Genomic DNA, 122,090 nt, shown 5'->3' with positions numbered 1-122,090 from the left:
AGTGGAAAGCCTGGAGCCATGACTATCGATCTATCTAGTGTGTGTTTTTACTGAGGTTTTTTTTAAAAAAAATTCATTGTTAAAGCTCTGGTGCCTTGAGCAAAATGGAAGGCCTGAAGGAAATGTGCATTTTGCCTTTAGGGGGCGCTGTGTCAGGTGTGCTGGAGCAGATGCTTCTGTTCCATATGCACTATAAGCCAGACCTCCTGTCATTGGGGGAACAAGGGTGTGATTGCTGTTGCAAGGCTAAGCCCGTTTGCACTTCCTAGCAAATGTACTTTTGTCTGTAACCTTAGGCTGCAATCCGATGCACACTTCCTAGGGATTTAACACAGTAGGGCTTGCTCTAAGGCACGCTTAGGCAACCCAAAGTCCATGGGCCGGATATGGCCCAATCGCCTTTTCAATCCGGCCCACGGACGGTCCGGGAATCAGCGTGTTTTTACATGAGTAGAATGTGTCCTTTTATTTAAAATGCATCTCTGGGTTATTTGTGGGGCGTAGGAATTTGTTCATTCCCCCCCAAAAAAATTATAGTCCGGCCCACCACATGGTCTGAGGGATGGTGGACCGGCCCACGACTGAAAAAGGTTGCTGACCCCTGTTCTAAAGTAAACATGCACAGGATTGCACTGTTTGTGGGTTAGGAAAAGAACGGTGATTGCTGGGTTCTCTGAGAAGGAAGTGAGAACTAGTGAGCTATGCATTAATTTTGTTCACTCATTAATTCACGATCCGAACAATTATAACGCCCAAAACATTCAATGGCCTTTTCAACGTATTTGTGGGAGCGGGGTGGGGTGGGGTGGGAATCTTATTGGTTTGTTTTCATTTTGTATTTTCTGTTCCTATTATGTACTTCAAAGTTGTGAACTGCCCTGCAATCTTTGGTGGACAAATAAAATAAATAAGTGAAAAGCTCAGAGCCGTTTCCTGAGCACTGGCAGAGGGTGGGAATCAGCAAGGTTTGCTGTTGGATGTGGTCAAGATTAGATAGCCTCTTAAAAAGGATTTGCTGTGGCTGACTTTGAATAGCTCATAATTGCTCTAGTGGTGTGTTCAACACAGGTCAACCCTTCACGCATGCACACGCACACATTTCTTTTAATCCAAAGGATTTGTGCCTTGCTGAGAAGTCATAGCTCCGCTCTGTTCTGTGGTTGTCCACTTCTGGTTTCCGTTTCACATTGATACTGAGAGAGGAGAGCGGCTTGGGTGGCGACAGATATGGAAGCCAGTTCCTATGAGGAATGGCTTCAAGGAGCTGGGTATGTTTAGACTGGAGATTATACATTATAGCCATATTGAAATACACCTGAAGGGCTGTCGTGCAGAAGAAGCAGGCAGGCTGGTGCTCTGCTACTGCAGAAGGCAGAACCAGTTTTGGTGGAAATGGCAGGGAAGCGGGTTTGAGAAACTTCCTAGCAGCTAAGCACTGTTGGGCAGTGGAACAGATTGGCTAGGGAGCTGGTGGTATTTAAGCTGCATGGGGTGTTAGGGGAGGGGTAGTATGATATCTCTGGTGGTTTGTCCACCTCTGGTCCCCACCCTGCACTCAGCTCTCTCACCTGTGGCTCCTCCAAGCTGTCGGCCTGCGACAGTGACCACACCCTGGAAACGGCTTCGACTGGCCGGCTAAACCAGGTGAGGGCAGCCGATGGGTCTCAAGTTAGGGACTTCCCCTGCACTCAAAGACAGGCTCTGGTGGATTAGGCGGACGAGACCGATAGTGGGTCTAACAGTCAAGAAGGCAGTTCTGCATGTGCTGTAGAATAAAGGGCAGATTCAGCTCATCATCCTGGGAAAGTAGCCCATCTAGGAGAAGGAAAACTCTGATCCTACAGCTCTGCTACCTTGCAGGATATCTTTGGGAGAAGAAAGGGCTTTGGAGTAAACTCCACTATACAAATCCGGACTGGAGTCCCTAAGATGGTTGGATGGCTCCTTATGTGCCTCCTCCTGGCGGCTCCTGCAGCCAAACATATTGCTCTGCTTTCCTTTGGACCACATCATTGACTACAACCCCCATGCTTCACGGCTATTGACCATGCTTGCTGGGGTTGATAGTAGTTGTGGTTCAGCCACAATCTGGAGGGCCATAGGTTCCCCACACCTGCTCCGGAGGAAGAATGGCATGTGGTCTGAACCTGAGGGAGATGCTCCTAGGCTCCGGGGTTCGGTGGAGACTTCTGTGCAGTTCTTGGCTGAATTAAATATATGGCATTTGTCTGCTGTTTGCTGCTCAAGGTCTGTTCCTTGTCCCTGATGGTTGAGCTTCTGTTCTAGCTGCATCACATTGTCCTAGCACTCAAGCGACCATGTTTTTGTACCTGGGAAAATGCAACCATATTTTCCCAGCCAGGAAATTTTTATTATTATTATATTTATATACCTCCACCCTTCATCAAAAGACCTCAGAGCAGTTCACAAGATAAAATATCCCTTGAGGTTGCTGGAGTGAGGAGACAGGTGTAGCTGCCCAAGTGTCACGGGCGTCTTTTATTTCCCTCTTCTTCTTTTAAAACATATTTAGTTATGAACAACGGAACTCTTCCCCTTCAGCCTGGCTGATTGTGTGTGTGTGTGTGTGTGTGTGTGTGTGTGTGTGTGTTGTATGCCATTTTGCCCACTTTATTTTTTTCACTCAGGAAAAAAACTATTCCAATTTACTTTTTTCAACCTGCTTACTATTATTATTAATATAAATTATATATTTAATAGGGAAGGGTTTTTTGGGAAGGTGAAAATTTGAAGCTGGGATTGCTGGGTTTATACAGAAGACAATAAAGCTGGCTTGTTTTGAGAGCCAAAGCAGTCAACCTCACAAGCCCTTTAGCCTCAGAGTTCAAATCCTAGTTATGCTGTAAATGTACAGGTGCCCTGAAGCATTCGCTTAATTCTCTCATCATCAGCCTCCAGTCTGGAGCTTGAAACTAGTAATACTGCTCTCCCTCACAGGGCTGCTGTAAGGATCACAGTTCCCCAAGATTTCAGAGAGAGTTTTCTCCCTGCCCCACCTGGAGATGCCAAGGATTGAAGCGGGAACCTTCTGCATGCCAAGCAGGTGCTCTGACAGCCACCGCTAGTCACAGAGCAGAATAGAGAGACAATCCAATAATCTGATTCAGAGCGAGCTAACTTCGTACGTTCATTTGTGATGGTGGGTGATCACTTAGGAAACAGGCTATATAAAGACACTGAGTCTTTCTCTTATTTGTATCTGACAGGGGTTTGTAAGAGAGGCAGGAGGATTCCTGGACCAGGTCCCTGCTGGCCTTGTAGAACAAGTTGGAGGCAGAACTGGGTAGTTGGAAATTTCCCAGAGCGAAGAAGGAGGAGGGAACAGGAGCGACAGGTGAGGACAGGGGAGGGCGTGAATGAGAGGAGGAGGAGCCAGCGGAGTGGAAAACCTCACCTGTCACAACCTCTGGGAGGGTGGAGGCAGGAATCGGGAAATAAACAGCGAAACCCAACCGAGAGTTGAAGGAAGGTAGAGGAGGAGGAGAAGAAGAAGAAGCAGAGAACCCAGGGCAAGCTTGTTGCTTCTTCCCTCCCGAGCTTTCCCTTTGTTGCCTCTTCATACCTGGATACCTGGAGGAAACGACTTACCTGCTTCTCCCCCTCCCCCAGAAGGCATCTTCTCTCATGGGAGAAACTGGGCCCTGGTGCCCTGGTTGCTGACTGCCTTTCTCCCCTTCCTTTTAACCTCCTCAAAGCCACAGCCCTGCCAGCGAAGGTTGGCATCCTGGCTTCCAACTTCTCCCCACTCTAACCCACTGGATCCCCCCCCTTCCCCTCCTATTTCTCCCCAGCCCCACTCCATGGCAACCACCACAGCTCCCTCCATGTACCCTGAGGAGGAAGCTGCGCTTCGGACCCCTTTCCCTCTGACCCCACCTGCCCTGGGGGACGAGTTCTATCCCTTTGGGGGCGAGCGGCAACAGACGTTTGGGGGCGATGTGGCTGCTGGGGACGGGGACCCCGAAGAGGCGGACTTGGGGTTGTTGCTGCAGAGGAAGGAGCAGGACCTGCTGCTGGCAGCTGAGCTGGGGAAGATGCTTCTGGAACGCAATGAGGAGCTGGAAAGGCGCTTTGAGGAACTAGCCAAGGAGCACATGGAGACCAAAGAGGTAAGGGGGCACAGCGGAGTGTGTGATTTGGCGGGGGGGGGGGGGAATGTCAGGCCTGGTCCAGGGATTCCCTTCTCGGTCAGAAACCTTCCTGCGTGGCCTTGGGTCTCTCTCTTTCACTCAACTTAGCCTACCTTGCAGGGTTGTTGTAAGGACAAATTGGGATTGCCGCCATTTATGTCACTGTGAGTTCTCTAGAAGGAAGGTGGGGCAATAGTGGCACCTGAGTTGGCGACACACAGCAGCTGTTGAACTCCAGCAGCTCTCTGCCCCCCAAAGAATTCTGGGTTGTTGTTGTTGTTGTTGTTGTTGTTGTTTTGCTGTGGGTGCCCCATCCTCTTTCCAAAGCGACACTGCTGCTGTTATAACATCCCTCGAAACCCAAACTCGGGGTTTCCTGACTCCTTTGCCTTACACATCACACATGGCTCGACCATGTAGGAAATCTCACATATCTCCTATAGAGCTTGGGGACAATCCTACATGCATGTGGGAACTGCTGTTGTGTGAACCTGCGGCGGCATGCTGTTTATTACATAGAAGCTCTTTCGTAACATGCGAACCACAGGGACAGAGGAAGCGGGATTGTACCAGGTCGGGCCATGGGACCATGTAGCTCAGCATTGCCCACACTGACTGGCAGCAGCTCACCAAAGTTTCAGGCAGGGGGCCTTCCCATTCCTACCTGCCAGGGTCTGAGCCTAAGACCTTCTCTGCCAGAGATTCTTCTGTTCCCTGGATTGCTGAGAAATTCCAGAGTTAAGTTTCATCGCTCTAAACCCGTTTCCCCTCTCAAGTAATCCCCAAGGTCGTGGCCTAGGGTGAAGTTGGCACAGGCAACCTCTGGGCATGATACTTGTGGCAGCTGGTCGAACCAGTCTGGCACAGAGCAGGAGGGCACCGTGGAGGCGAGGTGGAGTCGGTGCTGACAGAGTGGGTATAATTAGCCAGCTAGAGGGAAGGAAGAACAGAGAGTGACCAAGTGTAACTGAGGAGGAGGAGGAGGAATAGAAAGCGCCCAGCATGAATCACCCACAAGGAACCTCACCCACCAGCTGTACCCTCCTGAGGCCCATATATTTCTGTGTTGCTTACAGAAACTGGGTGAGAGGATGCCAGCCACTTGCATATTTTTTTATTTGCCTCAAAGGTGGAGGCCCAGGGTTGAAAGTGGGCAATTGGGCTGGAAAGTGAAGCCAGAAATTGTCCCAAGACCCTGTCATTAATAAGAGTTGCTGGCCAAATCCACAGCAGAATCCAAGGTGTGTCCAAATGGAAAGGAATCCTTTGGAAAGCTCTCCCTTTTTTGGGTGTAGGCATCTGTCCTTGCTGTCGCTGGGGGCACTTTCTCAAGAAACTTTCTCAAGCAGGACTGGCTTGCTCCAAGAGGGGAGTTTATGCACAGGGCTTGTGAATTGTGAACATGTGAATTGCCTTGGCTTTCTGGATCAGACCAGACTGTTCGTTTACAGCAGGGGTAGGCAACCTCAGGCCTGTGGGCTGGATGCGACCCAATCGCCTTCTCAATGTGGCCCATGGACGGTCCGGGAATCAGCATGTTTTCACATGAGTAGAATGTGTCCTTTTATTTAAAATGCACCTCAGGGTTATTTGTGGGGCCTGCCTGGTGTTTTTATATGAGTAGAATATGTGCTTTTATTTAAAATGCATATCTGTGGGGCATAGGTCACATATATATTATCATTATCATTATTAAACTGGAATTTCTAATCCAGATTTATATTTTAGCCATTAGCTACAATACAGCACATAGTTGCTGTTATGTAATTTCAAATATTGTTTGCATGCCACCCCAATCTCCGAGCGGCACTCCAGGGGTTCCATGCACTTATCCAGGGTTCGTGTTTCATTTGGGAATGAGACACAGCAGAGACTGTGGTGTCTTTATGATATATGATTTATTTCCTCATATATACATCCTGACCCTACGATGGAGGGGCCCACAGCATCAACACCCCAAAAGGGTCTTGTTTCTCCCATAGCCATGGCCTTGGATTCAAGCAGAAATCAAACATCATGTTCTCTCTCTGCTTTTTCCAGCCTACAACCTTTTCCCCCTAGGTCACATCACACCCAACCCTAAAAACTCTTGCTTTTGTCCTTCCAACTATTTTAAGAGTTGAAGGAGGGGCCCCACCCTCTCTTTGCTTTCTTAATGGCTCATCGCCTTTCATTTGTTTTCTTAATGGCTCCTCTCCCAGGCGATTACCTGAGAGCGAAAGTAGCCCGGTTCAGCTTTTAACACTTGTTGGGTCCAGGAATTTAGGGGAGTTCTGGACCCACAAACCCATATAGATATTTTAGACTACCTTTAAGGGCCCAAGTCCTCTCAAGGTGGCTTACAAGATAAAAACAGAGTGCAGTATAGCACAACGTATTTTATAAATAAAACCAGCGATATAGTATGAAGCAACAATTGGCCCCAAAATGTTGAACCCAGTAACAAGATATGACTGTCAATCCAACAAGTACACTCTGTGAGAAGGCCAAAGAAAAGAAGGCCAAGATGGATCTTCAGAGCTTTCCAAAAAGTCCTGCAGTGAAGGGGTCTGTGGGACCCCAAAACTACCTCCAGACACCAGTTCAAGAGCTTTCCTGGGATTAGCAGAAGGACAAGTAAAGTAAAGTAGAGCTGATAGTGACTTCAGCCAAAGTACCGGGTAACATTCCTTAGCCTTTTCATGCAAAAAAAAAAAAGCATGTGGGACAAGATAGAACCTTGTGACACTCCAAAGTATTGGCTTTATATTGGCCAATCACCTCCTTAAAAGTGGAACATGCTAAATTTCTATATCACCACTTATATAATGTGATGGCGAGTAAATAAGGCATCAGTTAAATATATTGCTAAAGGCAGGAGAAATGAAACCAAGTTTATGAGTTTCCTCAATGTTACTGCTAGCAATTTAAAATGTTGTAAAGGTAAATCAGTATTTTAGTTCTTCAGTTTGCTTGGGAGAGATTCCCCCCTCTCATTCTATGAAGCGGTGGCATAGCTGCCAAGTATCCCGTTTCCGCTGGGAAAACCCCTTTTTTCCTACCGTTTCCCGGCGGTCTCCCGTTTAGTTTTTAATCCCGATATTCTCCCTTAAATTGGCTTCTGCCGGCGGCCATTTTTCTGGTGCCGCTTTGCCCTTCTATGGGCACCAGAAAATGGCAGCACCGGCGCCGGAAGTCGCTTCCGCGCATGACCGGAAACGCGTAAAAGCGACTTCCGGTGGCGCTTTGCCCTTCTATGGGCATCAGAAAATGGTGGCGCCGGCGCCGGAAGTCGCTTTTACGTGTTTCCGGTCATGCGTGGAAGCGACTTCCGACGCCGGCGCCGCCATTTTCTAGTGCCCATAGAAGGGCAAAGCGCCACCGGAAGTTGCGTTCACACATCTTCCGGTGTCGCGCGCTGCCGATCCCGGATCTTTCCGTCCAGGACTTGGCAGGTATGAGCGGTGGAGCAAAGAAGATTTTCAGTTGATGGCTGCCCTGCAGCAAGAGGTAAAGACTGAGAAAAATCTTTCTTTTCCTCGGGAGCCGGCAGCCCAGACAACCCAGTGAGTTGATCAGGATTTATGAGTCAATTTTTATTCCACTTTGTATTTCTGGACTTTCTGGAATTTCTTTTTTGGTTTAAATGTTTGTGAAATGTGAGTTCGAACTTTATTGTTAATAAGACTTGAAGAATGCAGCCAGCTTGTTAAAATGGAGTCGAGAAAATAAACTGTGATCATATTCCACCCCACGTGACAAGTTTTGACCTTGGCAGGATTGAATTATGTCAACAAAAAAGTGTTCCCCTGAGTTCCAGCGGTCTGTTTTGACCTTAATGTGGGAAACAAGAATAGTGCTATGTCAAGAGGAGACACGACGGCAAGAGTTACAGCAAAAATTTCAGATGGTGATGGCAGAATATGATTTTTTAGGAGATGAAGCTTTTGACACTGAAAAAGATGAATGTGAGAATGACAATGATGATGACTGTGATTTGGAAGGAAAAGATGAAGATGAGGACTGTGATGATTCAACACAAAATGAAGCACACCACGAAAAAAATGATGACTTTACTCTACAAAAAGTTGGATGGAGTGCCCTGCTTTTGAGGGGGGCACGATTGGTATTATTGGAACTCCAGAACGCCCACAGGGAAGAAGGAAAAAATATGCAGAGAAGAGAAGAAATTCAGGGGTCCTGTATGGTGGCCTGGATGGCAAAAGACTGTAAACAGGGGGTGGGGTGAAGGGAAAGTGATGTTGTGATTACATGGATGGATTAACAGGTTTATAACTGGTCTGCTGATTATGGAATTTGCTGGATTGGGGGGGTGGAGCCGGTAATTGGGGATGTAAGATTAAATTGAGAATAAGTGTGCATGCACACGAAAGCTCATACCAAAATAAAAACTTAGTTGGTCTTTAAGGTGCTACTGAAGGAATTTTTTTATGAATGTAAGAAAAATTTTTCTGTTTTGTATTGTTTTTTTCTCTTTTTTTGCCCTTTCTTTTTTTTCTTTTTTCCTATTTCTATTTTTCTCTTTTTTTGGTATGACAATAGATGGTTGGATGGATGGCCTCCTGCGTACTGCCCTGGTTTGCTGGAGCTCCCTGGTGGCAGGGGGGGGCTTTGGGGTCAGGGGAGGGGGAGGACAGAAATCCAAGCATAAAATGGACCATCTCTGACTGTTCACATACATGGGATACTTCTGTGGCAGGGGAGGACCCATGTGGGTGGGTAGGAAGGAGGTGGAAAAGGTGTTTATGTATGTACCGTTTTTTTTTGTTTTTTTGTATTCTGTAAAATTAATAAAAAGTATGTTTAAAAAAAAAAAGAAGATTTTCAGTTGATGGTTACCACAAGAGCAGAAGTGAGGCTTCTCTGGTATCTTGCCAAACTTGGCTTTCTCACCAAAGATAGCATCAGTTGGGATTGAGCCAAGTAGGGTGGAGGAACCTGTCTGTTTCAAGTTCTTTCCATTTCTCACCCTTGCCACGATCTTAAATTCAGTTCTTCCCATCTCTACATTAAAAAAAGTAAGAAATCCAAATGAAAATTCATCTGAATTTTACATGTGACCTGAAGAAGGATTGATGGGGAAACCACTCTGGGAATTGTAGCTCTGTGAGGAGAATAGGGGTTCCCCCCAAAAAACTCTCAGCATCCTTAATAAACTACTGTTCTCAGGATCCTTTGGAGGAAGCCGTGACTATTTAAAGTGGTGTGATACTGCTTTAAATGTACAATTTCGCTGTGGCCACTGTGTTTTTATTGCATATGAATAATTTTATCCCTGCTTTTTGGACGCTGCCCTGGGGCGCTTGCATGAAAGGCATTTTAGAAATGTTTGCACTCAATAATCAGTGTACAGCTCCCTGTTATATTTGGCCCTAACTCTTCTCTCCGGCCTCTCCCAGCGACTGGAGCAAGAGAAGCATGAACTCCGCCTGCACCTTGAATCCGGAAGGGCTGAATTTGAGACTCGCGTGGCGGAGCTGGAGACTGACCTGACTACAGTCCGGGCCCAGCTGGGGCAGAAGCGCATGGAGCAGCAGGACACTAGCCGGGAGAGCTCGCAGGCCGTCCTGGACCTCTCAGAGCAGAACCAGCGCCTGGTAGAGCAGCTTAGTCAGGTAAGGAGAGAGGAGATGCAGCTCACAGAGATTCTTCGTCTGTGAGGGGAAGAGAGGCAAGAGGGATTGGCTGGGAAGTTGGCCGGTACTTCTCCTTTTCCTTACTTAAGGGAAACCTGTGCTTTTTAACATTTGTGCGACGGGCAGGAATTCCTTATGTGGAGCTCTCGTCAACTGCTTCCCCATGCTGGGAAGTGCTGTGTCTGTTGAATTCACATAGCATACCCTCCAACATTTCTCTGATGAAAATAGGGATGTCCTATTTCATCATCATCATCATCATCATCATCATCATTTTATTCTTTAATCCCCGCCCATCTGACCTCCACATGCAGCTGCTGGGTGACCTTGGGCTAGTCACACTTCTCTGAAGTTTCTCAGCCTCACTCACCTCACAGAGTGTTTGTTTTGGGGGAGGAAGGGAAAGGAGAATGTTAGCCGCTTTGAGACTCCTTAGGGTAGTGATAAAGTGGGATATCAAATCCAAACTCCGCCTCTTCTTCTTCTTCTTCTTCTTCTTCTTCTTCTTCTTCTTCTTCTTCTTCTTCTTCTTCTTCTTCTTCTTCTTCTTCTTTCAGGTGTCTTCTAAAGGTTTTCTAGTTACTTATCTCCTTGGCCTGGGGGGTCACATAACTGCATACCCTCCAACATTAATCCAGAGAAAATAGGGACATCCTCCCCGCGATGTGAGCTCCCGTTGCTCGGTCCCTGCTCCTGCCAACCTAGCAGTTCGAAAGCATGCAGTGCAAGTAGATAAATAGGTACCACTCCGGCGGGAAGGTAAACGGCGTTTCCGTGCGCTGCTCTGGTTCGCCAGAAGCGGCTTAGTCATGCTGGCCACATGACCCGGAAGCTATATGCCAGCTCTCTCGGCCAGTAAAGCGAGATGAGCACCACAACCCATAGTCGTCTGCGATTGGACCTAATGGTCAGGGGTCCCTTTACCTTTAAGGAAAAGCAGGACATTCCGGGATCCAATCAGAAACTGGGGTGGCTTCTGTAAATCCAGGGCTGCCCCTGGAAAATAGGGGCTCCTGGAGGGTCTGACATCGCACAGCATACCTTAGCCAACCTGGTGCTTTCTGGATGTTTGGAACAGGACTTCATGGGAGTCATCGTTCAAGACACCTGCAGGGCACTGGGTTAGCAGACGCTGATTTGGCAGTTACGTTGAATGCTTCACCCAACATGCCACTGATAAAGGCTTGGGAACAAGGCCACCAATCCAGATTTATGGGTGCAGTTTGTGTGGGTGTGGTCTTGTATGCAAATCACTAGTGGGGATGTAAGCCAAATATTTGTGGGGGCCTGGAATATGTTTGAGTGTGTGGGGTGGTGGTCCTGTGAAAAGCTGGGGCAGACGGGAGGCTGGATTGCCATCTTGTGTACATTCAGAAAAAAGCATGTGTCACAGCCTTACCGGGAGCTGCACAATCTCAGCATGCATGCAGGCAGGTGTGTGTGTGTGTGTTGTATGGTGCAGATTAGACACTTCTGCAAAATGATGACTCCCTTCCTGCACAGAGCTAGTCTGTGAGGTGGTCTGTCTTAGCATTGTACGCTTCCTGCTATTGCTGATGTTCTATGTGCAGAGAGGGGTTCTTTTGTTATTGTTTCGGAGGAGGTGAGAATACAAGGCAGCTTCCTGCTTCCATGCAAATATTAGCTCACCAGCGCCACAGAAGGAGGGACAGAGGTGCACGCCATGCTTGAAGTCCCAAGATAGAACAAGGAATTCATTGAGTCAAACAAGCCATGTGGGGTGAGATCACACTGCCATAGCAGCATCACCCAGACTGGCAGGTTTCCAGGAATGTAGGAAACTAACCGCGGGGAGGAGCTGCTAATGAGGTCAAATAAATTACAAACACTTACGAAGTGTTCTGTTTGCTGCAAAAGTCGGGTACGTGCATAATAATGAATCCAGATTAGACTTTTTTAAAAGTCACTGGGACAGTCCCCTAAAGGGATGTTCCCTTCTGCCCTTACGGGGCTCTGGAATGGTCACTTTGATGATTCCTGGAACTTGTAGAACCAGTTAGGGCACCAACAGAGAGATGTTTGTGGTGGGGTGCCTGTTCTTCAAGTATGCAGGGCTTTCCCCCCCCCCCCATGGTCCACATGACTTAATTGACATCAGAGCACCACACCTCCAACCCCCAGTTAATTTGAGCCAAGTTTTATAGTTTTATTCATTTACAAAACCCTGAACAACTTGGGCCCAGGGTACCTCAGGGACCAACTGAACTCTTTCACACCAGCCTAATGCCTGATGCAGACAGGACTAATCTGGATGAACCATTGGTCTGACTCTGCGTGAGGCAGTTTCTGGCGTTCTATTTCCTGCTGTGTGAAACAGACAATTAACAGCACAATACTAACTATGTCTGATCAGAGGTTAGTCCAATTGAATGCAACCGAGGCTTATTCCCAGGTGTGTAGGGTTAGGATAGCAGCCTACGTTGTTCTGAAAACTGGCTCCTAGGAAACATCATCACCAACTCTGGTAGCTCTTCTTTGTTTTTAAAGGTATATGCTATGTTTCTCATACCCTCCAACACTTTGAAGCCAACATCCCTGATTCCATCTTCCTGGACACCATCTTCCATTTTTTATCATGACAGCACAGCAGCCATTTTGGTTGCTGTGATCTTGTGTGATTTTGCGCCCCAGTTTCCCCTTTTAAAAAGTGCTTTTGGGGGGCGTGGCACCCAAAACTGTGCATTTTCAGGCACTGCACAATAAAAAAAGAGGGATGCCCCAGTTTTTTCCCGGGACACTTGTGGGGTATGCTTTCTGCCATTGCTGGCATCTCATGCACCTTGCAAAATATCAGAAAACTTCGTTGTAATAAAATACGTTGTTTACAACTTCAAGGATGTGTTTTCCTTTAAACTTCAGGTCTCTCGTCCCCAACATGCTTAGGGGAGCCTGGGCAGGGGAGAATATAGTACACAGATCACAGAGGTGTGGGGGTTTGCTGAAAACTTCATACCAGAGGGAAAAGAGCTCTTAGCCTGAAGGGAAGGCACTCTGCATATGTTTGGTGGCATCCTCTTCTCTAATGTCACTGTATACATACCACTCAGACTGAATATTTGGTGGTGAAGGTGAAGGTGCACCATACATATGCTCAGATGCAGATTGTACTTCATTACAGCCGAGGACTGAGGTCTAGTGCCGAAAAACAGGTTGAAGTGTCATTTTTTTGCCAAAACATAACACCTGTCAACCTTTCCAAAGGTCACACACCTGGAGCAGCGGCTGCAGGAAGAACTGGCCTTGTTGCGTGGGGAGCATCGGACCTTGTCCCTTAGCAGCGCTGAACACGCGGCCAGGACACAAAGCCTGCAGGCTGAGGTAAGACAGGAGATCTTCAAATTGGCAGATGGGGGAAGGAAGGCACTGGGGACAGGGAAATACTACGTTTCCCCCTCTAGCCCTCTTCAAGAAGCTGTCTCCAAAGCTGAGACCAGCGGGTTTACTGTGGAATAAGACAATGGTGGCCAAAATCCCAGTCCTTAGTTTTTGAAGTGATGCTGGGCCTTGTTGTTCACAGAAGCCCTCCTCGATTTCCCACACCTGAGTCCTAGTTGTGCAGGGGGCTAGCTGTGGCTGCTTGTGGCTACTTGGGTCACCTGAGCAAAAGGACGTTCTGCATACACTCACAGAAAGCGGGTGGCATCCAACTAAATTGACCCATTGAAACTAATGGGCAGTTGCCTCCATTTGTTTCAATGGATCTGCTCGGCGTACCATTAATGTTGGAGGCAGCCCCTTGCTGTGGAGTTACATGCTGCCACCCAGCCTCACCCTGTCATTAGGTTAGCAAAATGGCTGCCTTGAGATGTGGGCCATTTTGTGTGCCATTAAAGGGTGGCATTTATAGGATTTGCTGTTATTATTATGTTTTTTTCCTAAGGCTAGGGAGTGGGGTGGATCATAGATAGCTCAGTCAGTAAAGCATGAAGCTCTTAATCCCAGAGTCGTGGGTTCGAGTCCCACGTTGGGTGAAAGATTCCTGCGTTGCAGGGGGCTAGACTAGATGACCCTTGTGTTCCCTTCCAGCTCCACAAATCTTTTATTTTTATATCCCTTCTTTGGCAGGAAAAATACTCTGCTTACCTGGCCCAACAGAATAGGACACAGGAACCCCCTAGGAGGAGGTGCTAGCTCTGAACCACAACCACTTGGTGGATCTGGGAATGAAGATCTCTGACCATTTATTTGCTTTCATGCACATTCCATGTCCTTTCCCCTAGAACCTTATGTTACAAGAGCGGAAGCGAGATCTGGAGAAGCAGACCCATCAGCTGCGGGAGGAGAACGAATCGATCCAGGCGCTGGTAGACACACTGCACAACAACCTCCTCCTCCTCCGTAACGAGAGCCGAGAGAAGGAGCTGCGGGTAACTACTAAGCTGAGGGGCTCATTGAGGCTCAAGGGTGAAAATGGGAGGTGTGGGGCAGGGCTGGCCCCTGGAACTCTTCTCAAGCCACACCCTGACGGTTTCCACCCTATGCTTGCCCTGGTAATGCCTCTTGCTTGTCTGGATGGAGGCTAGAGAGACGTGTGAGTGTGAGCCGAAAAAATCCTAGTGCACAAAGGTTGACGTAGACATTCATTGCCCCGCAATGACTTTTGCTCCGGTCAGGAGATTGCCTAAAAAGGAAACGCAGCTTTCTGGCTGGGGAAATTTCCTCACCCTTGATGCTGGGGGACAGTCAACCAAAAATAAAGACTAGGGACACGTGGCTTGTGTGTAAGAGAATGAGGAAGGCGTTTTCGTGGTTAATGCAGAGAATGAGGAAGGGAAGGACTCATTGGTAGGCTCCCCTCACAGAGGCACGCTGTTTTTGTGCCCCTCCGTACCCACTTCCTGTTTCTCCTCCCAAGATGCAGCAGGTTGAAGTGGAAGCTGAGGAGCTCCGGGCCTCCAACCGTCGCCTCCAGCATCAGGTCAAGGAGATGAAGGAGGAGATCCGCCTGCACGATTTAGACACTTCATTCACCTCCATCCAGTCTGAGATCGAAAGTAGCTTGGAGGATGCTCCTGGCGCACCGGGGAAGGCCCCTAAGGTACGGGAGAAAGGAAGCGGTGGTGGAGGGGCATCTGAGTTCACCTGTTTGTGTCACGGGCAAAGTTTCCAATGCCAAAAGAAGATTGCTGTCCATGTGCCAATTTGGGAAATGTACACTGCTGGACATACTGATCTTCACCAGTCTTTCCCACACAGCGCAAATTCAAAAACATGTCTGTTTGGAAAGGCTGAAGCATACAATCTTTTCTTCTTTCTTTCTTTTACTAAGTTTTTTTTGGGGGGGGGGGGAATAATGCTTGCAATCCAGAACGAAGCTGAGTTGTTGTTGTTTTTTAAGTGGGTGGGAGGAGGAATTCACATTTAAGTGCAAATTATATCCTCCCCCTCCACTCCAAAATGCTTAGTTAAGGATGCTGTTAGATTTATGTGGGGGGGAAGGCTGTGTTTTCGTAGCATGATAATACAGGGTTTATGGGCTCAATGGAACATGCACAGAATTACATTGCACGATATCTTAAAAAACAACAACAACTAGAGTTGTAGCTAATGCTGGTTCTCCTCAAAGTAGACCCATTAAACCGATGACTCTTAAGTTAGCCTTGTTCATTAACTCGTGTTCCAGTAGGACTAGAATTGGATCCAGCCCTATCCCTCTTAATACCAGTTTCTGGAAACTGCAGGAGGGGGGAGAGAGTGCTCTTGTGCGCAAGTCCTGCTTATGGCTACTGTGAACTCCGGATTTTGGACTAAATGAGCCTTTGACCTGATCTAGCGGAGCTGTTCTTGTGATCTTAACAAATCTCCTACTTCACTGCTCCCTTCTAGCCAGTGACCTGTGGCTTAGCTTTATGTCCAACCTGTAGGGGTTGTGGTTTGTTGAGCCAAGAACAAACTTTGGCTTCAGACTGTGGTTTGTTTCAAGCAAAACAAGCCAAGGGACCCCCACCCCCACCCCGCCCTGGTTTGGACATAGAGGTAAGCCAATAATTATGGCTTGCTGCTCCCACTCACTGCTGGAGAGGAGTACATTTATAGTACCCCTTTATGTCTTACCACAAGTAGGGATGTAAGCACTGTTTCTTTTTCACTACAGTTCAACTTCCAACAAAACCCAGGTTATTCATCTTGTTGGCTATGGCAGAATTTTACATAATTGATTACATTATTGTTACGTTATTCCACACCATTCCTTTCAGGGCAAAGGAAATGCAGCGCACGTCGGGGTGGGGGAAGAGTTTTCAATTGTAAATAGTTTGTGGATTGAAAACAACAGCAAATGGTCTTCACTGAAATCATTTCTGTTGCGGACATGGGATGAATGAGCAAACATTGGCAATTTCTGCCAGAATTCTCTGACATTCCTCACTATGACACAAGAATACAACCAATATGTAAAGTTTATCTCATGGCTGGAATTTTTTTAAAAAAACCTTTAAAAAGGAAGGATTTTTTTAAACCCCACGCAAATGTGTAAAAGCTTTGTGTTCATGAACTAGATCACCAAATGAAAGTTCCTTAAAACTGACCAATGCACTTACCCAGCTGCAATCTTTTGCCTACATCCGTGTCACCTTGGACCAGTGATTTAAGGGTACAAACCTATGCACACTTACCTGGGAGTAGGTCCTGTTGAATTCAGTGAGATTGAATTCAATGAATAGACATGTATAGAACTATGTTGTACAATGCATTTCGAAAACATTTCAATCAATCAATATACTTTATTCGACCGATAGTCAGAAACAAAAAACATTTCTCAATACAAAGATAAACATATAAAACTGAAGGCATCAGAGGGATACATAAAAATATAAAACTGAAGGCACCAGAGGGATACATAAATGGGGTATGACCGTGCTACTAAACCTCCTACAGATAACCCACATCAATACATTCTCGATTCTAAATATGTACATGGCTTCTGTTTGCAGTGCTGCAATTAAGCTCAGTTACACTGCAATCCAGTGAACATGGGACTTACTCTCAGGGAAACCTGCATAGATTTGCAACCTTAAGTCACATGTCCAGAGTCACACAGATGGGAGGTTTGTGCTGTATGAAGAATTCCCATGAAAATATGTTCAGGGCATTTGAAGACTTACTGTCCTGTATAAGCAACTGCTGTGACTCACCTTAGAGTCAGCTGCGTCTTAGTGTCATTGAGATCTCTTTGGTTTATGGGAATGTGTTTGGATTTCTTTGTCTGCTTTAGCTGATGGCCAATGGCACCTGCAATGGTTCCTGGCATACCCCCACAGCGGCAAAAAACTCCTCAAAGAGAGTGGAAGAGGAAGGAATTGACTATGCCAAACGGGTGTCAGCCTTGAGTCACCAGGAGCAGGATTTGCTGAGGCAGAAAGAAGCAGAGATCATGAAACTTCAGGATCAGGTAGTGTGTGCTGTGCTTTCCCCACCAGAGGATGCTATATTGTGGAGCGGCATGATTTTCCTTCTAGAAAGTATTTTTAAAATTTCTTTTCCCGTTTTCAGATTACACTACAGTATGTAGAACTCTGCAATTTAAAGACTGAGATCAAGAGCCAGAGGCGACTGTATCAAGAAAGCAACCGGGACGAAGCACTGAAATTAGCCATAGTAGATCGAGATGAGGCCATAATAAAGTAAGTTGATTGCATATTTATTCTCTCTCTCTGTGTGTGTGTATAAAAGTATATATGGACACACATATACATGCCTACTAGGCGCTGTGCCCCTGCTCACTTTGCCCCTCATCCTGCCCCGCTTGCCAATCCCCCCCATCTCTTAAATCTTGCCAAAACCACCTCCTCCGTTTATGCCTGCTTGCTTCTATCTCCCTCCATCATGGGCCCAGCAACTCTCAGAAATCTGTCATCAGATCACAGTGCTACCTGTTGGCAGACACATGAACTGCCACGTGACGACAGCCTTACCTTTTTATTCTATCTAAGATATATACTGTATATTCCTGCGTATAAGACTATTTTTTAACCCAGGAAAATCTTCTCAAAAGTAGGGGGTCGTCTTATATGCCGGGTCGTATTTCTTATACGGCGAGTATATCCCAAACTCTATATTTTAACTGGAAAAGTTGGGGGTCGTCTTATACGCCGGAATATTTATCTCTGCTGCTATTCTGAACCACAGTACCAGCCACAGAACATCTTATTCATAATGGCTTCTTCCTTCATCAGTGATCAAATTATTGGGGTGGTGAAGTGAGGGGAAGGCAGAAAGTACCTGACGCTCTCCAGTTTCTGTCAAATTGCCTCTCCCAAACACTCAGTTCTCTTCTAAAAACCGTTAAAAGGGTGGTCACAAAAAATAAGAAAACCGGACAAGTTACCCTGTAATTCAAAGGAGCGTAGGAAGCTGTTTTCTATTGAGTCAGACCACAGGCTCTTCTAGTTCAGAATCATCTACTTCAGGGTCTCCAGCTGTTTTTGGACTACAACTCCCATCATCCCTAGTTAGCAGGACCAGTGGTCAGGGATTATAGGAATTGTAGACCTAAAACAGCTGGAGACCCAAGTTTGGGAAACCTTGGTCTACTATGACTGTCAGAAGCCCTCTACCTAGAGGAGTTGGAGATTGCCTTCTGCACACAAGGCAGATGCTCAGTCTTTCAAGCACCGCCACCTATTTTTTTGGTCAGTGTAATTCATGGCGCTTCCAGACTGGTGCTATTGATTTGGTGCTCTTGCACAGCAAACCTGCTTCTCTATAAATTTGGATTTTTTTTGTGATAAAGGATGTGATGGGAAATTGCACTGGAAAGTGTAAGATAGTAACACAACATCACGTAACCTCCTTGCAAACAAATCAGAGCGAATGCTCAAAAATCAGCAGCTTTGGTCCCGGAGTAAACCTGCTGCATTCATTAAATATCCTCAAAATACCTACTGTTGTTTGAGAGGCTGCAGTGTTTACTCCCGCAGGTTAATGAGTAACCTTAAAGGCAGGGAATTAACTCAAATGATCTTAATCGGTTCACAGCTGTATGCATTTCCCTTCTGCAGCGTTTTAAAGCAAATGTTCTAGCTCCAGGAAACCCTTTCTGCACTGAGCTGTCTTCAGAGGAAAACCCTGTATGTCTGTTATTGTAACCCCTGTGAGCCAGAGAGGATTCTGGGAACCTCCTAGAGTTGTCCAGTTTAAGGGGTGATCCTAAATGGCGGCAGACATTCAGGAAAGTCCGGTCCGGCAGCCATTGATGAAGGGCTCCATGTATTACCCCCACCCCCACTGCAGGCTGTAGAGAAAGGGGAAAGTTTTTAAACCATAGAAGTGTGACATCTTCAGGCTGAACTGGGAACTGCATGTAAAATTGTTCCTTAATTAGTTACAGGTAGGTAGCCGTGTTGGTCTGATGTAGTTGAAACAAAATTTAAAAAAAATCCTTCCAGCAGCACCTTAGAGACCAACTAAGTTTGTCATTGGTATGAGCTTTCTTCTATCTGAAGAAGTGTGCATGCACACGAAAGCTCATACCAATGACAAACTTGAGTTCGTCTCTAAGGTGCTGCTGGAAGGATTTTTTTAAATTTTTTGTTCCTTAATTACTGAGCCTTCATCCTGATTTGCTTCCACATAGCTTACGCAGAGGTTAGATAATATATCCAGTCCTTATTGAGCATTTATCCTGATTTGTTTGTGGGGTGGTTATTTGACAATGAATGAACGTGCTTTCTGATTTGCTTGTGGGATGTTTACACGTCTTTCTGTTAGTTGATCATTCGTTCGTCCCACACTTCTCAGTGCATTTCTCTGTCACTTTCCAAACAGCAAAAAGATTACTGTAATTCTTATTTTAAACGGGATTGCTTGTGCTGGGGGCGGCGAGGTCCTTTAACCTACTTCAGCTAGGCAAACCTAAATGTATGATATGTAATGTATGGTATGTGCTTGAATCCCTCCCATGGAACAGTGACAACCTGGAGGACCTTGTAATGTACGAGACTTTGATCCTAACCCCACTTACCTGGGAGTAAGGGCATTTCCAGACTGTCACTATTTTGGAGTGGGATTCAATCACTTACTGGGAAATTCCAAGGTGATTGGAAGGGCTTGCACAACAAACTCACTTCCCAGAAATGCCAGGGCTTTTGCAATAGGGTAAGCAAAGGGAAAATGAGCTGGAAATTGTGGGATAACACTTGCTGTGATGCAACATCATCTTACCTCCCCCAAACCAAATCAGAATGAATGATCAGTAAACAAGCCATCTGAAAGCACCCAGTGAATTCACTGAGTAGACGTGGTTAAGCTTCCAGCTTTGTTTATCTTTTTGTGTGTGTCTCTATCCGCTGTCTTATCAGGAAAGGCGAAATGGAGTTGGAACTGGCAAAAGTCTCCCTGGAACGGGATTCCATGAGCCAGCAGCTATTGCGTGTCATTCGCCAGAAGATGGCCCTTTCCCAGGAGCTGGAAGCTTGGCAAGTGAGTAAGAAAAAACACCAGGAATATATATATGTATATATATATATATATATATATATATATATATATATATATATGTGTGTGTGTGTGTGTGTGTGTGTGTGTGTGTGTGTGTATATGAAATTTAACCCAGAACATTTTAAACTGCACCAATTGTCCTTCCAGTTTATATGCTGGAAGCCGAAGGAAGCAGCCAAAAGGGCCCAGGGAACGTCATAGTAGCAGACGCAACATTTTTTAAATCTCAAACTGCAAGTCAGACAGCAGCTTTTTGGCTCCTGCCATGCTTAATAAATTCCAGATCTCACAGTGACACAAATGGGATGAGCGTGAGAATTTCTGATTCTCTCCCTGCATTCACAATTTGTTCCAAGTTTGCTTTATGGATTCATTCCAGTTCTGAACAGGGGCCGAAAAGAAAGGAAGGGAAAGAGACCGTGACAGGGTAAGAAGAGGAGGAGAAGTAGCAGGAGCAGCTGGGAGAGGACAAATAAGAAGAACAGGGTAGCAAACACAAAAATTTATTTTTTTTATTTGTTTATTTGTTTATGGGATCTTTGTCCCATTTTTTCAGACAACGATTGTCTTCCAAAGCAGCTCACATCAATTAAAAGAGGGGAAGAGCCTCTACTGCCACCAGGCTCACAAACTTGGTCGCCTCGCCTCGAAAAGGATATTGTAGAGCCGGAAAAGGGCAACCAAGGGCCTGAAGCCACTGCCCCATGAGGAAAAGTTAGAATGTATGGGGCTCTTTAAGCTTAGAAGAAAGGAGAGGCGTTTTTCTTCCTCTCTCCTAATGTTAGAACTTGAGGCCATCCAATGAGGATGCACAGTAGGAGATTGAGGACAGGAAAAAAGGAAGTATTTCTTCACACAGCGCCTAGCGAAACTGTGGAATGATGTAAGGAAGGCCACCGATTTGGATGGCTTTAAAAGAGGACTAGACAAACTCACAATTTAGGAGAGCTGTTGTGGTTACATCTGCTTTTCTTTCCTGCCACACAGGATGATATTCAGTATATCATTCACCAGCAACTACTGCAGAAGCACCAGGAAGAGACCCACCCCATCACTTCGTCGCCCAGAAGCCCGGCAGAAGGCAAGAACCCTCCTTTCTATCGCCGTGGCACCAGCATCCCCAATGGCACTGGCTTCTTCTCACTCTTCCGGAAAAGCTGAGGAGCTGGACAGGTGGTGGAGGGAATATAAACGCCAGAACTCATTGGTGGCGGAAGTGGCAGCTGTCGATGAGACCAAGACTTGAGGTGGCCAGGGCTGAAATGGCTTCTGGGCCTCTTAGCAGCTTGTCAACTAACTCCAGGCCAAAGGAATTTGTTCTCCGGTTCCATTACGTTGCTCATAATTGATCCCCTGTTCACACTCTATACACACAGAGGATACTCACATGTGTTGTAATAGGAGCAGAGCCACACTGCCGGTCCCAATAGCGGAGAGTTGAGTGCAGAGATCTGTGAGTGTAAAAGAACCAGCATGCAAGACATACTCCTTGCACAGATCTTGTGGGTAGGTGGGGGGCTAGCCCAGAACATGATGTCAGGGCGGGCCCAGGAGTTTTGTTTACAGGCATCCACACTCAATGTGCGGATATCACATGTGTATGGCTAGCCTGGGGCCACGATGTCAGGGGTAGGGTCAGGGGGTCCTTTTGTACTGGAGATGTGCTTTACAGGTGAGAGAAAGGGAGAGAGAAAGACAGGGAGATTGGAATGTCCATTGCAGTAAGGCAGAAAGCCCTATGTATTAGGAAGGAAGGGGAGAGAAAGAGAGAAGTTAATAAGGAATATGGGGTGCTGGCAGTGGAAGGGAGTAAGAAAGTAAGTAAGTTGATAAGAGTAAGTTGATGAGAAAGAAGGGGTGGGTAGGAATAAAAGGTAATTAATAATGACAAGAAGTGTGGGGTTCTGCTACCCCCCCACTTTTGCCCTTTGGGCATGCCCACTTTGACATGTGGCCCCCGGAGTGCTGGCCTTTGGGCAATGCGGCCCTCAGCCAGAAAAAGGCCAGCTGCCCCGTTTTACATTTTACATGTTTATCTATGCTCAGTGCGCAGGCAGGAGGTGCAGGATAGGATGCTGGGAGCTGGCCCAGCAGTGCAACTCTGTTCCTATTGCAACACGTGAGCTGGGCTCCTAAGAACATCGGAAGAGCTTGCTCTGCTGGATCAGTCCAAAGGCCCCTGTCGCCCAGCGTTTTCCCAGCAGCCGGCCAGATGCCTGTAGGAAGCGTGCAAGTACTACTACTCTCCCTACCTGAGGATGTGGTATTTAGAGGCATCCTGTCTCTAGCAATGGAGGGAGCTTTCATGGCATTTCTCCGTCAGCGAGACTGACACGCTGAGCTGTCCATCTGAGTTTTAATGATAGACCAATTCCAGCACTAATGTGACTAATGTGGTGACAAGATATTTCCTTGCATTTTAATAGTCTGCTTGGAACAACTGTGGGTTCCAAGTTACGCCCTCAGATCAGCCGGTCCTGTCAGTCAGGGCCCTAAGTACCTAACAAAACGATTCATCTGAAATCGGGGCACTTGTATCCAACTGGCGATAAGAGTTACCACAGGCCACCACCACCGATTGGATGGCATCAGCAGGCCAAAAAGCTACAGTGGGGCAACTAAAACCAATCACATGATTGGGTGCCGTTTCCAATGCCAGTGGAATTGCTCGCCATATAAATAAACTAGCTTATTTTGCACCTCTCTTCTTCTTCTTTTTTAAAGAAATACCTTTAACTTCCCAATGCCAGCTGGCCTGTCTGTGTTCCAGCAGATGTTCCAAGTTTGCCCAGCGAGAGCCATGATTCAGCTAAGTGGATTTTTCTAGAGGACCTTGCAGATGCAAACCTGCATTGTCGACATCGTCCAAATTTCCTTTTTGTAAATAAAAATAAAAATAAATTCACTAGCCTTTTACTCCCTTTCAGACTTAAAAGCTCTGGGGCTGGCTAGAATAATATTTCCCTCCGTAGTGAGTGGGGGGGAATTAATGCTGACTTCTTAGAAGTCTGGGGATAAACGGCTGACAAACCGTTAGCCACGGGAGATTAGCGGTACTTGATGATCCCTCCGAACGTTCTAACTGTACTAGCACTTTACTTCCCTGCGAAACCCTGGTTTGCTGTTTTTGGGGCAGCTTCCCATGCTTTCTCGTGCACTGACGCCACATCAACCCTATACAGTACGTTTGAAGCACAACAGCATCCCCCAAAGAATCCTGGGATTTCAGTTTGTTAAAGGGGCTGGGAAGTATAGTTCTGCCTGTGGGTGGGCAAACTACAATGCCCAGAATTCTTTGGGAAGATTGCTCAGTGAGTAGAGCATGATACTCTTGGGGTTGTGGGTTCGAGCCCCACATTAGGCAAAAGATTCCTGCACTGCAGAGGGTTGGACTAAATGACCCTTGGGGTGTCTTCTAACTCTACAATTCTCTGTTTCTAGAAATTTAAATGTGCTTTAAATGTATATTCTGAACATGACTGAAAATGAGAGGTTCTGAAGGCGTGCCTTTCTCGGAGATTGGGCTTTCCTAAATGTGGGACACCCTCTGTATTCAGTAGTGGAGCCAGTTACTATGAGGAGGAGGCATAAGGTGGAACCTTGCAAATATCTCTTACAAACTCTGCACACCAGCAGGGGGGCACAATGACGCCCCTTCAGTAGGCGGCAGTATTACCCACGGCACATTAGGGGCCTCGCTTTATCTAGATTTTCCTTGCTGTTCATTTGGGGGGGGGTGATGAATAATCTGTGCCCGGTAGTCGGTGACTTGTGCATACATTTATGCAAATGAACAATTATTACTTTGTCACGTGGGCACCCCCAGCAGAGGGTACTGCCGTACTTTCATCTCCTTCCACCCTTTCCCCTTGCTGTTGCAAAAAAGGGGGGAACCCCCAAACCGATACTATTTTGCCAGTTTCACTTTTCAGCTGCTTAGGACAGGCAACAATTTGCAAAGCAAAGCCGCTGGGAAGAGCCAAGACAAGAGAAAATATTTATCTACGAAGCAGAAGATGTATATTGTTATAGAATATTTTTGGCTGTATATTTTGTTAATACAAATTTAATACTATTCTGTTTATTAAATAAAGAAGTATGGTTCTTAAACCTCACGCCTACCTCGCTGTCTGCTCTTGGGAAGCAGGTTCTTTGGGAGGGAGGTTGCGGCCTACTCACACAGAGCAGGGAATGCTGGGAAGCCTAGAGAAGGTTGGGAACCAATAATTCTAGGAAATTCTAAGGAAACAGTGCTTAAGTTTGCAAAACTTTATCTCAGCCAACTTGTAGTCAGGGCCTTGGATGTCGCCTGGAAGCTGCACATGCTCAAAGTTGTGAGCTGGTGACACGCTGCAACATTTTGTTATTGGGGGGGGGGCTCACTTGTACCTTCTGAAAGCCAACCTGGAGAGATTAACAAAAATGCTGTTTCTGTTTTAATAGGCAGACTGCTTTTTCCATCACCCCTCAACAGTCGGGGTGGGGAATAACTACGGTATATTTCCTGTTACCATCAGATTGAATTTTAAACCAATCTGATCAGAGTATTATTCTTTGGCGGTTACTCATAGCCAAGAAAGATTGTCTTTCATGAACACGGTCTTAACAGTGAGTCCGTAAGCGGATCCACACATCCTTCCACAGTGGGGACATAGGTTTCCGGACGGGAGTTGATCATGGTGAGGGTTTGCCAAACGTGCCTCCCTCTTAGCACGTTTCTCCCTTTCATCCTGAGTTTCATCCTGAGTTTGAGTGTCCAAATACTGTTCTCCAATTGGAGCGCTCGCGGGCCAGTGTTTCCCAGTTGTCTATGTTTAGACTACATTTGCCTTGAGAGAGTCTTTAAACCTCTTTTGTTGACCACCAGCATTACGCTTTCCATTTTAAAGTTTGGAATAGAGTAGTTGCTTTGGAAGACGATCATCAGGCATCCAAACAACATGACTAGTCCAACAAAGTTGATGTTGAAGAATCATTGCTTTGACAATGGTGGTCTATGCTTCTTCCAGTACATTGATATTAATTCACCTAACTTCCCAGTTGATGTGTAACATTTTTCGGAGACACTGTTGGTGGAATGTTTCAAGGAGTTGGAGATGGCGTTTATAAGTGATCCATGTTCCACAAGCATACAGTAAGGTTGGTAGTACAATAGCTTTGTAAACAAGCATTTTGGTTTCCCTGCAAATGTCCCGGTCTTCAAATACTCTGCCCTTCAGTCGGGATAAAACTGCAATCAGAGAGCTCAAACAATGCTGGATTTCCGCATCAATGTCGGCCCTTGTGGAAGGATAACTGCCCAGGTAGGAGAAGTCATCGACACTTTCCAACGTTACAGCATTGAGTTGGTTTTGTGGGACTGCAGAGGGGTTGTTTGGTCAGAGTATACTTTCACTTTTAATAGGACTCCAAGCCTGGGTCATGGACTATTTTAATTTGCATTCACTTAAACTAACATGAGCAAATTTATTTTTTTAATCTGCCAGGGAGAGATGGTGCCCCTTGTTCTAGCAAAAAGGATCCCTTGGCTTTTCCTTTCATGCCCTTCCCCACTGCACACCAGCTGTGCCCATCTGGGTGGCATTTTTCTACCCGCAAGTGGGCCTAACAAGAGAACAATACGAGCATTTCTTGCAGCGCTGAGGGGGCGGCTGCAGTTGGCATCTCAACCCTGCAGAGAGGAATGCAGAACAGACAGATGAGGCAGATGGACAAAGTAAACAGAGGACGCAGCTGCCAATCTTCCAGCCTCCCCCCCCCCCGTCCCCCAGTGGTGGAACAGCAGTTCGCGATGGAGTCCTGGGCCCTCTGAGAGACGGTGTGGTTAACTAGAGGGCAAGAAGAAGTGGCTGGAAGCTTAAGAGTCCTCCGAAGACCATTACTCCAAAAGAGCAGAGCACCTATCTCCCAGTCACTTCTCCCAAGGAAGTAGGGAGAGTTGCATCGCTGTATCACCATGCAAGGAAAAGCTGCACCTGTTGAATTTCTGCCTGCTGTGCAGCTGGGGCCTTGTAAGAAAAAGAGAAACCACAACAAGCAAACAGAAGCACCACCCCAATTCCAATCCTACTTTTCCATTCCCTACCTGAAGCCCCTCCTACTGGACTTCAAACCCTCCACACACACACCCCTTTATCCTCCTCACTGTGCTTTGTTTCTCATCAGCGCCGGCATTATTTTAAGCCATATATTATCTGTATTGGACTGGCTTTGTTTATATGCACAGGGGTGTTGCTGGTGTGAAATTTATTAGACTTGTTCGTTGCCTGTTACACGGAGGTTCTCCGAGCTGCATATTACCAAGTCGTCGTCGTAATTATGAATTTAATCATGAATTGAAATTAATTTAAATCATTGAATTAAATATCATTAATTTAGTAATCGCCTTCCCCCGTCTCCTTTGATCCGTAGTGCTAAATGCAGCAAAGCTCTTGACACTTTTCTGCTCGGAATTTAGCCCCCCTGCCTCGTTAGGTCTACTGTATATTTCCCGGCCGCGGGGGGGGGGGGGGCGGCGTGCGGAGTTGAACGTGCTCATTCCCTGGCAAGCCGATCCTATGCCCGATTGGCGATTGCTCAGAAATAAATATGCATTCCGCGGGATTTGCTTCCCCGAGTGCACCGGGCTGCAGCCTTCACGGACTATTTTCGGGCTGTAATCCTGTTGGGGCACTCGCCTCCGCAGAAACGGGCCCCTAATTAAAGTATGCCCGGCTTACTCCCGAGTAAACCTGCTGAAGGCTCTCGGGCTGCTGCACTGACCCACCCACGAATATTTATATTTTTGCTTTACGTCTATAAATTTCCATAACCCCGAGGACTGAGTTAAATTCTAATATAATAATGATAATGATGATAATAATATAGGTTGCTTAAATTGGCTTCGATGGAGCTCCGATCCCCAGCCCGCCCTGTCGCCCTTAAGCCCCGCCCATTCTTTATTGCCGCCTCTCCCCACTTGGAAGCCCCGCCCGCCAGGCACCGCCCATTATAAGCCGGACCCCGCCCCCGGACCCGCCCCCTCCCGGCTGATTCCAATCGCGCCCTGGCGTTCCATCGGCCCGAGCGGGCGCGAGAGGCGGCGCCTGCTGCGCTTGGGAAGGAGGCGGAGGAAGCGGCGGCAGCAGCAGCAGCAGGAGGGGAGAGGCAGGAAGGAAGCGGCAGCCTGCGAGCTCCGCGGTCATCTGATCCCAGCCCAGCGTCCGGCCGGGAGAGGGACGGAGGGCGGCAGCCGCACAGCAACGAGACCCGTCTGGCCTGGGGGGGCCCCGCGAGAGCCTCCCTCCCCTTGCAGATGCGCCCTGCGCCCCTTCCCCAGCCTGAGCCTCCCCTTCCCCCGATCCTTCATTGATTCCCGAGATCCGGGGTTTCCTCGTGCTTCCAGACCCGGCGCATCTCTCCCTCTCTCTGCTTCCCTGCTTCCCTTTCTTGCCTGTTTTCGTGGCTCTCCTTCTCTCTCTCTCTACCCCGCCCCAGCGAATGTTAGGAAAAGAAAAGGCTGCCAGGTCATTTGGAGAGAAACTTTAAGGTCCTTCCTATTGGCTTCGATCCCTTGGGTGGGGGCGAAACTCCCTGCTTTATTTGACCCTCGTTCTCTCCTCCCCCCTCTTATTTCTCTAATCTCCTCTCTCTTCTTCCCCACCCCAATTGAAAGTGTCTGGTTGTCACCCCTGTGCTTTACCATTTATTCTGGGAAACAGGAAGGCTTTTGGAAGGACCTAAATTCCCCTTCTTTTCTGGTTATATATATTTTTAAATAATTTCTGTGGTCCTTAATCAGTTCATTCCTTTTTTCTTTTTTTGGCAGAACCACAAATTTTGGTCTGAGGATTTGTGTTTTCCCTTCTGGGTTTCCTTTTTTATTATTATTTTAAAAGCCACCTTTTTGAATAAATCTTCTGTCCTGTATTTTTTTTTAAAGCTCTGAATTACTTATTTCCTTTGGAGACCCCAATGTCAAGCTTTTCGTAAACTGCAACACCCTTTGGCACCCCGCTGCTGAATGTGGGAAAAACAGCTCCTTTGGAAAAATATATATATTCTGTCATTTCCTGATGCTTTTTTCACCTTCCTAATCTTTTTGCTCTGCCCCATCCCATCAGAGGAAGCCTGAGGTCTTACTAAACTGTGGGCCTGTGCTACATCTGTGGACTGCCCTCTCTTTTAAAAATCCAAAAAAACGGCGGATACGCTTTCGACACTGCATTCTACAGATTGTTGACATAGGAAGAAACTCTCTTGGCAGGCTCAAGCGGGTTCCTTTTTGTCATTTGACTTTAAGGAAGCAAAGATCTGGAAAGAGAAGCTTGTAACATCTGCGCTCCAAAAAAACAAACCTGGAGGGACTTTTGGCAGAAAGACAGCCTTAAACTTTCCCATTTCCGAGGAAACAACTGCGTTGTCAAATCGACCTGATCTTGCATTTGGAAGTTTTTCAGGATCTTCTGGACACGGGAGGCAGTGGGGGGAAGAGACTGGCATGCTCAACACTGTGTCCTGATTAACTGCAATGGGTCATTGAGGCAGAATAAATTTCCCACTGGAAAGTGTGGGAGTAAGTGGAGAATCCCTGCAGGGAACGTGAAAGACACAGGAGGAGGAGCTGACCCAGCACATGAATGGCTGCCAAGGATTATGACCACTTGTTCAAACTACTCATCATTGGGGACTCTGGTAAGCATTGGCTCTTTTCCCGTTGTTCCCCAGGTCTTCCGTTTTCTCTCTCTCCCCCCAAACCCACTTTTTCCATCTTCTTATATTTGGCTGTTCTGTCCTGCTGTCTTTTTCATTCCTCTTTAACTATGCTCCTCTCTTTAAACTGATCTCATTCTTTTCAGTTTTCATTTTCTTTTAACACGTTTCTCCTTATCTGTTTTTTAACAGTCTTGGTTTCTTGCATCTTTTCCCTCCTTTGGTCAAGGCAGAAGCCTTGTTTCATATACACTGTATTCCAATTGGCTGATATCGGTTCAGCATTCCCTTCCCCCCACTTAAACCCATTCCTTGTCATTCTTCCTCTTTGTATTCTTGGTTTTCGTTGTCATTCCCACAGCCCTTTCCTTGTTTCTCTTTCATACCTGCAAACATTCCCATGCAAAATAAATTTGCACAAGGTAAAAAAAAAAAGGTTACTTTTTAATGAATTTGGAAGTAACTGTGATAGGATTGATAGCGCTCTCTTGCCTTGTAACTTTCCCCCATTAGTATCTGGCTTTATATTGCCTTCTCTCACTGTTTTAGCATCCCATAATCCCGTGGAGACTTATCTTGTGGGAAGCTTACTCACAGTGTACCAAGAGCTTATTCTGGCTGCATGGCAAGCTTGCAGAAGCAGTTTTTTCCACGAGTCTCCGTTGTGCTAATTTATAGGATTCCCAGCATCCTTTGGGGCCTAGTTGTGCCAACCTGTGAGGGTTGCCACCTAGAAACATTCACACATAACTTTTTTCAGGGGAGGGGGAGAAAAACAAGGTGTATGAGTTTGCCTGAGCTACTACTTGGTAGGAGAAAATTATAGTACTTGTACTAAAGCTAACCAAGAATGATGCTTCTCAAAATGGCTTCCCAGAATGCTCCTGGCTAAGTCATTCTGTATACCTGGGTATGTTTCCAATGCTCTTCACATTCATTCAAATCTAGCCTGCTGTGCTTCAGGCCCTGGTCAGCAACTTGCTCTCTTTGCATCTTTCTTAAGACCGTTTCAAACTTCAGCCACATTCATACATTTAAAGCACTATGATACCACTTTAAATAGTTATGGCTTCCCCCAGAGAATTCTGGGAGCAGTAGTATGTTAAGCATGCTGAGAGTTACAAGTCCCAGAGTTCCATGGGAAGAGGCATTAAAACACTTCTGAGAATTATAGTCCTGAGAGGGGAATAGGGGGCTTCCTAACAACTCTCGGCATGCTTAACAGAGACCCTGTATTCCCCGGGGGTACGATTCTCAGGGTGGTTTAACAAGCAATGCCTCTTCCCAAGGAATTCTGGGAATTTTAATTCGGGGGAGAGGAATAAAAAGTCTAACAACTCTCTACAGCCTTAAACTACAGCTCCCAGAATTCTCTGGGGGAAGCCACGGCTGTTTAAAGCAATATCACAGCCTTTAAAATAATAATAATAATAATAATAATAATAATAATAATAATAATAATTTTTATTTATACCCCGCCCTTCCCAGTCAAGACCGGGCTCAGGGCGGCTGACAACAAATAATAACACAAGTGTAAAAGAAACAATTCAGTTAAAACGCAGATTAATACAATGATAGAATCATAGAATTGGAAAGCTGAGGCTCCAATACTTTGGCCACCTCATGAGAAGAGAAGAATCCTTGGAAAAGACCCTGATGTTGGGAAAGATTGAGGGCACTAGGAGAAGGGGACGTCAGAGGACAAGATGGTTGGACAGTGTTCTCGAAGCTACGAACATGAGTTTGACCAAACTGCGGGAGGCAGTGCAAGACAGGAGTGCCTGGCGTGCTCTGGTCCATGGGGTCACGAAGAGTCGGACACGACTAAACGACTAAACAACAACAACAACAAGGGTCATATAGTCCAACCCCCTGCAATGCAGGAATCTTTCACCCAATGTGGGGACTGAACCCACAACCCTGAGTCTCATGCTCTGCCAACTGAGCTATTGCAGCTCAAGTTGGAATATACCCCCATTGAAAGAATGGACCTCAGTCATTTCCATAATAGGTTAGTCCATACTCATTAGTATAAGACTGGATACAACCCTTAGTAGCTTGTGCAGGGAGGGCTCCTAGTTGCTAAGCCACTGTTTAAAATGGGGGTGGGGAGCTTGTGTCCTCCCCAGATATGGTTGGACTTCATCTCCCATAAGCCAGAGCTTTCACGGCCAATGGTTGGGAATGATGGGAGTTGTAGTCGAGCAACATATGAAGGGCCTCAGGTTAGCTAGCCGTGATTTTGAAGCAGTGCCTATTCACTGGGTGCATATACAACATGGTTAAGAAAGGCCTTTTAGACTTCAATTCTACACCTACTTATCTAGGAGTAAGCCCAACGTGATTCATGGGACTGACTTCTGAGAAATGCTACCTTACTTTTTTAATCCCCTCCAAAAATGTGGCAAACCATTCTGTTCAACCAACCCATGTAGGGGCCCGTCTCTCCAGTTGCCCTGCAGTGTTTTTGAGTCCTGATCTCCGGCCATCAGGTCAAAAAAAAAAAAAAAAAATTGGAACCAAAGCTCATAAACTTTGCTATCGAGTCCTGTATGCCTCATATCACATTTTCTGAGGCGGTCTTGTGAATGCTGACTTCTTCCATAGAACTGGAAACTGCTACTAGCAAATTTTTTTTGTGTGTGTATGTGTGTGTTCCCCAAGCGGCTTGCTGTCGCTCAAATTCAACACGCAACGTTGCTTGTGGGTGTTTTGTACACAGATGAAAATGAGAGACAAGCCCTGTCCTGGGGTTACAAGACTTTAGTGAGGGAAGTGAAAGAAAAAACGTGGAAGAGGAAGGGGATTGATTTGACAGTGAGCGAAGAGATGAATTGATCAGGATTTACGATCAGGCTGGGGCCTGGCTGATTTCCCCCCTATTCTTTGCTTGGAAAGGACAGAGTTGTGCAACTGACCCGGCAGTCCTTGTTCCTTGAATGGGGGGAGGTGGAGAGGGTGCTTCCCCCTTTTGCCTCTGCAGTCACAGGTCCACTGATAGCTGGCATCCCCAAACTTTGGCCCTCCAGATGTTTTGGACTACAATTCCCATCATCCCTGACCACTGGTCCTCTTAGCTAGGGATCATGGGAGTTGTAGGCCAAAACATCTGGAGGGCCAAAGTTTGGGGGTGCCTGTTCTAAAGGGTGGGGGAAGAAAAGCCAGCTCCTTGCAGCTGTTCTCTGATGGCTGGAGCCAGGCCGGTCTCCTTGCTGTGGTGGTTTTCCTGCAAAGGGGTGGATGCAGTTCTCTTCTTGCTGGTAGCAAAGCAAGCTTCCCCTTCTGATCTTGCCTCCCCAGCCATCTCTCCTTCAAATTGCACACGAAGAGCTCCGCCAATCATTCCTGTGCAGCTTCTTGGCATTTAAAGTCCTTTATTGCTTCCTGCCGGGAGGCCTTGTCTCGTTTGATATATATATCTTTGTTTCATTTTTCATGCGGTTCCAGACTGGATGTGAATACGCACGTGGGAAGCTGCCTTTCCCTGCCTCTGAGCATTGCTGGCTTTCAATCAGTATTGGCTGCACTGGCTGGCTGCGGCTCTTTGGGGTTCCAGGCAGGGAGCCCTTCCCAGCCCTGCGTGGTTCTTCAGGGTTGAGCCTGGGGCTTCTCGAATTCAAAGCCCATGCTGGGATTTAAAATGCATCATAAGCCCAAAGCGGTTGAAGGAAAGAAGCAAGGAGGTGGTGGCTCTGGAAGGAATCCTGTTGGTGTAGCAGTTTGGTGCAGAGGGGGGGGGGGAAGGAATTGCACGATTCCCTGCCCCAGTCTGCTTACAGTCACATGTGGCAATGAAGCAGGAGGTAGAAGTGACTTGGAATTAAACCAGCACCTCTGTCTACTGGTTCGTTAAGGCAGACATAATTTACTAGCCATAGCATCAGGCTGTACAACTAGCAGGTCTGGTCACTTGGTATATGGGAGGGGGCTCCCCCCCCCAGAACAATTTCGGAGATCAGGTGAAATTCTGGGGCTCAGAAATAGGGTTAAAAGGAGTTAGTATGGTACCAGCATTCCAGAGGCTTTTATGTCTCTTGTGTGCACCTGCTGATGGAATGAAATACCTGAAGGGAGCTAGAGCCCTCCTTAACCTTTCCCAGCTGACTAGGGCTGGCAGGCGGAAGGCCTGATTCGATCAGAAAGGGGGAAAGGGATTCACCAGCCACGGGTGTTCCCATGCATGTGAGGTATCCTGATGGAACCAGAGAACTAAAATTCCAATGAGTGTTCTCTGGAAAGTGTTCTGGATTTTCCCCGGAAGTCCCAAATTGGAATCTGGTTTAGTAAACAAAAGCCATGGGGCTCACCTGCAGAGAGCTAATCACAACACGGAAGCTGCCTTGGACTGGCTTCTATCCCAGGCACCCCCAAACTTTGGCCCTCCAGATGTTTTGGACTACAATTCCCATCATCCCTGACCACTGATCCTCTTAGCTAGGGATCATGGGAGTTGTAGGCCAAAACATCTGGAGGGCCGCAGTTTGGGGATGCCTGTCCTATCCCATTCCTTATGCTCCTACTTTTTTTCTTTTTCAATGAAACAATGATTTTAATTAATGACACTTTTTCGGAGACGGAAATACCTAATAGGTAATTTTCTATCCCACATGGTTATGCCAATATGGATGGACAACCACCGGGGGGGGGGTGGGGGTGGGTCAGGTGGAATATGCAACTTTTTGCCTCTAGCAAGAGCCTGGCTACTCTCATTACATGAATTGCATGAGAAGTAAGCCTGGTTTGGATTGATCACGAGCATCTTCAAGAATCGCTTGGAGACGTGCAGGGAAGGATGAAAGAGCTTCTTTGTTTTCCCCTTTTCTCCTGCTCCAAATCTCTGGGAAAATCCTCCTCTGAAGGTGATGAGAATACAAGTGCATAGATGCCGAGCAGTGGCTCTGATCCCCTCCAGCTCTCTCTGGGGAACCTTTGGAGCCTGCCTTTGGGGACACACAACTGGTAGCTGCTTCTCTCTCCCCCTCCTCCTGCCCCAGTTTCCATTTCCTTCTGCACATAGTCAGTGTGAGCACTGAGCATGCTCTGTCCCTATTGGGTTGCCTTCGTAGGTGTTTTGCCCTGAATGGCTGGTGCTTTAATTTTGGTACTTCTGCAAACTTTTGAATTCTCCTGTACTTGCTGATATACCATTTTTTTAATAGCCTTTCTTTGGCTACAGCCTTGTCGGTACCCACCAGCCAAGTTTGCCACTCAGTGATGCTTCCCAAGTGATCTCCATCACCTACTGATGCTAACCCTGGGTTAACTACACATTCTTCCCTTGCTCACCTCCATCTCCTCCTCCTTTCTCTGTGGCCACTTCTTTGCCGAGTTGCAAATTTTAAGCTTCTCTGGGCAGAGACTTCACGTTTTGTGTTTCTCTGTAGAAAGCTAGGTGCAGGGATGGAAGGATAACAAGCCCACCTTGGAAGCCTTAAATGGCTCCGGGCCGTCTCCTCCCATACAAGCCTGTTTATGGGTTAATATAGAGCAGGCATCCCCAAACTTCGACCCTCCAGATGTTTTGGACTACAATTCCCATCATTTCTGACCACTGGTCCTGTTAGCTAGGGATCATGGGAATTGTAGGCCAAAACATCTGGAGGGCCGCAGTTTGGGGATGCCTGATATCTTCCATATCTTCCATGTTTCATCTTTAGAGGTACATTTGGTGGGACAATACTTTTAAAGCACTCCTATACCACTTTGACAGTCATGGAGGATCATGGGAACTGTAGTTTAAGGGTGCGCTGAATTGTAGGTCTCTGTTATGGTGTCAGAGTTTAAATGAATGGTGTGGATGTGACCTGATATTTCCGTCCTGTGGAGATCTTTTTGTAAAAAAAAGAATTGGGAACCTTGTGGTTTGGAGCATTCCCTAATTGTTGGTGCAGAGTTTAGGGTTCTTGGGCTGTTTCTAGGCAGGATCGGTGCTCCTCATTGCAGCATTCATACATCAGAACGCCAGTCCTTATTTCCCCCCTTTTAATCTGGATTAGAAAGGTTCAGAAAAGGGCAGTCATAATGATCGGTGGGGGACGGGGCGGATAGAACAACAAATAAAGGTTACAGCATTTCGGACATTTTGGTTTAGAGAAACAGTGCATAAGAGTTGACAGAAGTTGATAAAATTATGCATGGCATGAAATAAAAAGGATAGACAAAGTTTTTTCTCAGTCTCTCCACTCTAGAACTTGTGGACATTCAGTGAAGTTAATGTTGGAAGATTCAGGACAGAGAAAAGAAAGCACTGAGTTACTTTGTAAGGCACAATATGTATTTGTACAGGAGAAACAAAGGTAGGGATATATATTTTCTATATAAAAATGTGTAACGTAACCAGGCACAAAATAGTTTAGAAGTTATTTGTATGTAGTAATGGCAGGCCAAAAAAGAAAAGAAAAAAGACAGAACACCAGGTGCTAGAAATAAGATTTACTCCAGGCCTGATGTATTTTGTTAAAAAAAAACAACCAAAATTTTTCCTCAGGAGTGCTGTTAATATTAGTAGCATAACACAGGAAATTGGCTATTGAGTATAATAATGGGTTCCAGCTGATATAAATGGTTTGATATTGGGTTTTTTGGTTACTTTTGAGCCTCACTAATTGGAATTTTGGGTAGTTCTCAAATGAGTTGCCTCATTTGTATGTGTTCTGCTTTCAACAAGGTTTTGTTATACACTTTGTTTACACACCTTCAATTCTTCCATTAACTTTTTCTTTTTACAAGAGCTAGATTGAAAATTTTTGTCTGGCATATATTCAGTATGTGATTGTGTGAATGGAGGTCTCCTCAGGCATTCAGCTGAACGTGTGAATGGCAAACTGTGTAGGGTGTGTGTGTGCATGGCTGGTCTGACTCCGGTTTGGTTGTGTTTGCTTTCCCCTTGCTCAGCCACTGTATTCTGCTTTGTAAGTCGCTTTGAGCTGCTTTTGTGGGGGAAAAGTTAAGCAAATTGAATTGATAATAATGTTTCATGGGGAAACTCTGCATAGGGATTCGATTTGAATTTGCTCAAACGAGAGGAAAACTGTGTGGTCGAGAACTCTGATAATGGCAACTGTACACACATAAGTGTTACGTATTATATTTGGGACTTGCTATCCCATTTATTGGGATGCAGGTGGCGCTGTGGGTTAAACCACAGAGCTTAGGGCTTGCCGATCAGAAGGTTGGTGGTTCGAATCCCCGTGACCGGGTGAGCTCCCGTTGCTCGGTCCCTGCTCCTGCCAACCTAGCACTTCGAAAGCATGCAGTGCAAGTAGATAAATAGGTACCTCTCCGGCGGGAAGGTAAAAGGTGTTTCCGTGGTCTGCTCTGGTTTGCCAGAAGCGGCTTAGTCATGCTGGCCACATGACCCGGAAGCTGTACGCCAGCTCCCTTGGCTGCAACCCCAGAGTCGTCTGCAACTGGACCTAATGGTCAGGGGTCCCTTTACCTTTATCCCATTTCTTATATGTATTGCTTCTATATTTATAGTGCCCTGAGGAAGGATTCCTCTCCCAAAACACTTTGGGCCTGGAATAAATTTCTGGCACTTGGAATTCTTTTCTCTCTTACTGCCTGCTGTTGGCGCCATGCGGTCTTTGCGTGTAGCAAAACGGCAACCACGAGGACATCCTTCCATTTTGGAGGAGTGGTGCAGGGAGGCCTCTTTATCTCTTTGAAGGCGTCACTCTGTATGCGAAGGGGGCATGTCTAATTTGCACCCGCTTTGCAGGGAGGCCAGCGTGCATAAGGAGCTTTAAAATATTGCTGTGACTCCGCTGAAGAAAGGGTGGCGGCAGAAGAGAAAGGGTGGGCTTGCAAAGCTGAGTGGACAAGACACTCTTTCGGGGTCACATCAGCAAGTGACATCATGCATTGTCACTTGGACACCTGTGGAGGTGGCCCTGCCCAGTTATGCCGCATGAGGTAATATTGACACAGCTACAACTGCAGCCTTGAGAGACGCCTCTGCCTCCCTGTCATCCAATTTCCTCCTCGGAGCACTCCCTCCCACTCCATATCCCATTTATGAATGGTGTAGTCTGCTCAGTGACTCCCCAGAAATAAATTCACTTGTATACAGTATATCCCATTTTCTCTCTCTGCCCCACCTCCCCCCAATGCAGATTGTGTTCCCCGAAGTCATGTGAGCTAATCCAGAGTCCTCATGCCTCCCCACCCCCCATAATCCTTTGCTGCTCTCTGCCCTTGAATGGGATACAATAGCTTTGGGTGGGAGTGGCCGTCTTGAGCAAATATGCCGGTCAGGTGTGTTTGCTTTGGGTGGGGAGCTGGCAACCTTTGTTGAGGTGATTATGTTTGCATCAGAGGCTATCGAAAACAAAGCTGGGAGGATGTTAAAGATCCCTCGTATATAAAGTTTGTGCAACCTGTTTCTTCCTTTTTTTCTTTCCCTGTCCAGGGGTGGGGAAAAGTAGTCTTCTACTTCGCTTTGCAGACAACACCTTCTCTGGTAAGTGCTGCCCTCCGTTCTCACTCATTAGCTACCCGGTGTGGGACTCGGACCCGAGAGTGACCAGGGTTCGAATCCCCGCTCAGCTGCGAAACTCACTAGGTCACCGTGGGCCAGTCACAGTCTCAGCCTTGGGTTAATAAAATGGGGAGGAAGCAACCACACAGTGTTCAAAATTTGCCAGGTGCATTTTACACCTGGTTATCGACCACTTGCAACCAAGATGCCCTGGCACCGGGATGGCGCCTGATGTCTCCACCTGGGTGCACACCTGGGGATGCACACCTGGGGAGGTGCACACCTGGGGATGCTTGGATCTTGACTGTTTTCACACACCAGCAGCACATCCTGTAGAATTCTATCTGTTCTGTTTTATCTGCACCATCAGAATGAATTTCAGGAATCAAAAAGTCGTATTGAAAAATATGACTTTTGAACTGTCTGGCCCCCATATGGCAACTAGACATTCCATTTTGGCGACTGTAACCCTGGTTTAAGGAGCCATTTGGCACCTAGCTTGTAGATAGATCTGAGTTTCTAACGGTGGAGCCACATATGTTGCCTTGAGTGCTTTGGAAGAAAATGGGATAAATAAAGAGCCATTCCCATCAGGTAGGAGCCAAGACTGCCAACCTATCAAGCATATTGCAACAGCAGCCATATTCGCTCATTATTTCTACCCCTGCCTCAGGTCTTATGAAAGGGAGAGCAGAGACAAGCCCATTGTCCCCACAGCCCCTTGCACATTCCCATTCACGCAGCCCCCCCCCCTCCATGTGTTGGTGGTTGAATGTCTACAAAAGGGGCTACTGGAAAAGGCTCCCCATGTAATGTAGAACCCAGATCTTCCTGCAGTCTTAAACCACGCAGTGAGTCTGCTTAGGTAGAGCAGAGTCCTCACTGCAGGTATTCAGATGAAGCTGAGACACTTGCCCCAAGCCACCCTGTGAATCCGTGGCTAAAGGTGGGATTACCCCCTAGATCCAACCTGTATCTCATCCCAGTTTTATCCACTGTGATGACTGCAATGTCCTTTGGTGTTTCAGTCACCACAGTGTAAGTGCCCTTTGACTCCAAGAATTATGAGTTGCCTGTTTTACGGTCACCTGTTTCTATCTCTCTGTTCTACACATTTTTATCTTCCTGTTATCTGTAGTTCCCCATATAATTTTTTTTGGGGGGGGGGGGTGATTTCCGACTGGAATTTTTTAAGTTTTGTTAAATCTCCCTGCCAGTATTTTTCTCCTCCTGTCCTCTGACCTCCTGCTCTAACTTTTCCCTTCCACATGTCTCTCCCAGGCAGCTATATCACAACCATTGGGGTAGATTTCAAAATTCGGACGCTTGTGATAAATGGAGAGCGAGTGAAACTGCAGATCTGGGACACTGCTGGACAGGAACGGTTCCGAACCATCACTTCCACGTAAGCAGGGCACAGATGTGGGGTATTCCAGGGGCAGGATGGAGAGTGGAGGTTATTTTGAATTCTTTTTGAGTGATGTGGATTGGCTCCGATGCACGTATGTGGGGAGCAAGCCGCTCTGAAACTTAGTTAACAGGTGGGATATACATCCACAATGAAAAGATGTGGAAGGATTGGGATTTCTGGTTTCAGAGCAAATAACTCTTTTTTCATGTTTCCTGGGAGAGGTGCAGAGGTTTATTCTAGGACAGGGAACACATTTTATGGTCTCTCTTTCTCCTGTGACAGGTATTACCGTAACACGCATGGTGTCATCATCGTCTATGATGTGACGAACGCGGAGTCCTTTGTTAATGTCAAGCGTTGGCTGCATGAGATTGGGCAGAACTGTGACAGCGTCTGCAAGATCTTGGGTGAGTGAATCAGAGCTGAAATCCTAGCTCCCCACATTCAGTCTTCTAGCGTTTATTGCAGGCATCCCCAAACTGCGGCCCTCCAGATGTTTTGGCCTACAACTCCCATGATCCCTAGCTAGCAGGACCAGTGGTCAGGGAAGATGGGAATTGTAGTCCAAAACATCTGGAGGGCCGAAGTTTGGGGATGCCTGGTTTAATGGATATGTGTTCACAGTACACTGAAACCTAGTTATCTAAGCTGAAGGCCAAAAGATTTTCCCAAGGTGCAGTGCCAGGTCAGGTGTATGCATTAATACCCCCAGATAATTATGACCTGCATTTTAACTTTTGGATGTACCAGTGGGTTTGGGGAACAGGAAACCTAAGTACCGTATATACTCGTGTATAAGCTGACTTTTTCAGCACATTTTTTATGCTGAAAAAGCCCTCCTCAGCTTATACTTGAGTGAGGGTCCCACCTGAGCGCATTTCCGACAGCGGCAAATGCAGAGGAGGGGGAACGAGCAGCCTGAAAGCAGCCCTCCTTCCTCCTCCGCGGGTTTGTGGTGTGGTGAACCGGCTTATACTCGAGTCAATAAGTCTTCCCAGTTTTTTGTGATAAAATTAGGTGCCTCGGCTTATATTTGTGTCGGCTTATACTGGAGTATATACGGGTAGGTGTCCTCACATGCCCTGAAGTTTAGGCTAGAATCACAGTCAGAATCTCAGTGCATTTTGGTTAATCTAGGAGCAAATATGCACTTCTGAGCCATCGGTGGGAAGTTCATTCTGGACTGCGGTGGCTTCATTTGTGGATGGGATAGGCTGTGGAGGTGATTGCCCAACATTTTCTAAGCGCTGCGCATATATTAAGAGGCAAGATGCTCCGCCCGCAGGCTCACAAGCAAATAGACATGATACAAAAGAGAAAGGAATGGAGATGAAAGCAAATGCTGGCGCAGCCAAAGGATGGTCTCTCCTCCCCCCCCCAACCTGGTATGATGCTCTTTCTGGGAGGCAGCAGGGGGGGGGTATAGCCTTCAAGCATCCCTAAGTCACCTGGCTGGTGGTACACTGTGTTCTTTCATGCAGGGAGAGGGAAAGCACCGCATCCTATGTGCAGTTGCTTGGAGTGGGGTTCAGACCATGTGCACTTAATGGATAGCAGGGTCTTGGGCAGAGAATTTCCCCCTCATCACCTCCTTCCTGATCCTGAAAAACAAACAAACAACTTAAGGCTTGACCTGGGACTTTCCACGTGGGAAGCATGTGCTGTACAACTGAGCTAAGGTCACAGGCGGTTTTAAAGCTTTTCTAGGGAAAGTTGTTCCTAACAACTTAAATTGGTGCAATAAATGGCTCTCTGATCTAACCTGACAATCTTGTTTCTGTTGAGCGGTTGTACTGCCTCGGCTTGGTAGCTTATGGGGCAATTTTTCTTTGAATACTCTGGTTTGGGAATTAGCCGTGCTCTTTGTGTCTATACCGCTGGTACTACCGGTATTACATTATTTCCTCCGGTAATAATTAAGACTGTTGGATCCTTTTGTTGCGTTTGATTCCGCTTCTGATTCCTCCTCCTTCCTCTTCCCCAAATTGTCATCAGTGGGTAACAAATGCGAGGACCCATCGCGGAAGCAAGTGGAGACAGCCGACGCCCGGCGGTTCAGTGAGCAAATGGGAGTCCGTCTCTTTGAAACCAGCGCCAAGGAAAACCTCAATGTGGAAGAGGTATTGGACCGGGGTGTGTGAGGGTGGAGACGGGAAGAATGGAAACACACAAGAGCAGGGATGGGGGAACCAATTTGGCCCCCCAAACCATGCCCCCTTGCCCATCGGTGAGGTCAACTGATGGGAGGATAGTGTTTAATCCTGCATTGGTTGTGAACAGGACTGTGTAGCCTAGTCAACAGGATTTAATTTTCAGTCCTCAGTGAATTAAATATCGGAACCTTAAATGAGAGGTGGGGTGGGCAGAGATTTGGAAAGGCTTTTGCAAGCCTCTTCCTTTTAAAGTTCCTGATCTTGGGGACTTGAAAGAGAAGAGGGAGGTTTGCAAAAAGTCTTTGCTCCCCTTTCAGCTCCAGAGCTTGTTCCGACCTTAAGCGTGTGGGAGCCCCTGCTGTATGTCAGTCACGAGACACAATAATGTGATTGACAGGTAGGTGCTCTCTCAGCCACCCATCCATTTTATCCTGCGAGGCAGATCCTGACAAGGATTTTGCCTGTGGAGCGAAGAATGTCCCCCACTCCCTATTAGAGAAAGGTCTCTGTGCCCAATTTGGGTTTGTGTGTATGCGTGCACACACGTTCTTGGTAGGAAAAGGCAGTTTCATCACTCTGTATTTTTCCTCTGCTACAGATGTTCAATGCCATCACAGCCATGGTGCTCCGGACTAAACAGGAAAATCTGGCACGGCTCCAACAGCAGAATGAGGTTGTCAAAATCAACAAGCCCAAAAAGAAACCCTCCGTCAAGAAATGCTGCTGAAGGGACAGCACGTGTTCTCCTCTTCCTCTCCGCCCCAAAATCCTGAGAATGACTGACTGGACTGTGGAAGGGCTGGGTGGGTGGGTAAAAATAGCTGCCGTTATGTGCACGTGTGTGGTGGGGGAGAGGGGGGGCTGGAATCCTGGCGGGAGGGCATGGGAGTCTGTATGAACGCCCACAGCACTGGAATGGCACTCCCCTCCCAGCCCTTGGAGAGGTTGAGTTGCTGGAATGGAAAAATCTATATACTGGCACTGAAATCCCTTATTGCATTGGGGATAGAGAGGCAGGGAACATTGAAGAGCATTAAAAACAAATAATGCTGAAACAAATTGCATCAAGGTGATGAATAGGAGGATGAGGGGCATTCTCCCCTTCCAGAAAACAAAAACAACCTCTGCAGTGTTGCCTATAAACTCTCTTCTCATGTGTTTTACTTCTCGTCTTCCTCTGCCCTCCATTCCCACCCTGTGTTGCCATGGCGCAGTGCAGCTCAAGTATCCATTGTTGGGTCACTGTGATACGTGTGTGTGTGTGTGTTGCGGGAGAAAGATGCGTATTTCTTTTTAAGGGGGGGAGGACAATACAGCTGTACCTGTGACTAATGAGGGGGTAGGATGAAATGGGGGGGGGATCCAGTGCCGCAATTCACAATAATTCACCTAGCAATAGGGGGATTACCCCAATTTTCTTCTTGGTTTGCATTTGCTAAGAAATGTGGTCAGAATACTGTCTTGAGGCCTGGGTTAAAAACCAGGCTACAAACCTCTCCCACTTGGGTCTGGAATAGTTCATCTCTTCTTCATAACCCCCCTCCAGTCGCGGAGCAAATTGTCATGTATATTCATATACAAAACAAGGTTAGGGTTGGAAAGATCCCTGCCTTGCATTAGCAATTGGGGTACCATCCTGTCAGCCCAGCCTCCCTCCTGAAACTGAGGAACTAATCAGAAGGTGTGTACATGCCGAACCTGGAATATGAAACACTGTCTGAATCTGGGAGGTGGGTCTCCACCCGCAACTCCAAAATGGTGGGTGCAACAGGGTTGAAATTGTATCTGCCCTCCCACCTCTGTCTTTAAATATGGGGACCTTCTGACTGTGCAATACGTCTGCTTCATGAATTATTTTATATACACAAAAATGAATTATGTACATAATTAAAACATCTTGTGTTAACCCACTGCTAATGGCATTAAACCTGTTAAGGAGACACCACTGTTCAATAAAGAAATTTAGATATGAAACCACCTCTTACTCTTTTATTTCTCCAAACATGGCTACCCATCCTTTGGTGCCAAGAGGGTTTTTTTTTGTCATATTGTCATTTGTTGATACCCTCTGGAATAACATCTTGTTTTCAGCTCTCTGGAAGTAAAAGGTCAAGATGCCTTTCCCACAAGGAAAGAGAAAATGTTAGTTGATCTTCACACAAACACTTTTTGGGGGTGGGTGGGATGGAAGTTAAAATATCAGCTCTCTGATAAAAAGGAGAAGTTCAGAAAGTCCATTTTGAAATTACTTCTAAAAAGCAATATTAACATTTTAAGTCATAGCACCTTGAGACACCACAGTTGTACTTTTTCCTAAGTACTGGCAACTTTCCTATTGGAAAAGAAAACAGCAATATGCACACACACCAGAAACGACCACACACACGCTTTTACATCTAGTAGAGGGGAGAGGATCAGATTATTGCAGTCGGTTGAAAAATGATGGGTGTTCCTATGCTGCTGTAAAAACATTTGCAATCGAATGTGTTGATGCTGGATAATGATGTCATTTGTTGAAAGTCTGACAGGCCAACCGGAAAAAAATGAGTTTTGGCTTTAGACTAAGATGGGTGAAAGCTTATATTTCCATTTCCTCTTGTATTGCCCCTGCTTCTTGCTGAGGCTGTGCAGGAGAGCTGAGGGAAGATGGGATAGCCATCAATGTCCGGATACTGTGAAAGCCTGAGTTACTAGGAGGGCTCCAAAGGACCACTTCTGTACAAGGATTCCTGTAAGAATGAGGGAGGATGCTAGTTACTGATGCAAATGAATATGCTTTCCAGGGTTCCTCTTTTCTTCCCCAGTCTTGTGCTATACTTACAGAGAAAGAAATACCTCTTCAGGCACAAGGCCGACTCCTCCAACAGGCTCTTGTAGGAAGGAAGGATGTGCCAGTATGGGGCAATCTGCCATAATGAATTCCCCATCCACAAGTACACTGTTGTGCTCGTCCTCGTCCGAACTAGCTTCTTCACTTGCTCCATCTTGGGACAGCCTAAGAGAGAGAAAATCTCACACAATGAAGCCTTGCTATTCTGCTTCCCTGACTGCCCCCCCCACAAAGCTGTGGTCCCCAGTACCTCTGCTGAAGTTCTTTCAGGCGTGCATATGCGTCCTGCCACTTGGGATCTTCATCGTAGAGAGGGAAACCATTGGAGCTGTAGACATGGTCATTGTCCAGGCTAAGAGAGTTGAAGCGGGCAGCCATCTTGTCCTCCGAGAGGAAGTGTTTGGAACTGGGTTCCCTGTTGATGCACAGAGAGCAATGGCAAGGAGTCCAGGGTCCAGTGACACCAATCCTGTCCTGTACCAATTCATGCCAAGCTCGCTCTCCCCACTCTGCCCTTCAGCATGGCCCATCATGCACTGCAGCACATTAAGGCAAACAGGAGAGCTTTCAAACTCCATTTGGCATTTTTAGTGTTGGATACAAAAAGCACACGCTTACTTAAATGAAAATTGCATGTTCAATAGTTTATTCATTGTTCTCAGAAAACTACAACGGAATATATTTAATCAGCAAAAAACAAAACAAAAAAACCTCTTAAGAAAACATGATGCAATTGCAACCTGTATATGGAAGAAGAAAGTGGAATATGAAGATGGAAGTTTCTAGCCCTAATTACTTCATGCATCAGCAATAACTCCTCATCTTATGTCACACTTACTGATCTCTATGCTCCAGATGGCGTTTGAAAGCAAAGGATGTTGACCGGCACCTAAAACAAAAAGCTACAGTTGTACTCGAGACCCAAAGATCTCCCAAAAGCTGTCCATGGGTTTGCAGGGCCCCTCCTTCCTTCCCCACAGCACTGAATTATGTTTTTTCTCTTCTCCCCGCCCACACCTACCCAGGGACGTAGCTAGGGGGGTGGTGAGGTGGGGCCCCACCAGGGGCGCAGGCAAGGAGGGGGCGCAAAATTGGCTAAAATATGTACATAAATATGTCTATAAATAAAAATATCGATTATTGCCTTATACTGTAATAAAAGGTTTTAAATAAGAGTGTGAATTGAATTGGGGCAGGGTTGGAGGCGAGGCGGAAAGAAGAGCTAATTTGTCCATGGCTAGGGGGCGCAATCTGGACGGTCCTGCCAGGGGTGCAAGATCACCTAGCTACGGCTCTGCACCCACCCCGTGATCTTTAAAGCTCTTTACAGAACCAGAATGCTTGAAGGGCTGCGTACCTCTATATATACCTTAAGATCTTTAGCCAAGAATCTTCTACAAGTGTACTTGCCATCTGAGACAAGGTATAAGACAGCAGGAGTGAAATACCTCCCCCAGAGAGGCTTGCCTAGTGCCTACGTTGTTATATAGCTGGCAAGTAAATACATTTTAAATGTTTTACATTGCTGAGTTTCACTGTCTTGTTACAGTTATTTTACCTAAATTGTGTGTGAACAGCATTGTAAAGTGCCTTCAGAATATATAAATTCCTGTAATCAATTACAGTAAGTTCCCTGCGAGTTTATGACTGTAGCCCACTGTCTGCCCTTTTGCCTCTTTCCTTCAAAACAAAGCTGCAAAATAAGAAGCCCAACGAAATGGCTGCATGTTCCTTCCCTGGCATGTTTTTAAAAGCTTCCAACAGGTCGGTCACTTTTTTGCCTGTGAATAAATGCCAGAGAGGTGGGCGCTGTCAAAATCCACTTTACTCTCCCTCAACCCATCCTCAAAATGTACCGTATCCTTTCCTCTTCACCCAAACAAAAAGCCTCATTGTGCACATGCTTACCGGGACTGCTGTCTTTTATTCAAGTTCACCAAGCCCTGGCTTTGCCTTATCCATGGCATTCTGCGTGCTGTGTGCCATTGCCTGCCTGAGGGCATGGTGTGGCTCCAACCCCTGCTCCCAGCCAAGAAGGAGCAGCACGTGGACGGGCTGGTTGGAATAATTGTTGGCGATTGCTGGCCAGTTGTCTGATCCATCTGTGAGGTAAAACATGAAGGGTGTTAAACTGAGACTCTCTTCTGTAGCGCTAATCCTGCCCTGAAACACTGCTAGTGCAAGGGAGCTGTTGAATCACACCAACCTGTGAAAAAGCTGTCTATTTTTAAAAGATTTTTCTGGAGCCTTCAGCCCAATGCAAAGTGGAGCTAGTATATTGATGGAAGTGCATTGCTGTGTGTTAGAAAGGATTTGAGAGAGCATCCTAGGGTTTGTACTTGGTTCATGCAGAACACTGACCAGGCCTGAAGAGCCTTCCCATTACCCTGTATATGACTGAGCATAGCCAATGACCCTCTGAAGCTGTGCACTTTAGGGGGCAATTGATATGAGCAAGGAAGCTGGTCTCACATGATCTTTTTATTAAGTGGGTCCTTTGCGTACTTTTAAATCCTATTTGTTCCTATTTTGTCTGTAAGCCACATTGAGTCTCCGCCGGGGAAAATGGGTGGTGAATGAATGAATGAATTCCTTTGAAAAGCCACTGCATTAGACGTTGCACCTGTTGTCTTCAGGTGCTTTTCAAGCTGCTCATTTTGAGATGTAAGGCTGAGTCCCACATACAAAGCTCCTTCCTCTCTTATCACAGGGGTCTCTGCAGATGCTCTTTAGGTTTCCAACACCTTAATCAAGCAAAGCGTTTTCATCAGATAGCGGTCTTTATATTGGATAAATATATAATTTATATTTTTCCCTTGTGCCATTGTTAAATTTGTAGATGTGTAGTTGAAGGGGAGGTCAATTATGGGTGGGTTTCTATGCTTATTTGTATTGTTAAGTGGAACAGTGTGCGTATTTTTACATTGCAATGTAGCCGAAACAAATTCCAAGTATGTTGGAAAATGTACTTGGCCAATAATAAATTATTCTATTCCATTATATAACTCTTGGAAGATGTGCATAAATCTAGAACGCAGTGTGTCTGTTCAAAGTAATACCTGATGTAAGGTTACCAGACGTCCCCGTTTCCCAGGGACAGATTTACAAATCAGTCCCCTGACGAATTCCATCTATTTAGTAGTAAGTTGAAAAGTGTCCCCAGATTCATTGAAAAAAATCTGGTAACCTTAACCTGATGGTTGTGTATGATTCACCTCTACCATCCTTAAAAGTGTTGTGTTTTTGATTTTGAGGTTGCAAATGTGTTTACGATAACTCTGCAACTGCCCCTTTTTGTCCTAAAAGCTCATGATATAAAAAGGACAGCAGGTCGCTCTCCAGTGATCCTTAAGGCCACTTCAGGATAAAGGAAGTTTGCCTTGACCCACCCGACTAGCGCTTAGCTCTCCCTGCCAAGGTTTGGGAATCCCAGCAGCCTTTGCGCTCACAGGCAGCCATTTAAAGGCGCTCCCATGACGCCTTGCTACAGGGCTAACAGAAATACCGGAATCCCAAGATGCTTTGCGCTCGCGGAGCCTTGCCACAACTTGGTGGGCGTGTCCACTCCACAGGAAAGGGCGTGGTTATATTCAAGGTGGGGCTGGGCGCCCCTTGATTCTCTGAGGTACGTGCGGCTGCCGCTGTGCGGTGGAAGGAAGGTGACGCCAATAACGGTCGGTGCAGACAACACGCGGGGCGGGCGGGAGGCGGGTTAAAATCCGGGTCTGGCGATAAGCGTGTGCGCACGCGCCGTTAACATAGCGGCAGGGGATTTTAAAATATATACCTCTTACCGTTCGGAAGTGTGTTCCTCACGCTGGTCTTCACAACGGAGGCGCCTCTACAGCAGCCTGGGGAACCAGCAGAGTGTAAACCAGCGACCAAATTTCGTTTTCACGTGACGAGCGAGGAGGGGGGAACCTTCCGATACTAGCGCGATGTGTGCTGGGAAACGTAGTTCCTTTTTACACTCTCGGTCTATGTTGCTTTGACCGCGGAGCCTCCGAATCCCGTCGTGCCTTGCGGTTTCTCGTCGTTCCGGCTCTTTGTAATCATAGAGACGAGACAAGGTCTCAAGGGTGCGTGCGCGCCCCCCTAGTGTCCGACTTTGGCATTGGCGGCGTTAAGCGAAGGATAAAGGAAAGCGCGTCGCTCCTGCACCGCCGCTGGCTCCCATTGACCGGGGCGGGTTTGGATGAGCAGTTTAACATCGCGGTCGTTTGCGTGCTTACTCAGAAGTAAGTCCCACGGTGTTCAATGGGCTTACTCCCCGGACAGTGTGCATAGAGTGTGCGCTTTGCCTGGACTAACGTTTGCTGCAATGCGGCTCCTCTTTTTGCTCCACTCTCAGCGCTCAGCATTATCAAGTGGTTTAAAATTTTATTTTACAGTAATTTCTGTTAAGTTGGTTTTCTTATAAAATCAAACTCAAGGTAGAGTGATAGAAAAAATATATAAGTACCGCAGCAAAATTAAAACTCAAAACCAAGGCAGCTTACCATCAAAATATAAATCGTGACCATATTAAACAAGCAGTAGCAAAACAAAAGCGTTATGTTGACCCACGGGGCATTTTAAAAACTCACATTAGATCATAGCTGCCAAGTTTTCCCTTTTCTCGCGAGGAAGCCTATTCAGCATAAGGGAAAATCCCTTTAAAAAAAGGGATAACTTGGCAGCTATGCATTAGATGCAGTATTTAAATCTCCGTTTGTGGAGCGAGCCAGATGATTTGCAGCATGTATTGTGCCTTGACTTCTCCTGCTTGTTCCTCTTGCCAGATGGATATTCAGCGATCCCTGGAACTCTTGCACATGACTGTCTACTCCCAGAGCGTCTCGCCATGTGGCAAGTACTTGGCAGCTGGGAACAACTATGGAGAGATTGCCATCTTCAGGTAATCGAGCGCCTTTTAACACAGACTATGCTCTATTGGGGGAGGGAGGAAGGATCTCTGCATTTTCTCACACCTCTGTGTTTCTTCCTCTCCAGCCTTTCTGCAGCACTGAGTTCAGAGGCTAAGGAGGAGAGCAAGAAGCCGGTGGTGTCCTTTGCAGGTAGGTGGGAAACACAGCCTCTACTGGAATTGTTATTAAGATGCGGCTCCTTCGGGAAGGCCAACGGGATATAAGCAAATAACCACAACAACTGCAAGGAGTCCAGGAACTCCCGAGATGCATTGAGCATTCATTCCCATGCCAACCTGCTTGTTTATTATGGTTGGCCATTTGTGGCAATGCCAGGAGTTCCCATAAAGCAGATCCCCAGGCCCAGCATCAGCATGCAGCATTGGCTGGGCTCCAGGAGAGCCTGCTGTGGCTAATGCTGGCATCATTTAATTAATTAATAAATTAAGGCCCTGGCCTTGAGATGAGAAGCACTGGGCTGGGTGGCTCCACCCTCCACCCCAAAAAAGCCCCCAGCCTTTGGGCTCATAGGGCCTCTACATGTATCATATTTATTGTGCATTCATGATTATTCATGATGGTATCAGAATGGTTATTCGCAGTCCTGCTTTCAATAATAATAATAATAATAATAATAATAATAATAATAATAATAAATACCCCACCCATCTGGCTGGGTTTCCCCAGCCACCCTGGGCAGCTTCCAACAGAATATAAAACACAATAAACCATCAAACATTAAAGACTTTCCTAAACAGGGCTGCCTTCAGATGTCTTCTAAAAGTCAGATACAGTAGTTGTTTATTTCCTTGACATCTGATGGGAGGGCGTTCCACAGGGCAGGCACCGCTACCGAGAAGGCTCTCTCCCTGGTTCGCTGTAACCTCACTTCTCACAGGGAGGGAACCGCCAGAAGGCCATTGGTGCTGGACCTCAGTGTCCGGGCTGAACGATGTGGGTGGAGATGCTCCTTCAGGTATGCTGGGCTGAGGCCTTTTATACAGTATCGTTGGGGAGGCATCACAGAAGAACCAATAAAGCAGAATGATGTGTGAATGATCCAGTATAAATCCACCACCAACATACTATTATTGCGCCAATGATGTGTTGCAGCCTGCAGCTGGGGAAAAACCCAACACCTCAGTCTGGAGGGGCCTGTGCATCAGTGCCATTATTCAATGCCACCGCCTGCCCCTGCCATCTCTCTCTAAAGTGCCAGTCTGGTGACCCTCTCCCCACCTTGGCATGGGTGGCTGGGTGCCTGTGTGATGATTTGCCGTGTTGACATACCTAGCATGACTCCTTTAATTTTAAGGGCCCTTCACTGAGTGGAGCAGTGGGCCGAGTGGTCACCGTGGCCTCTCCCTGTCACAGTCCTGCCCCTGCTGATTGGTAAGCTAACCAAGGTAGGGGGCTCTCCCAGGACTGTCCTTACCCCCAAGGCCCCCTTGAATCTGGCCACGGGCTTGCAAGCCCTCTGCAAATGTGATGGGGGAAAAATGTGTTCCTGGCAAAGTTAAACTCCGAAACTTCAGGCTGGCAAGCCGGGGATTACCCAGAATGCACTTCACCACTGCCATGCCCAAATCCATCCATTTCAGGTGCTTCTTCTTCCCACAGCTCACGAAGGTCCTGTCTATGCCCTGGTTTCCACAGACCGGCAGCTGCTCAGTGCTGGCAATGGGGAAGTCAAGGCCTGGAACTGGAGTGAGATTGTGAAGAAGGTACGGGTGGTTGGCTCATCGGTTCCCCACCCACGTTTCTCCTGACTTCCTTTTGACTTTGACTGTGTTTCTCTTAACCTTCTTCTGCCTTCTGCCGCAGGGTTGTAAAGAAGCCTGGAGCAGGAGGCCGCCTTATGGGTATAACTTTGATTTCCCCCTTTTCCCCTTGCCAACTTTTCTTCCTCTCTGTGCATGTACAGATGGCAAAAACTCTCTCTTTGCTTTTCTGCTCAGGAGCAGCTTGGAGGTGCCAGAAATCAACAGCCTTCAGCTGAACCTCAAGGTACAGGCGCAGCGCAATATGGGGAGGGTTCGGCATGGTTCACTCATCTGCCTCGGCCTCATTCTTGCCATTTCTCCCCCTTCCTCCTTCAGGATAATAGTCTTCTAATGGCTGGGGGAGACTGTTCCATTCACATGATGGATCTGGAATCTGGCACCTTTACGGTGAGTCCTGCTTCCAGCATCACGGGGCTGATGAAATGAGGGGAGAGAGGAGGTTTATTTAAGGCAGCTCTTTATCATCTCCTACAGGGGCTTCTCCTCATTAGAGTATCCCCAAATGGTTATTATAAACTGGAAATAAATCCTCTTAATCTGTCAAGTTTTCAATTTCATCAATCAATTTCCAGACTCCCAAGGCTTTTCCCCTTGCCTATGGTTGCTGAAAACTTAATAAAAATAGCTTTTCAGGATTCTGTGTTGTTCTGCAACAGCAATAGAGTGTCATAATATAATTTCTCAGTTATTCTGCAGCATATCTCTGCAACCTCCAGAAAGTGTCCTACCTCCATCCATTGCAAGTCATACTCTGTTTCATCTCTCTCTGTCACAGCAAGAATATCAAGGCCACACTGATTATATCCACTGCCTGGCCCTTCGAGACCAGCTCAGGGAGTGCCTGTCAGGGAGTGAGGACGGCACTGTGCGCCTTTGGGGTGAGGATCCGCAGCCCCCTTGCTGCCTGCTGTTTCCCTTCCTTCTGTACCTCCCTCAGACTCCGGATACCTGTATTTGTTTCTCTGACTGCAGCCCTCCAGATGTTTTGGCCTACAACACCCATGATCCATAGCTAACAGGACCAGTGGTCAGGGATGATGGGAATTGTAGTCCAAAACATCTGGAGGGAATTGTAGTCCAAAGTTTGGGGATGCCTGGTGTTTATGCAACATAGGAAGCTGCCTTATACTGAGGCCTGTGGTCCATCTAGCAACATTTGTCTATAGTTAATGGCAGTGGCTCTCTGGGGTTTCAGGTGGGGTCCCTCCCATCCCTGACTGGAGATGCTGAGGATTGAACCTGGGACTTTCTGAATGCAAACAGATGACCTGCCACTGAGCTACAGTTGACTAGACAAACTATGGACTTTATTTCTCTCTCTCTCTCTTTGCAGATTTACGTACTGGAGGTCAGGTTCAATCAATTGAAGTACATAAATATGAGGTAATGTAATCATCATCATCAACATCTTTATTTTTAATGTAAGAAGGCATCAAACAATAATCATAAAGGAAAAAAAACAATAAAAGATTAGTCAGTTATAATAAAGCAAAATTAAGTATACGACTGGAAATTTTCCTGAGGTTTGTCGTTCCAAAACATCATGATTAAACTCTGTTGTTCCATAGATTTAGGTTGACTGTTGTTATATATGCATTCTCCTATAATATGTCAGTTTAGATAATGGAGCTATTATATTCCATGTTTTATGAAACCACTCAGCTAAATAGTGGTCTAATGGACCACTATACTGATCTTAGCAGCAATGAGAAAGATTAATAGCCCATTTCCAAATCACCATCCAGGATTAAACCCTTTTAGATAACCTTATGAGGTATTGCAGTTTTATCCCATTTCCCTCTGCCCCAGGGAACACAGTGCCTTCCTATCCCTCCCCGTTCTTCCGTTCTCCATCTATCCAGAACAGGCATCCCCAAACTTCGGCCCTCCATGTGTTTTGGACTACAATTCCCATCATCCCTGACCACTGGTCCTGTTAGCTAGGGATCATGGGAGTTGTAGGCCAAAACATCTGGAGGGCCGCAGTTTGGGGTTGCCTGATCCAGAACATATTTTTAAAATTTACAAAGTAGAGAAAAACATGTAAACTCAGCAGCTGTTATTATCAAAGTATTTCCAACTCCTCAAAACAACAATCCCTAATAAAAATAGAAACCTATATTAACAGTAGACAACCTCACACTTGCGACCTCAGTGTTTATCGAAGAGAAACCTTTGAGGAAATGGAGCGCTTACTCATTTCCGATAACCAGCTTCACCACTTAACCATTGCTTCCTTCGACCACCTTCCCCTAATGCTCCCCTCAACTCCCTTAGGAATGCAATAGGCCGCAGAACGGGAAGTGGATCCGTTGCCTGGCAACCGAGTCTGACTGGATGGTGAGTTCATTGACTCTTGGCTGCAGAAAGAGAACAGCTTAAATATCCCAAGATGTATTGAGCTGGGGTGCAGCAGTCTAGGAGGGAGGGAGGGAAGAGGTTGTTCACTGAGCCTTGCAGTTCTCGGATGCCGCATGGGATGTCCAGAGACATTGGCTTCCTCTTTCTTTGGAGCTCCCTGTTCTGCCCATATTTTCTGAAACTGGCATTGGAAGCAAGGGGGGCTGCTGACATTTGCAATGGACAAGTGTTTGGTGCACTGGGTGGGCAAAAGGGCTCTTGCCATAGCTGCCAAGTTTTCCCTTTTCTCACGAGGAAGCCTATTCAGCGTAAGGGAAAATCCCTTTTAAAAAGGGATAACTTGGCAGCTATGGCTCTTGCAGAGAGAGCTTTTGTCACCAGCAGGTTGTGGGTTCCCTAAGGCAGCTGTCTTTCGCTTTTTCAGATCTGGGACCCCCCCCCTTTAACATGAATTTGAGGGACCCATTTCTTAATGTTTCCCTTAGGTTTGCATGGTGGCTGCATCCTGCTGTTGTGACTCACCTTAGACCAGGCCCTGGCCCTAGTATGGAGGGCCCTGACTTGCCGGTTTAAGACCCCTCCCTTCAGGTGTCCAAACCCTTTTCCTGTTTCTCCTTCCACAGGTGTGTGGTGGAGGGCCAGCGCTCACTCTGTGGCACCTGCGGTCCGTCACACCTACCACGATATTCCCCGTGCCCCAGTGTCAGCAACAAGTCATGTTCTACCAGGACTTGGTGAGTCATCCCCCTGGGGGGCTGGGAGACACATAGCCTCCCATCTCGCTGGCTTCCTCATTCCCTCGATTCCTGCATTTCTTCCCCCTGCTCCTTTGTTGTTACTCCTTCATCCAACCTTCCTTTGCTCTTCCCCTTTGCGCTAAATTTTTTGTTCTTCATGAAATTGGTTTCATCGCCACCCGCCCTTTCGCTCAGCACCCCCTTTCCCCACCCTGATGATCTGTCTTCCGCAGATTCTCTCGGCGGGCCACAGCCCCACCATTAACCATTTGCAGATCAGTGGGGAAGTGAAGGCCCAAATCCCTTGCATCCCACACTGCATCCACTCTCTTTCCATCAACGAACACTCGCCAGAGCACAAGGTAAGCTCCTGGAATTCTGCTTGGAAGGGGCAGGGCTTAGCTTTGGCAGGTAGGACTGTGGACGTGGGGGAGGGGGCTGAAATAAGAATGCTTCCAAGGAGCAAGGGGGGCTTGGTGAATGAGAGGCGGGTTGTCACTTGGGGTTGGACCTGCAGAAGTAGTGAATTTGGGCTTCGGTTTGTAGAAACCCAGAGGTCTGGACAGCCAAATGGTGAGTTTGTGGGACCCTCGCCCCCCCCCCCGGCAAATGAAAACAACTATATCCCATCTTTTTGCCCTATAAAGTGGAACTCTCTCAAGGCAGCCAACAAACCAAATTTAAAACACAGCTATGAGTGAACGGCAAATTATCTTAGGGAAAGTATGTAAAAAACAAACTTGAATCGATATCCATGGCACAGAAACCAAAACTGCACTGGAGAACCAGACAATAATAAGGGGGTGGGCCCTAGGCCCATTGAACCTAAGAGGTTGAACGGAGGTGTTGAAATAGCAACAGAAAGGGAGCCATATGTGCTCCATAAGAGAGGGAGTTCTCCAGTCTGGGTGCAACAACCAAGAAGGCCCTGCCCTGCATATCTGCCAGTTTTGCGTTCCTCGGCCTCCATCAGAGATCTGACTGGGGGTAGGCAGAGGCATGTGGGAGAAGATGTTTTTTTACTAGGACTGGGGTGGGGGGTGGGAACCTTTTTCAATCCAGGGGTCCCTTCTAAGCAACATTCAGAGGACCATATGCAGGGGCAGGACTAGAGACAAAAAGTTGGGGTGGGGAGCAAGGAATGTAAATGTTACCTTAGTACCCTAGGCTAGTTCCTACACACACTCACACTCCCCTCCAGGCAAATGAGGCATTGTCAGAGTTCAAGGACGCATCCCAGCCAGGCAATAAAATAAAAATAAATCACTCAAGGAAGGGTGCAAAGCAAGTCCACTGAGGGCCTGGCCTGGGAAGGTGTGTGGCTGGAGAAGGAATGTGGCCTGGGGAGAATCCCAATGATCAGAGACCTGGAGGACTGGATGTGATCCCTTGCACTGGGCTTGAGTACTTGCTGTTTTCTGATGGGCAGAACAATGGTTTTGCTTCCGTGGCTGGTGGTGGTAGAGAGCAAAGCAAGAGAGATGGGGTGGGCAAGGTTAGAAGCAGAGCGGGTGGGGCAGTGGGTGGGCCTTCTGCTGACCCACACCCAATAAACCCCTCCCCTCTCATCTTCCCTTCCTCTTCGCCATCAGGTGCTGACAGCTGCCGGAAGCAGCCACCGCATTGACGTCTTCACCAACTTTGGTTACCGGGCCTTTTCCCTCACCTTCTCTTAAGGCTCGGATGATTCCGTTTCCATAAACTGGTGCTGTTCAAGGAGTGCCTGGGCGGGACAGGCAGCCCCACTCGACAGGCTGCTGCGTTCAGGGATGAGTGAGCCACAGCTGGCTGGGCTGTCAGTTGGGGGAAGGAGGCTCTTCACTAAGGAGAACAAACCCCCTGGACCTGCTAGGGAATGAACTTCATGGGTTTTAAAGTTGTGGTAAAAAATGAAAGGAATTGGGAACTCTCTTTATTGTAACTAGCAATCCCCAATTCCACAGTCAAGATTAACCTTACAGGCAAGAAGCTGTTAAATCTATTTCGAGTTAAGTGCATTAAAACATATTTTTTTAGACTGAAATGTGGATGCCCTCAGAATGTTTGTTATGTCTTTGTCCTATCCTTCCTTCGAGGAAGCAGACAGAGTTCCCTTCTTGTTCTCTCAAAAATATTGTGTAAGGTACGTGAATCCGAGAGGCGATGGCTGACACAATGTTCAGCTTTGTGGCAGAACTTGAACTTGGGTCTCTCCAGTCGAGCCCTCAAACCTGGGGGACAGGGATTCAAGGGCCCTCCAGTCAGGTGGACTACAACTCCCATCTTCCCTGATCATTGGCAGTGCTGGCCTGGAAAGTTTTAGTCCCAGAGCATATGGAGGGCTATAGGTTCCTCATCCTGGCAAGGCATCACTCCGCAGTGACTCCTATGGAGCAGGTGGGCAAGAATGTCAAGGAGCAGTTCAGATGTCCTCACTGTTTGACACCCTTCTGTTATCTTTTGTCTGACTTTGCCCAAATGCTGTTCAGTTTTTTACCTCTGTGGTCATGAGGTCTGGAATCTGGAATTGTGGGAAAGCTATGGCAGAAAGGCCAGTTCCATGCTGCGTGGAACAGCGCTTGTTGGGATTTCTAGTCCTTCACACAGGACTCTGCCTTTACGCTTTGGATATTTCTACCTCCTCATACATATGTTCATCCTGCATCCTCTTCAGCTCCTTCAGATCTTCCTGGTGACTTTCTTTAAACTCCCAGAGAGCCGCCATCTTCTCCTCAAACTCTACACCGGCACAGCGGTCCTGCTGTTCGTGATCCGGCAGAAGGTATCCCACGGGGTCGGCCAGCATCACTTCGACCTCACGGCACAGGACCTCCAAGGCCAAGGGGCCATAGGTGGAGCTGCTGGATTTGTAGTGCCTGCTGAAGAGGTTGACAGGCTGCAGGAAGTAGTGCGGGAGGTTTCTCTTGGCGAGGGTGTGGCGTAGGAGCCTCAGGAGGGCTTCCAGGGAGGACAGTAGAGTCTCCCACTGTTCCTTCTGCGGGTAGATTTCACAGCACCACAGCAAAATGGTCTGCAAGAGGAAGAGAGGAAGGAAATATTAGGTCTTTGTGGCTCTTAGAGGTTCAACAGCATGGGCAGTTCCGGTGTGCTTCAATGTTAAGACAACAGGAGGTTGGGGGAAAGGAATGTGGAGGGCATCATATTGCTAAGTTTTCCTCCATTTTTACTAGAAGCAAATATAAGGGTTCCAAGTGTGTGAAAGAGGCACCTGCGGGAATGGTAAACACTGGCCTGGCGATAGATAGCACTGCTTGCATTTTGGTTATTTTACCTCACCAGTCGGCGCAGCATTTAATTTAGGAGGTTCACCTTGAGATGGTAGGAAGTCAAGATTTTGCCGTACTCTGGCGTCCATTTTGTCACGTTGACAAACTTGAGCAGTCTCAAAGCTGCCCTCCTCTGCCCGCCATCAGCGTCAACATCCTCAAGAATCACAGCCTCGGCATGGCTGAAAGAGAGCCTGGGCCCAGGCCGAGATTGGCTCCGTTAGAACACAGTGTTTATGGAAAAGCAAACAGTTCCTTAGTTGGATGAACTCTTAATAGCCCTTAGTACCTATTGTTACTGCAGGAGGCAGAAATGAGATGGTATTAGAAAGAAAGGTTTGATATTTCAGTGGAAGCTTAACATGTCTTTCCTTAAGATAAAAGGCCTTTTTTTTTGGGGGGAACCCCTTTTATTAAACTTCAGAAATAAAAATTTAGCCAAAAAGTCAACTTTTGACTACTGAAAAAGTTCCCCATTTCTGAATGCATGCCAAACGCTACTTTTCCACCAGAGGGTAACTATTCCTTTGTGCCTTCTCAGCTGCTAAGTTTGTTTACTTTTTTTTACCTCCAAAATCCTCCCTTGGCTATCAGCTCTGGTCCAACTTGCTGAACGATGGCTGCTTTCCGGAGAAAGCTTTTCTTTTCGTTGGCCAGGTCCCCATCCCACCAGTCGGAAAGGTGGGCGAGGTCTTCTCTCAGCCACTGGTTGGAGAGCTTGAAGGCTCCCTGGATGGCAGGGACCAGCTTCACTGGGACAGTCTCAGTCCCTTCATGGAAAACCAACTGGATGGCAGGACTCTCCAAATCCAGGGCCTCCAGTGTGATGTTCTCTGCATAGGGCACAGACAAAGCACGATTGCCCCCAGGAATTAAGGGGAAGGAACAATAAGGTTATTTAATACATTTTTCATTTCTTCAGTGCCTTTCTTGAGGTTTGGGGAGATGCCTACAGCAGTATGCAGCCTACAAATGTTAACAATGCAGGGAATGCCATTGCATTACAACAGTGTAACAGAAACACAGGCAAACAGATAATTGCAGCAAGGCAGTCTGTTACTCTCCCAAGAATCTCAAAGGCTAGGTGATCAGAAATACTTCTACTTAGGTATAAAGTCTGTCCCTTTATACAGAAGGATAGGTGGCAGATCTGCGATCTGGTTACCTGCCTCCACTCCAGATATTCCGTCCACAGAGCTCTTCCAATGCAATTTTAAAATATATTCACATCTGACCAATTAATTATTGAAGGAAGGTGTTGGCAAGGACAGTACTCTGGTGTTTTTACATTTGAGGGAATTGGCAATAAACATACGTCTCAAAAAACAGACTCACGTCTCATGCTGTTGTCTATCTTGGGTATGCGGGAGCGGAAGAGTTTTTGCCAGAAAACAGGATCTAATGGTCAAGGGGAAAATTCAAGGAATGCTGCTAAGTTCAATTATATATTTGAAAATAAGCAACAGTAGGCCAAATCCACCCCCCCACCGCAAGTGGCTTCTCCCAATGTGAAAATAATTTCTACATGCTTTTGGACTTACCATTTTGCCGGGGATGGGTGTACTCTGGGGAGGCAGGAAATAAAAGTTCAAGAAAATGAGTTAATGGAGAATTGCAAATGGTGTGACATTCAGGTTCCCAACCCCCTACTCCATGGTTTCCTAAAAAGGATCATTCTGCTTTTAATTACATGACAAGCGGAAAATCACTTCAAGGGGTGCAGCTTTTCTCAGCGTGGTGATATGATATTAAGCCTGTTGAATTTCCTCCTGTTGCATAAATAATAGGGTACCTGTTCAGAACAAAGGCAGCAACCTGAATTTATTTTGGGTGGCTGCCAGGTCTCCTTAGAGGAAAAGCACCTGTAAGTCCAGGTATCTGAGGAATTGGATTGTGAGGTTTACAGACATGCTATAACGTGTGTGTGTGAACCCTCAGCCCAAAGGAAATGTTAGCACACCACCTGTGCTGACAAGGCTGTACCTGGGTCCAAGGTGATTTCTATATGTCGGTGAAAGTCCTCCAAGATTTGAACCGGGTCCAGGTGGTGGTGGGTGAGGCTCTCCTAGACAAAGAGAAAACAGTGGGTCACTGGATTTTGCATCCTCTTGAGTTGGAGAAAGGAAACCCCAGATCCACCAGGAGGACGAGGTGTAGATCCAGCAGGTCTTAGATGAGCTGGGGGGCTACACCAGTGTAAAACCCACACTCCCTGGCTGTGCTCAAGCCAGCATAAAGCGCAACCTCGGGCTACACCAGCCTAACTTAAGCTGGCATCATTTAAGACAGTGGAAATTTTACCAGCTTCCCATAGCTTGGGTTGTTCTGCCCGTCTCTAGGTGGTTTCACAGTATAAAAGGTACGGTACAAATAAATCAAGTTAAACAATCAAATCAGAAAACTGACTTAAAACGTGTGTTGAACATTCAGATATCAGAAGTTCCACCAAGTTAATGATACCTGCATGATGGTAGTTTTAGTTTATATTGATATTCAGAAGGATTTTACTTGTTTTGTACCACTTCAAAATGCTTTTTAGTTCTCTTTTTTGGAATTTATGTGTGATACTTTTATAATGTCCTAAAGACTGTTTTGAAGTATGAAGTGGTATATAAACTACTACTTCATCATCCTCAAAAATAACAATGGTGACGATGCCACTCTGTCGAAATCTACCTTGCACTCATCTAAGACATCCAGGTCTTCCTCGTCGTCCTCATCCTCCAGGCGCGCCGCTTGCCGGTGGCAGTGGACTTCCACGTACTTCTCCCCGAAAGCCTCCAGGTCCACAAGGACTTTGGTGCCCCAGCGAAACACGGGCACCCCTTGCTCGCGGAAAATGTAGGTTGGCAGCTTCTTTTCATAGCTGCCAGGCTCCTTGGCGATGGCCCCACTTTCGAGCGCCAGCTTGGGGTTATACCTCGCGGGGATGAGGAAGTCGAAATCGTTGGAACTCCCCTCCACTTGAAGGTGCAGCCCTTCCCTGTGGCTGCCGACCGGGATGGGGTCGTTGGGGTAGAGCCCGCTGCTGGATTCGTAGGCCCATTTGACCATCTTCTCCACCATGCTTTTCACCACCAAGAAATTCTTCCCGACCCTCCAGCCTTTATCCCCGGACAGGAAGACCCTGTCGGCATAGAACTGCTGCAAGATCCCCTCTCTCTGGCCGGGAGGAGGATCCCCCTCCCCGCTCATTGCCATGGATCCCTCTGCGATCCTCCTGCTGTTGTTGTACGGCCTGCCTCCCCTCCCCTCTCAGCTTTCACTTTCCCTTCCTGCCGAGGTCTTTTGCTCCTGGCTATGTTAACTATGGGAAGGATGAGAGGCAGAAACCAGCTTTTTTTAACTTTCCTGCAAAGTGAAAGTGAAGCGTTTAAACTCTCCAAACAGAGATCTCCCCTCCTCCTCTTCCCCTGATAAACAATTTACAGTACGTAGATATTATTAGCCAAGCCAAGCCCATAAACTGTGCTGGGCGCTCCCACTCATTTTCCTTCCTGGGAGGGGAAATGACAAGTGGGAAGAGCTAGAAGCCACACCAAAATTTCCTGCCTGGAAGCGATTTTCTAACATAGGAACCAGGCATCATGCCAGTGGAGTTTCTACCCATTTTGCTGCCTGAGGTGGCAATTAGTTGTCTCTTTCCCTCTTCCCTCTCCCTGGCCCATTCCAGACTGGCAATGGGGCAGCAGGCTCAGCTTAGGGGGCAGGGGGCAGGTTGTGTGGCACACAGCAGCTCCATCATCATTCTGCATGGAACACTGCACCCCCTCACAAAATGGGAGGAGAAACCCACCCGTGGCTGCCTGGCAAGTGAGACACTTTTTTTTTTGCCCCTTGCCCTCATCCCACCTGGGCTCTGGTGGTCTCTGTCAATCATGTTCAGTTACCTCCCCCCCCCCCCCTGGACGATGAGCTTGGAGATGCTCCTTTAGGTATAGAGGGCCGAGGCTGTTTAGGGCTTCAAAGGTCAACAGCAACACTTGAGATTGTGCTTGGAAACATACCGGGAGCCAATGTAGATCTTTCAGGACCGGTGTAATACGAAATACGAACCATCCTAGCAAATTCAGACTTTAAGAAAAAACCGTTAAAACAAAGGACAAATTCTATAAGAGTTGGCAATGTTTTATTGTGTACATAGCTGATAAGGAACATGACTGGCAACCGCTATCAATGCATGGACACAATGGGATGAGACAAAAACAGGGACACGATATGCTCCATAATGGATAGGATACTAATGTTGAATAATATAGCCCTGTTATAAGAAGGGAGAAAAACCATATGTAATGTGGTGGCTCTCTTTCCTTCTTCCTTTTTGGTTGATGTGTTCTATGCATTTATATAGATAGATATAGCATGACCCTCCTTGCCACTTCACTTCCAATTCTCTTGACTTCCAGCTTTACCTTCTCCCATAATCCCTCCAAGGAAGGCAAGAGAACTTGGCTGCTTTTTTTGATATCCACGGAGACGTTGAAGGCAGATCGATTAGAGTTAGTCCTTTGAGCTGTTATTCTTGGTGTGGGGCGAGGGTGGATTGATCCCACCCTCCAATTCCTTCTTCTTTGTCCCAGTGGAACCCGACAGCGCTGACCAAAGGCCCAGAGCGGCCACTGATGTAGCGCAGGACGGTGTTTGGGAACAAAGGCTCAGCGTCAAAGGCAACCCCCAAACCAGAGCCATCCCCGTAGTCAAAGACACGGCCGAGGTTGGTGCGGAAGGCAATATACTCCACAAAGCTTCCAAAGCGGCCCAAGACTTGCACGATGCCTTCTCCAGGAAACAGCGGCATCACGGACTTGCTCCCCGAGGGGTTCCCTTCAATCCTGGACCACAGGCTGCCGTAGCGAACCTGAATGCTGCAGGGACAAGGGATGGATTGTGTTTAGTTAAGGCCACCACCTTCTGAGGGACCGTGTTTAACAGATGCATCTCAGATAGGAACCAACGGACAACCACTTTTGATTACCACCCAGGATTCGCCACCATATCAGGCAATTTGTACATCATCAGTTCTCAGGCAGCAGGGAAATCGCACAGGAATTTCTGGGCCCACTAGAATGAGAGCCAGGGGCTTGCATAAGTCTCTGTGCGGCACTTTGCCAATCCTGACAACAAGGTGAATGGGTCACCTGATGCCAGGTGACTGACAGCTCGGTGGCCACCCCGCAAGGAGGTGGGGGAGATAAGTGTCCCAGCCACTGGCCGGATGCAGTACCCCCCAGCGCTTCAGGGAGCTATGAGAATCCTGATAATCAGCTGATCTTCCAGGTGAGTAGAAATAGGTCCCCTGGTATCATTGTGATATCAAGCGATTGACAAGTCTGCAGCTCCCACCTCCCTGGATCAAATTCCCCATTCCTGCTGTTTGGGGCTCTGCCCAACCCAAATCTAGTGGCAGGAACTATTCCTCTTCCCGCAGAGCCTTTGCCCTATCACCACCCAACAACCCAAAGAACTGAGCCTGGGTCAGATATAAATATTTGCCAAAAGCTGCAGTAAATAAATAAATAATATATAAATAATATATTTATACCCTGCCCATCTGGTTGGGTTTCCCCAGCAACTCTGGGCAGCTTCCAACAGAATATTAAAATACAACAATCTATTAAACATTAAAAGCTTCCCTAAACAGGCCTGCCTTCATATGTCTTCTAAAAGTCTGGTAGTTGTTTTTAATCTTTGACATTTGGTGGGAGGGCGTTCCACAGGGTTCACACTTACCCAGCATTTTTCTTCTTCTTCGGTATTTACAGATGAGGCGTTACCTGGGAGGACTGATCCTGCCCTTGCTATTTACTCAGAAACATGTGCCACTGTTTTCAGTGACATTGAGGCTCCCCAGTCACTGAAGACCCCCCTCTGCTACCCTCGCTGAATCTGCCACACACATTTAGCATCCCAAAAGACATACAAACCTCAGTATATACTTGTTGTTTGCCTGGATCCTCAGAGCTGTTATGGGGCCATCCAGCTGGTTGCTGGACTGGTCAAAATGTTCCCCACTGCTGCCACCATATTCTCCGGAGTAAGACGAGGAACTTGCCTGGGCTGGATCAACAAAGGGGGGATGGGCAATAGGTTAACGAATTAAAAGGCGGGCTGATTTAATCTATTATTGACCCTTTTCTCTAAACTCAAAAGTCCCAGAAGCTACAACCTTTCACTTCATCCCCTGGATCATTTCGGTTGCCGTTTTCTGAACCGTTTCCAACCTAGCGGCACAGGCTGTTGCTTCTTTAAAGTCATTCCTTGGAAGCCCATTCTTTCCCTCAAAGAATTCTGGGCCCTGTAGTTTGTTAAGGGTTGCTTGGAATGGCATCACTGTGAGGGATGAACTACAGGGCCCAGAATTCTTTGAGGAAAGAATGGGCTTCAAATGAGATTTAAAGGCATAGACACAGCCTTAGTCCAGCCTTCTGATGCATATCCACCCCTTGCAGCCAACACACACACACACACACACACACACACTCTGCTGCTCCTTGTTGCAAATTATCACAACATTTCTTTTAATTCTCCAGATGCAAGCTAGCCCCTTTTGTGACCTTACCTGGACTACCAGACACAACATCCCAGAGGAGGAGGCTCAGGAGAATGGACACCGACATCTTGGAAGATGAAAAGGGGAAGGTCTGGAGGTTTAAAAGAGACAAGATTACAGCTCACATGGGCTTATCAATTTCTTAACCAGATAGCAAAATGACTCAGCTGTCACCTCTTCTCATGGCAATACCGTAGTAGCCTGTGAGAATCTGTGGCAGGGAATATAAAATTTATGCAAGTCAAATCCATATTTTTTTATTTTAGGGGAGGGGGCGAGGCAGAAGCCATTAAAAGAGGGAATCATTCACTCCAAGAATAGTATTGAAAACAGCAAATACAATCCTCCAAGGTGTTTTTTTTTAATGCTCTCAAGCCACACTATTTTTTAAGAATCAAATTCTCTGCTTTCGGATGACTAAGCTCTGAATACAGCCTTGGGTGTATGTAACTTCTGTTTTAGCTGCAAAAGTCAGAAGAGTTTTCAAAGAAAAAAAATCACCTGAAGCTAAAGAATAAAACACCATGTTAACAGCCATGTTAACAACCGTGTATTAAAGCACACCTTTTTTTAAAAAAGCATCCTAGGTTCTTTAGGCTGCAGTCCTTACCTGGGAGTAAAACCCACTGATGTTAATGGGGCTTACTTTGAGTAGAGCTGTTACTGTTGCTTTTAACACTTGCTTCCTTCCCCCTTGCTTCCCTAGCAATTAAAAAAGAATATTTATTCCATATTTTCCCCCTTAAAAAATATTGAGAGATGCTGCATAGCTTCAGCCTTGCAATTTGTCACTTTGGTGAGCCTACTTACAGCAATGCTTGTTTCTCCAGCAAACCTCCCGCAAATTACCTTGTCCAGGCGGACATGCATCTGACAATGGAAGCATAAGGGGTGTGCACCCCTCCTTGTTCCTCTGCTACTTTACATGCCCAAGAAGTTCTTGAAACTTGTCACTCCTGCAGAAAAGACAACCTTCTCTTTGAGAAAAGTGGTTCCTATTGGTTTGGCACCGGGTTATCTTACTCTGGGAGTTTCGTGTTACCTGCTTGTAGGCACCTGGGCTACCAAACAGTTCCTCTATTGTGATCTAATATTTCCTGCTACCTGTTCGATGTTCAGAGAGCGAAGGTGGATTCCAGAAATCAGAACAGAAATAATCAAAGGCTTCAATGTTCTTTTTTAAAACTCCTACAACAAATAAAGATATGGACATCTCCTTGCTGCCTAGGGTTCAAAACAAAATCTGTTGCCGTTACATATTAGAAAATAAAGAGTCTTAAGATTTCCATGCATGCAACTTAAATAGCAATAAAGGGAACATAAATAATGGCACTCGCATCTGAACTTTGGAAAAAGAAGAAATAATTTGCAATGAAATTTGCCGAATCTAAGGTTACCAGTTTATCAAGAAAAACAAAGTGGTCTGGCCTCTTCATGTGCTTTTAACAGCAGTTTGGGGCAGCACAAAACCAGCCGCTGGAAGTTTTTCAGGGCATGCAGAAATAATAATAATAATATTTATACCCCGCCCTTCCCAGTCAAGACTGGGCTCAGGGCGGCTAACAACAAATAATATCAACACAAGTATAAAAGAAACAATTCAGTTAAAATGCAGATTAATACAATGTTAAAATTCAATTTTAAAATTAAAAATCTACAAATAAGATAAAACCATTATGAGATAAAACCTTTGGGGAGGGTAACCGTGGGGTCAGACTGCGTCGGTCCAAAGGCCAAACGGAATAGCTCTGTCTTGCAGGCCCTACGAAAAGATGACAAATCCCGTAGGGCCCTAGTCTCCTGGGACAGAGCGTTCCATTGTCTTCTAGGGAGGGATGGTTACTAGACTGCAAATTCCACCTGCCTGAAGAGAAGCGAAGGTCCTGCTTCAGCTTCTCAAAGTGCAAACCTGGGTGCGGCAGATCAGGGAGACCTTTAATCTATTAAAAATCATCCCTGATCCACACTCATTGGTGTCACTAAGTTTTTATAACTGGAAAACTACCACTCACATCTTGTTAATTGTTAATTGATGTATCTAATAAATGCTGTATGGTTTTCAAAAAACACATCCCCTTCCCCATTCCACATTCCCCCCTTTATCCCCCGCCTCTTTTTTAGGTTTTCTTTTCTTGTTGATACTTAAGTATCTATAATATTATAATTGTTGTTGTTGTTTAGTCGTTTAGTCGTGTCCGACTCTTCGTGACCCCATGGACCAGAGCACTTTTCTGCAGAGGCACAGAAATGCCACAAGGTGGCAGCAGACACTGCAGAGCTGCCATATAACCTGGGTGGCAGAGCCTGTGTCTATATTAGTTATATTAGCTACTTCATAGACATAATATCTGAATAGCAGCCTTTTAAGGACTTGAAACAACCTCATGGTGACTTTACCACCCCCACCCCCACCCCCCAGCTGATTTACATCACCTGGGTTGATTTACAGATAAGCCACCTTCTGCTGTAGAAATGATCACAATTCCCTCCAGACTGGAACGCTAACAGGTAATATTTAGCAATATTTTTATCCTGTCATTCATTTAAGAAACTCAAGGCCCTTTTATCCTCACAAGGAGCCTGCAAGGTGGGGCAGCCTGAAGCTGTGGAAACACACCATAAAGTTAAAGCACAAAGAATCCTGGGAACTGTAGTTTGCGAAGGGTGCTGGGAACTGATGCTAACTACATTTCCCATAATTCTTTGGGAAGAGGTAGAGGAAATGTGCCCTAAATTAGCTTTGCCACAGGATGCTTTGCCCAGGGGCTCCTCAAATCTAGAGATGGTTAGGGAACAAGAATTTGAACTCGGGTCTGACGTGTGGTATAATTTGGGCTGCACCACATGGGTTGTCAACATAAGCTGCTTTGACCCAGGAGAATCATTCCCAGAGGTTGTGAAGGAAATAATTTCACTGGTTGAATTTCTGCCTCTTATGCACCAATACCGGCATCTTGCCAGAAGGAAATGTGACTTAGTCTCTAGCTGTTTTCGTAAGGAAAAAAAAAGCCAACCTCATGCACACTATTTATGTGCATTTCCTCATTTTAAACCACAAGGAGAAGCATGTTTTGTGACGTCGCTGGAGGACAGGGAGAGAGGAATCACAGAGTGTTTTGGCTTTGAACAGAGGCCCCCTGTGAAATCATAGAGTCTGCGCCATAGAGAGGGAGTTATGAAGCAAAATCTGGTCAGTGGGCCGGATCCTGACCTCTCCCACCCCCTGCAGGTGGTTTTGACCAGCGTGTGGTACTGTATAGGGATTCCCAAACCTAGCTTCATCCAGGCGGTCTGTGGCATGTTTGCAAAAATGCACTTAAAAATAACCCAGCACATTACAATTGCTACAGTAAGCAGAAAAAAAAGTGGTCTGCCATGACCCTCAGCAATTTTAAAATGTTCTGTGTGGGGCAAAATTTCGGGAACCAGTGGAAGAGAAAGTACACGACTGTAGGAGTTAAGGTTGCCAACTGATCTATGGCTTTGACTTTAGATTTGCTTTTCAATACAGGAAAAAGCAGAGCAGGCTTTTTTGTGGTGCATAACACTCACCTGCTAACCTGCAGGTGAATATGATAGAGCACAGGAGTAGGGTGCAGTAAAAAAGTTGGCAACCTGGTGCTAATGCTCGTACAGGAAAAAGCCATTGGGGTGTAGCAATATGTGTTCTTTTAAAATAGGAGACCATCCCTTCTGCATCTTCTCCCTTTGCCTCTTTACCTGTGAATCAGAACAGTGCTTTTAAAAGTGTGGTTATTTTTTGTTAAAGTGGAGTTGCTGAAAAGTATCGTTGCCACCACTTTTTCTGCTGGGGCTCCCATGCCTCCAGCCTTTGTGCAGCAGGCAAAACACAAAACAAAATGTGCATATTTTCCTCCTGGAATGGAGACACAGAGCTAAGAAACTCTTAACTAGCTGAATATTTCCCTTTTTCGGGCAGCTCCCTGAGGGTGCAAGTGCCCTGCCAGGAAATAAAAGCGGCAATCTTAGCAGCTTTCTGAACTTCCAAGAAATGAAATCAGAGCAACGAAACACTTGTTGGTTTTTTCCTATAGGCACTGCTTGTTGTGTTATCAAGCAGATTCTCACAACAGCCCTGTAAGGAAGGTCTCTGTTGATAGGTAAAGCTAAAAAGGGATGCAGGTGGCGCTGTGGTCTAAACCACTGAGCTTCTTGGGCTTGCTGATTGTAAGGTCGGCGGTTCAAATCTGCGCTACGGGGTGAGCTCCTGTTGCTCTGTCCCAGCTCCTGCCAACCTAGCAGTTCGAAAGCATACCAGTGCTGTTTAGTCGTTTAGTCGTGTCCGACTCTTCGTGACCCCATGGACCATAGCACGCCAGGCACTCCTGACTTGCACTGCCTCCCGCAGTTTGGTCAAACTCATGTCCGTAGCTTCGAGAACACTGTCCAACCATCTTGTCCTCTGTCGTCCCTTCTCCTTGTGCCGTCAATCTTTCCCAACATCAGGGTCTTTTCCAAGGATTCTTCTCTTCTCATGAGGTGGCCAAAGTATTGGAGCCTCAGCTTCACAATCTGTCCTTCCAGGGAGCACTCAGGGCTGATTTCCTTAAGAATGGATAGGTTTGATCTTCTAGCAGTCCATGGGACTCTCAAGAGTCTCCTCCAGCACCATAATTCAAAAGCATCAATTCTTCGGCGATCAGCCTTCTTTATGGTCCAGCTCTCACTTCCATTCATCACTACTGGGAAAACCATAGCTTTTACTATACGGACCTTTGTCGGCAAGGTGATGTCTCTGCTTTTTAAGATGCTGTCTAGGTTTGTCATTGCTTTTCTCCCAAGAAGCAGGCGTCTTTTAATTTCGTGACTGCTGTCACCATCTGCAGTGATCAAGGAGCCCAAGAAATAGGTAGGAGCCCAAGTAGATAAATAGGTACCACTGCGACAGGAAGGTAAACAGCGTTTCTGTGCACTCTGGTTTCTGTCACGGTGTCCCGTTGCACCAGAAGCGATTTAGTCATGTGGGCCACATGACCTGGAAAGCTGTCTGCGGATGGACGCCAGCTCGGCCTGAAAGCGAGATGAGTGCTGCAACCCCAGAGTCCCCTTTGACTGGATTTAACCGTCCAAGGGTCCTTTATCTTGCTGCTGGCAGGGGCACGGTGAAGTTGAGACAGGCTTGCTTGTAGGCGAATGCACAGCTGAACCAAGCTTAGCCCTAGCTAAGAAGCTTCACCTGTTGAATTTCTGCCTGCAGTGCAACAGTTAAGGCCACAGGAGCAGTGCAGGATTAAAGGCCCACCTCCCCACCCTGCTTCCGCTCCGGAACTGGACTGCCTGACTCATCCACCTCTTCAAAGGAGCCCTCGCTCCCTTTTCTTCTTTCTTTTTGGCTCGAGTTCCTCTGGAATGTCTGAAATTAATTATTTTGACTAGCAAGTGGCACCGCGGGGACCGGCTTGGGTGAGAGGGGACCACCAGCACTCTTGAGGCAGCCTGGGAGGGGAATGTGGACCAGCCCCCCCCAACCCAAAAAGGGGCGATAGGCTAGGCAGGGAGGGTCGCACGCCAGAAGAGGCGGGCTCCCAGCCCGATCTCCTGGGTTCCCTCTGTGTGTGAGAGAGGGAAGGAGAGAGTCATTTGTTCTCTCCAACTCCCTCCCGACTCTCCTCCTTTCAATCTGTGATTCATTCTGTTGTTCCGGCTGGCTAGCTCCGATCTCCCAGCGCATACTGTACACACACAGCCCCACACATTCCTTCCCCATGAGTTTATCCCGTCTGAGCTTTCTCCTCCTCTTCTGCACTTCCATCTCTTTAATCTTCTCGTGGTTGCCCCTCCCGATTTTTAAATGCAATTTAAAATCATGATGCTTAAATTTATTTATTTTTTAAAGATAGGAGGAGGAGGAGGAGGATTTCCCATATTTGATGCATGTGTTTCTTCTCCTTCCTTGGAGGTTTTGAAAGCAGAGGCTGGATGGCCATCTGCCACGAATGCTTTAGTTGAGATTCCTGTGTTGCAGGGGGTTGGACTAGATGATCCCCGGGGTGTCCCTTCCAACTCTACAGTTCTATGAGTTCTATGAGGATAGCAACCCTTACACTGCAGTCCGTGAGTGTGTGTTTATTCGGAAGTGAGGCCCATTGTAATTATCAGCAGGTTCTTACTTTCTGTTGTCACCTTATTAAGTCTGTATTAATCCTTGGTCTATATATGCAGCAGAATGAGGGGATCTCAGAGTTCTGAGGCAGCAGAAGGGATACTCTCTTTATGTGTGTGTGTGTGTGTGTGTGTGTGTGTGTGTACATACATACATACAACATAGAAACAAGATCCCAAAGAATCTCCTGGACTTCCCTCCTCCCCTTTGTGGGTCCTATTGTTAATCTTTTCCTCCTGTATCTTTTATAATAAGCCAAATATTTTACCTCTTCACTGTGTCCAAAATTCACAAGTGTAATTCACCATTAAACTGGCAGAAGGGATGGTCTCATTTCACAGGCGGGGTGGGGGCTTTTCTTTTGTTGATGCTTCCTTATAGGTTTTTATTTATTTTTAAAATCCACTTTCTACAGATTATGTATCATATTAGAGAGACGGACAGACAGACAGACAGACAGACAGGTGCATGCACACACATCGTGCAGTGCAGGAAGTAGCCAGAGATGAAATCCATTCTCCTCAAATGCAGTGGCCATCTAGATGTTGATGGACTACAACTCACATCATCCCTCATCACTGATCGCATGAGCTGAGGCTGATGGGAGCTGGAGTTCAACAAAATCTGGAAGGTCAGCACAAGAATAATCAAGGCTAGTTTTCCTCCATTCAGGTACCATCCTGATGTTTGGGACTCATCAGCCTGGGAAAGCATGGCCAATGGTTAGGGATGATGGACAGGTTGACAAAGACTCATCCAGGCTTGAGAATGGCCACTCGTTGCTGCCAAGTAGGAACTGACTCCAGGCACATGGGTGTAGACAGGGGGGGGCAGGAGGGGGCAGCTGCCCCCCCCTAGAAGCAAAAAATTATTGTATTTTACAGACCATAACCAGCACTTTGCCCCTCCAAAAACTGAAGTGGAAAGGGCTTTGCTTTAGCAAGAGCAGCTCTCCACTTGCTGGGGGCAGGAACACAGCTGTAACAAAAACACATCAAATAAATAAAGCAAAGTGGCTACCAGTACTTAAGCAGTTAAGACAATGGAGCAAAATATCCCTTCAGGCAAGGTCCACCCTATTCACCCTATTGTTATTCAGTGGGAGTTGTTAATGAGCATTCAGGGATCGCATTAACAGTTCTATTGGCGATTTAATGAGGGTGCAGAGGATTCAATTTGACTAAGGTGGCCCTGCAAGGCTAAAAGGAAGTGAATAAGAAGGGGGGGGCTGTAGCTTTGATAGACACAGTGATGTTTATAAAAAGCATTGGTGTTCCAGTCTGCCCCTCCTCCTGCATCTGTATACTGTAAATCAGGGGTGGCCACCTCCCAAGAGACTCTGATCTACTCACAGAGTTAAAAACTGGGAGTGATCTACCCCCTTTTGGGGGGTTCAGGTCAAAGCTGTTGAGTTTTTTTAAGGAAGGGAAGCCCTGTTTTGGGGGGTTTAGGTCAAACTTGTTGAGCTTCTTTTAGGAGGGAGGGAGGCCCATTTTTGTTTAGGGCTTCAGGTCATAGTTCAGCTTTTTTTAGGGAGGAGGAAAAATTTGGGTGAGCTTTTTTTAGGGGTGCCAGTGATCTAGCAGTGATCTACCACAGACATCCAGTGATCTACTGGTAGATCACAATCTACCTGTTGGACGTGCCTGCTGTAAATCAAGCAGAGAGAAAGCTGCTTACAAGGCTCCTGTACAGGTGTACCGGTATCTTCCTCTTGCTGCAGAGTTCTAGCATCACAGCGTCACCCAGAGGCACCCACAAATGTGAGTTATCCCTCTCTCTATTTCTTCCTTCCTTTCCTCCCTCTTCCATCCTCAATAAAATACTGGGGGGGGGGCAGATAAGCCCCACATAGAAAGCCCATCAACATGGGGGGGGGAACTCTTTAAAATACAGTATTTACCAGTAATTTCTTTTGGGGGGGAGGCACCTAGGCCTCTAGGAGTTGGCTGCTATGCCTAGGACAATTCAAGAAAGCAGAATCATGCATATGCTATGGTAATATATCAATAGAATCATGGAATTGTAGTCGGAAGGGACCACAAGGGTCATCTAGTCCAACCCCCTGCAATGCAGGAATTTTTCCCCAATGTGGGGCTTGAACCCACAACATGGTTGAAATATTATGCTGATATGCAGCAACGCCTCGGAGCCATCGAGACTGCGGCCCTGTCTTGCCTCGCCCTCGCCTGCCCTGCCACCCCCTCTCCCCTGCCCGACCCTCCCATCCTCTTGCTGCAGAGTTCCAGCTTCACAGCATCACCCAGAGGCACCCACAAATATGAGGTATCCCTCTCTCTATTATTCCTTCCTTCCCTCCCTCTTCCATCCTTAATAAAATACTGGGGGGGGGCAGATAAGCCCCACATAGAAAGCCCATCAAAATGGGGGGGGTGTGACTCTTTCAAATACGGTATTTACCAGTAATTGGGGGGGGGGGTGAGGCACCTAGGCCTCTAGGATTTGGCTGCTATGCCTAGGAGTAGGACAATTCAAGAAAGCAGAATGATGCATATGCTATGGTAATATATCAATGGAATCATAGAATTGTAGTCGGAAGGGACCACAAGGGTCATCTAGTCCAACCCCCTGCAATGCAGGATTTTCCCCCCAAGGTGGGGCTTGAACCCACAACATGGTTGAAATATTATGCTGATATGCAGCAACGCCTCGGAGCTGTCGTGACTGCGGCCGTGCCTTCCCTCGTCCTCACCCGCCCTGCCACCCCCTCTCGCCTGCCCGACCCTCCCGTCCTCTTGCTGCAGAGTTCCAGCATCACAGCGTCACCCAGAGGCACCCACAAATATGAGTTATCCCTCTCTCTATTTCTTCCTTCCTTCCCTCCCTCTTCCATTCTTAATAAAATATGGGGGGGGGGCAGATAAGCCCCACATAGAAAGCCCATCAACATGGGGGGGATGACTCTTTCACATACGGTATTTACTAGTAATTGGGGGGGGGGAGGCACCTAGGCCTCTAGGAGTTGGCTGCTATGCCTAGGAGTAGGACAATTCAAGAAAGCAGAATGATGCATATGCTATGGCAATATATCAATAGAATCATAGAATTGTAGTCGGAAGGGACCACAAGGGTCATCTAGTCCAACCCCCTGCAATGCAGGAATTTTTTCCTAAGGTGGGGCTTGAACCCACAACATGGTTGAAATATTATGCTGATATGCAGCAACGCCTCGGAGCCGTCGTGACTGCGGCCGTGCCTTGCCTTGCCCTCGCCCACCCTGTCACCCCCTCTTGCCTGCCCGACCCTCCCGTCCTCTCCAGCCAAGCAGGGTAGCCGCCGCCGTTGCCAGCCCCAGAAGCACAAGGTGGCCGCTGCCGCCGCTGCCGCCACCACAATGTCGCCAGGCCAGCTGGCCCTGTAGCCCCGCCCACGTTCCCACTTTGTGGCCCCGCCCCTGAATGATCATGGCTTGCCCCCCCCCTAGTTTTGATCCTGGCTACGCCCTTGTCCAGGCAAACTAGGTTAGGAAGAAAATTTTAAAAAATCCTTCCAGTAGCACCTTAGAGACCAATCAAGTTTGTTATTGGTATGAGCTTTCGTGTGCATGCAAACTTAGTTGGTCTCTAAGGTGCTACTGGAAGGATTTTTTAAATTTTGTTTCAACTATGGCAGACCAACACGGCTACCTACCTGTAACTAGGAGGTTGGGAAAAGTTTGCAAACTTTATGCTTTAACTCATCCTCTGGTACGAATAACAGGATGGTTTCTTGGTCTTTTACGTGATGGGTTGTACCAACTGCACCACTTGGGGGGGGTAGAGGATTTTTTTACATACAAAAGAAAAATCATCAAAGGAATGGGATAGAAGCATACAGTTAAAATGGAAATACTTTTTTTTTTTTAAAAAAAAGTGGAGTACTATTTTGCAGGTTGGGGTAAGAGGTGCAAAGGCGGAAGACGGCTGGCTTAAGGTGATGAGTAAGTTCACAGTTATGATGATTCAACCTGTTCCAGACAGTCTGTTTATTGAGTGTTTATCCTGAGTTGTTTGCACAGAGACTAGATAGCACCAGTTGTTAGTTGAGAATTTTTTTCTGATTTATTGGGAGAGAAGCTGGGAGCAAATCCCCCCAACCCCCCAATTTCCAGTCCATTTCCCCATCAATTTCTTTATTACTAAAAGTCAAATTTGGCGGGGAGGGAAACAGGGTTTGTTACACAAGGCCTCCAAACCAACCTGATATTTATTTATTTATTTATTTAACTTTTATCAGTGTGACAAAACACAGATAAAAAACTTTCCCACCATAGGCACGTGCATAAATAAGCGTAAACCACTCCTAAAAAAACTAACTTCTTTGCCCTGCCACATGCAAACTCTTAATGGCAGCATTTGATTTAAACCTGGGTCTATTATGCCCAGCTATTTTTCAATGCAATTTACTGCAGGGACCTGTTTCAACATTTCTTCTCTGATAATTTTATAGAGGTGAATTGCAATGGTTAATTCTACGATCTCCCATTGCTCCCAGGTTTTCCTTATTAATCCCATTTGTTGCAGTGCTCTCTTCCCATGTTTTAGCCTAGTATATACCCTGTTTCTCATTTTTTAGTACTTCCTTGCAATGGTTGCTACATGTTAAATTTGTGTTTGGTATTTCACAACCCTCTCCTGTCCTGAATTTTTGGTATGTGCTTGAATCTCATCCAAAAATAGCGACACAGTCTGGAAGCGCCCTTAGTAATCAGCCAGTCATGGGAATTACCCCCATATCTGTAAACACAGCGGGGTTAGATGCTGGATAGTATCTTCTTGAATACAGGGAGCAAGCTATTTGGATAGGGATGTCACTTGTGGAGTGATTGGCCCCCACATTTTTCCCTTGACCAAAATAATGCGAGTAGATAAATAGGTGGCGGGAAGGTAAATGGTGTTTCCATGCACTCTGGTTTCCGTCATGGTGTCCCGGCCACATGACCCGGAAAGCTGTTTGTGGACAAACGCTGGCTCCCTTGGCCTGAAAGCGAGATGAGCGCCGCAACCCCGTGGTCACCTTTGACTGGACTTAACTGTCCAGGGGTCCTTTACCTTTACCTATCTTCTTAAATTTGATCCCTCCCAGAATTCAATCCGATCGAAGTGGTCCTTAACCCACATTACTAAGGGCACTTTCAGACTGCTGCTATTTTGGGGTGAGATTCAAAACCACATACTGGCAAATTCAGGTTGTACCATTACAATGGAGAGTTTTTGCCCAGCAATGACCTGACAGTTTGCAATAAGGAAAGTGATGGGGAAAAAGACTGGAAAATGTGGGACAATGACATTTAACCTCCCCACAAACAAATCAGGATGAAAATAGCCAATGTAGCCTCAACAACCTGTAAACGACTCAGGGTCATGTATGCTCAATAAACAGACCATCTGGAAGCAGCCAAGAACTGAGAATTAAGAAATATGTTTATCCGGTCCACAAAAAAGATATTTCGGGTGTTTGAACCCCCTGGCGCTTTAAAGTAACCGGTGACTAACGCCCCGCCCCCCCTTCTTATTTCCAGAGAGACCAGGGCTAGTTAGGGCCAGTTGTAGCTTCATTTTCTTTTTTAAGACCCTCTTAAGATTTTGCTTTTTAAAATTGTTCTTGCCTCTTCAAGTTCTTTGCTGCTGAAGTTCCGAGCCTCGCCGCTATGAAGTTACACTTGTCAATCCCTGAGCTATATTAAGCTCTCTTACAATACAGAACAGACGTTCCCTCAGTGGCTCAACATCACCTCATTATTATTTTTAATTAAAAAAAATAGCACACACCTTGGGAATTTAAATAGAGCTGGTTCAATCTCCTTCACAGACAACATCTTGGGGGGGGGGAACCTGACCCATTGAAGGGATTTCTGTAGCAGACTTTCGACTGGTCTCTGGAGTTGGAGGGAGGCTCAGGTGTTGAGAGCTTCCTCTGCGCCCCCCCCCCCAAGTCCTGCTCTCCCTCCCTCTCTCTCTGGCTCAAGCTGCCCCACCACCTTCAGATGACTCACTGGGTGGTGTCAGCGGACAGGCTGGTATGAACTAAGGGAACAGGAATGTGCAGCCAGCAAGGCCATAAGGGCAAGTGCAAGGAAGAGAGGGAGAGGGTGAGTCACAGGGAGAGGTTGGGGGGGGGAGAGGAGAAAGGAAATTATGGGGGAGGAGGGGAGGACCCGTCAAAAGGCTTTTAAAAGACAGAAATTGGGAAGTGAAGAATAAAATTATAGAAGAGAAGAGGGGGAGGCGGAAGATTGCAGAAGCACTTAATGGTTATGTGGCTTGTTTAATAAGCATTTCCTTACCTATAGGGCCTCCCCCTGCCACAGCCTGGCTGTCTTCCAAGTGATCCCAACGTCAGAATAAAGGAAGAACAAGGGAAAGCAGTGTGTTTGGAGACACAGTGTGGTAAAAAAAATAAATATGAATCACAGAATTGCACCACGGTTGGAAGGGTCTTCTAGTCCAATCCCCTGCAATGCAGCCGTTTCATACGGGGATCGAACCTGCAAGCTTGACATTATCAGCACTACGCTCTAACCAACCAAGCTGAGCAATGAGCATCAGGAGAAAATTAAACTGAGGCTGAAGTCCTATATATGCAAGTGGGGTATGATAGCCAGCGCGTGTACAGACCCTCGTAATAATTGGAGAAGCTGTAATAAACTGTAGCAAAGACGCCACTGCTCAGGGAATCGGAACAAGTTGCTGCCTGGTGTGGAAATGCTAACCTTGCGGGTGCTGCTGATCCAATGTTACAGGGTGAGAAAGCACCACCAATGATGAGGTGCCACCACTACTAAGGCCCGGCCGGCCGCCATTACCTGCCGGACATTTGAAGGTGCAGCGACCCAGAGCAGGGCCTCCGTTGACCTTTGAAAAGAACAGGCAGGTACACCTGGGAGACTGTAGCCTTCCAGGTACACAAGGGGGGTGGGTGGGAAACCTGGAGGGTCTACAGTTCCCATAAATCCCAGCCAGAGGTCCTATGATGAGAGCTGGGAGGGGGCCCAGCCACATCTAAGAAGCCACTGGGTGAGATACGCCCCAGAAAGGTAATGGGGTGCAAGCACACACAATTTCCGTGAGTGCAGGTAGTCATCCATTAGACGCTGTGCTTTGTCTGCGGAGGAAGCTAATTAAAAGCAATTACAACATCCAAGCCCAGTCTTTCAAAGTGCCGACAGCAGCTCACGCCGTCTCCCATCTGAGCAGTGGCCAAGTTCAGACCTGCTCTTAAGGAGAGAGCTGCATCAACGTGCCTTCAGGCTACGCTCTGGATGTAAAGGAAGACAGGAAACCACCCAAACAGCTGGGTTCCCAACCATGCCCATCCAAAGGGAAGGAAGCTTCAATGATTTCAAGTGATTTGATTCTGCACTGCAAATCTGGGACCACTCAAAGCTTGAAAAGGACCAGAGCTCATCAAATATGGCTTGATTAAATTTGCTTGCTGATTCTGAAACACGGGGAGTCAATAAATTTGTATAATTTGGCAGAAGATTTGGATAAAATGTTTAATTGATATATGTATAATTTGTATAATTGGAAAATGGATTAGATATTTGAATTGAAAAATTTAATTAAAATGTTTATTTTTTTTTAAAAAAAGGGCCAGAGCTCAGCTTGAGGTAGCCAGGGAATGGCAGGGAAGAAGGGACTCGTTGGGGAAAATGAGTTCTTGAAAATAGGCAAGTATTTTTCCTTTTTTACAGGAGTGTCCATGATCAGCGGTGGGTCTACTATGAAGCTAAAGATTCAGGGCCCCTAATCTCAGAGGGACTCCAAAAGTGACTTATAAAATGATGGGTCTAGTAGACCCAATTTGAGCTGCACAACCCCAAAGTTTGGGAGTCAGTAGTGGTGATCTGTCGTGGATCAACCCCCTTGAAGAAGCTAACAGGGGTTACCCAAACCTCGTTGCTGGTTGCGAAGGGGTCCCCATAGCAGTTCAAGCTTCAGGACCCCGAAAACTGGCTTTGCTGCCTTCTGGTTCCCTTCCTCGTCCAAGAAATGGGGACAATTCAGGCAAGTCAGACCTGCAGCCCCCCTGCCTGCAAAGATCTCCTCATTCTCACCCACCTGACAGTGTTGTCACACGGCAAGGGACAGGGAACCCAATGGCCCTCTAAGTGTTCCTAGATAACATCTCTTGTCATTCCCGACCCATTTTTTCTACTTATGAATTTTTAGATAGGGTTGCTTCGACTTACGAATTTTTTCTCCCAATGCATTCCTATGGGATTTGACTTACAATTTTTTTCGACTTACAAATGTGCATTCGGAACGCATTAAATTCGTAAGTAGAGGTACCACTGTATATGGCACGATTGAAAAAGCCTGCAAACACCCTCTAATTCTCTGGAAACCCTTCTTAAAGGAAACCCTTTAAGAAACCAGCAGCGCTCTTGGGATTGGACTTGCAAAGGCTCATGGGATTGCTAGACGCCATTTTTCTTAGCCCCCTTAAGTGCCACTTCCGGGTTTGGGGCGACACACGTGTAAATGGGGAGTCGCCTGCATAAAACACTGCCGAATATTCAGTCCTGCCGCCACGCTTTCCCAACCTGAAATAAAGCAACGCCTCTTGTTTCATCGATAATTAATTCTAATTTTTATTTAAATCCACAAACTCTGGTTCATGAAATGACACGCTGTTCCCACCCCCCCTCCCCGTGCCTGAAAATCACACCCATAAAATTAAACATTAACGAGATATAAATAGCAGTCTCTCTCTGCTCGAGCACCAAGGACAGAGGAGAAACGGGAAGAACTGAGGGTCGTGGGGGGTCTTGTGGCTCCTTGCGTCGTGGCCCAGCCGCCACGCAAGAGGCTCGGTTGAAAAGACAGTCCCTGCTGCTCTCCTGGAGAGCCTTAGCACCCAAATAAGACTTCTCTATATACAGATAATAATCTAAGAATCACATTCATTGTTAGCCCTAAAATGCTCCACAGCGGGAAACGGCACAGTTGATGCCGTGACCTTCCTAGCAAAAAGTGACCCAGCTGGGAAGACTTGGCAGCTGAAAAGCTCTCTCTGCAGCTGACTCCCCAGCATGAAATTTCATCTCCCCAATATGGGGCATTAAGATCGTGGGGCACCGGAGGGAAAAATAGAGGCATTCCCCCCCCCTTTTGCTCCTCCCCTAACACTGAAAAATTTAGAGGGAGACGGAAGTGCCGTCCCAAAGGGGAAAACCAAATACTTTTCTTTTCCTTTCCCAAAATGTACAGAAGGTTAAGAAGGCGGAAGGCCTCCCCACACACCATGTTGCCCCCCCTCCCAAGTGTGAGTTGGCATGTGTGCAAAAGTGTGAGGCCCCAAAGGGCCGAAGGAAAACGTCCTTTTCGGATTCTTCAGGAAAAGTCAGAGAAAATGAAGAGGCTGGATTTATCTCTTCTCTTGCGTTTGAAACGTCGACCAAGATGATCTGTGGGGCAGGAGAGAAAAGAATGAATGTAAAAAATGGGTTGTCAAAGAAGAGTTTGGATTTGATATCCCGCTTTATCACTACCCGAAGGAGTCTCAAAGCGGCTAACATTCTCCTTTCCCTTCCTCTCCCAAAACAAACACTCTGTGAGGTGAGTGAGGCTGAGAGACTTCAGAGAAGTGTGACTAGGCCAAGGTCACCCAGCAGCTGCATGTGGAGGAGCAGAGACACTGGCTCTCCAGTCAAAGGCATGGAGATGAAGTGGGATGTAGAGGGTGAGAGCAGCCTTCCTCAATTTGGTGACCTCCAGGTGTTATTCAACTAAGAATGCCAGACGAGGCCTTGCAGGATCAAGTCAGGGGCTCATCTAGTTCAGCACCCTGTTCTTAAAAGTGACCACCCAGGTGCTTGCGGAAAGCCAGCCAGGAAGACTGAGGAGGCAGAGCGCTGCTTCCATGTAAAAATACGTATTGTTAGAAGTGGGATTCGAACCCGTGCCTCCAGGTGAGAGGCTGCAACTTGAACCTAGCGCCTTAGGCCACTCAGCCATCCTGGCTATAAGACTCCCATAATGTCCAGGTTGGGGAAGGTGGGCTTAAGAGTGACCCAGATCCAAAGCATACTGGGTATTTTTGGGCCAGACACCATCTTTCAGAGTATCCTATTTTCCCAGATCTATTGTGAGGATTAGAGAGCAGAGAGTTATTTACTTATCAAATAAAAAGACCCCCCCCCAAGGATTGAGATTTCAGAAACAACCACCCAGCTTGGCCAGGAGAGCTGGGTGCTGAGAGGTTGGGTGGCCATGTGTCATAGATGCTTCAGTTGAGATTCCTGCAGGGCAGAGGGTTGAACTAGATGACCGTCAGAATCTCTTCCAACTCTACGATTCTACGATCCCCACAACTGAATCTATGCCTTGTTAAAGAAAACCCTATCTGCAACCATCAGTCCTGCTAATTTAACAAACACTACCGCAAACACACATTGTAGTTTTCTCAACCCCAGTTTTGAGAAAGAGGAAAAGGCCTGGAGAAATGACCCAGCTGTCCCTCTACAGCTCTTGAGGACTATAAACTTGGCTGTTTTTTAAGCGAAAGATGCTAAGTTAATGCAACTGGCAGAAGTGAGCGGGGTCAGGCCATGAGTGGGGTGGGATGGAGCTGTGGTTACAGATCGGAAGCACCCGTTCTTACCTTCAGTGTATCAGCGATTCCTGAGCTGAATGGCCTCCAGTCTCTTCAATTGGTGCTGGAAATAGAGAAGGCAAATTGTGAGTTTAGCAATAAGTGGGGAGAGGGTGGGAGGGCTCTGCTGTCGAGATGCTCCCAGGAAAGACTCCAGTTTAGGGTTAGATAACGGGAAAGAAGCGACTTACTGGTGAATTTCTCCCGCCGTCGGCAGCGGGCGTAGATTATGATGCCGCCTATCAAAACCGCCAGAGTTAAGGCGCCCAGAGAAGCTCCCACCAGAAGCCACATATTGAAGTTGTCTGGGAGTTGAGGGTCTCCGCCTGCCAGAGAGAAGGGAGAGGGAAGGGTTAAACTCAGCCGAGCTTCCCGAAGGCCTGATCCACTTCTGATCCCAGCACTTCCTCCTGGGGCTCCCCTCAGAGTCTCTTAAGAGTCTCTTAACAATTTGAAGCAGACTTGTCTTCAACAACATCCCCTTTTCCTTCCTGCTAAACCATTTCCCACTAGGCCAGTCGGTTGACCCGTGGCTGGAAGAGGAACGAAACGGTGCCAAAAATAAAAAGTTGCAAATCTCAGCTTCGTTTCTTTTCAAGCCGCAGGCTTTTTGGGGGACCAGATTTCAGCACACACTTATGCCAAGTGGGAGGAGCGGTGGGTGCAGGGAGCAGAGAAGCAAAACAAAACCCCAAACGGAAAAATAATGTTTTTTTTTCAAATTCTGTTTAATACGATGAAAAGTTCTTTCTATGTACATTTGATATTTGGTCCTCCTCTTCCTGGTTTCATGCCAGCTTTTATGGACCCACCATGCACGCACGCACGCACACACACACACACACAGAGTCCTGCAGCCTTCAGTGTCAGAGCGGTGTAGTGGGTAGAGAGTGTTAGATAAGGGCCTGGGTTCAAATCTCCATTCAGCCATAAAGCTTGCAGGGTGGAGCGGCGACACCTGGGCCCATCACTATCTTACAGCCTGGCTTAAAGGGCTGTTGTGAAGTCAGTGGAAGGAGGGCTTTGAAATAGAGAGGGGTTTGGTGCAGATCACCCTCACAGGTGGAAAGCTACCATTTCTGGCTTGCTGCCTCAATCCCACCCCCACCCCCCCCAAAAATCCTAATTCTACTCTCAACAAATGGCTTTTCGATATAAGAAGTCAATGCAGCTGGAGCGACCCAAGGTTCCCGCCCCAGTGCATGATGGGTAAGGGCTGGTGTCGGCCACTCACATGTGGTGCAAAAGTCATTCTTGTTTTGACGCTGGCAGACAGAGCAGTCCATGCATTTCTCCAGGTCCGGGCTCCAAGACTGGCCTCCTGGGCACACGGAAGCTGGAGGGGGGGCAGGGAGGAGAGAGGAAAGGAATATTCAGACAGGAGTCTCGCCTGTGGAAGCACTAACACCTGCATCACCCTAACCTTCCTCACAGGGTTGTTGTAAGGATAAAATGGGGAGAGTTACATGTACCACCTTGAGCTCCTTGGAGGAAAAGGTTTATTATTATTATTATTATTATTATTATTATTATTATTATTATTATTATTATGGCTGGGTTTCCCAGCCACTCTGGGCGGCTTACAGCATATATAAAAACATAATGAAACATCAAACATGAAAAACATGAATGTTGCTAGTACATCTGGTGTGCCACAGGTGTTTTGGCAAGTCACATCCAGCACATTTATACCACCGTAAGAGTCATGACCGCCCCCCCCCCAGCACAAGAATCCTGGGAACTGTAGTTCACATACAGAGAGCTACAATTCGAAACACCCTTAACTATAGTTCCCAGGCAAAGGTGCCAACTTGAATAAAATATGGGGGGAGGGGCGCCAGGTAAGCCCTGCCCCACATAATTGATCACATGATGCGACACACACACCATTTGAATGGAAATGCCCATCACCTTTCTGGGGGGGGGGAATAGGTAAAGGTAAAGGGACCCCTGAGCATTAGGTCCAGTCGTGACCGAATCCAGGGTTGTGGCACTCATCTCGCATTATTGGCTGAGGGAGCCGGCGTACAGCTTCCAGGTCATGTGGCCAGCATGACAAAGCCGCTTCTGGCAAACCAGAGCAGCGCACGGAAACGCCATTTACCTTCCCGCTGTAGTGGTACCTATTTATCTACTTGCACTTTGATTTGCTTTCAAACTGCTAGGTTGGCAGGAGCTGGGATCGAGCAACGGGAGCTCACCCCGTCGCAGGGATTTGAACCGCCGACCTTCTGATCAACAAGCCTTAGGCTCTGTGGTTTAACCCACAGAGCCACCTGCATCCCCTCAATTTTTTAAAAAAACAATTTGGGGGGGGGGGCGAAAGGACCTCAGCCCTTAGGAGTTGGCCATGAGTGTTAAAGTGGTATGAATGTGCTTTAAATGGATTGTGTGGATGTGACATCCGTGTTGGCTGGCTCTTCTGTTCTCCAAAAGCAGGTTGGAAAGGCTATAATCTAGGGAGAAATGAAGGGGTTTTTTTGGGGGGGGGGGCTGGGATTCGCAAGCAGGCTTCTTTGGAAGCCAGACCCGCTGGGATCATTGCAGCCTTTGGACTCCAGAGCAAATCGTGGCTTAGGAAGGGGACCGCGCTGTAAAACGAGCCGGGGTGGGAGGGAAAGACGATTAGGAAGAAGCTGAATGAATGAAAGCAATCAAGCGACAAGTCAGAACATGAAGACACTTAACAGCTGAATGAAAAAGAAGAAAAAGATCAATACACGAGGCTCTCCTGTCCCTGCCTCCCTCCGCCCCATGACATGAGGGTCTATTTCCAGAGGGGTAACGTCAGTAGGGAAAGGGGTGTCGTGTTTCGCCCCGAAACCTGAACCAGCTCCGAGCAGCAGCAGCAGCAGCAGGAGAGCATCGGGGGGTCAAGACTGAGAGCATCACGTGGCTAAGTTGTGGCGCGGGGGAGGACAAGGACCCCCCTCCCCCCTTTCAAGTGACTTCATTGATAAAATATGCCCCGTGCAAGCGAGCAAACAGATGGCGCCGGGCCCAGAAGTGGAACGAAAGAAAAGGTGGGGCGGAGCCGGTGGGTGAGTCACCATGTGGGTCGCCTGATGCAGCGGACGTCAGATTTCTCCCCCACCCCACCCCCCAGGCCCCCAATTGTCCGCTGCCGGGATCCTGCTCTCTTGTCCCAGTTTTCTCACTTGTGACTTGAGGCGGGGGAGGAAACTTTCACCCGCAAGGCAGCCAATGGGCAAGCGGCGCTGGCGGAGGGGGCGTGGCACCGAACTCATGGAAATTCCAACGCGGACCAGAGTCGCTTCTGCCATTGATCTTTTCGCGGGGGGGGGGGGGGGGCTCCGCGCCATTAACTCGCGGAAATCGGTGAGAGTCGAAAGTGCCTCTGGGCATGGGCAGACGGCCTTCCCTTTCCTAGGCGGGCTAGAACTCCGCCCCCTCTCCCCATCGCTTGTGCTGTGGATTAAGCCGGGCTGGGGGATCCGTTCCAAACATTGGACTCGTCATTTTCCCTGTCCCCGCAGCTATGTGTCGTTAGCAGCTCCGCTACAGGCAAACATTCAACAGGTCGAACCCTCTCTCAGACGCGAATGGTTTAAAAGGTTGCACCTGTTGAAATTCTGCCTGGAGAGCAACTGTTAGAGAAGCACAAGAGAGGGAGACAGCTTTACACCCACGCAGAGGAGTCCGTCCCTCTCTGGATGGAAACGCCGCTACGTCTAGACACAGGGCTGTTGAACGGGGTTCTGTGTGATTCGAAAGCTGACATAATCGCTTGGCCCCCTTCGTATCTGCTAACCTGGGCTGCTTTGCCATTTCACGTTCTCGGAGGGAGAGCGAGCCCAACAGCCCCCATCCCTAGCCCACCCCACCGTCAAAGATCCAGTATTCTCAGGTAGGGCTGGGACGCCGGAGAGCCTTTACACTGTCAGTGTAGTAAGCCTGATGGACTTAGCAGCCGGCATGGGAAGTTCAACCGGTGCAGCCTCCCCATCTCCATGCCCGGGAGGAGAAGTTTCACCTCCTGCCTCCTGCCTTGGCTTTATAGCTGTGAAGGCGGCTGGGTTTTGCCGCGGATGAGACGACACCACTCCAACCCATCCCACCCACCGCTTCCGGATACCCCTTTACCTGGAACCGGCTCTCCCGAGGCTATCCTGCACAGGAAGGGGAAAAGCCCCACCAGGACGGCTCCCAAAGGCAGCATCTCTCGACCGCGCTCCCTGCCTCCGAGGATGAGAAAAAGGAGCGACTTGAACCGCGCTGGCCTGTCTGTGACTCAACTCCAAAGACTTTCTTCGGCTCACTATAGAGACGCCCACGCAGATCCGGAAGGCCAGGATTGGCGGGCAAGGAGCCAGGACTCCTGGGTTCCATCCTTTGATCTGGGAAGGGGGCGAGGGAGGCGGGGGGTGGGGTGTCTAGCAAGTTAAAGCAGGAAAAGCTCAGAGCGAGAAATTGTGGGTTTTCTGGGCAGGGCAACGAGTCGCCTAGATTTAACCGGGGACTGGGAGGCGGGAGAGCTGGGTGCCAGGACGCCTGGGTTCCCCAGAAAGAGGGTCCCGCTGAGGTTTTGGGTTTTTCCTTTAACCCACAAAAACAAACCCTACAGTCTGTTTCATGCTGTTCCTTGATTTTGTGGCTTTTAAGTTTATTGTGCTTTGGGGTTTTCTTTCAAAAGGTACACTTTGCTTTATTCCTTTTGGAAACCGCCCGGGGATTATATGATCGAAGGGCGGTATAAAAATATTTCTAATAAATAGACGTTAGATCAAAGGGGATCTGTCAGAAGCCGAAAGCTGCTCTGAAATGACCGCTGCTCCAGGCGGTTGTTTGTTTTAATAAGGATACTTTAAAAAGTGGGGGGGGGAGCGGTGCATAGAGAATGAATGAATACAAGAGCTCCTGTAGGAAATGGCAGGGGGAAGGAGGTTGGGAGGGAATATTATTGGGTTAAAGGAAATAACTGGGGCTTCTGAGTTCTTTGGAAAACTCCGTCTCCGGGACTGTCTGGTCTGAGAGAAGGTTTAGTCAGTCGCTAAACGAATGGAACCACTCTCGTTAGAAGCAAGACTGCTTCTTCTTGTTTTTTACCCCAATACATGTGGGAACAAATTGAAGGAGATATTTTAGAGAAGCCACCCTAGCCTTGTGGTTACTGGGTGGCTATGAAAAGACATTCTGTGCATGCTTAGAGGCACCCTCGTCTTCATTCCTTCAGACTTTCCTCTGCTGGATTCTGGGAACTCTGAGCAGGTTATTGTGGGGGGTGGGGAGGGTGTTCCAGGAAGTAGCCTTCCTAAATTCTCTGGAAATTGGGGGAAAGAATCCACTTGGTTAGAACACCCTGGCTTTCAACACTCAAAAGTTTCCCTTTCTCCATTACACGTCTGTATCACTTTTTCAAAATTAAAAATACCAAAGTCTGTATGCAACTTTGAAACCTCCCACATTGGCTTCTGGGTTCAGAAATGCATATTTGCCCCTCCGCATTCCAAAGAGAATAACTGGTACATGTGTTTTACATTAAGCAAATTTCTTTTTAAAATAAAGTGGAAGCTGTTTCCCTGGCTGTTCTACCAGTGCCAAAGGTGCCCCCACCAACCCATCTTTGAAATCCTGACTTTGCCATGCACAATTTCTCCAACACCCCCCCCCCCAGGAAAGACACATCTATGCTTTAGGTGTCCCCCCCAAAAGTGTACGTTTTAGGTTGCCATATGCAACATTTCACTTCCACAGTGCAGAAATGCCCGGGATTTCAATAGGCAGGGCTCTCTAGCGAGACGGTTGTGCAATCCAGGAATTCCCCAGTGAAAGAGGACAAGGTGGGGGTGGGGGTGCCTGCTTGCCTTCCTGCCCAGAACTACTGCAACCAGCAGGCAAGTCCCAGTACTTGGTATACTGTACCCTCCACTTAGTGCATATGAACAGCTAGAGCTTAATTAGATGAAAGCCCAAGAGCCATTTAAAATGTAGAGGTAGGGCATGCGAGTTACGGTAAATCTTTTGCTCTGCTGCTGCTAAATAACCACAACTCTCCCCAGGTTATGCCTTCATAGGATGCTAGCCTGAGGGCATGTTTACCAGCACCGGTACCTTCTACTCCAAAGATGGGGGAAATTACCGTACCTTCCAGGTGTTCCTGGACTCAGTGCCGGATTTATGTATAAGCTAAACAAGCTATAGCTTAGGGCCCCACTTTCTTGGGGGCCGCCCCAAAAAAATTAAAAGGAAAAAAACACCTGGATGCACATTTCCAAAATATAAGTCCCCCCCCCAGCAAAAAACATATTTTAAAAGGGCATAGGATGTCAGTCAAATGAAACAAAGGCCTGGTTAAAAAGGAACGTTTTTGCCTGGCGCCTAAAGATGTATAATGAAGGCGCCAGGTGAACTTCCACAGAGGGGGAGCCACTGCAGAGAAGGCTCTTTCTCAGGTTGCCACCCTCTGGAGCTCTCAAGGAAGAGACGTGAAGAAGGGCCTCAGAGGATGATCACAGGGCTTGGGTCGGGTCATACGTGGAGGGGCACTCCTTGAGGTATTGCGATCCTGAGCCGTTAATTTTAGGGCTTTATAGGACAAAACCAGCTCTTTGAATTGGGCTCGGAAACTAATTGGTAGCCAGTGCAGTCGGGCCAAGATTGGTATAATATGCTCAAACCGCCTTGATAAGCAACCTGGCTGGCAAATTATGCACCAGCTGAAGTTTCCAAATCGTCTTCAGAGGCAGCTCCACGTACAACGCATCGCAGTAATCCAGCCTAGAGGTTAGCAGAGCATAGACAACAGTAGTTAGGCTATCCCTTGTCCAGATAGGGGCGTAGCTGGGCCACCAGCCCAAGCTGATGGAAGGCACTCCATGCCACTGAGGCCACCTGAGCCTAAAGCGACAACAAATGATCCAGAAGTACCCCCAAGCTATGGACCTGCTCCGTGAGAGGGAGTGTAACCCCATCAAGAGCAGACGACCTCCCATTCATCTGTTTAATATTCTGTTGGGAGCCGCCTAGAGTGGCTGGGAAAACCCAGCCAGATGGGCAGGCTATAAATAATATATTATTATTATTATTATTATTATTATTATTATTATTATCATCTGGTCTAGGGAACCACCCACTAACGGTGCCTCTGTCTTATCTGGATTGAGCTTCATTTCGTTGGCTCTCATCCAGTCCATTAGACAACGGCCCAGCATATCTCCTGCCCTACCTGTAAAAGAGAAGCAGAGCTGTGTGTCATCAGCATATTACTTACAACATACTCCAAAACTCTGGATAACCCCAGTCGGCGGTTTCATGTAGATGTTTAAAAGCATACAATTGAGCCTTGAGGAATCCCACATTGAAGGCTCCTTGGCGCCAAAGGATACAGTAGCCAATGGTATTGAAAGCCACTGAGAGGTCAAGGAGAATTAACAGGGACACATTCCCCCCCCCCTCTCTCCCAACAGAGGGCATCATACAAGACGACCAAGGCAATTTCTGGTGGTTTTGTCCTCAAAATGCTTTGCAAACTCCTTTGGGCCAAACTGCAAAAGGCCCTGCAATACCTGGGAAAGCTCTGCTGGGGAGCACAATGAGGGCGTCGCTACGTATGACGCATGCGTCGTATGTAGCGGTGCCGCACAAGCGGCTACTTAGCGGTTTGCCAGTGGCGCAGTGCCAGGATCCTCTGCTCATGGCTGCTCACCAGGTTTCTCTTACGCACAGCAACCCAGCCCATCTGAGCGGGGGGTGGTGGTGGTGGTGCAGTGATTTTTAGGAAGTCATTAGTTTGCACCAGGCGTCCTATTGGTAAGACCAGGTTTTCTGAGTGCATGTTCTGGAAGTTGGGCAATAGGGGCAGTACAGGATTCCTTTTGGTGTACCGACCTCCCCGCTGCACCAAGGATTCCCTGCCCGAGCTGCTTCAGGTCGTGTCGGATGTGCTCCTGGAGACACCTAGCTTGGTTGTCTTAGGAGATTTTAACATCCATGCCGACACGACTTTACAAGGAGCCGCTCGGGACTTCGTGGAAAGCATGGCCTCCATGGGGCTGTCCCTGAATAAGTCTGGCCCAACTCATAGCCGCCGACATGCCTTGGACCTGGTGTTTACCTCTATGGATGTTGGTGATCTGACACTAAGTAAAAGCGAAACTAACGAAGTGCCATGGTCAGATCACTACCTGGTGCAACTGGACTTCTCTGCGACCCTTCCCCTCTGCAGGGAGGTGGGACCTATTCGGATGGTCTGCCCCGGCCACTTAATGGATCCAAATGGTTTCCAGAGAGTGGTAGGGGATGCTTTATCCCATGTTGATGGCCTTTCAGCCGATTCCCTGGTGGCCCGCTGGAATGTGGAGTTAACCAGGGCTATTGACTGTTTGGCTCTGAAGAGCCCCCTCCGATTGCATGGAGCCTGGACAGCCCCGTGGTTTTCCCCGGAGCTGAGGGCGATGAAACAGTCATTGAGACGGTTAGAGCGCTGGTGGCAGAAGACTCATTCTGAATCCGACCGAACATGGGCTAGAGCTCAACTTCGAGCCTACCAAGTGGCAATGGCGACGGTGAAGAGGCCAGGATGCCCAGGTAATCCAATCAAGAAACCTAGCAGACAGAAGAGAGAGAAAAACCCCTCAGATTTCTGTTGTAGTCCGCCCCTTCTGTGATGTACTGTATGTATGAGAATTGTTGTAGACCCTTCGCATCCTGATCATCACCTGTTTGATTTACTCCCATCTGGACGTCGATTATGGTTGTTTAGTTGTTTAGTCGTGTCCAACTCTTCATCGGTACACGACTCTATATACAAAAACGTCCAGGCACAGGAATAGCTTTTTTCCTTGTGCCATCAAATTGTTGAATCTGTAGTTGTGGGCGAAAGGGAGGTCAGTTGGTGGTACGGGTTTTTTTTTTTTACTGTGCTGTTGTATTGTGAGGGTAATAGTGTCTGTATGAGGTACATTTTTCTTTACATTGCAATGTAGTCAAAGCAAAATTCCAAGTATGGTTGATACTTGGTCAATAAATTATTCTAAATTATTCTATTCTATGATGTTTCTGGGGCTGGTCTTGAGCTACAGGGTGGGCAATTTCAAAGTCTATACAAGGGCTTGCACACCTTTGTTCTGGGTCCTCCTCCTCTCTCCAGTGTGTGTGGGGAGCACCCTGTTGCAACAGCTTTAATAAAGATCAGGCAGGCTTATAGCTGCTTTGCTTTCGTTTATCCTGGTCTGGTCTCTGTTCATTTCCCGATCCGTTTGAGCCTTAAAAGGTACGCTGTCTCCGAAGGTCGTCTTCCTTAAGAAGCTGTACCCCTTGAAGGGACCTCTCAGTATTCATGTTTCAGCCTCATGCCAGGAACACCTAACCTTAAAGATTCCCACCACCAGTTGGGGCTGGGGCTGGGGCTGGGGAGACACATCACACACAAGCCGGATCACAAGCAAAAAAGCATCACATCATCCAAAATATCTGGAGAGCACCAGGTTGGCAAAGTCTAGATTTTGGGGATACCTGTGTCCGGTTTAGTATGTGTGGCCAGGCCTAACTAGTACTTGAACTGAACCGGATTGAACTGAGAAAGTCGTGTGCTCCTGGCTTGTCCTTTATTGGAGATCTCGGCTCCCCAAACTCAGCCTCCTGCAAATTCATTCATACCAAACTGGGCAATGGAGGTTATGGTGGGAGGGACTCGGAGTGGCAGCACCGTTTCCTATTGGCTCCTTTCACTGGCATTCATCCTTAATTCTGAGTCCTCTCCTTGCCATCCCCATTCACACGCCTCCCCCCACCACCACACTGCCGGTGAGAGGTGTTTTGGCGCCACCTGCTGGTTAATGTTTCAATTGCTCCTTGTTGCTTCCACACCTGCAGACTCCGGTGTGGAGTGGAGAGTTAACCCAAGATGTGCAAATAATAATATAATGGGAAAGTGTGGGAGGGCTTTGTGTTGTTGTTTGGTCGTCATTTAGTCGTGTCAAACTCTTGAATCAGTTGTTCCATATCCAGTTCTAACTGTAGCTTCTTGTCCCACATAGAGATTTCTCAGGAGACAGATGAGGTGATCAGGCACTCCCATTTCTTTAAGAACTTGCCATAGTTTGCTGTGGTCGACACAGTCAAAGGCTTTTGCATAGTCAATGAAGCAGAAGTAGACGTTTTTCTGGAACTCTCTAGCTTTCTCCATAATCCAGCGCATGTTTGCTATTTGGTCTCCGGTTCCTCTGCCCCTTCGAAATCCAGCTTGCACTTCTGGGAGTTCTCGGTCCACATACTGCCTAAGTCTGCCTTGTAGAATTTTAAGCATAACCTTGCTAGCGTGTGAAATGATGATCAATGTGTGAAAATCAATTCAAATGAAGATTTTCAGATTTTTCAAGTTTCCAAAAGATTGTCACCAACATTAAAACAAACAAACAAACATTGGGTTGTACACAATAGCTAATAAAATCACATTGTTACATCTGTGCCTTGAAAATGGCAGCTCATGTTGATGGTGTTCCTCCAAACATCTGGCTTTCAGAGCAGGGCCAGCTGTACCGTGGAGCGAGATCAAATTTAGCAGAATGGATGAAGGTAGCAGAAATTGATGTCAGGGCGGTGCAGTGAGGCTCTTTAGAACATTGGCTCCAGTGGCCATTATATATATATAAAGGTAAAGGTAAAGGGACCCCTGACCATTAGGTCCAGTCGTGACCGACTCTGGGGTTGCGCGCTCATCTCGCATTATTGGCCGAGCAAACCAGAGCAGCACATGGAAACGCCGTTTACCTTCCCGCTGTAGCGGTTCCTATTTATCTACTTGCATTTTGACGTGCTTTCGAACTGCTAGGTTGGCAGGAGCTGGGACCAAGCAATGGGAGCTCACCCCGCCTCAGGGATTCGAACCGCCAACCTTCTGATCAGCAAGCCCTAGGCTCTGTGGTTTAACCACAGCGCCACCTGGGTCCCTAAATTATATATATATAATTTTTATTAAATTTTCTGTTTTGCAATTTAGAATACTCATTTAAACATCCTTAAAATATCAGTCACTTCCCTTCTTCTCTTCCCATGGTTCATTTTGCATATCATAAATCCCTGCATATTTTACATAAACTAAACCATTCAGTATTCCACCATTACATCCATCAAAATTTATTTTCACTGGAATTTATCTTAATGCTGCCCACATTTTCAAGTGTACACAATTTCCCCCCATATATTCAATAAACATTTTCCAGTCTTCTCTGAACATACCAGTATGTTCTTCTGGTTCTCTTATTCTATATGTTAAGCCTGCAAGCTGCGCATATTCCATCAGCTTAAGTTGCTATTCTTCTTTAGTTGGCACCTCGCTCGTTTTCCATTTCTGAGGAAGGCAAATGTTTTCAAGGAGTTCAGAACCGCTTTCCTGATTCCCACCTAAGTATATGACTTAACTGAGTCATTGTGCACTATAGGGCTGTTTTGTGGCTCTGCCAGTATGTTTCCGAGCACAATTCAAAGTGTTGGTGCTGACCTTTAAAGCCCTAAACGGCCTCGGTCCAGTATACCTGAAGGAGCGTCTCCTCCCCCATCGTTCTGCCCGGACACTGAGGTCCAACGCCGAGGGCCTTCTGGCGGTTCCCTCGCTGCGAGAAGCCAAGTTACAGGGAACCAGGCAGAGGGCCTTCTCGGTAGTGGCACCCGCCCTGTGGAACGCCCTCCCACCAGAGGTCAAAGAGAACAACAATAACCAGACCTTTAGAAGGCATCTTAAGGCAGCCCTGTTTAGGGAAGCTTTTAATGTTTGATGGATTTCTGTATTTTAATGTTTTGTTGGAAGCCGCCCAGAGTGGCTGGGGGAACCTGGCCAGATGGGCGGGGTATAAATAATAAATTATATTATTATTATTATTATTATTATTATTATTATTATTATTATTATGGGGAGCCGTCCCCAGCAAAGGCGTGGGAGGCAGCTCTGGGCTGGGGAATCCTTCAACTGCTCGGCCGAGGGGAGCAGCAACTGCACACTCCTCAGCCGCGCAGTTTAAAGATGCAGAGGGAGGAACAAGCTGTATCAGCTCCTCGCTTGTTTCTCCTTCTGCGCAGTGGGAGGGCAGAGTGGGATGGCGGTCACTCAGCGGTACAGTGGTGCCTCGTGAGACAAATTTAATTCGTTCCGTGAGTCAGTTCGTTTTGCGAAAAAATTGTCTTGCGAATCGCGGTTTCCCATAGGAATGCATTGAAATTTCTTTTTTTGCCCATAGGAACGCATTAATTAAATTTCAATGCATTCCTATGGGAAACCGTGATTCGCAAGACGAATTAGCTTTCTAGGAAGCGGCCCCCAAGCCATAGTTCTCACAGACAGCAAGTCCGGTCTCTGTGTCTCTTTCTAGACCAGTTCCAAGACTGACATGCTAACAGTTCACCTGCTGGTCAACCTGTGTGTTGAGCATTTGTCCTGATTTGGTTGTGGAGAGATTAGATCGAGTCAAGATCAGATCACAAGGCGCATTCGTCTTGCGAAAAATTCGTCTTGCAGAGCATTCATCTTGCGAGGTACCACTGTACAGTGGTACCTCTACTTACGAATTTAATGCGTTCCGAACGCACATTCGTAAGTAGAAAAAAATTGTAAGTCAAATCCCATAGGAATGCATTGGGAGAAAAAAATTCGTAAGTCGAAGCAACCCTATCTAAAAATTCGTAAGTAGAAAAATCCTCTCTAAACTGCATCCAAGATGGTGGACGGAGCTCCATTCATAAGTAGAAACATACGTAAGTAGAGTTATTCGTAAGTAGAGGTACCACTGTATATCACTGGTGAAACAGTGGCTGCTCCTGAGTCCCTCTGCTAGCAGCGCCCACTGGAGGGAGTGAAGAATCTTGACTTCCTCCAGCAAGTATTGCCAGCAGAGGGACTCAGGAGCGTGGCATGCTGGAAATTAACAGGCAAATTCAGGGGTGTGTGCAATGGAAGCTGATTTGGAGCTCTGGTGAAACAAACTTGCACCTCGGAAACCGAACTTTTTCCTATGAGAAAAGCGACTCATTGGAAAGTGTATGGCACCACTTGCTCGATGCAACTTAGTCTAATTAAACTCCCTACAAGCAGTTCAGGATGGATACTCATTCAAAAGACAACTGTTATCTAATCTCTCCACAACCAAATCAGGACAAATGCTCAACACACAGGTTGACAAGCAGGTGAACTGTTAGCATGTCAGTCTTGGAACGGGACTAGAAAGAGACACAGAGACCGGACTTGCTGTCTGTGAGAGCTATGGCTTGGGGGGTCCCATCCTAGAAAGCTAATGGAGGAGAAGGATCTGCTGGGGTGTTAATGCTGTGAGGACCTTCCACCTTCCATTCAGCCTGTATATATGTGGAAATAAATCTTTTATGGCAGAAAATGCCATCAGCCTCCAGTGACCTTCATTCCAAGGAGAGAGACCAAAACTCTGCTCTGCACCGAGACGTTGGTGATCTTTTCCTGCTTTGAGACTAGGGTGTGCTTAGCAGTATATAAATGCATCCAAGAAGTAAAATAAATAAAATTGAGTTGAAAACAGCCCTACCCTCTGTGGATCTGTTTGTCCCCCTTTAAAGCAATCACAGTCATCAGAGGGAGATTTACCCACTAGATTTCAGTCTCATGTGATTCCAAGGCTGTGATAGAGGTACTTATATGTATCTACTCACAGGGAAATGCATCCACATTGCAGCCAAAGCGACCTGTGTTTGATCAGCCCTGGAAGTCCACACTCCTGTTGTAGCTGCTCCTAAATTGCGGCACGAAATCCTGTTACGGTACGTTCAGAATTTCCGAGTTACGGAAGTTATCACTAATGCTATTATACTATAGCACAGAGGGCTGAGTTCTGACTCAGAATAAGCAGATTAAGCAGGCAGAAAACCAGCTTAATGTGTAATCCAATTTCGAGGAGCAAAACTGGAGCCCTGGAGGTTTCCAATCTGCTGATCGGTACTTAGCACTTCAAGCAACAGATTTCACTGTTAGGGCAAATGCCACTGGAAAGAACGGATAAGTTTTGGATCCCCATCCCACCCGTGTTAGAGATGCAAGGCTTCTCGGTCTAATATTTTCTCTTGTCCCTCTTTGGCTACTAGCATTGTTTTAACATGTCCTTGAAGTCTAGCTGCGATTAGTCTGGAAACCAAGTCCCGTGAGAAACAGCTGAAAGAGCAGGAGAGTTTAGCCAGATGGAGGCGCCACAGCGTCCTTCAAATATTTGAAAGGGCCATCACATAGAAGATGGGGCGGGACTTGTTCTCGGATGCTCCAGCGATGGCTCTCCATTTGTGGAATGCTCTCCCCAGGGAGACTCGCCTGGTGCCATTGATACATATCTTCAGCTACCAGACAAAAGCATTCCTTTTTAACCAGGCCTTTGGCTTTAAACTACCTATGGCCTATGAGTGGAATGTTTCAGTGTATCCTCCCTAATTTTAATCTATGCATTATTATTATTATTATTTTGGCAAGCCATTTTCAAAGTAGCTTTGAGCTGCCGTACCAGAAAAAGTGACCAAGAAATTAATAAATGGTCCAAAGGCAACAGCTGATGGACAGCGGATCAGACTCTTTCTCCACCAGCAGGGATGCTGTGGCTGCAAGTTTGCTGCATTGAGCAAGGGTCACTAGATGATCTCCAAAGACTGCTCCAGCTCTAAAAATCCTGTTCTTTGACTGACAAGGCTCGCTGTTCAGGAGAGCAAGCAATTGGATTCAGATTTGCTTCTTTTTAGAAGCGGTTCTGCTGCATCCCACTGGCAGAAACCTTTAATTCCCTTTAATTGCACAGCCCCATGTTTCCCGTAATGTGCTTCTTTCCCGTCAAATATCATCTGTCTAGAGAAACCTGTATGCCTCGTTCCTTGATGAAAAGCTTTTTAAAGTTTCACCTGCTCCTCCCTCTTACCTGTAAAGGCCACCTTGAATTCAATTTCATGGTAACCCAGAGTGTGACATGACCTGGGGGAAATGGCTTTTGTCAGGTGGCATATCACAGGCTTTATTTATACACATCTATACAGTCTGAAGGGACGCGGGTGGCGCTGTGGGTTAAACCACAGAGATGAGCAATTCTATCGCCTTTTCCTTGAAGTTCCTGCCCAGCTTCATCTCTCCCATCTTGCAAATTAATTGTTTTAAAGAAAACCACGTGTCGGGTGTTGGCTAAACTGGGCATCCTTTGTTTGCTTGCTGCCTTCAAATCATCTCATCTTTATCTTAGATCTTATCTATTCAGGTGGCGAATAGACTACACTGGCAACTAAATTTACAGTGCTCACCTTTATGCAAGGTGTAAATTTACAGTGCTCACCTTTATGCAAGGAGCTACAGTAGCTCCTTCCACCACAGAATCCCATCCCACAGATACGAAGCCACCGGGTTGGATGGGACCCACAGAAATCATCCAAAATCATCATTACCTCCCACTCTAGAGCAATGCAATCAAATGAGTGCAGTTAATATGTGGGGTTTGTGAAAGGATCACAACACCGCTTGGCAGAGCACCTCATTTTTATGCAGGAAGTTCCTGGTGATGGGAAAGACTGACTGGAGGGACCACATCATAATATAATAATTTATAATAATAATTCATTATTATTTCCCCAGCCACTCTGGGCGGCTTCCAACACAATATTAAAATACAATAATCTATTAAACATTAAAAGCTTCCCTAAACAGGGGTCGGCCATCTTGGTCTGACTCAGTATAAGGCAGCATCACACATTCCTAGTTTCCTGAATCCTCGCCTTTGTTGGAACAACACAAGAGCGTTTGTTCTGGGCAGATTTCTTTTGCTCATTTGCAGCCTACATGTGAAAAGAACGTGCCGGCTGATGGGCGGATATCTCTTCACATTTTTACTTCCCTTTTGGGGAACGGCTGCAGCTCCATCAGAAGAGCATCTGACTTGTATGAAGAATGTCCCAGGTTCAATCTCCAGTTCAAGTTGGGAAATGCCCTCGCATGAAACCCTGGAGAGCTATCATTGTATAGCTGGACCAGAGTTTAAGGCAGCTTCCTAGGTACCATTTCCCAAAAGGCCCAGAAGTCTGTATTAACTTGCTACTCTAATTCTCCAGGCCAGAGGTTTTCAACTTTTTTTTGAGTCCACAGCTCCCTTGATCAATTGCATTCTTTCTGTGGCACCCCTGTGGGGCTCAGGAGCCCAGTTGTGTCACCCCTTGACTGCAGAGCTGGCCGCCTCTCACCCTTTCCCAAACACCCTCCCTTGTGGTCCTCCTCTCCTCTTTCTTCTCTGCTTGGGAGTCCTCTGGGCAGCTGCTGCTGCAACAAACAGCTGTGCAAGCCTTTGGGAGGCAGAGACTTGAGAGGGCATCAGAGGAAGGAGGGAAGGAAAGAAAGAGGGAAAGTGTTGCCCGCAGCACCCCTAACCATCATTCAAGGCACCCCAGGGTGCCATGGCACACGGGTTGAAAACTATGGCTCTAGGCCCAAGCCCCTTCCTGAAGAAGTCCCACCCCCCCTTATCACACACACATTCCATGCTTGTTTCCTCAGAAGCAAGTCCTACTGTGTTCAGTAGGGCTTCCTTGTAGGCAAGTGTGCTTAGAATCGCTGCCATAGCTTCTATGTTGAGGTGGGGAACCATTATTCCAGTCCGAGGGCCACGTTTCCTTCTGGAAAACCTTTTGAGGGCCACACGCCAGATATAAACAAAGATATAAATTTTGCCTTTAGGGAATCATAGGGACAGAAGTCCCCTCAAAAAAGTTGTTTATATATGTTACAACTGCGGCTAGGATTCTCCATGCAGAAAAATGGAAATGAGCAGAGATACCCACACAAGAAGAACGGATAACTGAGGCGATGGATTATCCAGAACTGGCAAAGCTAACAGCTAAAATAAGAGAACCTAATGACGAAGGTTTTGTGGAAGAACGGAAACCCTTTTCGCATTATTAAAGAAGTGTTATTATATGATGAACGTGTGAGCAGGATTTGAACTATGAGCAACAGAAGGGATCTAAGAATTCAGCAGTTTTGTTAAGGTTTAGGATGCAGCAGAGGGAGAGGAACAAAAACACCATGGAAAAGGGGGTGGGAAGTTGGGGGAGAGTTTTTATTGAAATGTATGTGTGAAATTGGGGGGGGGTGTATTCACTTTTTTTTGCCTTTGGGCAGTAACCAAACTTTTACAGTCTTGCACTCCTGCTCTATCCTTGATCCAGGCAAGCAAGAGGCCTTATGAGAGTTCAAGGACACATTCCCAGCTGGGCAAAACAACAATCAAGGAAGGGTGCCAGGCAGGGCCAATAAGGATGTTTTTTTTTATAATATAAGCTTTATTGAGTTTTAAAACAAGACAAACAAAACAAATATTTCAAACTAGTAGAACAATAAATCAAAAATCAAATAGCTCAGATAAAGGTTAATCATCAAACAAAAATAACAAATTAATTTATATTATTATTATACTGTTGACTTCCTGTCAACCCCCGTAGCGCAACTCATCTTTTTTTTGTTTTGCAAAATACATACTTTCCTCTTCATCTTCTTATAATCTCTTTTGTACGTCAATAAATCCAATCATACCGACATCTCTTGTACGCTCTAATATTACATTATAAGACAGTCATTCTAAGGCTGCCATGGAAATTACGTTATAACTATTATTTTCTTGCAGGTATCTCCTAAACACATCCCCTTTTTTTTTTGCAAACGCCTGTTTTGTGATTCCCCTTAAGTTATCTGTTAGTTGAGCCAAATCTACCATATCTAACAATTATAACACTAATACCAAAAGAGGGGGTGGACTTGACACATCCGTCAAATTACCGGCCCATTTTGTTATTAAATAACGATTACAAACTATTTGCCAGCATTTTGGCTGACAGGTTGAAGAGAATTCTGGTTAAAATTATACATGAAGACCAGGTGGGCTTCCTTCCAGGGCGCTTAATGCAGAACAATATACGGAACATCGTAAATATCCTAGAGTACTTAGATATGAGAATCGATAAGCCAGGCCTCTTAATTTCAGTCGACGCTGAAAAAGCGTTCGACAAGATATCATGGGAATTTATGATAGCCACTATCCAGCAAATGGAATTTGGGAAGCTTTTCTGCAATGCGATTCAGGCAATCTATACTAAGCAAAAAACAAGGATACTGGTTAACAAGAACATCTCGGAAGAATGCGAAATAAATAAAGGAACCAGACAAGGGTGCCCCCTATCCCCTTTAATCTTTATCTTAATAATGGAGGTCTTAAATAATAAAATCAGAGAAGGAGATGACTTAATAATCACGACAGAGAACCCCAAAGAGAGTATAATCAAAACATTAAAAATTATAGATGAATATGGGAAAGTGGCGGGGTTTAAATTGAATAATAAAAAAACAAAACTTATGGCCAAAAACATGTCTACGGAGGAAAAGACAGAAATTGAGCAATTAACACAGCTAAAATTTTCCTCCAAAATTAAGTATCTTGGGATTTGGCTAACACCAAAAATATTAATATTTATCAAGATAATTATATAAAAACATGGGAGCAAATAAGAAGGAATATGGAGATCTGGAGCAGATTAAAATTATCTTTTTGGGGACGTATCTCAGCAATTAAGATGAGTGCCTTACCGAAACTTATGTTTCTGTTTCAAAATATACCAATTCTAGGAGGTACGAAATGTTTAACATCTTGGCAGAAAGAAATTTCGAAATTCATATGGCAGGGAGCAAGACCAAGAATCAAACACACTCTTCTTATTGATATTCAAGAGAGGAGTGGGTTTGGCCTACCCGATCTTAAAATATATTACGAAGCCGCGTGCTTTTCATGGATAAGAGACTGGTTCTTGCTCCAAAGAGCGGACCTCCTAGATATAGAAGGATACGATTTAAGATTCGGCTGGCACGCTTATTTGAACTATGACAAGAACAAAGTTCATAAAGGATTCACCAATCACATAATAAGAGGCTCCCTGTTCAAGGTGTGGGCTAAATATAAGGGACTATTGGAACCAAAAACACCATTGTGGATATCCCCCGTGGAGGCCAAGGCGGTTAAAAAAAAAAGAATATGGGAGGAAATTGGATTACCTATAGAACATTGTTGGTGAGTGAAGAGGGTCAATTTAAACTAAGGGCGTATGAAGAAATAAAAAACAACCTAATGAGTTGGCTAGAATACCATCAGTTAAATGAAACTTTTAAACAAGATAAAAAGAAGGGATTTAATTTACAACCTACCAGACTGGAAAAAGACTTGCTGGATAATAACAACAAGATTATATCCAAAATGTACCGCCTCCTACTTGACTGGAAGTCAAGGAAGAGGCGGTGAAGGAAGTTATGGGCCCAGGATATCGGCCGCACGATAATGATTGACGAGTGGGAAGCCCTCTGGAAGAATAACATGAGATTTACAGTGTCGTACTCCATCAAAGAAAATATGTTCTAAATGTTTTACCGCTGGTACCTCACACCTGCCAAATTCTCCAAAATGTACAAGAGTATATCGGATCGATGTTGGAGGTGTGGGGAAGCGAGAGGGGATGTTATGCACATGTGGTGGGGATGCCGGATGGTTAAAGACTTCTGGAATATAGTATATGAAGAAATGAAAAAGATTTTCAGAGTAACCTTCCAAAAAAGACCAGAGGCTTTTCTGTTGGGAATCCTGAACAAAGATTTACCTGCTAAATATAGGGAGATCTTCTTATATGCGTCAGCTGCAGCTCGGTTACTAATAGCGGCTAGGCGGAAAGGGGACACCGTCCCAACACTCAAAGAGTGGCAGGGCCAATAAGGATGTGGCCTGGGAGAGTTCTGAGGGCCACATAGAGAGGGCTGGAGGGCCCTGTTTTGCCCCAAGTTTCCCACCTCCGCTCCATGCAGAGGAGCTTTTGTCGACTTCGGCTCCTCCACATGGAGGACTACGACTCCCATCGCCAGGGGCTAATGGGAATCGGAGTCCAAAACATCTGCGGGCACCGGGTTGGCTGATGCAGAGATGAGGGCAGTCAGATTTGAGAAAGCAGAGGAAGTAAAAGCCAGAGGGTGGGGATAAGGGTGCTCCATCAGGGGGATATTGAGGGCCCACATCTATGCTGTTATACTGTGTCAGCTGCGTGGAGGCGTTAGCTCTGGCAGCTATTTCCATCTCTCTCGGGAGTTTCATTTCAGCTTTCTGTGCAGGGGAGTTTCTGATAATGTGGAACCAAAAAACAATCCCTTCCCCCCCCCCCTAAAGCAGAACACAAGAGGCAGAACAGATTCAAGAGGACTAAGGAGAAGACGGTGGACAAACAGAAGAACTGAAGTGTCAAGGCGACTCTAGAGCAGAAGGTAAAATTAAAACAGGCAGCAAAGTTATATTTTATGCTTCTCAAGGGGCCTTTTTATTGTTGGACACAGAAGTGGGATGTTTCCTCTCTGCACATATGGGGGAAGTGAGTGCAGGCAGGGAAACGAAAAGGCTGTCAAAGGCATTGTGTTGAACACCAGAGGGGGGGGGGCTGAAAATGATGAGCGGTTGCTTAAACAGGGCCTGTTAGGGGCCGTCCTCAAAGGGCAACACAGGGAAGTGCGTGTGGCCGTCCCAAATGGACACTGTCAGGGAGGCTCTTGCAGGACTAGTCTTGCTAACTCGCCTGCAACCCCTCAGCTCTGGCCAAATCCTCAGTCCTTTGCAGCCCTTCTCCCTTCTTCCTAGAGAACCCAGGAGTCCGGCTTTCTACCTTAACCCTGTCCTCGTACAGACTTCAGGAATCCGAAGACAGAACCCAATTCTGAAAAGACACAGGCTTGGCTTAATTTTAGCCTAGGCTCAGTCTCAGAAGAACCTAGTCTCTCTCCCTCTCCCTCTCTCCCTCCCTCCCCCCCCCTCTCTCTCTCTCTCTCTCTCTCTCTCTCACACACACACACACACACACAGTGTTCAGTGCCAGGGCTTAAGTCCTGGAACAAAATGAATGTGTGTGTGTGTTTCTGAGCATGTGTTGAGTGCTTTTTACTCCCTGCTGAATAACTGCAGCTCCTGGCAGCCTGCATTAGGATGAGATGGGAAGAGCTGGAGTGTTTGTTGCAGATGATGATTTTGCATAAGACTCTGGAGTTTCATGGGTCTTGTTTTATAGGGTAATACTTGAGAAACATTTGGAACCAGGTTTACTGGATAAGGGTCTGTGTGCCACGACCCAGAAGCTGTACGCCGGCTCCCTCAGCCAATAAAACGAGATGAGCGGCGCAACCCCAGAGTCGTCCGCGACTGGATCTAATGGTCAGCGGTCCCTTTACCTTTACCTGGAGTTTTCTGGGTCTTGTTTTATAGGGTAAAAACTGAGAGATATTTGGAACCAGGTTTACCGGATAGGGGTCTGTGTGTCTTATATAACATAATAGAATTGTTAGAAGTACTGTACGTGTCTGAACCCACATATGTGTACCATCATTCTGCCCGGACACTGAGGTCCAGCGCCGAGGGCCTTCTGGCGGTTCCCTCACTACAAGAAGCCAAGCTACAGGGAACTAGGAAGAGGGCCTTCTCTGTAGTGGCATCTGCCCTGTGGAATGCCCTCCCACCAGATGTCAAAGAGATAAACAACTATCAGACTTTTAGGAGACATCTGAAGGCAGCCCTGTTTAGGGAAGCTTTTAATGTTTAATAGATTATTGCATTTTAATGTCTGTTGGAAGCTGCCCAGAGTGGCTGGGGAAACCCAGCCAGATGGGTGGGGTATAAATAATAAATAATAATTATTATTATTATACCTCACTCACTATGTATTCATACACACACTATCAAAGAGGTTTGCGATATTTTGTTGGAATTACAATGTGTGTCTTTTTTTGAATATGTGCGTCACCCTTAACTGTACGCCCACAAGAAGTTCTTATACAAAGGAATAAAGAAAGGGGTTCCGGTTTCCGCCTGCAGGAATGGCGGACCTGTTTTCCATCTCTCTGACCTTCGTAAGGAATTTGGCGGTTGCTAGGGGAGTAAATGGCAACCCCCTACCCTCTCCGGGGGTTACGGAGAGGGGCCGCTGGCCCGCGATGCCCCCAGACCCACTCCGACTGTTTTTGGAGTGGGGGGAGCTTGGGCTGAGCACTTACGACGGCCAGGACTCCCGGACGCTAATCTGCATGGCGGGGATTTCCATGGTTAAAGAAGATAATTAGGCTTAAATCTATGGACATACTTCAGAAGGAGGGGAAGAAGCGCTGTTTACTGCTGAGAATTTTATGCTGCTGAGCGAGAGGAGTCAAAGAATGTACGGCATCTGGAAGAAGGATTGATGGGGACGGAGCGATAAGGGAAGCAAGTTTTTATTTTTTCTTCATATTGTTGCCTCGTATCTTCCCGGACGCGATGTCCTGGCTTGTTTGGAGTGAAAGAGAAGCAAAAGACTGTGTGAGTTGAACTTTATAGCTGTTGTCACTTTATAGCTGTTGTTAAGATGTGAAGTTGCCGATGAGAAAAGCCCCCCCCTAGTCAGACGGAAGGAGCTCTGGACGCGTTCGGAGGATTTATGAGCTGTGACGCACTTTAAATTGGAGCAGCGACCTGAAGCTAAGTTCAGCTATAGGGCAAGGAGATCCATTAATTTACCAAGAGTTCATGGTTGGATGTTTGGGTCTCCTGCCTGAAAAAGCTGTAAATTCTATAAAGATAAATAAATCGTAAATCTTCATGGCTATGAGAGAAAATGAAAGTGATTTGAGCTTTTTAAGATGGCGCTGCTACTCCGTCGCAACAGGGAGCTCCACTAAGAAGATTTATGGGGAGGCTGGACTGATTAACTCACACAGGAGAAAGAACATCTGTGAAACTTCGTTTGACATTTATCTCAGCAGCTGGAACAATCGGATGAAAGTGGAAAACATCTAGGTGACTGTAAGGGGAAGATTTGGAATATTATGAGCTTGGAGGACGATTTGAACTTTAGAAATAAGACGGCAGTGGACAGTTGCGAGGAATTCCCAATTTCTTGAAGCATGGGAACCCAAAAATAAATTATTTAGATGATTTGGCATAACATTCGGTTTGATTGATATATATATGTGTATAATTTGAAATATTGAATGTGATATAATTGGTTTTAATTGGAAAATTAATAAAAATATTTTTTTTTAAAAAAAAAAAAGGAATAAAGAAAGCTTGGTTTATTCTATGAAACGAAAGCAACAGAATAGCAGCAAAATTACAACTTAAGCAGGCAGCAAATCCCACAGCACAAACCTTGAACTAAAGCGTGGGAGAATCCCTACATATTCTCAAAAGATTACAGAAGTGAGCATGAAAAATTTGTCCCAGAACTCACACTTCTTAATAAAAGTTAAGAAATGCCACTGACTACAAATCTTAGGGTTCTTTTCTACCCTTTTCTTCATGGAGAAAGGAAGGGGCCCGGCTTAAGATAAGCAATTCTATCGCCTTTTCCTTGAAGTTGCTGCCCAGCTTCATCTCTCCCATCTTGCAAATAAATTGTTTTAAAGAAAACCACGTGTCGGGTGTTGGCTAAACTGGGCATCCTTTGTTTGCTTGCTGCCTTCAAATCATCTCATCTTTATCTTAGATCTTATCTATTCAGGTGGTGAATAGACTACACTGGCAACTAAATTTACAGTGCTCACCTTTATGCAAGGTGTAAAGGTAAAGGTAAAGGGACCCCTGACCTTTAGGTCCAGTCGCAGACTCTGGGGTTGCGGCGCTCATCTCGCTTTAGTGGCTGAGGGGGCCGGTGTACAGCTTCCAGGTCATGTGGCCAGCATGACTAAGTCGCTGTTCAGGAGAGCAAGCAATTGGATTCAGATTTGCTTCTTTTTAGAAGCGGTTCTGCTGCATCCCAGTGGCAGAAACCTTTAATTCCCTTTAATTGCACAGCCCCATGTTTCCCGTAATGTGCTTCTTTCCCGTCAAATATCATCTGTCAAGAGAAACCTGTATGCCTCGTTCCTTGATGAAAAGCTTTTTAAAGTTTCACCTGCTCCTCCCTCTTACCTGTAAAGGCCACCTTGAATTCAATTTCATGGTAACCCAGAGTGTGACATGACCTGGGGGAAATGGCTTTTGTCAGGTGGCATATCACAGGCTTTATTTATACACATCTATACAGTCTGAAGGGACGCGGGTGGCGCTGTGGGTTAAACCACAGATCCTAGCTTGCCGATCAGAAGGTCGGTGGTTCAAATCCCTGCAACAGGGTGAGCTCCTGTTGCTTGGTCCCAGCTCCTGCCAGCCTAGCAGTCCGAAAGCATGTCAAAGTGCAAGTAGATAAATAGGTACTGCTACAGCGGGAAGGTAAACAGCTTTTCCGTACACTGCTCTTGGCCGGTAAAGCGAGATGAGTGCCGCAACCCCAGAGTCGTCCACAACTGGACCTAATGGTCAGGGGTCCCTTTACCTATACAGTCTGAACATAAAAAGGAAGGGCTCACAGCATTTACAGCATTTGTTTGCTTGCTGCCTTCAAATCATCTCATCTTTATCTTAGATCTTATCTATTCAGGTGGTGAATAGACTACACTGGCAACTAAATTTACAGTGCTCACCTTTATGCAAGGTGTAAAGGTAAAGGTAAAGGGACCCCTGACCTTTAGGTCCAGTCGCGGACTCTGGGGTTGCGGCGCTCATCTCGCTTTAGTGGCTGAGGGAGCCGGGGTACAGCTTCCAGGTCATGTGGCCAGCATGACTAAGCTGCTTCTGGCGAACCAGAGCAACACACGGAAACACCGTTTACCTTCTCGCCGGAGCGGTACCTATTTATCTACTTGCACTTGACGTGCTTTCAAACTGCTAGGTTGGCAGGAGTAGGGATCAAGCAACGGGAGCTCACCCCGTCACTGGGATTCGAACCGCCCACCTTCTGATCGGCAAGCCCTAGGCTCAGTGGGTTAACCCACAGCGCCACCCGCGTCCCTATGCAAGGTGTGAGGAACACAATTTCTACCCTCCCTTCCGTACAGGTGGGCGGGGTTTGTGGCACCGAGCGGGGGTTTACCTGGATGGGTGTCTCCCACCTGCTTGGGTTGGCTTTTGACCCGTCCTCGGCCAGGGAGGACAATGGCTGGCCGGCTGGGGGTGGGGCTAAGGCCAAAGAAAAGAGGCTGACCCTTTCGACCAAGCCTCACTTGGTTTTCTTTCCTCCAGGGAACACAGTATGTTATGGTTTGAGACCAGGCTGGTACCAGGGTCACAAAAGTTCATGATGGAGGGTCTCCTGTCATTTTAGAGTTACCAGTATGTTAGTTTTCTTGCCTGTGCCATGATCTAAACCAGGCTTCCTCAACCTCGGCCCTCCAGATGTTTTGAGACTACAGTTCCCACCATCCCTGACCACTGGTCCTGCTAGCTAGGGATCATGGGAGTTGTAGGCAAAAAACATCTGGAGGGCCAAGGTTGAGGAAGCCTGATCTAAACCACAGAATAAGTTCAGATTGACGCACGATCCTATTCACAGTTTGAAGTGCTTTGAATAATATTTGGAGGATATCTGGCTGGTGTAGATACAGGCAGGAGAAATGGGGAAGGTAAAACAGAGATTTAACACGTAGATTATGATTAATAACAGTAAGATGATAATAGCCCAACCTATAGGTGAGATGCAGGGTCAATCTTCATTTTAAAGTGATGCCTCAATAATACCGGTAATTTATCATCTAAAAGTCATAGAGCAGGTGTGGGAAACGTTCGGCCTTCCAGATGTTGCTGAACTACAACTCCCATCACCCCTTCCCAATGGCCATGTTTGCTGAGGTTGCGAGAGCTGTAGTTCACCAATATGTGGCGGACCAATGGCTCCACACACCTGTCACAGAACAGTACTACAGGTACTTAAAAGGACCGGGGCACTAAATAGTCTAAAGAAATTTCAGTAGTTAAGGGTGGGAGTAGATGATCCTAGAAAGAAGCTGGACCAAATTCTGTAGGCCAGGCATCCCCAAACTGCAGCCCTCCAGATGTTTTGGCCTACAACTCCCATGATCCCTAGCTAACAGGACCAGTGGTCAGGGATGAAGGGGATTGTAGTCCAAAACATCTGTAGGGCTGAAGTTTGGGGATGCTTGCTGTAGACTCACCACCCCAATGTGCCTGGAAAAAACCTACCACCTCCCCCCCCCCCCGTGCTTCTCATAGGTGTGTTACAGATGCAAACCCAACAGTTTAGGCCTTTCCTTGCATAAAGATGCTGTAATGGGGGAAAAGTCGTTTGATGAATTTCTGTGTTATGTATTTGTTAAATGCACAAAGGACCCAAAAACCAGTTCTAAAAAATGTACATGTAAAAAAAGATGAAAAAGAAAAAGCAGTGCCCTCCATTCAAAACAAAACAAAAAGCTATTCTTAACTCTCTCAGCCCTCTGAAGACCTCAGAGCAACCAACTTTTGCGCAATAAAGTTTAGAAAGGAAACTCATATTTCTTTCATCTCTTCCCTTCTCTCAGCAGATGGCTGCTGTGGTCGCTGGCCTGGCTCGGCTCCTACAGCCAGCCATGGTGTTCCCTGGAAGTGAGCCTGGCTGCCGAGGCCTGGCCCCCTGGTATCTCCTTTTGGGGCTACGGCTGGTGGCCCTTTTCATCGCTGACGGGCCCTGGTCCTCTCCCAACCCCGACCTGGTTTGCAACTGGACTTCGGTGCAGGTGGACAGTCGGCCTTTCTGCAGCGCGCTCTGCTTCAACCGCCACTTTCCTGCCCCCATCTCCTCTGCGTGGGGTTTTGCCTTTTTGACTGCCCTGCTCCCAGTGGGGCTAATGGGGCTCATAAGGACCGGATCCAAGCACCAGAGAAAGGCAGCAAAGGGAGGAGACGAGGAGCTAACCGACATCACTAGTGTGAGCCACGACATGGCCGCCGGATCCAGCATGGCTCCCGGAACGATTCCTTTGCCCAACATGGTTCCGTCGGAACCCAAGATGTCCGCCCGTTGCACCTGGCCCTTGGCTGCCTTCGTTTTCTGCGTGTTTCTCCTCCTGGCCATGGAGCTGGGCTTCTTCTGGGTTGTGATATCTCTGCAGATCCCGTCGGTGCTTCGCACAACCTTCTTATGCCTTCCAGGAGCACACTCCTGCCCTGAGGCACTCGAATGTGCCCTGGCAGGCCAAGCCGACAAGCACATGGCACTGTGGGCATTGGCTTTCACAGCTTTTGTCAACATGGCGGCTTGCCTGGCCTACCTTCTCCTGACTCTAGGGAGGGCTTCCCGATGCCACAGAGCAAAATAACAGAGCCAAAGAAGAGAGCAGGGCCAGCCCATCCATGAGGCAAGGTGAGGTGACCGCCTCAGACAGCAGGATCCACAGGGGCAGCAGTTCTTTATTCCCTCATGTTCCTGAGGTAGATCTTCACTCATTTTTCCCTGGTGGGGATGGGAGCACCATTTTGTGGTTTGCCTTGGGTGACAAAATTTATTGAGCTAGCCCTGGAGAAGAGAATGCAAGAAAGTGGACTGTGAAGGAGACCGATGACATATTCCGGAACTGCCCATCCACATGAATTATTAACATGTCGGGGAACTTTTATCAGCATTTTAGTCTGAATTTCTACCAGTAAACATACATTTGTATGCAGTTTTGACTTATGCACACGTTTTTTGCAAGGTCATCATGCATATTTGTATGCCATTTTCACTAGCATGTTCATTTTTGTAATGCATTTTGGTAACCGTTTGTTTACTACATCCTAAAATATGGACAGTGCAAATTTCACTTCTCATGTTGTTATGGAAAGCGTGCATTTCATAGGCTTGCCTTTAAATCTGAATATGATTTCCCCCCCATCCTTAGTGGTGGACACCGACCAGGAGAGCTTTAAAAGGGAGGCTTAAGACAAATGCATGGGTGGGTGTGTAAAGCTATCAGCATCTTACAGCTACAATGACTATGCCCTCCTTCCAACCTCTGTGGCAGGGGAATTCCTCTGAATGCCAGTTGCTGCGAATCGCAAGGGAGGAGAGTTGCTCTTGCACAGGGGTCAGAAAACTTTTTCAGCAGGGGGCCGGTCCACTGTCCCTCAGATCTTGGGGGGGGGGGAACTATATTTTGAAAAATAATAACGAATGAATTCCAATGCCCCACAAATAACCCAGAGGTGCATTTTAAATAAAAGGAGACATTCTACTCATGTAAAAACACACTGATTCCCGGACCGTCCGCGGGCCGGATTGAGAAGGTGATTGGGCCAGATTCTGCCCCCAGGCCTTAGTTTATCTACCCATGCTCTTGCACTCAGGCCCTGCTTCCAGGCTTCCAACAGACGTCTAGTAAGGAATCGATGCTGGTCTAGACGGTTCACTGGCCTGAGCCAGCAGGCTCTTCCTGTTTTATTATCTCCCTGTTACCCTCCTAGTTGCAATAAGTTTGCTTCTTTTCTGAAGTGGATTTGTTGCAAACCCTTTCATCTGTTTGCAGCCAAATCACTAGCATAGGTCTAGTACACAGAGAGCTCTTAACTTTCCTAGAGAGGACCCTCTGTGTGGCCTCTTCCCCTGCCTCCTCCAGGTGGGAATTCTGTACCAAAGGAGATAATCCTTTATATTTCCTTCTGCCTCCAAGGTGGCCTCTCCGCCGTCATGCTTCCAAGCTGATCAGATGTATGCCTGGGGTTTCCCGCAGACACACGCGGCCCATTTTGAAGCCAACTGTTGTATTTTGTACCTGATCATTTTTCTTAGCTGTATCATATTTGCTGCTTGCATTGACATGTCATTAAGCCATTTTAGTTTATCTTTCGAAAACGTGCGGTTTGTTGTCTGCAACCGGGATGAAGAAGGGGAGGTCAGCTGACCACAAATAAAAGGGATAAAAAGGTGTAATTGCTTTATTCCTAAGATTTAGTAAGCTGCAAAACGTCTTAAGTGTTTTACCGTGCTAAAAAGGCTTCGCAGCCCGCTTACTTTTCGTATTTCTCCCGCACAAGTGGGATAGGAGGATTAAATTTTAATCTACAGATTTAATCCTCCATCTCTGACATAATCCACTTTAACTGCACAAACCAACATTTCATAGAAAGCACTTTAATCCTTCCAGTCAAATACCAGCAGTCTGGAGCTGTCTTGAGTGCTTTCTTCCTCAGAGGAAAGCTCCTTGAGAGTCTCACCTGCTCCAGACCTGATGGCATCACTCCGGCCAGCTTCATGGCCTTGTTTTCCATTCCTTGGTAGTGCCAGAATGTGACATGACCTGGGAAAACTGGCTTTTGTCTGAGGACCAGAAGCAGTGCTCTCTGCGCACATGGCATAATTCAGTAGGCCACTGTGAGAACAGGATGCTGGACTAGACGGGCTGTTTTTATTTTTTAAAAGAGAGGAATTACAATGCCCCACTCAGTCTTAATTAATTGTGAACCTTGGATGCCTGTGCAGGCATCCAGGGGAAAGATAAAGTGAGGAGGGGTTATGTACACAACAGTTGTAGGAACAGCGGAGCCTGGTGCACTAAGAGGTTGTTGTAAGAAATTAAGGTCTCAAATATATAAATTAAATTTAAAAAATTAACCAATTGTCCAGTAGCACCTTAGAGACCAACTAAGTTTGTTCTGGGTATAAGCTTTCATGTGCATGCACACTTCTTCAGATACACCAAAACAGAAGTCACTGGACCCTTATATATAGTGGGAGGGTGGGGTGGGGTTTTTCTCAGAAGGGTAGTAGGAGATGGGTGATTGTCTCAATGGGTATGGTAAACCTGTTGACGACTGTTGAAGAAGTGTGCATGCACACAAAAGCTTATACCCAGAACAAACTTAGTTGGTCTCTAAGGTGCTACTGGACAAATTTTTAATTCTTTTATTTATTTCAACTGCGTCAGACCAACACGGCTACCTACCTGAATTAAATGTTCATAAATTTACAAGGCAAAACACGTGCATCTACCTACCTACCTATCATCTATCTATCTATACAGTATATATAAAAATGTTTGGGGGTTCCCACTTTGCTCGGAAACCGCTTGACCGATTGCGTTGAAATTTTGACACAACATTCCATGCGGATGTCGGATTGTTTGCATATACATAGATCAGGGGTGGCCAACTCCCAAGAGACTGCGATCTACTCACAGAGTTAAAAACTGGCAGTGATCTACCCCCTTTTGGGGGGTTCAGGTCAAAGTTGTTCAGCTTTTTTTAGGAAGGAGGAAGACCCCATTTTGGGGTGGTTTGGGTCAAAGTTGTTGAGTTTTTTCAGCGAGGAAGTAAAATGTTGAGCTTTTTTTTAGGGGAGCCACAGTTATTCAGCTTCTTTGGGGGGAGCCAATGATTTACCAGTGATCTACCATAGACGTCCAGTGATCTACCGGTAGATCACGATCTACCTGTTGGACATGCCTGACATAGATTATACATACGTCATACCTGAGGCAGGTAAAATCATTTTTTAAAGAAAATCCAGACAAAAAACAACAGAAAAGGTTGCAAAACTTCACCCTCTAGCAGCGACTACACTGGTAACTGCAGCTATAAAACCTTCCATGCCTCAAGGCCAGACTGGGCCCAACAGCCGCAACTGCCAATGGAACCGAGCCGCGAGAGGCAGCTCACCCTGGAGGCCAAGCCAGTGACGGAGCTTACGGCTCAAAAAACGCGCCGCCGGGCCAGCCCCCGTCACAAATGGAACCGCAAAAACCCCACGCCCCGAGGCCAGGCTGCTGACAGAGCACATGCTCCGAGGTCAGGCCAGGCCCAACATACTCAGCCAACTGGCGGACAAGAGACCCGAGAGGCAGCCTGCTCCCAATGGAATTGAAGCAACCATCTTGACAGGACCTTTCAAAGGTGAAGATGTCCTCATTCCACGCATTCCTGTCCATAGCTGCCAAGTACCCGGTATTCCCCGGGAAACCCCCCGTTTTTCCTTACCATTTCCTGGCGGTCTCCCGTTTGAGCTCCTCTCCCGTAAAGCTCCCTTAAATCCGCTCCTGCCGGCAGCCATTCTTCTGGTGCCGGTTTGCCCATCTATGGGCACCAGAAAATGGCTGCTGCTGGTGCCAGAAATAGCTTCTACACATGCCCGGCGGCCATCGTAGGGGTGGTCACATGGCGGTGGCCATAGCTGCCAAGTTATCCCTTTTTTAAAGGGAAATTCCCTTATGCTGAATAGGCTTCCTCGCGAGAAAAGGGAAAACTTGGCAGCTATGGCGGTGGCCATCTTGGAGGTGGCCGCATGGCCACTCCTAAGATGGCCACCGCCATGCGGCTACCCCCAAGATGGCTGACGGACAACTTCCGGTGTGACTTCCAGTGCCGCGCTGCTGCTGATCCCGTATTTTTCTGCGGGAGACTTGGCAGGTAAGTTCCTGTCATTCCTACAGATATACCATTTCCATTTAAAAGATTACAATTCCTTATTCGAATAGCATTTGCAATTACCATCAACAAATCTCAAGACCAATCTTTGAAATTCTGTGACTTGGATCTACAAACAGAATTCTTCTCACATGGAAAATTGTATGTTGCAAGTCTCACATGGAAAATTGTATGTTGGAACACCAGAAAATCTCTCTATCTTAACAAACAATGGAACAACAAAAAATATTGTCTATTAACAAGTATTGTAATATTCTAAAACTTTACAACATCAAATTTCTATTTCCATTTTTTTCAAAATTCCCACAGCAACGCGTGGCCGGGCCAGCTAGTATGTATATAAACCACATGTCTGAAATAGTACAGGAGCGCAATCCTGAAACCGTTTTGACTCTCCCAAATTGACCTCAAATGTCTCTCTGCAAGGAGGGAGGAAATGGGAAAGCCTCCCCATTGTCTTTTGCTCACCTGTCTTTAGGGCATCTTTGTGTATGAATAGGGTGAGCCTGTGACCTGGATTCAGGAATTAAAATATTTACCATCACAAAAGAATGGCCGGGCTGCCCAAGTAAAGCAATCACTGGCCATTGTCAGGTATCCTGGCAGACAGGATTTCTGTTGTAGACAGCCTCCCTGTGGAGCCCTCTAATTCTGTGATGTTTTTTGGGGTGGTCTTGAGCTACAGGGTGGGCAATGTAAGTCTATATAAGGGCTTGCACACCATTGTTCTGGGTTCCTCCTCCCTCCTGCGTGGGGTGAGTGAGCGCCCTGTTGCAACAGCTGTAACAAAGATAAGGTTTAATAGCCGCTTTGCTCCGACTTGATCGTGGTTGATAGAGTTTCCTTCCTCTGAATGATAGGTAACCTTTTAGATTCTTATATGGGTTTCCCGGTAAGCCTCGTACAGGCAGAGAAACAGGTTTACTGAATTCTGTCTTCAGGGTGAATAGGGTGTTGCCCCAGCAACCTAAAGTCTGTCCTCCAGCCAGCCTCCCCATGCCTATTTTCTTACTTACAAGCAGTCCATTAGGCTGGGATTGCTGCAATCTGAGACTGTACCTGCATGTCTACCTTTGCTCCTCCCACTTCATGCCTCTCCTGGTCCTAGGAGACAGAGGGGAGCTTCCTGCAGCAGGAGAGGGAGACCCTTATGACTCTTCACCAGCCTGACTCATCTCTGCCTATGGGTCTCCCTCCTCTTCTGCTTTTCTCTGCCACAAACTCTCCCAGCTCACTAAGCCCTGCTACCGCTTCAGCTTCTGACACCTCCCCCCAGTCTGCTCCCTCTGACCACTCATGGTTGTCCCACAACCACTCCCTGGGATCTGGGCCTTCTTCTCTTAGGGACTCCCCAGCTGGTTCCTCCCACTATTCCTCTGCATCCAACCAGTCCCCGACACTGCATATATCTGTATCTGCAAAAGCCTACAAGCTGTATGTATCTATAGCCACACTGGTTTGTTGAGCCTTATCTTCTGCAAAGGTCCGTATAGTTCAAGCTATGGTTTTCCCAGTAGTGATGTATGGAAGTGAGAGCTGGACCATAAAGAAGGCTGATCGCCGAATAATTGATGCTTTTGAAATATGGTGCTGGAGGAGACTCTTGAGAGTCCCAATGAATGCAAGAAGATCAAACCTATCCATTCTTAAGGAAATCAGCCCTGAATGCTCACAGGAAGGACAGATTGTGAAGCTGAGGCTCCAATACTTTGGGCACCTCATGAGAAGAGAAGAAACCTTGGAAAAGACCCTGATGCTGGGAAAGATTGAGGGCACTAGGAGAAGGGGGCGACAGAGGACGAGATGGTTGGACAGTGTTCTCAAAGCTACAAACATGAGTTTGACCAAACTGCGGGAGGCAGTGGAAGACAGGAGTGCCTGGCGTGCCCTGGTTCATGGGGTCACGAAGAGTCGGACATGACTAAACGACTAAACATCTTCTGCAACAGTGAACTCAATGAACCGTTCTGTTTCTGTGTGGTGACCAGCACTGGGAGAAACTATCACTGTGTGGGTATCTCCCCTGAGATTTGCAGCAGGTACTGCCTATCAGCTTCCTCCTCCTTCATCACAAACCTCGGCAAGGAAGAGGAAACATTTAGGGAATCTTCGGAAAAGCAAAACTCTGGCCTCAATCTGTGCATACAGTTAGACACCTTACACCTCTTCTTAAGGGCTGAACAGAGAGAGCTATCAAAGCAACACCGCAACACAGTCTCCCAGGAGTGCTGCCTCTCTTTTTTGCTGTCCGTGGTCACAGTTGCTTCATATCATGCATATTACGGTATATCTTCAATCAAACCTAACAAAAGCTTGCCGAAACACATCCTGATGTATACAAGTTTTTTTTTTCTTTTTTCTCCCACCTCCTTTTGGAAACAGGTTATATCTCATAAGGTGATCTGATAGATACTGGTCTGGGCAGCCTCTCCACCTGCAAGGCTTGGTAAGAAGTCTGAAAGCGGCCTGTAGAGTGGCAATACAGTAAATGCAAAATCCTTCCAAGGTGCTGTCACCTTCACCATCATCATCTTCATCATCAGTCTTTCCCAGCCAGGGCCAGCCCATTCTGTTTTGCTTCCTGCTGCAGACACAGCATTAAAAAAACCAGTTTTTCCAGCTACGGCAACACGATGATGGCAGTGGTTTTTCCTACTGTGGTAATGCCCAGGTGAGGCTTCCTCAGGTGCCACCTCACAGTGCCTCGTTCTTGGAGCAACGTTGTATGTGGCTCTCCTCAGAGACCAAGGCATCGTGGCGCAAGATCTAAGCTGGAGGTGGGTGCGCTTTGGGACTGGTAAGCCTATGACTGTCAGGGCCAACCTCATAGATTTCTCAAAGAATTGTAGAGTTGGAAGGGACCCTAGTTCAGCTCCCTGCAATGCCCACAGCCGTCCCTGAGCGGACTCAAACCACCAACCTTCTGGTTCACAGCCAGACACACTGACCCATTGTGCCACCAGAGCAGCTGTGCCAGGGATATGGGGCACAAGTGGCTTCAGCCCCCTCAATATTTTGAGGCAGGGGATGCTGCTCGCACCCCCAATATTGAAGGGGCTGCCATCCCCGCCTCCCCAGGCATGCCAGGCAGGAGGCTTGGGGGAGGGACATTTCTCGCCCTCCACGCCACCTGTTGCGATTGCCAGAGCATCCTGGCAGGTGTGGCTCACCGTAGGGCAGGGCGTCACGTGTGTGATGTCATGCATGCGCGACAACCCCCCTAATGTGGGGCCCAAGTTGACACGCCTGCTCTGCAGGCCTATTCCAGCTTTGTCCCCATGCACTCCCTGGATGAGTTCTGCAAGAGGCAACACCGAGACTTAGGAGGAAGAAGCTGGCAGCCACCACCCCCACCCCCTGGACTGGCTGTAAGTGAGAAAGCAGGAGGGGCAACAAAGGCTTCTGGGGCATTTCCCTGCTTGCGCCAGATTCCACTGCTTTGCCATGTGCCATCAACCCCCAAGCGGTTTTTTGCCACTATGGCAAAGCAGCAGAAATCCTCCTAGGGACTGGCGGCTGGCAGCTCTTGTCTTGGGTTGAAGCGTAGTGGCGTGCAGCTGCTAGAGATTTCAACCCCGAGATAAATACTCCTAGGCATTCTCCCTACCGCCTGCAATTATTGTTTATTGGATTGTTGACAGGTGCACGCACACACACACTCTCTGTTACTTGAGCTAAAGGTTGCCCTTGACTCAGTCCAGAACAAGTCAGTTTGTTCTGAAATTAATATTCCAGGGGGTATATGGGGAAGAGACGATATGGGACCAGCTGACGAAGCAAAAGAAGAGCTGGAGCAAGAAAAGGACCTGACTTCAAAGGCATCACAAGAGTTTTTGAATGGCTTCAGTAGAGAATGCCCAATGAAGGCAAATCTCCTTTTACTGCAGCAAATATTTACAGGTAGGTAGCCGTGTTGGTCTGACGTAGTCGAAACAAAAAATAAAAAAAAAATTCCTTCCAGTAGCACCTTGGAGACCAACTAAGCTTGTCATAGCTATGAGCTTTCGTGTGCATGCATACTCTGCAGCAAATATTGATACAGAAAAGGGAACTAAAACACAATACTAGAAGCCATGAGGAGGAACCCTATGAATAAACTTCAGTCTCTGTGAAAACCACCGAGGTGTTACGCATGTGGTAGTACTGTAAATTGATATGGCTGGAGCTATCTATTCATGTTATGAGTTTGGGATGTTAGGCTATATGAAAGGACTCTTCTAATCCCTGGATCTAGCAAGTGTTAAAATTTAATCAAGGCTTCTAATTTATAGAATGGTAGAATTGTAGAGCTGGAAGGGGCCATGAGGGTCGTCTAGCCAAATGCAATGCAGGAATCTTTTGTCCAAAGTGGGGTTCGAACCCACGACCCTGAGATTAAGAGTCTCAGCCAGGCTATCCTCCTGGTGAGGAGATAGCCTGGGTGATGAGCCATTAAGAGGAACAAAGGAAAGGGACTCCGTGCGAGACGGCAAATGGGTGGTGCTCAACTTGCAGTTAGCTAGAAGGACAAAGTGAGAATTGAGACCATATATCTTAAAAACACCACCGTCACCGCTGTGCCTCATTCCCAAAGGAAACACAAACCACTTGCTTGCCTGTATGTGTGTATATATAGAAGCTAGCTTACTATACAAAGGTAGAATTCCCATTTGTTGCTATGTCCACATCTGCCTCTGGCTGCACTCTCTACCAGCATGTGGCCCCTGGAAGGGAGTGTGGCCCTCGGGCTGAAGCAAATTCCTCACCCCTTTTTGAGACGGAGGAGTGATTCTGCAAATAAGTCTATGAACGCAGAAAAAGAAGCAGAAAAGACAGGCAAGGGAGAGCTGAGATATTTCAGAACCTTTCTGAATGATAGATGGAAAACCACATGAACCTGACCTTTGGAGAGTTTGTAAGTAAACTATTTTTAACTAAACATGTGGGGGTTTTCTCCCACAGTTGAGGGAAGAGGGGAGCATTTTTTAACTCACTCCGAAAGACGTATTTTATGGGTCTAACAGCCTATATTTCTATGCTTTAATCTGCTGCGTATTTTGTCACTTTAAATCTCTGCTGGGGTTCTCTCACCCAAGGGTACTTGCCCCAAACTTGGATCTTGGCATCCAGGAATTCTCCTTTTATACATTCCCCCCACCCCCCCTGTACCAACACAGGTAGGAATAGAAATATCCTTTGACTGCTAATGTAGTGGTTGGATGGCACCTTGTACACCTCCTTCCGGCAACTCCTGCAGCCAAGCTGGTGCCAAACGTCTTGCTCTGCTTTCCTTTGGACCACATCAGTGAGGTTGAGAGGAGGGTCTTGCATGGGCATACCCAGGATCAAAACTAGGGGCGGGGCACGCCACCCCCCACCCCATTGGCTGGCAGGCAATGACATGGCCAGAATCCCCCCAGGAGGCATGGTCAATGTCCACACACCCCAGAGGGAAAGGGGCTGTTTTCCAGCCATTGACGAGGCGGCACGCTTGTGCTTCTGCCTTACTGGCAGTGGTGACTAAAATGAGGCAGCAGCAGTGAATCTGCCTCTGTCAAAGGAAACACGGACCTGGACCTGGGCTAACTTCAGCCCACACTCCTTAAATTCACAGCGAGCACAGCACAGAAAGTGCTGCCCCACAATGCTCTGCGGCACCTCATTTGCATACATGCAGATGAAGTGCCGCAGAGCATTGTGGGGCAGCACTTTCTGTGCTATGCTCGCTGTGACTTGAAGTAGTGTGGGCTGATGTTAGCCCAGGTCCAGGTCCAGGTTTCCCTCGATGGAGGCAGCTTTGCTGCTGCTGCCGCCGTTTTACTTCAGCTGAGCAGGCTGAGCACAGCTGGCAGTGTCCCTGCCTGTCGTGCTGTGCTCTCCCTATTTTGGTTCTGGGGGGGGCAGCTGCCCCCCTCTGCCCCGTGCTGGGTACACCCATGGGGTCTTGTCATCTGGGCAGCCCAGGACCTCCATACACACTGCCCAGGCTTGTGCCCTACAGAGGTCACACAAGCAGAATTCCTGGAGAGCCTGCTGTTAGTCAGTGCAGCTAAATACTGAACAAGATTATTGGCTTATTGGTCCAAGTATAAGGCAGTTTCCTATGTATCTCTCTTGTCCTTTGGAGCAGGCATAGGCTAACTCTGGCCCTCCAGACGTTTGGGACTACAATTCCCATCATCCCTAGCTAACAGGACCAGTGGTCAGGGATGATGGGAATTGTAGTCCCAAACATCTGGAGGGCCGGAGTTTGCCTATGCCTGCTTTGGAGTGAATGGGTGGTATTCCTCTAGGGCTCCAGATTTAGCTGCAGAATCCCTGTTGCCTGATCCCTGCAATAAACTGTGATGGCAATAAAATGCAACAGCATTCTCATTTTAGGCATTGTAGATAGTAAGACCTCGTTAAAGGCGCTCATTTATGCAACAGGGTGTACTGTACATGGCCTTCCAGTAAATATTTCTTCAGTGCTTTCATTACATGCAAATTTCCACAAGTTGTTGTGTCTGGCAGGGAGAAATTTTAATGCTTTCCTCCACACACCCTGCTTTATCAATCCTATTTCCCTGAATAGTTCCTGCGTCCTCCTGCATGCTTGAATTGTTATGCATTATTGAGCTGAATCATTAGGCTATTATGAGCACTCATGTGGCTATTATGTCCATGAATTATGATGTCTAAACAACCCTAGATCAACAACAGAGCTGCAGTCCAAAAGACATGGCACAAAAAGAAAAAGCGATGGGAAAGGAAGAGGAAAACGAGCAGAGTCAGGCTTCATATGTTTACAAGCTGCGTAGTTCTTATGATGGCCAGAGTTAGCAGAAACAGTTGAGGGAGGGAAGGAACAAAACAGCAGCTGGTCTCTCAGCTGAGCTGATGCATAGGATTCCTGCTGCCACAATTCTCTCTTCTTTTCTGCAGCCTGATGGAATAACAGCCAGCTAGCTTGACAGACCCAATTTCCGACATTTTCCAATGTTCTGCATTTATTTATTTTTATTTTTCGTCTTAAAAGAACACACGGAAACGATCCCGAAACTTTTACATTACCCGCCTGATTCTCATTAGCCTGCAAAGTCAATCTCCCAGTCAGATTCTATCACTTAGGTGACTAATTAAAAATAACAAAAAAATGCTATGATTGCTTGTTATTCTGAAACACTGTAAATTGCTTACCGAGAGCACAATTAAAATTGCATCCCTAATGACTGGACGGCAAAGAAAACATTAAGTAACAACAGTTCCTTTCCATCCGCATTGATCGATCTTTTCACAGTCCAGAAGACCTTGGTGACTGTTCTTTTTTAAAATTATAGTCTGGCCGAGGGTTCCTTGGATCTGTATGCTAGAAACAATGTTTTTAACAGCTGGCTCCACCTCCCATCCATGCATAGCTGCCAAGTTTTCCCTTTTCTTGCGAGGAAGCCTATTCAGCATAAGGGAATTTCCCTTAATAAAAGGGAGAACTTGGCAGCTATGCATCCATGTTGTTTGCACCCTGTCAGGTGCTCCCTCTGAATGCAGCTCTGGGGCTGGGGCAGGTGTCCCAGGATATGCTGAAAGGGCAGGTTTCGAACCCAGCGCGTGAGCTGACAAAGCCTGGAGTAGCTTCTTTTTCCTGCTTCATTGCTGTTGTTATTCCTGCCCAAATGGCTAGCGTGTGTTACCCACCCATGGAACTGGGTACCTCCAGGACCTCAGACAGGGAGACCCTATTGAAGATGGCCCTCTTCCAACAACACCTTTAAGTGGAGCTCTTTCCAAGTCTGCATCCACATCGGAATCGTTTTTAAGACGTTTTTTATTGCTCGTGTGGTTCATCTCTCTGGGCTCCTTCGGGAGGAAGGCTGTGATGTAATGCAGGTAGATTCAAAACCGTAATCATAGCCAGGGCAATTAATAAGAGAAAGATATAGAGGTCATATTGAGAACGAGAAGCACGATGGGGAGAATTCAAGGGAGGACTTACTGTACCAGGTAGCCTGACATCTGGCTGGTTGATAGGGGATCAAATACTTATTTCACTCATTATAATGCACATCAATCTTCTGGGTTTCTGGGTTTTCCCCCCTGTTGTTATTCTGTCTCTCACAGCTACAATAAACCCACCATTGAAATGATGGACTGGTCATTTCTTCGTCAGAGGGCAAACGGGGAAATTTAGCAGGGGATCAAATACTTCCCCCCCCCTCACTGTACAATTGTATTTCATTCCATTTATCTGTGGAAGGTGTTATATTCTTCCCTTGCACATTTTGTTTTAAATTTACAACAATCCTGCAAGGTAGGCTTGGCAGAGAGGTTGCAATAGGCTCGAAGTGACCGGTGTCAATGTGTATATGATGTCTATGTGTACTGGAGTTCCAACACAGGAGAGGCTTCCTGATGGGGAAGAGGATGTCGCTATTTTCGTCAGAGGACTGTTGGAGGGCCTAAGAGCTGGAGTGGACCATAGGAAGGATCTTCCTTCTCACCTGCCCAGGAGGATGAAGAGCCAAGCCTTGTCTGGGAATTCAGAACATCAGAGGACATCCGCTGTCTTTGAATCCCTCTAGCCATTCTCAGTCCCTGTTTCACCCCATGGCTCAGTGCTGGAACAAATGCTTGTTGACCCTTCGGCATTTCCAGAGATTGGGAAGGCTGGGGGAAACCTTGTCTCTGGCAGAGAGCTTGGACAGCATCAGCCAGCAGTGGTCCGCAGCCCAGAGGCAGATGAAGTGAGGTTCTGCTAGGACAGTGATGGGCAACTTTTTGAGCTTAGTGTGTCAAAATTTGCCAAAAAAACGAGCATAACTCGGGTGGTGTGTCACTTCGAGGAAAAAACCCATAATTTTGCAATATTTATAGTTTAAATAACAAAAATGTATAATTGTAATATATAATAATATAATGTATTTAATAAACCAAAAACTAATTATTTAACCAAACCAAACCAAAAACCCCTTCTTTATTACAAAGTGCCCAGAGTTGTTGAGCTTTTTGGGGGGAGCTGATAACCAAAGTTTTGGAGGTTTTTTGGGGGGTGCAAAAGTTGCTTTGCTTTTTTTGGGGGGATGCCCCAAAGCTGCGGCACTTTTTTGGGGGGGAAGAGGACAGAAATAAATGACGAATAATACCTTCGCTGGAACTAACACGCAGCACCGACATAGTCTGCCAAAGCGACAAAAAACCAGCATAGAATTGGTTAAAAAACGAACGCTGCTACACCCAATCATAGTCTGCCAAAGCGCCAGGAAAAAAAAACAGCACAGAAAGGGTTTAAAAATCCAATCTCTGGCTACCAGCAGCAGCAGCAACAACAAAAAAGATCCAGGTTTTAACAGCGGAGGCAAGCTCTAGCGGAGACAAGCTGTAGAAGGAGCGGGAGAACAAATGGGGGGACGGACGGACAACAACAACAACGTGAATGGGCCGGTGGGGCGTGTGCCAACAGTGAGTGCTCTGCGTGTCACATCTGACACGCGTGTCATAGGTTCGCCATCACTGTGCTAGGACAACCATGAACTCAACTCACCCCAAGGCAGGGGTGCCAACTGGAATAAAATATTGGGTAAGTCTCACCCTGCATCATCAACCACAATACACCATTTGAACTCCCTAGGAGTTGGTGCCTAGGTCACAAGGTGCAAGCAGATCCTGTGATCTCCCAAGGGTGCTGGGAAAAAGAACTCCCTTGGCAGCTCTTATCGCAAGAAAGAGCAACAAACAGGTTTAGCTGCTCCTGGCCAGCCCTTCCCCTTATTGATGTTGCACATCTGAATGGAGGAATTTTTTAATGGTCGATGTGCTCACATCAAATACTCATGTGCTGTAGTTGTAAGCTGCCTTGAGTCCCCGTGAGGGAAAAAGGTGGAATAATAATATTAATAATAGAGGAAACTGTGAGAATGATCAGAACAGGGAGGAAATCCTATTGAACTCGGTGGGACTTAGTTCTGAGTCAAAATGTTTCAGATTGCAGGGTAAGGCTGCCCAGTCTTGATCCAGTTCCCGGGGAGTCAGCTCCATTGAATAAAGGCGGCCTACTTCTGAGTAAACAGTGTCAGGCTCCATTTACAAAACAGTCAAACCTCGGTTGTGGAACGTAATCCGTTCCGTAATTCGACTTCCGAAACGTTCAAAAACCGAGGCGCAGCTTCCGATTGGTTGCAAGAGCTTCTTGCACTCAAGCAGAAGCTGTGTCAGATGTTCGGGTTCTGAAAAAGTTAAAAAAAACTGGATCATTTACTTCCGGGTTTTGGGCGTTTGGGAGCCGAAACGTTCGAAAACGGAGCCATTTGAGAACCGAGGTTTGACTCCTAAGAAATGGCTGGCTGCGGAAACATTGCAATGAAAGGTTTAAAAATGGACTGGTCACTTTTTCCTTCAACATCACAGGAATGGCTTTGTATGCCAGCTTCACTGTTTCCTTCATTTGTTGCAGGGATTTTATGTGCAGCATAAACCATACTCCATTTTTTGCACCTACACACACCACTTTTAATTGCTCTCTGAGATGCGGAAGGAAAAGGACAAGAGGGACATTCAGGGATCAATTCTGAAACTTGGAAGGCTTCTGGGACCGTCTCTGAAAAATTAGGACACTGGGATGGTATGCCAGATGTAAAATTTCCGGAAATTTTGAAGCTCGGGGGGAAAAAACCCCGGTTCCCCCCTGGTTTTTCCCGGAAAAAAAGGAAATTTTCAGGGGGGGGGGAAATGCTACATTAGCACTTCTTTTTTCTTTTCCAGATTGA

General features: G+C 46.9%; 8 protein-coding genes across 12 annotated transcripts; 4 read left to right on the top strand and 4 right to left on the bottom strand.

The window, feature by feature from the left end:
* Positions 1-3,399: 3,399 nt before the first annotated feature.
* Positions 3,400-24,802, top strand: BICDL2 (BICD family like cargo adaptor 2). The gene is made up of 9 exons (XM_035136381.2): positions 3,400-4,130; positions 9,551-9,766; positions 13,010-13,126; positions 14,029-14,175; positions 14,664-14,846; positions 17,022-17,198; positions 17,300-17,430; positions 20,107-20,227; positions 21,233-24,802. Exons 1-9 carry the CDS (start codon positions 3,822-3,824, stop codon positions 21,404-21,406), a joined length of 1,575 nt encoding a protein of 524 aa, XP_034992272.1. The 5' UTR covers positions 3,400-3,821; the 3' UTR covers positions 21,407-24,802.
* Positions 24,803-27,308: 2,506 nt separating this feature from the next.
* LOC118094345 (ras-related protein Rab-35) lies at positions 27,309-42,953 on the top strand. The gene is made up of 6 exons (XM_035134637.2): positions 27,309-28,918; positions 37,347-37,397; positions 38,697-38,820; positions 39,109-39,233; positions 40,822-40,946; positions 41,578-42,953. The coding sequence occupies exons 1-6, from the start codon at positions 28,864-28,866 to the stop codon at positions 41,704-41,706; spliced, it is 609 nt and encodes a 202-aa protein (XP_034990528.1). The 5' UTR covers positions 27,309-28,863; the 3' UTR covers positions 41,707-42,953.
* LOC118094344 (uncharacterized) lies at positions 42,457-47,735 on the bottom strand. 2 transcript variants are annotated; one of them, XM_035134635.2, is made up of 6 exons: positions 47,604-47,735; positions 45,718-45,911; positions 44,648-44,698; positions 44,060-44,224; positions 43,801-43,974; positions 42,457-43,708 (listed from the first exon to the last, which is right to left on the bottom strand). In XM_035134635.2, the coding sequence occupies exons 2-6, from the start codon at positions 45,909-45,911 to the stop codon at positions 43,558-43,560; spliced, it is 735 nt and encodes a 244-aa protein (XP_034990526.2). In that variant the 5' UTR covers positions 47,604-47,735; the 3' UTR covers positions 42,457-43,557. The 2 variants fall into 2 exon arrangements, with proteins under 2 accessions (XP_034990526.2, XP_034990527.2); XM_035134636.2 differs by having other exon boundaries at positions 47,597-47,707.
* Positions 47,303-55,886, top strand: THOC6 (THO complex subunit 6). 3 transcript variants are annotated; one of them, XM_035134634.2, is made up of 13 exons: positions 47,303-47,468; positions 48,591-48,706; positions 48,802-48,866; positions 50,337-50,440; positions 50,541-50,578; positions 50,675-50,723; positions 50,816-50,887; positions 51,276-51,378; positions 51,834-51,883; positions 52,778-52,840; positions 53,485-53,595; positions 53,832-53,960; positions 55,191-55,886. In XM_035134634.2, the coding sequence occupies exons 2-13, from the start codon at positions 48,591-48,593 to the stop codon at positions 55,272-55,274; spliced, it is 984 nt and encodes a 327-aa protein (XP_034990525.2). In that variant the 5' UTR covers positions 47,303-47,468; the 3' UTR covers positions 55,275-55,886. The 3 variants fall into 3 exon arrangements, with proteins under 3 accessions (XP_034990525.2, XP_034990522.2, XP_034990524.2); XM_035134631.2 differs by having other exon boundaries at positions 47,307-47,483; XM_035134633.2 differs by lacking the exon at positions 47,303-47,468 and adding an exon at positions 47,770-48,047.
* An 11-nt stretch (positions 55,887-55,897) lies between these two features.
* LOC118094342 (uncharacterized) lies at positions 55,898-60,315 on the bottom strand. Of its 2 annotated transcripts, XM_035134628.2 has the most exons (7): positions 59,541-60,315; positions 58,848-58,929; positions 58,406-58,429; positions 58,200-58,262; positions 57,433-57,697; positions 56,908-57,058; positions 55,898-56,608 (listed from the first exon to the last, which is right to left on the bottom strand). In XM_035134628.2, exons 1-7 carry the CDS (start codon positions 60,063-60,065, stop codon positions 56,195-56,197), a joined length of 1,524 nt encoding a protein of 507 aa, XP_034990519.2. In that variant the 5' UTR covers positions 60,066-60,315; the 3' UTR covers positions 55,898-56,194. The 2 variants fall into 2 exon arrangements, with proteins under 2 accessions (XP_034990519.2, XP_034990520.2); XM_035134629.2 differs by lacking the exon at positions 58,406-58,429.
* Positions 60,316-60,996: 681 nt separating this feature from the next.
* Positions 60,997-63,517, bottom strand: LOC118094346 (zymogen granule membrane protein 16). The gene is made up of 3 exons (XM_035134638.2): positions 63,424-63,517; positions 62,789-62,921; positions 60,997-61,729 (listed from the first exon to the last, which is right to left on the bottom strand). Exons 1-3 carry the CDS (start codon positions 63,479-63,481, stop codon positions 61,381-61,383), a joined length of 540 nt encoding a protein of 179 aa, XP_034990529.2. The 5' UTR covers positions 63,482-63,517; the 3' UTR covers positions 60,997-61,380.
* A 14,589-nt stretch (positions 63,518-78,106) lies between these two features.
* On the bottom strand, positions 78,107-84,404 carry TNFRSF12A (TNF receptor superfamily member 12A). Its single transcript, XM_035137215.2, has 5 exons — positions 84,242-84,404; positions 81,372-81,473; positions 80,329-80,463; positions 80,147-80,201; positions 78,107-78,950 (listed from the first exon to the last, which is right to left on the bottom strand). The coding sequence occupies exons 1-4, from the start codon at positions 84,315-84,317 to the stop codon at positions 80,149-80,151; spliced, it is 366 nt and encodes a 121-aa protein (XP_034993106.1). The 5' UTR covers positions 84,318-84,404; the 3' UTR covers positions 78,107-78,950; positions 80,147-80,148.
* Positions 84,405-100,325: 15,921 nt separating this feature from the next.
* Positions 100,326-108,860, top strand: LOC118095271 (uncharacterized). The gene is made up of 2 exons (XM_035136374.2): positions 100,326-100,415; positions 106,518-108,860. The coding sequence occupies exon 2, from the start codon at positions 106,521-106,523 to the stop codon at positions 107,292-107,294; it is 774 nt and encodes a 257-aa protein (XP_034992265.1). The 5' UTR covers positions 100,326-100,415; positions 106,518-106,520; the 3' UTR covers positions 107,295-108,860.
* Positions 108,861-122,090: the final 13,230 nt, after the last annotated feature.

This window comes from Zootoca vivipara, chromosome 13, assembly GCF_963506605.1.
Source record: "Zootoca vivipara chromosome 13, rZooViv1.1, whole genome shotgun sequence".
NCBI lineage: Eukaryota > Metazoa > Chordata > Lepidosauria > Squamata > Lacertidae > Zootoca > Zootoca vivipara.
Note: the sequence above shows the minus strand (reverse complement) of the source record. Positions and strands in the feature narration are given on the sequence as shown.

Excerpts from the sequence above, each read along its gene's own strand:
- BICDL2 (XM_035136381.2), top strand. The coding sequence starts at position 3,822 with ATGGCAACCACCACAGCTCCCTCCATGTACCCTGAGGAGGAAGCTGCG. Across the intron at positions 14,847-17,021 it reads CACCGGGGAAGGCCCCTAAG|CTGATGGCCAATGGCACCTG; the intron begins GTACGGGAGAAA and ends TGTCTGCTTTAG. Across the intron at positions 20,228-21,232 it reads AGGAGCTGGAAGCTTGGCAA|GATGATATTCAGTATATCAT; the intron begins GTGAGTAAGAAA and ends CCTGCCACACAG.
- LOC118094345 (XM_035134637.2), top strand. The coding sequence starts at position 28,864 with ATGGCTGCCAAGGATTATGACCACTTGTTCAAACTACTCATCATTGGG. Across the intron at positions 37,398-38,696 it reads TGCAGACAACACCTTCTCTG|GCAGCTATATCACAACCATT; the intron begins GTAAGTGCTGCC and ends TGTCTCTCCCAG. Across the intron at positions 40,947-41,577 it reads AAAACCTCAATGTGGAAGAG|ATGTTCAATGCCATCACAGC; the intron begins GTATTGGACCGG and ends CCTCTGCTACAG.
- LOC118094344 (XM_035134635.2), bottom strand. The coding sequence starts at position 45,911 with ATGGATCAGACAACTGGCCAGCAATCGCCAACAATTATTCCAACCAGC. Across the intron at positions 44,225-44,647 it reads CATCTGGAGCATAGAGATCA|GGAACCCAGTTCCAAACACT; the intron begins GTAAGTGTGACA and ends GTGCATCAACAG. Across the intron at positions 43,975-44,059 it reads CTGAAAGAACTTCAGCAGAG|GCTGTCCCAAGATGGAGCAA; the intron begins GTACTGGGGACC and ends TCTCTCTCTTAG.
- THOC6 (XM_035134634.2), top strand. The coding sequence starts at position 48,591 with ATGGATATTCAGCGATCCCTGGAACTCTTGCACATGACTGTCTACTCC. Across the intron at positions 51,884-52,777 it reads TTGAAGTACATAAATATGAG|GAATGCAATAGGCCGCAGAA; the intron begins GTAATGTAATCA and ends CAACTCCCTTAG. Across the intron at positions 53,596-53,831 it reads TCATGTTCTACCAGGACTTG|ATTCTCTCGGCGGGCCACAG; the intron begins GTGAGTCATCCC and ends TGTCTTCCGCAG.
- LOC118094342 (XM_035134628.2), bottom strand. The coding sequence starts at position 60,065 with ATGGCAATGAGCGGGGAGGGGGATCCTCCTCCCGGCCAGAGAGAGGGG. Across the intron at positions 58,930-59,540 it reads ATGTCTTAGATGAGTGCAAG|GAGAGCCTCACCCACCACCA; the intron begins GTAGATTTCGAC and ends CTCTTTGTCTAG. Across the intron at positions 58,430-58,847 it reads AGAAATCACCTTGGACCCAG|AGTACACCCATCCCCGGCAA; the intron begins GTACAGCCTTGT and ends CTGCCTCCCCAG.
- LOC118094346 (XM_035134638.2), bottom strand. The coding sequence starts at position 63,481 with ATGTCGGTGTCCATTCTCCTGAGCCTCCTCCTCTGGGATGTTGTGTCT. Across the intron at positions 62,922-63,423 it reads TGTTGTGTCTGGTAGTCCAG|CCCAGGCAAGTTCCTCGTCT; the intron begins GTAAGGTCACAA and ends TTGTTGATCCAG. Across the intron at positions 61,730-62,788 it reads AACAACAAGTATATACTGAG|CATTCAGGTTCGCTACGGCA; the intron begins GTTTGTATGTCT and ends TTGTCCCTGCAG.
- TNFRSF12A (XM_035137215.2), bottom strand. The coding sequence starts at position 84,317 with ATGCTGCCTTTGGGAGCCGTCCTGGTGGGGCTTTTCCCCTTCCTGTGC. Across the intron at positions 81,474-84,241 it reads CTCGGGAGAGCCGGTTCCAG|CTTCCGTGTGCCCAGGAGGC; the intron begins GTAAAGGGGTAT and ends CCCCCCCTCCAG. Across the intron at positions 80,464-81,371 it reads GAATGACTTTTGCACCACAT|GCGGAGACCCTCAACTCCCA; the intron begins GTGAGTGGCCGA and ends TCTCTCTGGCAG.
- LOC118095271 (XM_035136374.2), top strand. The coding sequence starts at position 106,521 with ATGGCTGCTGTGGTCGCTGGCCTGGCTCGGCTCCTACAGCCAGCCATG.